This window comes from Dendrobates tinctorius, unplaced genomic scaffold, assembly GCF_039654945.1.
Source record: "Dendrobates tinctorius isolate UK_male_01 unplaced genomic scaffold, ASM3965494v1 ptg000211l, whole genome shotgun sequence".
Lineage (NCBI taxonomy): Eukaryota > Metazoa > Chordata > Amphibia > Anura > Dendrobatidae > Dendrobates > Dendrobates tinctorius.
The window spans coordinates 14,114,649-14,258,827 of record NW_027361878.1 but is presented as its reverse complement, the minus strand read 5'-3'; the positions used below and the strand labels follow the sequence as shown (position 1 = coordinate 14,258,827).

Genomic DNA, 144,179 nt, shown 5'->3' with positions numbered 1-144,179 from the left:
CCGACTGGCGGGGGCGATCGGCTATGTGCCGCCGCCGTTACCATCAGCTCCCCCTCCCCTTTCCTCCGCTCCCCCCCCACCTTCCGATTTCCCCCCCTTACCATCCACGGTGCCTCCGATGTCCCTCTGGCCTTCCCGGTGTCCCGCTGTCCCGGATCATGGGCGCCGCCATCTTGGGAAATAGCGGGCGCATGCGCAGTGCGCCCGCCGGGTACTGCCGGCTGCAGATTCATTTTTTTTTTCATTTTGATTATGGTGATACACTCTCACAGTGATCAAAATGAAAAAAAAAGTAAATACACCCCCCTTTATCACCCCCATAGGCAGGATCAAATAATAAAATAAAGAAAATATTTTTATTTTTCCATTAGGGCTAGGGTTGGAATTAGGGTTAGAATTAGGGTTAAGATTAGGGTTAGGGGTGGGTTGGGGTTAGGGTTGTGGTTAGTTTTGGGATTAGGGTTAGGGGTGTGTTGGGGTTAGGGTTGGCGTTAGAATTGAGGGGTTTCCACTGTTTAGGCATATCACGGGGTCTCCAAACTCGACATGGCGCCACCATTTATTCCAGCTAATCTTGCGTTCAAAAAGTCAGTGCTCCCTCCATTCCGAGCCCCGACGTGTGCCCAAACAGTGGTTTACCTCCACATATGGGGTATCAACGTACTCAGGAAAAATTGCACAACAACTTTAGGGGTCTAATTTCTCCAGTTACCCTTGGGAAAATAAAAATTGGGGGCTAAAAAAAATATTTTTGTGGAAAAAAAAAAATGACTTTTTATTTTCACGGCTCTGCGTTATAAACTTCTGTGAAGCACTTGGGGGTTCAAAGTACTCACCACACATCTAGATAAGTTCCTTCGGTGGTCTAGTTTCCAAAATGGGGTCACTTGGGAGTTTCTACTGTTTAGGCACATCAGGGGCTCTGCAAACGTACATGATGCCCGCAGACCATTCCATCAAAGTCGACATTTCAAAACGTCACTACTTCTCTTTCGAGCCCCGACATGTGCCCGAACAGTGGTTTCCCCCCCACATATGGGGTACCAGCGTACTCAGGACAAACTGTACAACAACTTTTGGGGTCCAATTTCTCCTGTTACCCTTGTGAAAATAAAAAATTGCGGGCTAAAAAATATTTTTTTTGAGGAAAAAAATAATTTTATTTTCACGGCTCTGCATTATACACTTCTGTGAAGCACCTGGGGTTCAAAGTGCTCACTACACATCTAGATAAGCTTCTTGGGGGGTCTAGTTTCCAAAATGGGGTCACTTGTCGGGGCTTTCTACTGTTTAGGCACACAGGGGCTCTCCAAACACGACATGGTGTCCGCTAACGATTGGAGCTAATTTTCCATTCAAAAAATCAAATGGTGCTCCTTCCCTTCTGAGCCCTGCTGTGTGCCTAAACAGTGGTTTCCCCCCACATATGGGGTACCAGCGTACTCAGGACAAACTGGATCACAACTTTAGGGGTCCACTTTATCCTGTTACCCTTGGAAAAATAAAAAATAGCAGGCTAAAAAATCATTTTAGAGGGAAAAAAAATTATTTTTTATTTTCATGGCTCTGAGTTTATAAACTTCTGTGAAGCACTTGGGGGTTCAAAGTGCTCACTACACATCTAGGTAAGCTTCTTGGGGGTCTAGTTTCCAAAATGGGGTCACTTGTGGGGGCTTTCTACTGTTTGGGCACATCAGGGACTCTGCAAATGCAACATGACGCCCGCAGAACACTCCATCAAAGTCTGCATTCCAAAATGGCGCTCCTTCCCTTCTGAGCTCTCCCATGCGCCCAAACAGTGGTTCCCCCCCACATATGGGGTATCGATGTACTCAGGATAAATTGCACAACAACTTTAAAAAAACATTTTTGAGGAAAAAAAATTATATTTTATTTTCACTGCTCTGCATTATAAACTTCTGTGAAGCACTTGGGGGTTCAAAGTGCTCACCACACATCTAGATAAGTTCCTTGGGGGGTCTAGTTTCCAAAATGGGGTCACTTGTGGGGGAGCTCCAATGTTTAGCTACACAGGGGCTCTCCAAACGCGACGTGTCCGCTAACGAATGGAGCTAATTTTCCATTCAAAAAGTCAAATGGTGCTCCTTCCCTTCCGGGCCCTGCCGTGCGCCCAAACAGTGGTTTATGACCACATATGAGGTATTGGTGTACTCAGGAGAAATTGCCCAACAAATCTTAGGATCCACTTTATCCTGTTGCCCATGTGAAAATGAAAAAACTGAGGCTAAAAGAACATTTTTGTGAAAGTCTTTTTTTTTTACGGATCAATTTGTGAAGCACCTGGGGGTTCAAAGTGCTCACTATGCATCTAGATAAGTTCCTTGGATGGTCTAGTTTCCAAAATGGGGTCACTTGTGCTCCAATGTTTAGGCGCACAGGGACTCTCCAAACACGACATGGCAACCGCTAAATATTCCAGCATATTTTCCATTCAAAAAGTCAAATGGCGCTCTTTCCCTTCTGAGCCCTGCCGTGCGCCCAAACAGTGGTTTATGACCACATATGAGGTATTGGTATACTCAGGAGAAATTGCTTAACAAATTTTAGGATCCATTTTATCCTGTTACCCATGAGAAAATGAAAAAATTGATGCTAAAAGAACATTTTTGTTGGAAAAATTAAAATGTCCATTTTTTCCTTCCACGTTGCTTTAGTTCCTGTGAAGCACCTGAAAGGTTAATAAGCTTCTTGAATGTAGTTTTGAGTAGCTTGAGGGGTGCAGTTTTTGGAATGGTGTCACTTTTGGGTATTTTCTGCCTTATAGACCCCTCAAAGTGACTTCAAATGTGACGTGGTCCCTAAAAAAAAAAAGTGTTTTGTAAATTTTGTTGTAAAATTGAGAAATTGCTGGTTAACTTTTAACCCTTATAACGACCTAACAAAAAAAATTTTGTTTCCAAATTTGTGCTGATGTAAAGTAGACATGTGGGAAATGTTATTTATTAACTATTTTGTGTCATATAACTCTGGTTTAACAGAATAAAAATTCAAAGTTTGAAAATTGCGAAATGTTCAAAATTTTCGCCAAATTTCCATTTTTTTCACAAATAAACGCAAAAATTATCGACCTAAATTTTCCACTAACATGAAGCCCAATATGTCACGAAAAAACAGTCTCAGAATGGCTAGGATGCGTTGGAGCGTTCCTGAGTTATTACCTCATAAAGGGACACTGATCAGAATTGCAAAAAAATGGCCAGGTCATTAAGGTCAAAATAGGCTGGGTCATGAAGGGGTTAAAGTGTATTCCCTCACTTCTCCAGTCCCTTTCCCCTGCTGTCACCCCTCACCTAACAAAAATATTCAACCTCTCTCTTCTGGTATCTTTCCGTCCTCATTTAAGCATGCCGTCATACATCCATTACTTAAAAAAACATCCCTCAACCAAAACTGTGCTGCTAACTATAGACCTGTCTCTAATCTTCCCTTCATCTCTAAACTCCTGGAACGCTTGATCCACTCCTGTCTTATCCTCTATCTCTCAGATAACTCTCTTCTCGACCCTCTCCAATCCGGTTTCCGCTCTTTACACTCTACTGAAACTGCCCTCACTAAAGTCTCTAATGATCTACTAACAGCTAAATCTAATGGTCACTATTCCTTGCTAATTCTCTTGGATCTCTGCAGCATTCGACACTGTGGATCATCAGCTCAAGGACACCATTCTCTCCTGGTTCTCCTATCTCTCTGACCGCTCCTTCACTGTATCTTTTGCTGGCTCCTTCTACTTTCATTTTCCCCTTACTGTTGGGGTTCCTCAAGGATCGGTTCTAGGCCCCCTCCTCTTCTCCTTGTATACCGCCCCTACTGGACAATCAGTAGATTAGGTTTTCAGTACCATCTCTATGCTGATGACACCCAATTATACACCTCTTCTCCTGACATCACGCCTGCATTATCAGGAAACACCAGTGACCAGTGATTGTCTCACCACTGTCTCCAACATCATGTTCTCCCCTTTCTGAAACCGAACCTGTCAAAAACTGAACTCCTTGTGGTTCCTCCCTTTGCTAACCTACCTGTGCCCGACATTGCCATTTCTGTGTGTGGTTCCACCATTACTCCGAAGCAACATGCCCACTGTCTTGGGGTCATACTTGATTCAGATCTTGCATTCACCCACGCATATCCGTTCACTGGCTCGCTCTTGTTATCTGCACCTCAAAAACATTTGTAGAATTCGACCTTTTCTTACTTTTGACTCTGCAAAAACTTTCTGTTTCTCTTATTCATTCTCGTCTGGACTATTGTAACTCTCTACTAATCGGTCTCCCTGTTACCAAACTCTCCCCTCTCTAATATGTCTCGAATACTGTTGCCAGGATCATATTCCTCACCAACAGTTACACCGATGCCTCTACCTTGTGCCAGTCATTACACTGGCTACCCATCCACTCCAGAATTCATTACAAACTTATTACCCTCACCCACAAAGCCCTCCATGGTTCAGCACCACCCTACATCTCCTCCCTCGTCTCAGGCTACCACCCTACCCGTGCACTCCGTTCTGCTAATGACCTGAGGTTAACATCCTCAATATTCAGAACCTCCCACTTCCGTCTCCCAGACTTTTCACGTGCTGCGCCAATTTTTTGGAAAGCACTAATCAGGTTAACTCGATTAATCTCCAATACCCACAGTTTTAAGCGTACTCTAAAAACACATTTTTCAAACTGGCCTACCACCTCAACACATTAATTTAACTAACTATATATAAATTTTAACCATAACCAGGTTCCTCATATCATGTTCTCACACGCTTTATGCATTTAATAGCCCTCTGTGTCTGTAATGTTACATATTCATGCCGATAACCGTTTCATGCATCATAGCATGAAAACCCGATTTCTTAATTATGTCTGGTCCAAACAATGAAAGCAATTGTTACCACCCACCTTTCGTGTCTCCCCTATCCTCATAGATTGTAAGCTTGTGAGCAGGGCCCTCACTCCTCTTGGTATCTGTTGATTTATGTGATTTTTGTTATACTGTAATGTCTTTTGTCTTTACAAGTCCCCTCTAAAATGTAAAGTGTGGCGGAATATGTTTTCGCTATAGAAATAAAATTATTATTTGACAAAAATTTGGGATAGATACAATGTTTTGATCGCCCGTTATTGGATTTTATTGCAATGTTGACATGACCAAAAAAAACGTAATTCTGGCATTTTGATCTTTTTTTTTTTTTTATCGTTACGCAGTTTACGGATCAAATTAATTTAGTTTATATTTTGATTGGGTGATTCTGAACAAAGTGATACCAAATATACAGCTGTTCGGGGGAAAATCATATGTCATGAAATCAGCTGTCATGTGCTGGAAAATGTGCGGGCTCAGCGCCAGCGCCCGCATCAGAGAGCAGGAGGTGACCTATGGTGTACCTATACGTCATAGGTTGTATAGTGGTTAATGGATTTCAAAATTTTCTGTAAAATAAGAAGGAAAAAATTTGGAAAAACAGTCTGGAAACAACCCAAAAAAATGCTTCAGATCTCCGAAACAAAAACAAGGCAAATTTTCCATAAGTTTCTTCTGTTAGGTTTTTCAAACGTTTTTGACCACCTGGAAAAAAACAGTGTGAACATTCCCTTAGACATAAGTCTGTTAGAAAATCCACATTACAAACCTTTTCCAATATGCTTTTTAATGAATTTCTTATTGATTTCAATGGAAAAACAAGTCTACAGTGCACACAATGCTGCTATGTACCGCATGTAAGGGTTTTATCAACATAAAAAAAAACTTTTTTTTTTTTTTCAAAATCCTTTTGCGTTATGGTCACACTGAGTTTTGAGGGTTTTTATGCTGCTATTCGTTTCAGGTTTTCTACACTTTCTTTTATGCGTCTTTTAAGCTTTTTTTTTTTTCCCCCTTTAAATGTGACAAACACCCTGTTGCTGACCACCTATATTATAATTAAAACACATTGAGGAAAACCGCCTCAAAATATTAGCAAAATAACACGTCTGCTTACAAAATCTTTTCTTTGTTTTAGAAGCAGATTTTAGACTTGAAAATAAAATTTCTACAAGATTTCAGGGTCTGTGGCTGCTGTGAAGTTATACGATCCCCCCCCCCCCCCCCTCCATCTCTGTAGTCTCACAGTGTAGATTGAGGCTATGAACATTGGTAAGATCCTAAGCTGAAAGCAGACGCGATCAGTTAAGTCATTTATCATGTACTATAATGATATTACTATTAATTGTTTTTTTTTCCCAGAGAGAAGCTCGCTGGTTGTATCCTTTGGATGAAGTATAATCCTCTCCCCATACATTAGCATGTGAACATTATTTTTACAATCTGACCCATAAGAATTAACATATAAAAGAGATTTACGGTTTTATATGAAATGTAAAGGGAACCTGTCATCAGAATATTGACTCCTAAGGTCAGTCTTGTCTCAACGCCCTGCTTTCCTTAACACAGTAACATAGTTTTGAAGGCTGAAGGAAGACCTTATGTCCATCTAGTTCAGCCTATTTTTAGTGCAGCTGTTCTGCATTGTTGATCCTGGGGAAGGCAAAAAACCCACAGAGTAGAAGCCAATTTTCTCCAGGGGAAAAAGAATCCTTCCCCTAAGCTGGGTCAACCATTTACCTATAATATTCTGTTATTCATAACCTTCTATACTGTTACTCACAAGAAAAGCATCCATTCCTTTCTTACATTCATTCCGTGAGTTGGCCATCACCACTTCCTCAGGAAGAGAATTCCAGAGCCTCACTGCTCTTACCGTGAAGAACCCTCTTCTATGCCGGTGCAGAAATTGTCTTTCCTCCAAACGAAGAGAATGCCCACTTACCTTAGATAAGTGATGGTGAACCTATGGCACGCAGAGCCCTCTCAGCTGGCACGAGGCCAAGGCCTCACCTCACTGTTCAGAGCTGCAGCTTCCTCACACACATTGAGCGGCGCGGCCGCGGAGCTGAGTGATGATGTCATCCAGCGCCTCTCAGTGTGTGAGAGGAAGTGACAGGAAGGACGCTGCCGGCGCGCGGAGACCGCAAAGAGGTGAGTGTGGCCGCTGGTGTGTGTGTGTGAGTGTGGCCGCTGGTGTGAGTCGTGAGTGTGGCCCTGTGTGTGTGGAGAGGGCCAGTGATGGCGGTGATGAGGAGAGGGACAATGATGAGAGGGACAATGATGAAAGTGATGGGGACAGGGCCAGTGATGGGGAGAGGGACAATTATGGGAGTGATGATGATGGGAGTGATGGGGACAGGGCCAATATGGGGAGAGGAACAATGATGGCAGTGATGGGGAGAGGGACAATGATGGGCGTGATGGGGACAGGGCCAGTGATGGGGAGAGGGACAATGATGGGGAGAGGGACAATGATGAGAGTGATGGGGAGTGGGGCAATGATGGGAGTGATGGGGACAGTGATGGGGAGAGGGACAGTGATGGGGACAGGGACAGTGATGGGGAGAGGGACAATGATGGGAGTGATGGGGACAGGGCCAGTGATGGGGAGAGGGACAATGATTTTAAAAAGCGGTTAACCTACTCCCAGAAAAGGTAGCCTTCCAGGCGTTCCGGAGCCAGACCATGACGCAGGCTCAACACCTCCTGCCTTAGCTGCTATTGTGCTTTTGCCACTACCAGCAGATGCACCACCACCATCACCAGTTGGCCCCCCCCACGCTCACGTCCGCAGCCTCTTCCACCAAACTTCAAAATTTAGCACAAAATAGACACAAAATAACATCACATATATGGCACTGTATCATAGAATCGTAGAGTTGGAAGGGACCTCCTGGGCCATCTGGTCCAACCCCCTGCTCAAAGCAGGATTCGCTAAATCATCCCAGTCAGATGTCTGTCCAGCCTCTGTTTGAAGACTTCCATTGAAGGAGAACTCACCACTTCTCATGGCAGCTTGTTCCACTCATTGATCACTCTAACTGTCAAAAAGTTTTTTCTAATATCTAATCTGTGTCTCCTCCCATTCAGTTTCATCCCATTGCTTCTAGTCTTTCCTTGTGCAAATGAGAATAAAGTTGATCCTTCTACAATGTGACAGCCCTTTAGATATTTGTAGACAGCTATTAAGTCTCCTCTCAGTCTTCTCTTTTGCAAACTAAACATTCCCAAATCCTGCAACCTTTCCTCATAAGACAGGGTTTGCAGACTGGTCACCATTCTGGTCGCTCTTTTCTGAACTTGCTCTAGTTTGTTGATGTCTTTTTTAAAATGTGGTGCCCAAAACTGGACACAATATTCCAGATGAGGTCTGACCACAGAGGAGTAGAGGGAAATAATGATTTCACGTGATCTAGACTGTATGCTTCTGTTAATACACCCTAGAATTGCATTTGCCTTTTTTGCTGCTGCATCACACTGTTGACTCATATTCAGTCTGTGATCTATTAGTATACCCGTCTTTTTCACATGTGCTGTTGCTTAGCCCTATTCCTCCCATTCTGTATATGCTTTTTCATTTTTATTGCCCAGATGTAGGACTTTGCATTTTTCCTTGTTAAATTCTGTTAGTTGCTGCCCACTTCTCCAGTTTATTTATATCTTTTTGAATCCTCTCTCTCTCTTCTCTAGTATTAACTATCCCTCCTAGCTTTGTGTCATCAGCAAATTTAATCAGTTTACCCTCAATTCCTTCATCTAAATCATTGATAAAGATGTTGAACAATACAGGGCCCGGGACAGAGCCCTGTGGTACCCCACTTGAGACATTCTTCCAACTGGATGTGCAGCCATTTATGACCACTCTTTGGGTCCGATCACTAAGCCAGTTATGAATCCACCTAACAGTTGCCTTGTTCATTCCATACTTAGTCATTTTTTCAATAAGGATTGTATGAGATACTTTGTCAAATGCTTTGCTGAAGTCAAGATATACTATATCTACAGCATTTCCTTGATCCACCCAATCAGTGATTCCGTCATAGAAGGAAATTAAGTTAGTCTGACATGACTTATTAGTTACAAACCCATGCTGACTCTGTTTAATCACTTCATTCTTATCCAGGTACTGACATACTTGCTGCGGAATATGTTGGCGCTATATAAATAAAAATTATTATTATTATTTATTACATGTTGTTTAATAATTTGTTCAAAGATCTTTCCTGGTATAGAAGTCAGACTCACCGGCATATAGTTGCCTGGGTCTACCTTCTTCCCCTTTTTGAAGATAGGAACAACATTTGCTCTTCTCCAGTCTTCTGGGACTTCTCCTGTTCTCCAAGAATTTTCAAAGATTATGGAGAGGGGTTTAAAAATTTCTTCTGCTATCTCCTTCAGTACTCTGGGGTGTAATTCATCTGGACCTGGAGACTTGAATTCATTTAGGTTAGCTAAGTGTTTCCTCACTATCTTTCTGTTTATAGATATCCTGGATTCTTCTATTCCCTTAATAGGACAGTGAAGAACAGTTGATGTTACATTTCCTTTCTGAGAGAAAACAGATGCAAAATAGGAATTTAAAAGTTCAGCTTTCTCAACATCCTGTCTTACCATTTCATCATTTTCATCCTGTAAAAATCCTATAGCATCTTTGACTTTTCTTTTACTTTTGACATATCCCCAAAATCCTTTATTATTGCTTTTGACATCTCTTGCAAACCTCAATTCATTTTCAGCTTTAGATAATCTGATTTGTGCCCTGCAGGTTCTGCAGATATCATTATATTCTTCTTTAGATATGCCTTTAGATATCAGAAGCGTACAGCTCTATTCAGTCAAAGGATAATTGTCAAAATTGTCAATCTCCATATATATTCCATCAGTCACACAGACGCTCACAGGCTCAGTATGGATTAGACAAGAATATAAAAAGTAGACAAAGTGTACAGTATCATCAGATAGCAGGTATATATAACATAGTTTAAACATTAACAAAGTATGTCTATATATCAGGAGTAGTGTTGAGCCACCACCCTAGTGTTTTGGTTCGTCGAATGTTCGTCGAACCACATTGAAAACAATGGCAGGCAAACACATAGAAAACAATTACAAAACACCTTAAAAGGTGTCCCAAAGCAGAGAAAATGCTCAGAAGACAAAAATTCCATATGGAAAAGGGCAACTACATTTAGAAAAGAGGTGGAGGAGTAAAAGGAGGAGACACAAATATAGGCTTGTCATGCCCTTATGAAGTCAAGAAAGGCTGGAATAAAAATGTAAAATGCAAACCAAAAAAAAAAAATTCGGAAAACGAACACGATCATATACTGTCGGACTTCCCACCAATAATTTGGGATTTAAAAAAAAAATTATTTTTACATATGATTTTTTTTTAACTTTATTATATTGTCCCAGTGTGGGACAATATAATAAAGTGTCAGATCGCTGATCTGACACCTTGCACAGCACTCCTGACAGGCACTGAGGAGGCTTTCTCATCACCTGCTCTCAGCAGGCAATGAGAAAGCCACCTCCCTGCAGGACCCTGAAGGCCCCCATCTTGGATCCGGCGGCCTGCAGGGAGGAGATCCTTGGAGCAGCGCCAGCACATCGTGCTGTTCCGAGGGTCTCAGGGAAGATCCTTCCCTAATCCCCCTATACACTGTGATCATGTTTGATCGCAGTGTGCCAGGGGTTACTGTCTCGGGGCTGTCTGTGACCGCCCTTGACACATAGTGCCGAGTGTCAGCTGTGGTAATCAGCTGACACCCGGACGCGATCAGCAGTGCCCCCCCCCTTGAGCGCTGCTGATCACATATGTCGTACTATCCCGACCATGGGAATTAAGTCCCAGGTCACATGGACGGGATAGTACGTCATATGGCAGAAAGGGGTTAAACACACCCCACCGCTCTCCTCTTATTAAACATGCCCCCACCCCACATTCGACACGCCCTTCACCCCCTCCCCTCATTAAACACATCCCCCACACCTCCCCTCATTAACCCCTTCCTTACCGATGACGGAATAGTACGTCATCGGTAAGGATCCCCTGCTTTGAGGTGGGCTCCGGCGGAGAGCCAACCTCAAAACCGCGACATGTCAGCTGTTATGAACAGCTGACATGTGCCCGCAATAGGAGCGAGCGAAATTGCTGTCCGCCCGCGCCTAATAACTAGTAAAATCCCACTGTCAAAGCCGACAGCGGGCAATTAAATAGCATTTCCGACCACCGGGCCGGAAGTGAGCTCATCGCCGACCCCCGTCACGTGATCGGGGGTCGGCGACGCGTTGCCTGGACAACCAGAGGTTTCATAGAGACCTCTATGGTTGTTCCAGGCAGAAGGCTTTGAGCGCCGCCCGGTGGCCAGCGCTCAAAGCAATGCAGTAAATCTGCTACATATGGGTGATCTGCTCATCGCCTATATGTAGCAGAGCCGATTGGGTTGTGCAAGCTTCTAGCCTCCTATGGAGACTATTGAAGCATGCCAAAAGTAAAAAAAAAAAAAATGTTTAAAAATAAAAAAATAAATAAAAGTTCAAATCACCCCCCTTTCGTCAGAATCAAAATAAAACAATAAAAAAAAATCCCACATACACATATTAGGTATCACCGTGTTCAGAATCACCCGAACAATTAAAAAAAAAAAGCATTAACCCGATCGCTAAACGGCGTAGCGAGAAACAAATTCAAAACGCCAGAATTACGGTTTTTGGTCGCCGCAACACTGCATTAAAATGCAATAACGGGCGATCAAAAGAACGTATCTGCACAAAAGTGGTATCATTAAAAATGTCAGCCCGGCACGGAAAAAATAAGCCCTCACCCGACCCCAGATCATGAAAAGTGGAGACGCTACGGGTCTCGGAAAATGGCACCATTTTTTTTTTTTTAAGCAAACTTTGGAATTTTTTTTCATCACTTAGATGAAAGAGGACATAGACGTGTTTGGTGTCTATGAATTCACAATGACCTGGAGAATCATAACGGCAGGTCAGATTTAGCAGCTAGTGAACCTAGCAAAAAAGCCAAGCAAAAAAACAAGTGTGGGATTGCACTTTTTTTTTTGCAATTTCACCGCACTTGGAATTTTTTTCCCATTTTCGAGTACACGACATGGTAAAACCAATGATGTCTATTAAAAGTACAACTCGTCCCGCAAAAAATAAGCCCTCACATGGCCATATAGATGGAAAAATAAAAAAGTTACGGCTCTGGAAAGAAGGGGAGGGAAAAACGATAAAAGCTCCGGGAGTGAAGGGGTTAAACATGTCCCCCACCCCTCATTAAACACGCCCCTCCACCCCCATTAAACACATCACCCGCCCACCCCTCCTCATTAAACACGCCCCTCCACCCCATTAAATACATCACCCGCCCACCCCTCCTCATTAAACACGCCCCTCCACCCCCATTAAACACATCACCCGCCCACTCCTCATTAAACATGCCCCTCCACCCCATTAAACACATCACCCGCCCACCCCTCCTCATTAAACACGCCCCTCCACCCCATTAAATACATCACCCGCCCACCCCTCCTCATTAAACACGCCCCTCCACCCCCATTAAACACATCACCCGCCCACTCCTCATTAAACACGCCCCTCCACCCCCATTAAACATCACCCGCCCACCCCTCCTCATTAAACACGCCCCTCCACCCTCATTAAACACATCACCCGCCCACCCCTCCTCATTAAACACGCCCCTCCACCCTCATTAAACACATCACCCGCCCACCCCTCCTCATTAAACACGTCCCTCCACCCCCATTAAACACATCACCCGCCCACCCCTCCTCATTAAACACGCCCCTCCACCCCATTAAATACATCACCCGCCCACCCCTCCTCATTAAACACGCCCCTCCACCCCATTAAATACATCACCCGCCCACCCCTCATCATTAAACACGCCCCTCCACCCCCATTAAACATCACCCGCCCACCCCTCCTCATTAAACACGCCCCTCCACCCCCATTAAACACATCACCCGCCCACTCCTCATTAAACACGCCCCTCCACCCCCATTAAACACATCACCCGCCCACCCCTCCTCATTAAACATGCCCCTCCACCCTCATTAAACACATCACCCGCCCACCCCTCCTCATTAAACACGCCCCTCCACCCTCATTAAACAAATCACCCGCCCACCCCTCATTAAACACGCCCCTCCACCCCCATTAAACACATCACCCGCCCACCCCTCCTCATTAAACACGCCCCTCCACCCTCATTAAACAAATCACCCGCCCACCCCTCCTCATTAAACACGCCCCTCCACCCCCTTAAACACATCACCCGCCCACCCCTCCTCATTAAACACACCCCTCCACCCCATTAAACACATCACCCGCCTACTCCTCATTAAACACGCCCCTCCACCCCATTAAACACATCACCCGCCCACTCCTCATTAAACACGCCCCTCCACCCCCATTAAACACATCACCCGCCCACCCCTCCTCATTAAACATGCCCCTCCACCCTCATTAAACACATCACCCGCCCACCCCTCCTCATTAAACACGCCCCTCCACCCTCATTAAACAAATCACCCGCCCACCCCTCATTAAACACGCCCCTCCACCCCCATTAAACACATCACCCGCCCACCCCTCCTCATTAAACACGCCCCCCCACCCTCATTAAACAAATCACCCGCCCACCCCTCCTCACTAAACACGCCCCTCCACCCCCTTAAACACATCACCCGCCCACCCCTCCTCATTAAACACACCCCTCCACCCCATTAAACACATCACCCGCCTACCCCTCATTAAACACGCCCCTCCACCCCCATTAAACACATCACCCGCCCACCCCTCCTCATTAAACACGCCCCTCCACCCTCATTAAACAAATCACCCGCCCACCCCTCCTCATTAAACACGCCCCTCCACCCCATTAAACACATCACCCGCCCACCCCTCCTCATTAAACACACCCCTCCACCCCATTAAACACATCACCCGCCCACTCCTCATTAAACACGCCCCTCCACCCCCATTAAACACATCACCCGCCCACCCCTCCTCATTAAACATGCCCCTCCACCCTCATTAAACACATCACCCGCCCACCCCTCCTCATTAAACACGCCCCTCCACCCTCATTAAACAAATCACCCGCCCACCCCTCATTAAACACGCCCCTCCACCCCCATTAAACACATCACCCGCCCACCCCTCCTCATTAAACACGCCCCTCCACCCTCATTAAACAAATCACCCGCCCACCCCTCCTCATTAAACACGCCCCTCCACCCCCTTAAACACATCACCCGCCCACCCCTCCTCATTAAACACACCCCTCCACCCCATTAAACACATCACCCGCCTACCCCTCATTAAACACGCCCCTCCACCCCCATTAAACACATCACCCGCCCACCCCTCCTCATTAAACACGCCCCTCCACCCTCATTAAACAAATCACCCGCCCACCCCTCCTCATTAAACACGCCCCTCCACCCCATTAAACACATCACCCGCCCACCCCTCCTCATTAAACACGCCCCTCCACCCCCATTAAACACATCACCCGCCCACCCCTCCTCATTAAACACGCCCCTCCACCCTCATTAAACACATCACCCGCCCACCCCTCCTCATTAAACACGCCCCTCCACCCCCATTAAACACATCACCCGCCCACCCCTCCTCATTAAACACGCCCCTCCACCCTCATTAAACACATCACCTGCCCACCCCTCCTCATTAAACACGCCCCTCCACCCTCATTAAACACATCACCCGCCCACCCCTCCTCATTAAACACGCCCCTCCACCCTCATTAAACACATCACCCGCCCACCCCTCTTCATTAAACACGCCCCTCCACCCTCATTAAACACATCACCCGCCCACCCCTCCTCATTAAACACGCCCCTCCACCCCCATTAAACACATCACCCGCCCACTCATTAAACACGCCCCTCCACCCCCATTAAACACATCACCCGCCCACTCATTAAACACGCCCCTCCACCCCCATTAAACACATCACCCGCCCACTCCTCATTAAACACGCCCCTCCACCCCCATTAAACACATCACCCGCCCACCCCTCCTCATTAAACACGCCCCTCCACCCCCATTAAACACATCACCCGCCCACCCCTCCTCATTAAACACGCCCCTCCACCCCCATTAAACACATCACCCGCCCACTCCTCATTAAACACGCCCCTCCACCCCCATTAAACACATCACCCGCCCACCCCTCCTCATTAAACACGCCTCTCCACCCTCATTAAACACATCACCCGCCCACCCCTCCTCATTAAACACGTCCCTCCACCCACATTAAACACATCACCCGCCCACCCCTCCTCATTAAACATGCCCCTCCACCCTCATTAAACACATCACCCGCCCACCCCTCCTCATTAAACACGGCCCTCCACCCTCATTAAACACATCACCCGCCCACCCCTCCTCATTAAACCCGCCCCTCCACCCCCATTAAACACATCACCCGCCCACCCCTCCTCATTAAACACGCCCCTCCACCCCCATTAAACACATCACCCGCCCACTCCTCATTAAACACGCCCCTCCACCCCATTAAACACATCACCCGCCCACCCCTCCTCATTAAACACGCCCCTCCACCCCCATTAAACACATCACCCGCCCACCCCTCCTCATTAAACACGCCCCTCCACCCTCATTAAACACATCACCCGCCCACCCCTCCTCATTAAACACGCCCCTCCACCCCCATTAAACACATCACCCGCCCACCCCTCCTCATTAAACACGCCCCTCCACCCTCATTAAACACATCACCTGCCCACCCCTCCTCATTAAACACGCCCCTCCACCCTCATTAAACACATCACCGGCCCCCACCCCTCCTCATTAAACACGCCCCTCCACCCTCATTAAACACATCACCCGCCCACCCCTCCTCATTAAACACGCCCCTCCACCCTCATTAAACACATCACCCGCCCACCCCTCCTCATTAAACACGCCCCTCCACCCCCATTAAACACATCACCCGCCCACTCCTCCTCAAAAAACACGCCCCTCCACCCTCATTAAACACATCACCCGCCCACCCCTCCTCATTAAACACGCCCCTCCACCCCCATTAAACACATCACCTGCCCACCCCTCCTCAAAAAACACGCCCCTCCACCCCCATTAAACACATCACCCGCCCACCCCTCCTCATTAAACACGCCCCTCCACCACTATTAAACACATCACCTGCCCACCCCTCCTCATTAAACACGCCCCTCCACCCTCATTAAACACATCACCTGCCCACCCCTCCTCATTAAACACGCCCCTCCACCCCCATTAAACACATCACCCGCCCACCCCTCCTCATTAAACACGCCCCTCCACCCCCATTAAACACATCACCCGCCCACCCCTCCTCATTAAACCCGCCCCTCCACCACTATTAAACACATCACCCCCCCACCCCTCCTCATTAAAAACGCCCCTCCAACACTATTAAACACATCACCTGCCCACCCCTCCTCATTAAACACGCCCCTCCACCCTCATTAAACACATCACCCGCCCACCCCTCCTCATTAAACACGCCCCTCCACCCCCATTAAACACATCACCCGCCCACCCCTCCTCATTAAACCCGCCCCTCCACCACTATTAAACACATCACCCGCCCACCCCTCCTCATTAAACACCCCCCTCCACCCTCAATAAACATCACCCGCCCACCCCTCCTCATTAAACACGCCCCTCCACCCTCATTAAACACATCACCCGCCCACCCCTCCTCATTAAACACGCCCCTCCACCCCATTAAACACATCACTCGCCCACCCCTCCTCATTAAACACGCCCCTCCACCCTCATTAAACATCACCCGCCCACCCCTCCTCATTAAACACGCCCCTCCACCCCCATTAAACACATCACCCGCCCACTCCTCCTCAAAAAACACGCCCCTCCACCCTCATTAAACACATCACCCGCCCACCCCTCCTCATTAAACACGCCCCTCCACCCCCATTAAACACATCACCTGCCCACCCCTCCTCAAAAAACACGCCCCTCCACCCCCATTAAACACATCACCCGCCCACCCCTCCTCATTAAACACGCCCCTCCACCACTATTAAACACATCACCTGCCCACCCCTCCTCATTAAACACGCCCCTCCACCCTCATTAAACACATCACCTGCCCACCCCTCCTCATTAAACACGCCCCTCCACCCCCATTAAACACATCACCCGCCCACCCCTCCTCATTAAACACGCCCCTCCACCCCCATTAAACACATCACCCGCCCACCCCTCCTCATTAAACCCGCCCCTCCACCACTATTAAACACATCACCCCCCCACCCCTCCTCATTAAACACGCCCCTCCAACACTATTAAACACATCACCTGCCCACCCCTCCTCATTAAACACGCCCCTCCACCCTCATTAAACACATCACCCGCCCACCCCTCCTCATTAAACACGCCCCTCCACCCCCATTAAACACATCACCCGCCCACCCCTCCTCATTAAACCCGCCCCTCCACCACTATTAAACACATCACCCGCCCACCCCTCCTCACTAAACACGCCCCTCCACCCTCAATAAACATCACCCGCCCACCCCTCCTCATTAAACACGCCCCTCCACCCCATTAAACACATCACTCGCCCACCCCTCCTCATTAAACACGCCCCTCCACCCTCATTAAACATCACCCGCCCACCCCTCCTCATTAAACACGCCCCTCCACCCCATTAAACACATCACCCGCCCACCCCTCCTCATTAAACACGAGCCTCCACCCTCAATAAACATCACCCGCCCACCCCTCCTCATTAAACACGCCCTTACACCCCCATTAAACACATCACCCGCCCACCCCTCCTCATTAAACACGCCCCTCCACCCCCATTAAACACATCACCCGCCCACTCCTCATTAAACACGCCCCTTCACCCCATTAAACACATCACCCGCCCACCCCTCCTCATTAAACACGCCCCTCCACCCTCATGAAACACAACACCAGCCCACCCTTCCTCATTAAACACACCCCTCCACTCCATTAAACACATCACCCACCCACCCCTCCTCATTAAACACGCCCCTCCACCACTATTAAACACATCACCCGCCCACCCCTCCTCATTAAACACGCCCCTCCACCCTCATTAAACACAAGACCAGCCCACCCCTCCTCATTAAACACACCCCTCCACCCCATTAAACACATCACCCGCCCACCCCTCCTCATTAAACACGCCCCTCCACCCTCAACAAACATCACCCGCCCACCCCTCCTCATTAAACACGCCCCTCCACCACCATTAAACACATCACGCCCCTCCACCCTCATTAAACACATCACCCGCCCACTCCCCTCATTAAACACGCCCCTCCACCACCATTAAACACATCACCTGCCCACCCCTCCTCATTAAACACGCCCCTCCACCCTCATTAAACACATCACCCGCCCACCCCTCCTCATTAAACACGCCCCTCCACCCCCATTAAACACATCACCCGCCCACCCCTCCTCATTAAACCCGCCCCTCCACCACTATTAAACACATCACCCGCCCACCCCTCCTCATTAAACACGCCCCTCCACCCTCAATAAACATCACCCGCCCACCCCTCCTCATTAAACACGCCCTTCCACCCCCATTAAACACATCACCCGCCCACCCCTCCTCATTAAACACGCCCCTCCACCCCCATTAAACACATCACCCGCCCACCCCTCCTCATTAAACACGCCCCTCCACCCTCATTAAACACATCACCCGCCCACCCCTCCTCATTAAACACGCCCCTCCACCCTCATGAAACACAACACCAGCCCACCACTCCTCATTAAACACACCCCTCCACTCCATTAAACACATCACCCGCCCACCCCTCCTCATTAAACACGCCCCTCCACCCTCATTAAACACAACACCAGCCCACCCCTCCTCATTAAACACGCCCCTCCACCCCATTAAACACATCAGCCGCCCACCACTCCTCATTAAACACGCCCTTACACCCCCATTAAACACATCACCCGCCCACTCCTCATTAAACACGCCCCTCCACCCCATTAAACACATCAGCCGCCCACCACTCCTCATTAAACACACCCCTCCACTCCATTAAACACATCACCCGCCCACCCCTCCTCATTAAACACGCCCCTCCACCACTATTAAACACATCACCCGCCCACCCCTCCTCATTAAACACGCCCCTCCACCCTCATTAAACACAACACCAGCCCACCCCTCCTCATTAAACACACCCCTCCACCCCATTAAACACATCACCCGCCCACCCCTCCTCATTAAACACGCCCCTCCACCCTCAATAAACATCACCCGCCCACCCCTCCTCATTAAACACGCCCCTCCACCACCATTAAACACATCACCTGCCCACCCCTCCTCATTAAACACGCCCCTCCACCCTCATTAAACACATCACCCGCCCACCCCTCCTCATTAAACACGCCCCTCCACCCCATTAAACACATCACGCCCCTCCACCCTCATTAAACACATCACCCGCCCACTCCCCTCATTAAACACGCCCCTCCACCACTATTAAACACATCACCCGCCCACCCCTCCTCATTAAACACGCCCCTCCACCCTCAATAAACATCATCCGCCCACCCCTCCTCATTAAACACGCCCTTCCACCCCCATTAAACACATCACCCGCCCACCCCTCCTCATTAAACACGCCCCTCCACCCCCATTAAACACATCACCCGCCCACCCCTCCTCATTAAACACGCCCCTCCACCCTCATTAAACACATCACCCGCCCACCCCTCCTCATTAAACACGCCCCTCCACCACTATTAAACACATCACCCGCCCACCCCTCCTCATTAAACACGCCCCTCCACCACTATTAAACACATCACCCGCCCACCCCTCCTCATTAAACACGCCCCTCCACCACTATTAAACACATCACCTGCCCACCCCTCCTCATTAAACACATCACCCGCCCACCCCTCCTCATTAAACACGCCCCTCCACCCCCATTAAACACATCACCCGCCCACCCCTCCTCATTAAACACGCCCATGCACCCCCATTAAACACATCACCCGCCCACCCCTCCTCATTAAACCCGCCCCTCCACCACTATTAAACACATCACCCGCCCACCCCTCCTCATTAAACACGCCCCTCCAACACTATTAAACACATCACCTGCCCACCCCTCCTCATTAAACACGCCCCTCCACCCTCATTAAACACATCACCCGCCCACCCCTCCTCATTAAACACGCCCCTCCACCCCCATTAAACACATCACCCGCCCACCCCTCCTCATTAAACCCGCCCCTCCACCACTATTAAACACATCACCCGCCCACCCCTCCTCATTAAACACGCCCCTCCACCACTATTAAACACATCACCTGCCCACCCCTCCTCATTAAACACGCCCCTCCACCATCATTAAACACATCACCTGCCCACCCCTCCTCATTAAACACGCCCCTCCACCCCCATTAAACACATCACCCGCCCACCCCTCCTCATTAAACCCGCCCCTCCACCACTATTAAACACATCACCCGCCCACCCCTCCTCATTAAACACGCCCCTCCACCCCATTAAACACATCACCCGCTCACTTCCCTCATTAAACACGCCCCTCCACCCCCATTAAACACATCACCCGCCCACCCCTCCTCATTAAACACGCCCCTCCACCACTATTAAACACATCACCCGCCCACCCCTCCTCATTAAACACGCCCCTCCACCCCATTAAACACATCACCCGCCCACCCCTCCTCATTAAACCCGCCCCTCCACCACTATTAAACACATCACCCGCCCACCCCTCCTCATTAAACACGCCCCTCCACCACTATTAAACACATCACCTGCCCCCTCCACCCTCATTAAACACATCACCCGCCCACCCCTCCTCATTAAACACGCCCCTCCACCCCCATTAAACACATCACCCGCCCACCCCTCCTCATTAAACCCGCCCCTCCACCACTATTAAACACATCACCCGCCCACCCCTCCTCATTAAACACGCCCCTCCACCCTCAATAAACATCACCCGCCCACCCCTCCTCATTAAACACGCCCTTCCACCTCCATTAAACACATCACCCGCCCACCCCTCCTCATTAAACACGCCCCTCCACCCCCATTAAACACATCACCCGCCCACCCCTCCTCATTAAACACGCCCCTCCACCACCATTAAACACATCACCTGCCCACCTCTCCTCATTAAACACGCCCCTCCACCCTCATTAAACACATCACCCGCCCACCCCTCCTCATTAAACACGCCCCTCCACCCTCAATAAACATCACCAGCCCACCCCTCCTCATTAAACACACCCCTCCACCCCATTAAACACATCACCCGCCCACCCCTCCTCATTAAACACGCCCCTCCACCCTCAATAAACATCACCCGCCCACCCCTCCTCATTAAACACGCCCCTCCACCACCATTAAACACATCACCTGCCCACCCCTCCTCATTAAACACGCCCCTCCACCCTCATTAAACACATCACCCGCCCACCCCTCCTCATTAAACACGCCTCTCCACCCCATTAAACACATCACGCCCCTCCACCCTCATTAAACACATCACCCGCCCACTCCCCTCATTAAACACGCCCCTCCACCACCATTAAACACATCACCTGCCCACCCCTCCTCATTAAACACGCCCCTCCACCCTCACTAAACACATCACCCGCCCACCCCTCCTCATTAAACACGCCCCTCCACCCCCATTAAACACATCACCCGCCCACCCCTCCTCATTAAACCCGCCCCTCCACCACTATTAAACACATCACCCGCCCACCCCTCCTCATTAAACACGCCCCTCCACCCTCAATAAACATCACCCGCCCACCCCTCCTCATTAAACACGCCCTTCCACCCCCATTAAACACATCACCCGCCCACCCCTCCTCATTAAACACGCCCCTCCACCCCCATTAAACACATCACCCGCCCACCCCTCCTCATTAAACACGCCCCTCCACCCTCATTAAACACATCACCCGCCCACCCCTCCTCATTAAACACGCCCCTCCACCCCCATTAAACACATCACCCGCCCACCCCTCCTCATTAAACACGCCCCTCCACCACTATTAAACACATCACCCGCCCACCCCTCCTCATTAAACACGCCCCTCCACCACTATTAAACACATCACCTGCCCACCCCTCCTCATTAAACCCGCCCCTCCACCACTATTAAACACATCACCCGTCCACCCCTCCTCATTAAACACGCCCCTCCGCCACTATTAAACACATCACCTGCCCACCCCTCCTCATTAAACACGCCCCTCCACCCTCATTAAACACATCACCCGCCCACCCCTCCTCATTAAACACGCCCCTCCACCCCCATTAAACACATCACCCGCCCACCCCTCCTCATTAAACCCGCCCCTCCACCACTATTAAACACATCACCCGCCCACCCCTCCTCATTAAACACGCCCCTCCACCCTCAATAAACATCACCCGCCCACCCCTCCTCATTAAACACGCCCTTCCACCCCCATTAAACACATCACCCGCCCACCCCTCCTCATTAAACACGCCCCTCCACCCCCATTAAACACATCACCCGCCCACCCCTCCTCATTAAACACGCCCCTCCACCCTCATTAAACACATCACCCGCTCACCCCTCCTCATTAAACACGCCCCTCCACCCTCATGAAACACAACACCAGCCCACCACTCCTCATTAAACACACCCCTCCACTCCATTAAACACATCACCCGCCCACCCCTCCTCATTAAACACGCCCCTCCACCCTCATTAAACACAACACCAGCCCACCCCTCCTCATTAAACACGCCCCTCCACCCCATTAAACACATCAGCCGCCCACCACTCCTCATTAAACACGCCCTTACACCCCCATTAAACACATCACCCGCCCACTCCTCATTAAACACGCCCCTCCACCCCATTAAACACATCAGCCGCCCACCACTCCTCATTAAACACACCCCTCCACTCCATTAAACACATCACCCGCCCACCCCTCCTCATTAAACACGCCCCTCCACCCTCATTAAACACAACACCAGCCCACCCCTCCTCATTAAACACACCCCTCCACCCCATTAAACACATCACCCGCCCACCCCTCCTCATTAAACACGCCCCTCCACCCTCAATAAACATCACCCGCCCACCCCTCCTCATTAAACACGCCCCTCCACCACCATTAAACACATCACCCGCCCACCCCTCCTCATTAAACACACCCCTCCACTCCATTAAACACATCACCCGCCCACCCCTCCTCATTAAACACGCCCCTCCACCCTCATTAAACACAACACCAGCCCACCCCTCCTCATTAAACACACCCCTCCACCCCATTAAACACATCACCCGCCCACCCCTCCTCATTAAACACGCCCCTCCACCCTCAATAAACATCACCCGCCCACCCCTCCTCATTAAACACGCCCCTCCACCACCATTAAACACATCACCCGCCCACCCCTCCTCATTAAACACGCCCCTCCACCCTCAATAAACACATCACCCGCCCACCCCTCCTCATTAAACACGCCCCTCCACCCCATTAAACACATCACGCCCCTCCACCCTCATTAAACACATCACCCGCCCACTCCCCTCATTAAACACGCCCCTCCACCACTATTAAACACATCACCCGCCCACCCCTCCTCATTAAACACGCCCCTCCACCCTCAATAAACATCATCCGCCCACCCCTCCTCATTAAACACGCCCTTCCACCCCCATTAAACACATCACCCGCCCACCCCTCCTCATTAAACACGCCCCTCCACCCCCATTAAACACATCACCCACCCACCCCTCCTCATTAAACACGCCCCTCCACCCTCATTAAACACATCACCCGCCCACCCCTCCTCATTAAACACGCCCCTCCACCACTATTAAACACATCACCCGCCCACCCCTCCTCATTAAACACGCCCCTCCACCACTATTAAACACATCACCCGCCCACCCCTCCTCATTAAACACGCCCCTCCACCACTATTAAACACATCACCTGCCCACCCCTCCTCATTAAACACGCCCCTCCACCCTCATTAAACACATCACCCGCCCACCCCTCCTCATTAAACACGCCCCTCCACCCCCATTAAACACATCACCCGCCCACCCCTCCTCATTAAACACGCCCATCCACCCCCATTAAACACATCACCCGCCCACCCCTCCTCATTAAACCCGCCCCTCCACCACTATTAAACACATCACCCGCCCACCCCTCCTCATTAAACACGCCCCTCCAACACTATTAAACACATCACCTGCCCACCCCTCCTCATTAAACACGCCCCTCCACCCTCATTAAACACATCACCCGCCCACCCCTCCTCATTAAACACGCCCCTCCACCCTCATTAAACACATCACCCGCCCACCCCTCCTCATTAAACACGCCCCTCCACCCCCATTAAAAACATCACCCGCCCACCCCTCCTCATTAAACCCGCCCCTCCACCACTATTAAACACATCACCCGCCCACCCCTCCTCATTAAACACGCCCCTCCACCCTCAATAAACATCACCCGCCCACCCCTCCTCATTAAACACGCCCTTCCACCCCCATTAAACACATCACCCGCCCACACCTCCTCATTAAACACGCCCCTCCACCCCCATTAAACACATCACCCGCCCACCCCTCCTCATTAAACACGCCCCTCCACCCTCATTAAACACATCACCCGCCCACCCCTCCTCATTAAACACGCCCCTCCACCCCCATTAAACACATCACCCGCCCACCCCTCCTCATTAAACCCGCCCCTCCACCACTATTAAACACATCACCCGCCCACCCCTCCTCATTAAACACGCCCCTCCACCACTATTAAACACATCACCTGCCCACCCCTCCTCATTAAACACGCCCCTCCACCATCATTAAACACATCACCTGCCCACCCCTCCTCATTAAACACGCCCCTCCACCCCCATTAAACACATCACCCGCCCACCCCTCCTCATTAAACCCGCCCCTCCACCACTATTAAACACATCACCCGCCCACCCCTCCTCATTAAACACGCCCCTCCACCCCATTAAACACATCACCCGCTCACTTCCCTCATTAAACACGCCCCTCCACCCCCATTAAACACATCACCCGCCCACCCCTCCTCATTAAACCCGCCCCTCCACCACTATTAAACACATCACCCGCCCACCCCTCCTCATTAAACACGCCCCTCCACCACTATTAAACACATCACCCGCCCACCCCTCCTCATTAAACACGCCCCTCCACCCCATTAAACACATCACCCGCCCACCCCTCCTCATTAAACACGCCCCTCCACCCCCATTAAACACATCACCCGCCCACCCCTCCTCATTAAACCCGCCCCTCCACCACTATTAAACACATCACCCGCCCACCCCTCCTCATTAAACACGCCCCTCCACCACTATTAAACACATCACCTGCCCCCTCCACCCTCATTAAACACATCACCCGCCCACCCCTCCTCATTAAACACGCCCCTCCACCCCCATTAAACACATCACCCGCCCACCCCTCCTCATTAAACCCGCCCCTCCACCACTATTAAACACATCACCCGCCCACCCCTCCTCATTAAACACGCCCCTCCACCCTCAATAAACATCACCCGCCCACCCCTCCTCATTAAACACGCCCTTCCACCTCCATTAAACACATCACCCACCCACCCCTCCTCATTAAACACGCCCCTCCACCCCCATTAAACACATCACCCGCCCACCCCTCCTCATTAAACACGCCCCTCCACCACCATTAAACACATCACCTGCCCACCCCTCCTCATTAAACACGCCCCTCCACCCTCATTAAACACATCACCCGCCCACCCCTCCTCATTAAACACGCCCCTCCACCCTCAATAAACATCACCAGCCCACCCCTCCTCATTAAACACACCCCTCCACCCCATTAAACACATCACCCGCCCACCCCTCCTCATTAAACACGCCCCTCCACCCTCAATAAACATCACCCGCCCACCCCTCCTCATTAAACACGCCCCTCCACCACCATTAAACACATCACCTGCCCACCCCTCCTCATTAAACACGCCCCTCCACCCTCATTAAACACATCACCCGCCCACCCCTCCTCATTAAACACGCCTCTCCACCCCATTAAACACATCACGCCCCTCCACCCTCATTAAACACATCACCCGCCCACTCCCCTCATTAAACACGCCCCTCCACCACCATTAAACACATCACCTGCCCACCCCTCCTCATTAAACACGCCCCTCCACCCCCATTAAACACATCACCCGCCCACCCCTCCTCATTAAACCCGCCCCTCCACCCCCATTAAACACATCACCCGCCCACCCCTCCTCATTAAACCCGCCCCTCCACCCTCAATAAACATCACCCGCCCACCCCTCCTCATTAAACACGCCCTTCCACCCCCATTAAACACATCACCCGCCCACCCCTCCTCATTAAACACGCCCCTCCACCCCCATTAAACACATCACCCGCCCACCCCTCCTCATTAAACACGCCCCTCCACCCTCATTAAACACATCACCCGCCCACCCCTCCTCATTAAACACGCCCCTCCACCCCCATTAAACACATCACCCGCCCACCCCTCCTCATTAAACACGCCCCTCCACCACTATTAAACACATCACCCGCCCACCCCTCCTCATTAAACACGCCCCTCCACCACTATTAAACACATCACCTGCCCACCCCTCCTCATTAAACCCGCCCCTCCACCACTATTAAACACATCACCCGTCCACCCCTCCTCATTAAACACGCCCCTCCACCACTATTAAACACATCACCTGCCCACCCCTCCTCATTAAACACGCCCCTCCACCCTCATTAAACACATCACCCGCCCACCCCTCCTCATTAAACACGCCCCTCCACCCCCATTAAACACATCACCCGCCCACCCCTCCTCATTAAACCCGCCCCTCCACCACTATTAAACACATCACCCGCCCACCCCTCCTCATTAAACACGCCCCTCCACCCTCAATAAACATCACCCGCCCACCCCTCCTCATTAAACACGCCCTTCCACCCCCATTAAACACATCACCCGCCCACCCCTCCTCATTAAACACGCCCCTCCACCCCCATTAAACACATCACCCGCCCACCCCTCCTCATTAAACACGCCCCTCCACCCTCATTAAACACATCACCCGCCCACCCCTCCTCATTAAACCCGCCCCTCCACCACTATTAAACACATCACCCGCCCACCCCTCCTCATTAAACACGCCCCTCCACCCTCATTAAACACATCACCCGCCCACCCCTCCTCATTAAACACGCCCCTCCACCCCCATTAAACACATCACCCGCCCACCCCTCCTCATTAAACCCGCCCCTCCACCACTATTAAACACATCACCCGCCCACCCCTCCTCATTAAACACGCCCCTCCACCACTATTAAACACATCACCCGCCCACCCCTCCTCATTAAACACGCCCCTCCACCACTATTAAACACATCACCTGCCCACCCCTCCTCATTAAACACGCCCCTCCACCCTCATTAAACACATCACCCGCCCACCCCTCCTCATTAAACACGCCCCTCCACCCCCATTAAACACATCACCCGCCCACCCCTCCTCATTAAACACGCCCATCCACCCCCATTAAACACATCACCCGCCCACCCCTCCTCATTAAACCCGCCCCTCCACCACTATTAAACACATCACCCGCCCACCCCTCCTCATTAAACACGCCCCTCCAACACTATTAAACACATCACCTGCCCACCCCTCCTCATTAAACACGCCCCTCCACCCTCATTAAACACATCACCCGCCCACCCCTCCTCATTAAACACGCCCCTCCACCCTCATTAAACACATCACCCGCCCACCCCTCCTCATTAAACACGCCCCTCCACCCCCATTAAAAACATCACCCGCCCACCCCTCCTCATTAAACCCGCCCCTCCACCACTATTAAACACATCACCCGCCCACCCCTCCTCATTAAACACGCCCCTCCACCCTCAATAAACATCACCCGCCCACCCCTCCTCATTAAACACGCCCTTCCACCCCCATTAAACACATCACCCGCCCACACCTCCTCATTAAACACTCCCCTCCACCCCCATTAAACACATCACCCGCCCACCCCTCCTCATTAAACACGCCCCTCCACCCTCATTAAACACATCACCCGCCCACCCCTCCTCATTAAACACGCCCCTCCACCCCCATTAAACACATCACCCGCCCACCCCTCCTCATTAAACCCGCCCCTCCACCACTATTAAACACATCACCCGCCCACCCCTCCTCATTAAACACGCCCCTCCACCACTATTAAACACATCACCTGCCCACCCCTCCTCATTAAACACGCCCCTCCACCATCATTAAACACATCACCTGCCCACCCCTCCTCATTAAACACGCCCCTCCACCCCCATTAAACACATCACCCGCCCACCCCTCCTCATTAAACCCGCCCCTCCACCACTATTAAACACATCACCCGCCCACCCCTCCTCATTAAACACGCCCCTCCACCCCATTAAACACATCACCCGCTCACTTCCCTCATTAAACACGCCCCTCCACCCCCATTAAACACATCACCCGCCCACCCCTCCTCATTAAACCCGCCCCTCCACCACTATTAAACACATCACCCGCCCACCCCTCCTCATTAAACACGCCCCTCCACCACTATTAAACACATCACCCGCCCACCCCTCCTCATTAAACACGCCCCTCCACCCCATTAAACACATCACCCGCCCACCCCTCCTCATTAAACACGCCCCTCCACCCCCATTAAACACATCACCCGCCCACCCCTCCTCATTAAACCCGCCCCTCCACCACTATTAAACACATCACCCGCCCACCCCTCCTCATTAAACACGCCCCTCCACCACTATTAAACACATCACCTGCCCCCTCCACCCTCATTAAACACATCACCCGCCCACCCCTCCTCATTAAACACGCCCCTCCACCCCCATTAAACACATCACCCGCCCACCCCTCCTCATTAAACCCGCCCCTCCACCACTATTAAACACATCACCCGCCCACCCCTCCTCATTAAACACGCCCCTCCACCCTCAATAAACATCACCCGCCCACCCCTCCTCATTAAACACGCCCTTCCACCTCCATTAAACACATCACCCACCCACCCCTCCTCATTAAACACGCCCCTCCACCCCCATTAAACACATCACCCGCCCACCCCTCCTCATTAAACACGCCCCTCCACCACCATTAAACACATCACCTGCCCACCCCTCCTCATTAAACACGCCCCTCCACCCTCATTAAACACATCACCCGCCCACCCCTCCTCATTAAACACGCCCCTCCACCCTCAATAAACATCACCAGCCCACCCCTCCTCATTAAACACACCCCTCCACCCCATTAAACACATCACCCGCCCACCCCTCCTCATTAAACACGCCCCTCCACCCTCAATAAACATCACCCGCCCACCCCTCCTCATTAAACACGCCCCTCCACCACCATTAAACACATCACCTGCCCACCCCTCCTCATTAAACACGCCCCTCCACCCTCATTAAACACATCACCCGCCCACCCCTCCTCATTAAACACGCCTCTCCACCCCATTAAACACATCACGCCCCTCCACCCTCATTAAACACATCACCCGCCCACTCCCCTCATTAAACACGCCCCTCCACCACCATTAAACACATCACCTTCCCACCCCTCCTCATTAAACACGCCCCTCCACCCCCATTAAACACATCACCCGCCCACCCCTCCTCATTAAACCCGCCCCTCCACCACTATTAAACACATCACCCGCCCACCCCTCCTCATTAAACACGCCCCTCCACCCTCAATAAACATCACCCGCCCACCCCTCCTCATTAAACACGCCCTTCCACCCCCATTAAACACATCACCCGCCCACCCCTCCTCATTAAACACGCCCCTCCACCCCCATTAAACACATCACCCGCCCACCCCTCCTCATTAAACACGCCCCTCCACCCTCATTAAACACATCACCCGCCCACCCCTCCTCATTAAACACGCCCCTCCACCCCCATTAAACACATCACCCGCCCACCCCTCCTCATTAAACACGCCCCTCCACCACTATTAAACACATCACCCGCCCACCCCTCCTCATTAAACACGCCCCTCCACCACTATTAAACACATCACCTGCCCACCCCTCCTCATTAAACCCGCCCCTCCACCACTATTAAACACATCACCCGTCCACCCCTCCTCATTAAACACGCCCCTCCACCACTATTAAACACATCACCTGCCCACCCCTCCTCATTAAACACGCCCCTCCACCCTCATTAAACACATCACCCGCCCACCCCTCCTCATTAAACACGCCCCTCCACCCCCATTAAACACATCACCCGCCCACCCCTCCTCATTAAACCCGCCCCTCCACCACTATTAAACACATCACGCGCCCACCCCTCCTCATTAAACACGCCCCTCCACCCTCAATAAACATCACCCGCCCACCCCTCCTCATTAAACACGCCCTTCCACCCCCATTAAACACATCACCCGCCCACCCCTCCTCATTAAACACGCCCCTCCACCCCCATTAAACACATCACCCGCCCACCCCTCCTCATTAAACACGCCCCTCCACCCTCATTAAACACATCACCCGCCCACCCCTCCTCATTAAACACGCCCCTCCACCCCCATTAAACACATCACCCGCCCACCCCTCCTCATTAAACCCGCCCCTCCACCACTATTAAACACATCTCCCGCCCACCCCTCCTCATTAAACACGCCCCTCCACCACTATTAAACACATCACCTGCCCACCCCTCCTCATTAAACACGCCCCTCCACCCCCATTAAACACATCACCCGCCCAGCCCTCCTCATTAAACCCGCCCCTCCACCACTATTAAACACATCACCCGCCCACCCCTCCTCATTAAACACCCCCCTCCACCCCATTAAACACATCACCCGCCCACTTCCCTCATTAAACACGCCCCTCCACCCCCATTAAACACATCACCCGCCCACCCCTCCTCATTAAACCCACCCCTCCACCACTATTAAACACATCACCCGCCCACCCCTCCTCATTAAACACGCCCCTCCACCACTATTAAACACATCACCCGCCCACCCCTCCTCATTAAACACGCCCCTCCACCCCATTAAACACATCACCCGCCCACCCCTCCTCATTAAACACGCCCCTCCACCCCATTAAACACATCACCCGCCCAGCCCTCCTCATTAAACACGCCCCTCCACCCCCATTAAACACATCACCCGCCCACCCCTCCTCATTAAACCCGCCCCTCCACCACTATTAAACACATCACCCGCCCACCCCTCCTCATTAAACACGCCCCTCCACCACTATTAAACACATCACCTGCCCACCCCTCCTCATTAAACACGCCCCTCCACCCCCATTAAACACATCACCCGCCCACCCCTCCTCATTAAACCCGCCCCTCCACCACTATTAAACACATCACCTGCCCACCCCTCCTCATTAAACACGCCCCTCCACCCCCATTAAACACATCACCCGCCCACCCCTCCTCATTAAACACGCCCCTCCACCCCCATTAAACACATCACCCGCCCACCCCTCCTCATTAAACCCGCCCCTCCACCACTATTAAACACATCACCCGCCCACCCCTCCTCATTAAACACGCCCCTCCACCCTCAATAAACCTCACCCGCCCACCCCTCCTCATTAAACACGCCCCTCCACCCCATTAAACACATCACTCGCCCACCCCTCCTCATTAAACACGCCCCTCCACCACTATTAAACACATCACCCGCCCACCCCTCCTCATTAAACACGCCCCTCCACCACTATTAAACACATCACCCGCCCACCCCTCCTCATTAAACACGCCCCTCCACCCTCAATAAACATCACCCGCCCACCCCTCCTCATTAAACACGCCCCTCCACCCCATTAAACACATCACCCGCCCACCCCTCCTCATTAAACCCGCCCCTCCACCACTATTAAACACATCACCCGCCCACCCCTCCTCATTAAACACGCCCCTCCACCACTATTAAACACATCACCTGCCCACCCCTCCTCATTAAACACGCCCCTCCACCCCCATTAAACACATCACCCGCCCACCCCTCCTCATTAAACCCGCCCCTCCACCACTATTAAACACATCACCTGCCCACCCCTCCTCATTAAACACGCCCCTCCACCCCCATTAAACACATCACCCGCCCACCCCTCCTCATTAAACACGCCCCTCCACCCCCATTAAACACATCACCCGCCCACCCCTCCTCATTAAACCCGCCCCTCCACCACTATTAAACACATCACCCGCCCACCCCTCCTCATTAAACACGCCCCTCCACCCTCATTAAACATCACCCGCCCACCCCTCCTCATTAAACACGCCCCTCCACCCCATTAAACACATCACCCGCCCACCCCTCCTCATTAAACACTAGCCTCCACCCTCAATAAACATCACCCGCCCACCCCTCCTCATTAAACACGCCCTTACACCCCCATTAAACACATCACCCGCCCACCCCTCCTCATTAAACACGCCCCTCCACCCCATTAAACACATCACCCGCCCACTTCCCTCATTAAACACGCCCCTCCACCCCCATTAAACACATCACCCGCCCACCCCTCCTCATTAAACCCGCCCCTCCACCACTATTAAACACATCACCCGCCCACCCCTCCTCATTAAACCCGCCCCTCCACCCCCATTAAACACATCACCCGCCCACCCCTCCTCATTAAACACGCCCCTCCACCCCATTAAACACATCACCCGCCCACCCCTCCTCATTAAACACGCCCCTCCACCCCCATTAAACACATCACCCGCCCACCCCTCCTCATTAAACCCGCCCCTCCACCACTATTAAACACATCACCCGCCCACCCCTCCTCATTAAACCCGCCCCTCCAGCCCATTAAACACATCACCCGCCCACTTCCCTCATTAAACACGCCCCTCCACCCCCATTAAACACATCACCCGCCCACCCCTCCTCATTAAACACGCCCCTCCACCCCCATTAAACACATCACCCGCCCACCCCTCCTCATTAAACACGCCCCTCCACCCCATTAAACACATCACCCGCCCACCCCTCCTCATTAAACACGCCCCTCCACCCCCATTAAACACATCACCCGCCCACCCCTCCTCATTAAACCCGCCCCTCCACCACTATTAAACACATCACCCGCCCACCCCTCCTCATTAAACCCGCCCCTCCACCACTATTAAACACATCACCCGCCCACCCCTCCTCATTAAACCCGCCCCTCCACCCTCAATAAACATCACCCGCCCACCCCTCCTCATTAAACCCGCCCCTCCACCCTCATGAAACACAACACCAGCCCACCCCTCCTCATTAAACACGCCCCTCCACCCCATTAAACACATCACCCGCCCACTTCCCTCATTAAACACGCCCCTCCACCCCCATTAAACACATCACCCGCCCACCCCTCCTCATTAAACCCGCCCCTCCACCACTATTAAACACATCACCCGCCCACCCCTCCTCATTAAACCCGCCCCTCCACCCCCATTAAACACATCACCCGCCCACCCCTCCTCATTAAACACGCCCCTCCACCCCATTAAACACATCACCCGCCCACCCCTCCTCATTAAACACGCCCCTCCACCCCCATTAAACACATCACCCGCCCACCCCTCCTCATTAAACCCGCCCCTCCACCACTATTAAACACATCACCCGCCCACCCCTCCTCATTAAACCCGCCCCTCCAGCCCATTAAACACATCACCCGCCCACTTCCCTCATTAAACACGCCCCTCCACCCCCATTAAACACATCACCCGCCCACCCCTCCTCATTAAACACGCCCCTCCACCCCCATTAAACACATCACCCGCCCACCCCTCCTCATTAAACACGCCCCTCCACCCCATTAAACACATCACCCGCCCACCCCTCCTCATTAAACACGCCCCTCCACCCCCATTAAACACATCACCCGCCCACCCCTCCTCATTAAACCCGCCCCTCCACCACTATTAAACACATCACCCGCCCACCCCTCCTCATTAAACCCGCCCCTCCACCACTATTAAACACATCACCCGCCCACCCCTCCTCATTAAACCCGCCCCTCCACCCTCAATAAACATCACCCGCCCACCCCTCCTCATTAAACCCGCCCCTCCACCCTCATGAAACACAACACCAGCCCACCACTCCTCATTAAACACGCCCCTCCACTCCATTAAACACGTCACCCGCCCACCCCTCCTCATTAAACCCGCCCCTCCACCACTATTAAACACATCACCCGCCCACCCCTCCTCATTAAACACGCCCCTCCACCCTCATGAAACACAACACCAGCCCACCACTCCTCATTAAACACGCCCCTCCACTCCATTAAACACGTCACCCGCCCACCCCTCCTCATTAAACACGCCCCTCCACCCCATTAAACACATCACCCGCCCACGCCCCTCATTAAACCCGCCCCCTGCTCATTATACAGAACCACATTTCGCACTGGGTCCCTCCCCAGAAGGCTGTGTAGTCTGGAGCTGCTGGGAGGAGTCTCACAGGAGCCTCCAATCCAGACGCGCCCTGACAGGTAATAGGGGGCCAGGCTCACAGCGCTCCACCTCCCCCTAGGCCGCAGCGCCGCCGTTGCCTGGTAACGGGCAGCACCGGAAGTGAGCGCGGCGGGGACTTCCGTGTTGCGCTTCAGAAACTGAGCAGAGCTCCGGATGGCGGCGGCGGCAGTCGGTGATGAGGGTGCGGCGCGCAGCCTGTCACCCGGGAATAGACGTGCCAGCACAGCTCCGCTTCCTGCTGCTCGGTCTTCACCTGACCGAACTGAGGGGGGCCGCCCCTTCCGGTGACGTCATGACCTAATCAAACTCTCCGTTCTAGTCGCTCCCATAATGTCCCGGGCTGTCCGGGATCAGTATGACCGGAGGTATCACGTGGCCGACACCCGCACCAATCCGAAGGGATTTACCGAGTACAAGGTCATTGCTGAAGTAAGTGACAAAGCTGCGTCATGGGGCTGCGTGGAGATGGAGAGCCCGCGTGGGGGGGCGCTGTATCGCCAGACTGCATGGAGCCCACCCGTGCTAGGATATGGCACTGACACTGGAGGAAGGGGGAAAGTTGGAGAACTGACTGAATGCTGACATCCTGTGAGAAAACCAGAGAAAAGAAAGAACATGGCCAAAGAAGCGGGAACAAGCAAACTTTATTAACAACGAATGCACACACGACAGAGGACACAGCTAGAGATAAACACAACCTGTGGAGCACAGTGAAATCATGCCTGGTTATAGAGGCAATGACACCCCACAGGCAAATAGAGCAAGGCTCAAAAGACACACGTGATCATAACGTGTCATATATGTAGACAACACATGACGACGTCAGGGCCAGTTTCAGGCAAAGTGGGGCCCTAGGCAAAGTCTAAAATGGGGCCCCAAATGCTAACATATTGCACATCACACAGAAGCATTTCAGTTATAGTTACATGGGCTGAGATCAGGCCGCTCAATAAGTGTGTGCAACAAAATTGAAGTCGGTCAACGCTTTTTTCCCAGCCTCTCCACCATCTGAGAAAGAATGATGGGAACAGAACGATCACTAACAGATCACCATACAGTATCATGTTATCAGCAGCACATCTACAGTTTACACCCCATAGTCCTTCATATAAGATAATGTGACCCAAAGTCCTCCATATAATGTGCCCCATAGTCCTCCATATAATATAATGTGCCCCATAGTTCTCCATATAGTATAATACACTCCCCATAGTCCTCCATATAATATAATGTGCCCCATAGCTCTCCATATAGTATAATACACTCCTCATAGTCCTCCATATAGTATAATGTGCCCCATAGTCCTCCATATAGTATAATACACTCCCCATAGTCCTCCATATAATGCAGTCGCCGGTATAGTTCAATGCGGCGGCGGGGGGAGTCGGCGCTGGGGGGAGTGAAAACTATGAATTAATAGGGATGAGCGAGTAGTGTAGTATTCGGACTCTCTGTACTCGTTACGAGTACCTCCTAATACTCGGGTACTCATAACGAGTCCAATCTAAGTCTATGGGAAATGCGATTAATGGGCTGTGTGGGACTGTGCCATGCTGTGCGGGACTGTCCAGGGCTTTGCGGGGACTGTGCTGGGCTGTGCCGAATATTGCGAGGCGAGTAGTGAAATACTCGCAAGGATTCGAGTACCGCATTACTCGCCGAGTACCGAATCTTCACGAGTATGCTCGCTCATCCCTATGAATTAACACATGTGGAATTATATAATTAACAAAAAAGTGTGACACAACTGAAAATATGTCTTATATTCTAGGTTCTTCAAAGTAGCCACCTTTTGCTTTGATTACTGCTTTGCACACTCTTGGCATTCTCTTGATGAGCTTCAAGATGTAGTCACTGGAAATGGTCTTCCAACAGTCTTGAAGGAGTTCCCAGAGATGCTTAGCACCTGTTGGCCCTTTTGCCTTCACTCTGTGGTCCAGCTCACCATCTCGATTGGGTTCAGGTCTGGTGACTGTGGAGGCCAGGTCATCTGGCGTAGCACCCCATCACTCTCCTTCTTGGTCAGATAGCCCTTACACAGCCTGGAGGTGTGTTTGAGGCCATTGTCCTGTTGAAAAATAAATGATGGTCCAAGTAAACGCAAACTGGATGGAATAGCATGCCGCTGCAAGATACTGTGGTAGCCATGCTGGTTCAGTATGCCTTCAATTTTGAATAAATCCCCAACAGTGTCACCAGCAGTAGTCTTATCAGCCCATGCCTGCTGACCTGTGGTAAGCTTTTTGATGCAGGTCACTGCTGCGTGTCAGTCACAGCTGCGGGGTCACGCTGACATCTGACAGTGTTATCTTTCCTAAGACTTTAAAATTGATTTATCTATTTGTAAAAGGGATACCCATCGTAGTTAACGTTGTCTTATCATTAGACCCCCCCTCTGATCTTTAATATGAAGACCCTCCTCGGTTTACCACCTAAGTGGCCCACCAAGCCTCAGCTTGTGATTGCTGGCCTAACTGCAGACTGATGAAAAAAAATAATTAGTGAAATATACTGAGTTTTTTGGCTAATCGTTATGCTCCTTATTTGCTTTTTTTCCTCTGTTTGTCCATAGTATATATATTTCTTTTGTTTTATTTTCCACAGTTTATATCAAAGAAGAACCCTCAGGATGTTAAAGAGGTACTTTTTTTTCTGTGATATATTTGACTGTTGACTTAAATGGGTATTAGCATCTTCATAAATTGATATTCTTGGATAGTGCTTGTAAATACAACACATTTTTACAATTTACTGTTTAGTAAAATATTCAGCCGTTTTTGAGATATTAAAGGGGTTTTCCACTACTAGGACTATCCCCTTTCTCGATCTAAATGTTCGGCCTTGTTACAATAATAAAGCTTATACTCCCCTCCTGTGCCTGCGCCGTTCCAGCAGTGTCGGCACTCACGGTCCCGAGACTCGAGTGCGGTTGCATAACACGTGATGCCCGGCGCCCAATCAGAGCTGGCGTCACTGTCTCCGCCTCCTCCTGTCGAATTGGACAGCAAGAGGATGTCAGTGCTGTAGCTGATCTGACTTCATGTTCAGTTTGTATGAAGGCGGGGACAGTGACGCCAGGACTGATTGACCACCACGTGTTACCCAACCGCACAAGATCCTCAGGACCAGAAGTTCCGGCACCGCTGGAACGGCGCCGGCTCAGAAGGCAAGTATAGGCTTTTTAATTTTATTGTGGCCAAACATTTAGAGCAAGAAGGAGGAGTTCTAGTAGTGGACAACCCCTTTAACATTTTTCTTTTGTTAACAGCTTGTTTCCTCTGAGACTGACCACCACTGCAGAACATGCTCAGTGCTTACAAGTTCTTTCCTATTCAGCTTGTAAGCACTGTTTTTGAGCGCCGGAGAGCTCTTGGTCATCTTAATTCCGACCAGCTTCAGCACACTGCTTACAATCTGCAAAGCGGAAGGGTGCTAGGTACTAGTTGTGCTTCACTAGAACATTTTTGAAAAAATGTGTCCGAGCGCATTTGGCAAAGTGGAGAAGTAAGATGCACGAGACATGATATCAGTATAAAGTAAGTCTGCAAAGAGGTGGCGTAAGGCAGAGGTTTACCTTGTAGTGTCATCACTTTGGTGCCGGTTTTTGCACGTCCGATCTAGTCTATGCTGCTTAATCAGAATTCGAGCACGTTCACACGTCCAGTGATCGTCCGTTACAACCGATCCAGCAGCGATCAGCAATATAGTATTCCAGACACAACTTTTTTTTGTCCAACTAAAAAAAACTGATTTCAACTAAATCTGTGGGGTTTTTTTTGTTTGTTTTTTTTTTTTTACATTGAAGTCTATAGTTAAAACTGATCTGATAATGAGCCATCCCTTTGTTTTCTTTCATCTGAAGACCCGTCTTGCTTACTGGATCATATTCAAATGGAAGAAAAACTAATGTATAGTTAGCAGATCCGTTCCGCGTAGACTTCTACACTGTGTTCCAAATTGTTATGCAAATTGGATTTAAGTGTCATAAAGATGTAATTTTTTGTTTTTCAAATAAACTCATAGATGGTATTGTGTATCAGGGCTCTTTGGATCACTGAAATCAGTCTCAAACGCCTGTGATAATTAGTTTACCAGGTGAGCCCAATTAAAGGAAAACTACTTAAGAATGATGTTCCACATTATTAAGCAGGGCACAGGTTTCAAGGAATTTAGGAAAGAAAAAGGATCTCTCTGCTGCTGAAAAGCATCAAATAGTGCAATGCCTTGGTCAAGAGATGAAAACATTAGATATTTCCCAAAAATGTAAACGTGATCATCGTACTGTTAAGAGATTTGTGGTTGATTCTGAGCACAGACATGTTTGTGCTGATAAAGGCAGAATGAGGAAGGTTTCTGCCAGGCAAGTTCATCGGATTAAGAGAGCGGCTGCTAAAAAGCCATTACAAACCAGCAAACAGATATTTAAAGCTGCTGGTGCCTCTGGAGTCCCTCGAACCTCAAGGTGTAGGATCCTTCAAAGGCTTGCTGTGGTGCATAAACCTACTATTCAGCCACCCCTAAACAGTGTTCACAAGCAGAAATGGTTGCAGTGGGCCCAGACATACATGAAAACTAATTTTCATACAGTCTTGTTTACTGATGAGTGTCGAGCAACCAGGGCTGTGGAGTCGGTAAGCCACAGTTGCGACTCCGACTCCTGGATTTTATCCGGCTCCGACTCCGGCTCCGACTCCGACTCCTTCATAAATGGCCAATTCATAACAACAAATTTACTGTTGTAAAATATTAAACATCGTGCTTATTCAGTTTCTCACCATCATATAAGTAATCAGACCACTTAGAGCAAAAACTACATTTATTAGAATACAATTAGAATATAGCAAATAACTTTTATAAACTTTTCTAAACTGTAAGTAAATATGCAATAAACACTTTTATGCAGTTAATAAGAAGAAATCTATACATTTGTCCTCAGAAAAAGTATTGCCTCTGTCAGATCCTCCTACATGGATGCCCTCAAATCTGATCTAATTATTTTGAGAGCAGAGAACAACCTCTCTACACTAACTTGTGTTGGTGGCAAAGCAGTAACCACTCGGGCAATATCTCTGACAATGTCAGGATACAGAGGAATCGCTTGTTGCACTGTTATTTTTGATGAACGGTCACATTTCTCAATTTCTTTTAGTGCACATGAAAAATTCTGCTGAAATGTACTGGCTGTGTTCCTTGATGGGGATGACTCTTCTTCTAGGCGGGAACGCTTTGCACGGTCCTTGTGATCCAAATATTTTTCTAAATTAAATTCTTCATCAGTTGATGATGAGGGTGAAGATGTGGCAGGACGACCAAATTCTTCTTGTTCCTCCTGACTGTTCTGCAACCCTTTCATCCTTACTGCTATTTCAAACAGAGCTTCTTTTCCTTTACTTAGCTGTTGATCATCTAGAAGAATCCGATGCATTGGGTCTACATAAACAGCTGCCAAAAGAATGTTATTTTGTAATAGTAGCTCCTCTCTCCGTTTCATTGATGTAGCAATGCCACTTGCAATTAACCCTCCTCTTTGGGACAGGCGAAACATCAGGTTCTTCCAGTCCGTTAAGAAAATACCTGGAGTTAAGTCCTCTGCTTGTAATTTTTTAGTCACTGTAAATGGGTGCTCTAGCAATTTTTCCAGCTCAGTCACCTGATTCCACTGACTTTCATTTAGCGTCAGTTGAGGGTTAGCCATGTCTACAAGAAAGGTTTTCAGTTCAACCAAGCGCTGAATCATTAAGTAAGTACTGCCCCATCGTGTGGCTTGATCAATAATTGCCCCTTTTCCAGCACGTCTCTTCAAAATTGAGTCAACTTTAGGGGTTCTGGCAACAGTAGCCAATTTTCTCACCTTGCCAATCAGTGCAGCAGCATGTCCTTCTTGCAGACTGTCTCTTATAGCCAGCTGTAGTGTATGCACAACACAGCGCATGTGATGAATGAAAGAACATATTGACACCGTTTCAACAAGATCATCTAAACTATCATGTTGCTGTTCATCTGAAGCAACTTCAGTTTGCTCCTCCGTTACAATACTGTGTTCCTCTATTTCAAATATTTCTGTGTCTGTGAACCCAGAATGTTCTTCTAGCTGCTGGTCACCATCATTACTCTCATTCATTAGCTTAATAGTACTTAGCATATTTGAAGCATTGTCAGTTAGGACAGAAAGAACTTGCTCTTTTTTAAGTTCATAGTCTTGCAGAACCTTTTCCACCAAGACCTGGAGAAACTCACTGGTGTGATGAGCTTTGGTGTCTTTTACTGCCAATGTCTTGGTAACTATTTTATTTTTGTCACAAACAAATCGGACATTGATGGCAAAATAGTTCACTCTGTGACGTGTGCAGGCATCCATTTTAAGAAACAGAAAGCGTCCCTTGAGAGTTTTTTTAAGTTCTTCCTTTTGTTTAAAAGCTTCTTCGATTACTAATTTTCTAATACTCTCTCTCTCCAGAGAAACACCAAGCTTGCGGGCCATTTCCCCATTCAGACACATAAAAGCTGGTCGTGAAAATAATGAAATAGGCACACTATCCTTTACAACAAGCTCTATGATCTGTTTTTTAATTGTATCTACTGTCATTGTCACAGTAATTTTGTCACTGACAAAATATCTTGCAACTGATGGCTGCAAAGTTCTCTGCTCCTTTGTTTGGCTGGAAGAGCTGGGCACTGGTTCATTGGTTTGGATGCAGTCTTTCTCATCCACTGCTTTCAGTACTTCTGTATGAAAGCGCTGTAAATGTCTCTTTAGATTAGAAGCTCTGGTAGGAGCATTTTTATCTTTGCCTGAATATGCACTCATCTTGGCTTCACAGCATTTTTTTTCGTCTGGATCATTTGTCATACACTGACAGACATAATGTTTTCTATCTTGAGTGATGGTGAAATGTTCAAATACAGCTGATTTAATGTGATGCTTCTTTGACATTCTCAAGTTTTTAATTCTGCATTCACAATCCAAATGACAATTGTTTTTCCTAAAAACAATTGTACAAAATTATTGCCAGGTCGTACAACTGATATAGTGGTCAGTAATACTGTTATTATTTCTCATGTACTCACAGTTAATTGATGCAAAGTTTGTTGAAAGGATAATACTTCTTACAGTCTTCCTCTTCTGAGTAGCAGGCAGCTGTGAGATGCTTGGAAGACGCACACCTAGTATGATCTAGTCTAGAGGAGGAGCTTTACTACTAAGAATTTGCAGCACATTTTCACTTTCAGTTTCATACATTGTAAGTAGGGGGGTTGGGGCAGCATGAGGTTAACCAAGTATAAGATTAGATAAGGGCAGTGGAGAACAGTGACACACAAGAAGTAAGAAATGTCTCTATCTCCAGCAGAACTGCTTATCACTGTTGTTCATAGTTTGATAGAACATATATATTTGAGTAACATTTATAAAATTCATATGAAAGTTCAATTATGAAATATTAATACATTTTGTTTAAAGCTGGAGTCGGAGTTGGTACATTTCTACAGACTCCGACTCCACGACTCCGACTCCACAGCCCTGCGAGCAACCCTGGATGGTCCAGATGGATGGAGTAGTGGATGGTTGGTGGATGGCCACCATGTCCCAACAAGGCTGCAACATCAGCAAGGAGGTGGAGGAGTCATGTTTTGGGCCGGAATCATGGGGAAACAGCTGGTAGTGCTCTTTAAGGTTCCTGAAGGTGTGAAAATGACCTCTGCAAAGTATATCGAGTTTCTGACTGACAGCTGTCTTCCATGGTATAAGAAGCAGAAACGTGCCTTCAGGAGCAAAATCATTTTCATGCATGACACTGCACCATCTCATGCTGCAAAGAATACCTCTGAGTCATTGGCTGCTATGGGCATAAAAGGAGATAAACTCATGGTGTGGCCACCATCTTCCCCTGACCTCAACCCTGTAGAGAACCTTTGGAGTATCATCAAGCAAAAGATCTATGAGGGTGGAAGGCAGTTCACATCAAAACAGCAGCTCTGGGGGGATATTCTGACTCCATGTAAAGAAATACAAGCAGAAACTCTCCAAAAACTTCCAAGTTCAATGGATGCAAGAATTGTGAAGGTGATATCAAAGAAGGGTTCCTATGTTAACATGTAACTTGGCCTGTTAGGATGTTTTGGAGTTAAATATCCTTTTTGCTCAGTGAATGTGACCTCCTAATGCTGCAAATTCCACAAATGAGCATTTTCAGTTCTTTAAAACAGATCAAATGTTTAGAAATTCTACTGTGCCTAATAATTTGGAACAGTGCAATTTGAGTTTTTATTCATTTTGGAGATTATACTGCTATCATTGGGAGGTTTCTTCAATAAAATTCTATGTATAATCTAACAGGTGATGACTTTTATTAGACTGACTGTCATTTGTACCGACTATTTAGGAAAATCATAGAAAAATATCATCTGCATAATAATTTGGAACACAGTGTATGTAAAAAAAAAAAAAAAAGGATCCAGTTGAAATGAGTTTTTTTTTTTTTTTTGCTAGACAAAAAGACCAATTTTATTGTTAACAGATTGCTGCTGGATCCGTTCTAACGGATGATTACTGCACATGTGAACAGAGCCTTATTCATTCGGCCCTTGCTGTCTTTCAGATTGTAGTTTGGAAACGCTACAGTGACTTCAAGAAACTTCATGGAGAACTCTCGTACACGCACAGAAATCTCTTCCAGCGCACTCAGGAATTCCCGCCATTTCCACGTGCTCAGGTGTTTGGTAAGTCACATGTTATGTGCACAAGTCGTCTTTTAGATGCCGGCGAATTTCTGCTTCAGGAATACATCAGCAATCGTTCTTTTAAGCAGCTTTGTCGTCATTCTTGCAGCAGCTCTGCCGCTGCGCGGCTTTCACTCTATACTGTTAAAGGGGTATTTTCATCTCCAAGATAGTAGATGTAATAGTAATATTAGGAAATACCTCCAATTAGAAATATAGTTCTTCTGATTCGCTATGTCCATTTCCTCATGTGCAGGCATTGCGGGACCTTAGATATCCATGATCATGGCCACTGATATAGTGACAGTTAGCTAGTTGCTGATGGTCATTACTATGGATACCTAAGGTCCTGCAATGCCTGCACATGAGGAAATGGGCATAGCAAATCAGAAGAACTATACATTTCTAAATGAAGATACCTTATTTTTAGGACTATAAGGCACACTTTTTTCCTCCAAAAATGTGGAGGAAAATGGGGGGTGCGTCTTATAGTCCAGAAGTACCGGCTGTGATGGGGAGGTGGGGGAGCAGTTTTGACTGAGCTGTGGGTCACAGAAGCAGGAACCAGCTGCTGCGCCTAACTCCTGTGCCTGCTGCTAAAGAGAAATGAATATTCACCGCATTCCACACCCATGGGCGTGAAGAGCAATGAATATTAATTTCTCTTTAATGGCGACCTGCTATGATGGGCCCCCATCCACATCCTGGTATGCATGGCCCCATCCCTTTCCTTATCCTGATTTGATTGGCCCCCATCCTTATTCTAGTATGATTGGCCCCATCAGAAATATAAAAAAAAAAAAGCATCCATTACACTTACCTTCCCGGCGCTCCCTCACAGCGTCCTGATCTGATGCTAGCAGCTTTTTAATGCTTGTAAGCAGTGCATGGCTGAAATGTCATGCGCTGCGTGCAAGCCAAAGGGCAGCTGCCAGAATACTCAAGGCTCTGCAAGCCAGGACTGTGTGCGCAAAGCAGTGAGTATTCATTTCTTTCTAGAGAGCATAGTGTCAGCCGGAGACTTCCTGCTGCTGCCAGCAGTCATGTGTGCCAATACTTAAGAGAAATGAATATTCACCACATGCCATGAATATTCAAATATTCATTTCTCTTAAGTATCGGCCAGGGCTGTGGAGTCGGAGTCGGTGCTCATTTTGGTGGAGTCGGAGTTGGAGTCGGTATAAAATGGACCGACTCCGACTCCTAAAATATATAATAAATTGGGTACAGTAATTCAATGCAGGATGTGCTGAATATTTTTTCATAGGAGTTTGGGAAAGTTATGAAATGTCCTATAAATGGCTGTTATATTCCTGATCTAAGGCTACATTCACACACAGCGTTTTTCCTGTGTTTTTTGAGGATACGTTTTTCAGCTGCAAAAGCTGATCATCTTTTTAAAAAACTGCATCACCTGAAAGGTTTTTGAGCTCATAGATAATGTTTTCAATAGCAAAAGCAGATTAGAAATCTGCTCTATCTATCCATTTATCCATATCTGTCTATCCATATCGTATCTGTACCAAAAAGAATGAAAACCGGGTAGTACACCAATATATATTCTGTTCTATCTAAATATCTTGATTATTGGATCATAAAAATGATTAAATGTCTGAGGTTCACATTGTACTACAATAAATTTTTCACTTAAATATAAGCAATATATGTGGGAGTCGGAGTCGTGGAGTTGGAGTCGGAGTCGGTGTAAGGGAAATTGAGGAGTCGGAGTCGCAGGTTTGGCTTACCGACTCCACAGCCCTGGTATCGGCACACATGACTGCCGGCAGCTGCAGGAAGTCTCCTGCTGACACTGTGCTCTCTAGAGAGAAGTGAATACTCACTGCTTTGTGCGAACACAGTCCCGGGGTGCAGAGCATTGAGTATTCCGGCAGCTGCCATGCGCTGCTTACAAGCATAAAGCAGTTGCTGGCTTTGGAAGAGGACGCTGCAAGGGAGCACCAGGAAGGTACTGTAAGTGTAATTTTCTCCTTCGTCTCATTGGGGGACACAGGTACTGTGGGTGTATGCTACCGCCATCTGGAGGCTGACACTAGGCAAACAACACAAGGTTAGCTCCTCCCCCGCCGTATACACCCTCGCCCTGATTGCGGTCGGAAGCCAGTTTTTTTGCTTGGTGTCTATGGAGGCACACGTCTGGTCCTTTTTTTTCCAGACTCCTTTTTTTTTTTTTTCCCATGAAGATTAGACAGGGGCAACGGATCCTATTGAAAGGGTCCGATTTCCCCAAACCATCAACGGGCGAGCACGTGCGAGTGTCGTCTCCACGTATCCTTTCCCGCGACGTGGGACATGATGCCGGACCTAGCCCTGACCACCCCTAGGTAGGAAACCATGGGCTATTCAGAGGCACAAGACGGTCCGAGCGGCCCCCACTGCTCCACCAACGCAAGATGAAGGTGCTGCAAGGAGGCGGACGGTCCCTCTCCTCGGCTAAAGCTGGACGGAGTTAGGGTGCCTGCACCACCCCCCGCTCCCTGGTTTGTGTTCGCCCTAAAGGGCCTACCTGGATCCTGTCTTACAGCTCATTTAAGGTACGGGTGCGGGGGGCTCCTGGGCAGCAGCGGTGTGCGTCTCCCTAGGGCCTCCTTGTATCCAGGGAAGAGTAGCGGCGGTTTCTTGCTGTTAGCACCGCCGGCGCCCCCGCAGCATTGCATAGCACCGAAAATTTAGCCCCCGGTTTTTTGGCCAGTGTTAGGCCGCAGCGCGCCGCTGCGTCGCAGGCGGTGGACAGTAATTGAGCCCCCTTTTTTTTTGGCCAGTGTTAGGCCGCCGCAGCTGCATCACGCGGCGCCGCGGGCGGTGGGGGGGAAAAATTGAGCTCCTGGCTTTTCGCCGGTGTAGGCCGCGGCGGAAGTATCGCCCTCGGCGCGAGGTGTCACTTCCGGCGGCCCGCCCCTTGGCGCGTTGGGCGGGCGCCGGATAAATCCAGGCCCCGGCTTCAGTTCGGGGTAGGCCGCGATCAGGAAAGAGGTCGGCTTACCCCACGGAGGCGCAGAAGGCCGGGCACGCAATCGGGGGACACAGGTCGGGTAAGTGCAGGCTGCGGAGTCCGCTAAAACAGCAAGGGGGCCTCCCTCCCCCACCCCTCCCCTCGCACTGAGGCGAAAAAAAGGAGAATTTTTTTGTTTGGGTTATATATAAAGCACCTAGCAGGCTCAATATGGCCGGGAAAGGGAAGACGCACACTTTTCTCTACGCTGCATGCACTTCTTGTAAGGCCCTGTTTCCACGAGCGCAGAGCGCCAAAGTGTGCGAGGCCTGCGACTCCGAACGCGCCCAGGAGCCTCCCTCAGCGACTGAATCCAGAGAGCCGAATCCTCCGGAATGGGCGCAATCGTTGTCTCAGTCTATGGCTTCGCTTACAAAGGCGATCGAGTCCCTTCACGACCCAAAGGGAGGCAGAGATAGTGGCTCGCTTATCTGGGAAGGGTCCTCCACCTCACAGGAACCTTCGTCCTGCAGGTGCCGTTCCCATGCCAGACAGAGGCGAAGGAAACGAACCCATTCGAGGTCTCCCGGCTTATCCGGTGCCTCGGCATCGGGGAGTCCAGCATCACGCTCCCTTTCACCAGCGAGCGGGAGCGGGCAGAGTTTGGATCGTGACTCAGACGAGCCACTTGATCTAGATACCCCGGGATGCCGGGAGACAGTGGACAGCCTCATTGAAGCTGTCAATCAAACCCTGGGGATTGAGGATGATGCTACCTTGGCCGCGAGCCATAAGGTAGCCTTTAAGTGGGCCAAGCACCCGCATAGAGTATTGGCACTCACCCAGAATTTGAGGATATAGTGCAGCGCCACAGAGAACGCCCAGACAAGCACTTCTCGGGTCAGAAGCCTATAGAGGCAAGATACCCATTTGCCCCGGAACTCTGTAAAAAATGGGCGGAATCCCCGGTGGTGGACCCACCAGTGTCACGCCTGGCCTCGAAATCCTTGTTGTCGGTGCCTAGTGGCTCGTCCATTAAGGACCCCACGGATTGGCTCATAGAGGGTTTGGCGCGATCAGTTTTTGAGGCATCAGGTTCGGCGCTCGCCCCTTCGTTCGCGGTGACGTGGGTATCCAAAGCCATGATGTCATGGTCAGAGTCTTTGAATAACGCCTTGCAGGATAGAGGACTACCTGCGGAGGTGTCTGAGGTCGCAAGTCAGATTGCTATGGCTGGAGACTAATGAATTAATGCGTCTTTGGATGCGGTTAATTGTGCCGCATTTGCGGCCGCTAACGCGATAGCCATTAGGAGAGCCCTCTGGTTGAGAACTTGGCGAGCCGATTCAATTTCCAAGAAGTCCTTGACTTCCTTGCCCTATCAGGGAGGCCGCCTGTTCGGGGAGAAGTTGGATCGGCTCATCTCCGATGCGACAGGAGGGAAAAGTAACTTCCTCCCACAGCAAAAGGCGAAACAGCCTTTTCGTCAGGTCCCGACACGTTTTCGAGCTTTTCGCAACACCGGATGGATGGCATCAGCCAGTTCGACCGGCCCACCTTGCTTCAACCAGGATAGGGAGCGACAGGTCTCATATAGACCCATTCCGGTGGGAAGGATGCGCGCTCGCCAGCCCAGGTCGAGAGGAGCCAGGACCCAGAGGCCCTCAGCCAAATGACTCGGATCCTTTGGTAGGCAACAGCAGCAGGGTGGGGGGCCGCCTGCTCCTTTTTCGCCATATCTGGGCCGAGGTAGCACACGACTTATGGGTGGTAGAACTGGTGACTTCAGGGTACAAGATAGAGTTCATCAGGTACCCTCCAACACTGTTTTTTCTCTCCCGACTTCCCAAGGTGGAGTCTCGGGCGAAAGCACTGCTAGGGGCCATCGATTCACTCCAAGACAACGGAGTTATTGTTCCTGTACCAGAGCACGAAAAAGCTCAAGGTTTTTATTCCAATCTGTTCGCGGTCCCCAAAAAAGACGGGACAGTCAGACCAGTTTTGGACCTGAAGCTCCTAAACCGGTTCATCAGAGTCAAACATTTCAGGGTGGAATCTCTCCGTTCTATCAGCCATGGAGCAGGGAGAGTACTTAGCCACGATCGACATTCAGGATGCCTACCTGCACGTTCCCATTTTTCCTCCGCATCAAAAGTTTCTTCGGTTCGCCATCAATGGGCGACATTTTCAATTCGCAGCACTCCCATTCGGGATAGCCACCGCCCCCAGAGTGTTCACGAAGGTAATGGCAGTCGTGATGGCCGTCTTACACTCGCGGGGCATAGTCGTCTTGCCATATTTAGACGACCTCTTGGTGAAGGGTCCCTCGTTTCGGGCGTACAAGGAGAATGTCAGCATTACATTGGATACACTCTCCCGCTTAGGTTGGTTGGTCAACAGGAAGAAATCATCGCTGGTCCCAGCTCGGAGGATTGTTTTTCTAGGAATGGTCTTCGATACCTCCCAAGGGTTGGTAAGTCTCCCTCAAAACAAGGCCCTAGCGCTCCGACAGGGAGTCCTGAAGCTCCAGCAGCCGGTCCCTCATACCATTCGGTTTGGGATGAGGATACTGGGGAAGATGGTGGCAGCAATGGAAGCAATTCCGTTTGCTCAATTTCATCTTCGACCCCCTACAGCACGCTCTTGTCAGCCTGGGACAAGAATCCGTTCACCCTCGATCAGCGGTGCCGGCTATCCTCTCAGGTCAGGCAATCGCTGGAGTGGTGGATGACCAGATCCTCCCTTCTTCAGGGAAGGCGTTTCCCCCAGACCACTGGCTAGTGGTCATGACCGACGCCAGTCTACTCGGCTGGGGAGCAGTTTTTCGCCACCACACGGCACAAGTCAGTGGTCGCAACAGGAAGCTCGTCTTCCGATAAACTTGTTGGAAATACGAGCGATCTGCCAGGCGCTGCAGCATTTCCAGTACCTCCTAGTAGGACGGCTCATTCGGATACAGTCAGACAACACCACGGCTGTGGCTTACGTAAATCATCAGGGGGGCATGCGCAGCAGGGCAACCATGCGCGAGATAGCACAGGTGCTTCATTGGGCCGAGAAGAGCCAGTCGATAATTTCGGCAGTCTACATCCCAGGCGTAGAAAATTGGGCGGCGGACTTCCTCAGCAGACAAGACGTCGTGGCTGGGGAATGGGCCCTGCACCCCGAGGTCTTCCAGCAAATTTGCCAACGGTGGGGAACACCGGATGTGGACCTGATGGTGTCCAGAACGAACGCCAAGGTGCCTGTGTTCGTCGCTCGAGACCCACGAGCGTTCGGGGTGGATGCGTTGGTCTTACCATGGAACCAGTTTCGCCTTCCATACCTGTTTCCCCCGTTGCCACTGCTTCCGAGGCTCATCAGGAAGATCAAAGTAGAGGGGGTCCCAGCAATTCTGCTGGCACCAGACTGGCCCCGACGGGCGTGGTACGCAGATCTTGTGCGGCTGCTCACCGACGTCCCATGGCGACTACCAGAGCGCCCAGATCTACTGCACCAGGGACCGATCTTCCACCCGAACTCAGGGGCCCTGTGTTTGACGGCATAGCCGTTGAATCTTGGATTCTAACTCAAGCAGGTTTTGAGCGTGAGGTGGTCGCCACAATGGTTAGCGCCAGGAAACCGACCTCAGCGAGAATTTACCATCACACCTGGAAAATTTTCTTCACTTGGTGTCGAGAGCGGAGTCATTTGCTCCTGACGTTCTCTATTCCCAACATCTTGGCCTTTCTTCAATCAGGCCTAGACTCGGGGCTGGCCCCGAGCTCCCTTAGGAGACAGATATCGGCACTGTCCGTCCTGTTCCAGCGAAAGATTGCTACTAATATGCAGGTAAAGACCTTCATCCAGGGAGTCTCTCATCTAGTACCCACCTATAAGGCGCCGATGGACACCTGGGATCTTAACCTGGTCCTGAGCGTTCTGCAGGAAGCGCCCTTCGAGCTGCTGCAGGATATTTCCTTATCGTTCCTTTCTTGGAAGGTGGTATTTTTGGTAGCCATTACCTCCGTTAGGCGAGTTTTGGAATTGGCGGCCCTATCTTGCCGAGCACCTTTTCTCGTTTTCCACAAGGATAAGGTGGTGCTTAGACCAGCTCCCCCCTTTCTTCCGAAGGTGGTGTCCTGTTTTCACATCAATGAGGATATTGTCTTGCCTTCATTCTGTCCGGCACCGCTGCATCGCGTAGAGAAAGCGCTTCACACCTTAGACCTGGTGAGAGCACTCAGGAGGTACGTGTCGCGGACGGCACCTTTTTGCCAGACAGATACGCTGTTCGTGCTCCCTGAGGGGCGCGGGAGGGGGCTCGTGGCCTCAAAGGCGACCATAGCCAGATGGATCCGTTTAACTATTCAAGAGGCCTATCACATCAGAGGTGCGCCAGTTCCATCAGGGATCAAAGCGCACTCTACTCGGGCAATGGGCGCCTCTTGGGCGCTTCGGCATTAGGCCTCGGCGGAACAGGTATGCAAGGCAGCGACTTGGTCCAGCCTGCACACATTTACTAAACATTACAGTATCCATACTCAGGCTTCGGCGGATGCGAGCCTGGGTAGAAGGATTCTCCAAGCAGCAGTGGCGCACCTTTGAACAAAGAGGTGCATGCAGCTTGGATCGGTGAGTCAATCTCCCACCCAGGGACTGCTTTAGGACGTCCCACAGTACCTGTGTCCCCCAAAGAGACGAAGGAGAAACATGGATTTTTGTGAGTACTCACCGTAAAATCCTTTTCTCCGAGACGCTCTTTGGGGGACACAGCACCCACTCTGTTAGCCGGTTGGCTCGTGTTTATTTAATTAATGTGCATTTTTTTTTCGTGAGTGTCAGGGTGGTCCCTTGCCAGACATATTGTTTACTGCATTAAGGCTGATTGTTGTTCTCCTACTGCTTTTGCACTAAACTGGCTTCCGCCCACAATCAGGGCGAGGGTGTATACGGCGGGAGAGGAGCTAACCTTGTGTTGTTTGCCTAGTGTCAGCCTCCAGATGGCGGTAGCATACACCCACAGTACCTGTGTTCCCCAATGAGCGTCTTGGAGAAAAGGATTTTACGGTGAGTACTCACAAAAATCCATGTTTTTTTAATGTTTTCTGGGGCCATGCATACCAGGATGGGGGTGGGGCCAATCATACTAGAATAAGGATGGGGACCAATCATATCAGGATGGGGGTGAGGTCCAGTCATACCAGGATAAGGATGGGGCCATGCATACCAGGATGGGGGTGGGGCCATGCATACTAGGACAAGATGGGGGCCCTGCATACCAGGATAGGGATGAGGGCAATCATTCTTGACAGGATAGAGATGAGGGGGACCATTCCTACCAGGATACGGAAAAGGGGGGCATGCATTCCAGGCTAGGGATGAGGGCCATGCACACCAGGATAGGGTTGAGGGATCCATGCATACCAGGATAGGGATGAGGGATCCATGCATACCAGGATAGGGATGAGGGGGCCATGCATACCAGGATAGGGACGAGGGATCCATGCATACCAGGGTAGGGATGAGGGTCATGTATACCAAGGTAGGGATGAGGGGGCCATGTGTATCAGGATGGGGATGAGGGGACCTTATATACCAGTATAGGGGGATATTAACCTCTTCAAGACCGCCCACAGTAGATAAACGTTGGCGCTTGCTGGGCTTTGTGCAGCGCCGACGTTTATCTACTGTCGGCGGTTTTGTGCCCCCCGGGACCCCCACATACCTTACAACGCGGGGATCCCGGTGCGCAATGCATGCTGGGACCCCCGACGTCATCGAGACCTGATTGGTTCAGGTCCCGATGACGTCAGCGTCACAGCAGCCAATGGGAGCGATCGCTGGGAAAGCTGCTTGTTTCCCGGCGATCTCCCTCATTGTAACGCGGCTTCTCCCTCTGATCTAACACTGACAGCTGATCAGAGGTGAAGCAGCGTTATTGTGTGACTAGATCGCTGCCTGGCACAGCTGATCGCTGCCTGGCACAGCTGTGCCAGGCAGCGATCTTGTCACACAGTAACGCTGCTTCTCCTCTGATCTCACACTGACAGATGATCAGAGGTGAAGTGGCGTTACTATGAGTCAGATCGCAGGGCAGCGATATTGTGGCAAAAATAAAAAAAAAAAGTAAAAAAAAAAAAATGCTAGGGTTAGGGCTAGGGTTAGGGTTAGGGCTAGGGCTGGGATTAAGGTTATGGGTGTGTTGGTGTTAGGTTTGTGGTTAGGGTTATGGTTAGGGCTGAGATTAGGGTTAGGGGTGTGTTGGGGTTAGGGTTGGAATTAGAATTGGGGGTTTCCACTGCTTAGGTACATCAGGGGCTCTGTAAATGCAATATGACACCCGCAGACCATTCCATCAAAGTCTGCATTTCAGAACGTCACTACTTCCCTTCCGAGCCCCACCGTGTGCCCAAACAGTAGTTTTCTCCCACATATGGGGTACCAGCGTACTCAGGACTCAGGACAAATTGGACAACAACTCTTGGGGTCCAATTTCTCCCGTTACCCTTGTGAAAATAAAAATTGGGGGCTAAAAGATCATTTTTGTGGAAAAAAAATGATTTTTTTATTTTCACGCCTCTACATTATAAACTTTACTGAAACACTTGGGGGTTCAAAGTGCTCACCACACATCTATATAAGTTCCTTGGGGGGGTCTAGTTTCCAAAATGGGGTCACTTGTGGGGGGTTTCCACTGTTTAGGTACATCAGGGGCTCTGCAAACGCGACATGACACCCACAGACCATTCCATCAAAGTCTGCACTTCAGAACGTCACTACTTCCCTTCCGAGCCCCACCGTGTGCCCAAACAGTAGTTTTCTCCAACATATGGCGTACCAGCGTACTCAGGACAAATTGGACAACAACTCTTAGGGTCCAATTTCTCCTGTTACCCTTGTGAAAATAAAAATTGGGGGCTAAAAGATCATTTTTGTGGAAAAAAAAATGATTTTTTTTATTTTCACGCCTCTACATTATAAACTTTACTGAAACACTTGAGGGTTCAAAGTGCTCACCACACATCTAGATAAGTTCCTTGGGGGGGTCTAGTTTCCAAAATGGGGTCACTTGTGTGGGGTTTCCACTGTTTAGGTACATCAGGGGCTCTGCAAACGCGACATGACACCCACAGACCATTCCATCAAAGTCTGCATTTCAGAACGTCACTACTTCCTTTCCGAGCCCCACCGTGTGCCCAAACAGTAGTTTTCTCCAACATATGGCGTACCAGCGTACTCAGGACAAATTGGACAACAACTCTTAGGGTCCAATTTCTCCTGTTACCCTTGTGAAAATAAAAATTGGGGGCTAAAAGATAATTTTTGTGGAAAAAAAATGATTTTTTTTTATTTTCACGGCTCTACATTATAAACTTTAGTGAAACACTTGGGGGTTCAAAGTGCTCACCACACATCTAGATAAGTCCCTTGGGGGGGTCTAATTTCCAAAATGGGGTCACTTGTGGGGGGTTTCCACTGTTTAGGTACATCAGGGGCTCTCCAAATGCGACATGGCATCCGATCTCAATTCCAGCCAATTCTGCATTGAAAAAGTCAAACGGCACTCCTTCCGTTCTGAGCTCTGCCGTGTGCTCAAACAGTGGTTTAGCCCCACATACGGGGTATTGGCGTATTCGGGAGAAATTGCACAAAAAATTTAGTGGTTCATTTTCTCTTTTTACACTTGTGAAATTAAAAAAAAATGGTTTTGAAGTAAAATGTTTGTGAAAAAAAGTTAAATGTTTATTTTTTCCTTCCATATTCCATTCATTCATGTGAAGCACCTGAAGGGTTAATAAACTTCTTGAATGTGGTTTTGAGTACATTGAGAGGTGCAGTTTTTAGAATGGTGTCAATTTTGGGTATTTTCTGTCATATTGACCCCCCAAACTCACTTCAAATGTGAGGTGGTCCCTAAAAAAAATGGTGTTGCAAATTTTGTTGTAAAAATGAGAAATCGCTGGTCAACTTTTAACCCTTATAACTTCCTAAAAAAGAAAAAATTATGTTTCCAAAATTGTGCAGATGTAAAGTAGACATGTGGGAAATGTTATTTATTAACTATTTTTTGCGATATCACTCTCTGATTTAAGGGCATAAAAATTAAAAGTTTGAAAATTGCAAAATTTTCTAAATTTTTGCCAAATTTTGATTTTTTTAACAAATAAGTGTAGAACATATCTAAAAATTTTTACCACCATCATGAAGTACAATATGTCATGAGAAAACAATGTCAGAATCAGTAGGATCCGTTGAAGCGTTCTAGAGTTATGACCTCATAAAGTGACACTGGTCAGAATTGAAAAAATTGGCCCGGTCACGAAGGCAAAAACAGGCTCGGGTGCGAAGGGGTTAAGTACAGAAATGACCACATTTTTTGCTTCAATTTTTTTTTTTCCCCTATTTTCCTCCTCTAAAACCTAGGTGCATCTTATAGTCTGAATAATACGGCATTTGCTAATATTCTCTACTACATATTGGGATAGGATCTTGGAAAGGGGAATACTCCTTTTAAGTCTAGAGCGTTGGAGACATCCTAGCGGAAGCAGCCTGAAGCATGAGCGTGCCGCTTCTTTTAACCACTTCAGGGTTTTATGGGGTTTCTTTTCAGATGGATTCTGTCTGTAATCCTCCTGAAATAGCCACCATTTGTGTACATGGCCATAGTGAGAAATCTCCGTTCATTAAAGGGGTTTCCAGTTTATGAAAGCTCCAATTCTGTGGTTGCAGTTTGTAGTACAAAAAAAACCCAAAACTTCTTTACTCATCCTCCGCAGATCCATCGTTGAGTCTCTGTCGATGTTTTTCGCGTTGACAGAGCTGCAGCCAATCACTGAGTTCAGCAGTTCTACCCACGCACACTGCACAAATCACTAAGGTCACTGATTGGCTGCAGTGCTGTTGACAGTACGTCAGAGCTGCAGATGAACAGCAGAGGCCAGTGGAGACTCAGGCTAAGTGCACACGTACCGGAACTCTCGCGCAAATTACCGCGAGAATTCCGGATTTCCAGTCCGCGGGAAAATCGCATTTTAAATTCCCGCGATTTTCCCGCGGAAAAACTAGCATTTTGCAAGCGTATTTAGCTTGCAAAATGCTAGCGTTCTCCAAGCGATCTGTAACATCGCTTGGAGAACTGATTGACAGGTTGGTCACACTCGTCAAACACAGTGTTTGATGAGTGTGACCAACTTTTTACTACTGAGGCCGCCTATGCAGCATCAGTAATAAAAGATAGAATGTAAAAAAAAAAATAAAAAATGGTGTTATTCTTACCTTCCGACGTCCCGCGCAGGCGTTCCCAGTAATCCTTTGCGAAAATGCCCGCGATGACGTCAGTTTTCGCGGGATCGCGACGTCTCGCGGTAATTCGCGATGACCGCGAGACTTCGCGATACTGCGAGAACGGACGTCATCGCGGGCATTTTCGCAAAGGATTACTGGGAACGAAAGCGTGAAGAGAAGCGGGAAGACTGCGCGGGACGTCGGAGGGTGAGAATAACTATATTTTTTATTTTTAAATTCTATTTTTTACAGGGATATGGTACCCAAAGCCCGGAGGACAGTCTCCTCTCCTCCGGACCGTGGGTACCATCCGCAATTGTTCTGCTTACTTTCCGCATTGTGTGCACAGCCACATGTGGGAAGTAAGCGGAACAATGCATTCCTATGGGTGCGGGATCGCCGCGATTCCGCAAATTAATGAGCATGCTGCGGTTTTTACCGCGAAGCGATTCCGCCGCGGTAAAAACCGCAGCATTAGCACAGCATTGCGGAATCCCATAGGAATGCATTGGATGCTTATTTTTCGCGGCAAAATCGCGCGGTTAAAACCGCCGCGGAAACGCGAAAAAAGCGCCACGTGTGAACTCAGCCTCAGTGTTGAAAAGACAAGCGTAGAAATTCTTGCTACAAGTGTGGTTTATTGTGATTCAGCATCAAGCAAAGGACAAATATCTGTCCAACGTTTCGACCAACTGGGGTTCTTTCTCAAGGACCTCTGTATGTGTATTTGCTGGGTGTATAGGGTTGTGTGCAGCCATAGGTGTAGTTGTGAAGGTGGATCTTTCCTTTACATTGATCCACTTTCCTAATAGACTGAGATTTTAAACCTACAATTTCTAGCCAATTTTCTCGCAAGTCTCTCAAATTCTACCTTTATTCTTCTGAGCATGCAATTGTATACACATTGCATACATGGTACAAGAGCTCCATTTTTCAGCTGTCGTGCTCCTAATCCCTTCATTTTTACAATTTTCACAGGAGTTACAGATCACTTGTCACATGAAAATCCCATGAAATCATTTAAAAAGAACTAATTTCATTTTTTATTATAATTTTGTCCCGCATGGAAAATTCTGAATAATATGGAAGTCACTTTACTAGGAAATTTCTTTTCATTTTTTGTAGAAAAAAATTGCATGTACGTGGCTTTCACACCCTTGATTGTCCAGAATTTGCCTCCCTTATGTCAGACCGTACTCATTTGAGTACAGATGATGACAGTGATGAGTCAGCGCCTGTCTCCTCCTCTGAGTATCCTGCTTATCAGAACAATCTCCTGCAGCAGTTTATCCTAAGCGTTAGGAAGACACAGCTGCTGACACTATCACTGCCATCATCTGTACTCCAAATGACTGCTTTCTGGTAGCCATGCAGCTGAACGCAAGCTTATAGCCTGGGGAAAAGAGGGGGTTTGGTACCGCTTAAATGCAATTTAAGTTGATTTGCAAACTTTCATAAACTTTGTGATAAACTAATACATATACTTTTGTGTGTGACATGATTTACTTTGGCGTTCACGTATTCCAGGACGTTTCGAGGCTCCAGTTATAGAGGAACGAAGGCAAGCTGCAGAAGACATGCTGAGGTTCACAGTGAACATCGTAGCCCTTAACAATAGTCCTCAACTAAAGGAGTTCTTCAGGGTAAGATGTATAAATAAATATAGCTTAAAGGGGTCATCCAGCGCAACTCAGCTGTGCATCGGAGATGAGCGGTGCCACCATTACAATCCCACACATCTGCCATGCCTGATACATGCTGATCATGCTCGTGTCTTGGCAGGTAAATGTGGTCATAATGTTATTGGCACCGCTCGCTTCCAATGCAAAAGTCAGCGGTGCCCTTTAATTCAGGAGTGGCAATTTTTGCTAACTATTTGTATGGTGTTGTGTTGTCCTGTCACCAGACAGGAGAAGTTACACTGCGATCGGATGGCCCGGACTCTGCAGATACAGTGGTGCTGCCTCCGCCTTTAATCCCAGAACCAGTCAGGAGCTCTTCTACAGAGTTAAAAGAAGAGGTGGATGGCTCTGATGAGACGGAGACACTAGTGCTGCCTGAAGTCCAGGATACCATCAGTAGCAGCGGTAAGTGTGTGATATTGGCGGGTGTAGGATGGGTCATCCATATCAGATCGGTGAGGGTCCGACATCTGGCACCCACACTGATGAATCGCTCGCAGCTATGACTTCAGACAGATGTGAAAGGAGCAGCACTCTTCACATTCATTCATTCATTCATTCATTGTGTAGCGGCCACTATCAGGTACTTAGAACGGTTCTAAGGATGAGCGGACCCGCAGAAGTTCTGGTACCAGAACTTTATCCAAACGTGAACATGAAACTCTACCCCATTGGCATGTATGGGGACCCTAACTTCAAAGCTGGAAAATGTTCTCCAGGTCTCTTGCGCTGTCTCTCTCTCTGTGTCTGTCTTTCTATCTCTCTCTGTCTGCTTCTCTCCGTGTCTCTGTCTTTCTGTCTCTCTTTCTCTGTCTCCATCGATGTCTGTTTCTCTCTCTGTCCCTTTCTTTCTCTGTCTCTCTCTTTGTGTCTGTGTCTCTGCTTTTCTATCTGTCTCTCTCTATTTCTCTCTGCTTCTCTCTATGTCGCTGTCTTTCTATCTCTGTGTCTCTCTCTGTGTCTGTCTGCTTCTCTCTGTGTCTCTGCTTCTCTGTCTCTCTATCTGTCTGCTTCACTCTGTGTCTGTCTTTTTAACTCTCTGTCTCAGCACCGGACACTAAGTGTTTAGTACAAACCCTGAACTTTTAAGTTCAGGTCCTCTCCTCTTAATCAGATCCTATTTAACACCTTTCTGACCCCTTTCTGACATTTAACATACTATCCCGTCCATATGCCCTCGGCCTTAATGACCATAGACGGGATAGTACGTCATACGCGATCAGCCGCGCTCACGGGGGGAGCGCGGCTGATCGCGGCCGAGTGTCAGCTGATTCTCACAGCTGACACTCGGCACTAAGTGCCAGGAGCAGTCGTGGACCGCTCCCGACTAGAGTTGAGCGTCTTTGGTCGGATCGGGTTTCGTGAAACCCGAATTAAACAAAATTTGTTTCGGATGAAACTGGTCCGACTAGGGCAAAAAAAGTCGGAATTTTGTCTGAAACCCGACCCCAATGCAAGTCAATGGGGAATAAAAGTCGGCATTGAGTAGATGAATGTCATCCGCTCAATGCCGACTTTTATTTCCCATTGACTTGCATTGTGATGGGTTTCAGACGAAACTCCGACTTTTTTTGCCCTAGTCGGACCAGTTTCATCCGAAACAAATTTTGTTTCATCTGGGTTTCACGAAACCCGATCCGACCAAAGTCGCTCAACTCTACTCCCAACACTTTAACCCCCGGAACACTGCGATCAAACATGATTGCAACGTTCCAAGAGCAGGCAGAGGGGCTGTCAGCTCTGAAAGCCCCTCTGCCTTTGGATCAGAGACCCCGCGGCATGAAGCGGGGTCTAAATCGCTGCCATAGAGAACCGATATCGTCATGACGACATCCGGGTCTCCAGGCCTGAGAGACTTCCTGTCATGCGCAGTGCAAGGTTTGTGGTTAGGATTATGGTTGGGATTGGGGTTAGGGGTGTGTTGGGGTTGGAGTTAGAATTGGGGGGTTTCCACTGTTTAGGCACATCAGGTGCTCTCCAAACGCGACATGGCATCTGATCTCAATTCCAGCTAATTTTGCATTGAAAAGTCAAACAGCACTCCCTCCCTCCCGAGCTCTGCCATGCGCCCAAACAGTGGTTTACCTGCATATATGGGGTATCTGCGTACTCAGGACAAATTGTACAACAGTATTTGGGGTCTAATTTCTCCTGTTACCCTTGGTAAAATAAAAAAAAATTGGATCTGAAGTAAATTTTTTGTGAAAACAAGTTAAATGTTCATTACTCTGTCGCCTAATTGGGGGACACAGAACCGTGGGTGTTATGCTGCTGGCCACTAGGAGGCGACACTATGCATAATCTGAAAAAGATTAACTTTGGCTCCTCCTCTGCAGTATACACCCCTGGACGGCGTCAGCCTTCTCCAGTTTTTGCTTAGTGTCGCAAGGAGGCACACCTACGATTTTTTTTTTTTTTTTTTACTCCGTTTTTTCCTTGATTTTTTTTCAACAGATTACAGATGAAGAAAAGCGTGTCTCCAGCGAGACTCCCGGCATGGCTCTCTCCTCGGTCCCCTATTAAGGGGTACCCGGTTGAGGTCGAGATGGCTCTTCCCCATGTCGCTCCTTCCCCAGTCCCTCGGGTACTGGTTCGAAGTCGAGAACCCCCCCTCCTTCCCCAGTTCCCTTGGGCTCTGGGTTGAGGTCGAGGATAGGATGAAGCCCCCTGATGGTGACAGCAGCACCCTCCCTAATCCCCCTCTGGGGGCATTAGGTTGAGACACCGCAGGTAGGGCCTGTACCAGGCACCATTCGGCTACTTACAAGTCCAGGGACCCCAGCCCAGCTGCCGGCTCCTGTTGGGACTGAGGGAGGTGCAGGCAGGCATGGCACTTGTCAGAGACAGGGCTCCCTGCGCCCCTGTCTCTGCGGCAGCACCAGCTGCATAGCGCCTCAAAGGGACCCCCCACAGGGCCCAGGTTGCGCTCATGACCCCACCGCTAGCCTACCATTCAATCCGGGGGGGTCTGGTTTGAATCCGACCCCCCCCCCCCCACCCGGACAACCGTGCTGTCTTGGAGCCCTTCTGGGCATGAGGTATCAAATTTAGGCCGCGGCTTCGGCCTAGCCGAAGTCTCCGCCTTATTCCCGACCCGCCCCCTGGATGATGAAAATGACACTCTGCAGTGTCATAGAAGGGGCGGATCGAGTCAGGAAGGGCACGCTTTTGCATAGCTCCGCGCGCCCTTTTCAGCTCTCCGCCCTCTTCCCCCTCCACCTCAGAATTCCGGTGGCTATCTTGCTGAAGCTGAAGGCAGCACAGCGGTCTCTGGGGGGCACAGGACTGGGATTTATTGGCGCTGGACCTAGGGGGCGCACCGGTGGGGTAAGATCACAGCTGGGTTCTCTGTACTCAGCTGTGAGTTCATATAACCTATAACGCTCCCCTATTCCTTTTCCTCTGCGTAGATACCCCTGTAGGGCCTTTGCTAATCAGCCTCTAGGCACTGTCGGGCTGAAGGAAAAGGACCAGACAAGACTGCTTTTATGCAGTCTGCACAGCCTGCAAGGCCACTCTCCCCAGCGGCAGCACGTACCCGCATTGCCGGGACTGTACCCAAAACACAGGATCAGAACCCCAAGAAGTCCCTACCAACGCTTCTGCGACCACTACTGCGCCGGAATGGACGACTCAGATGTCGCAGTCTATGACACAGTCTATAGATAACCTGACCTCCACACTACTGCAGGCTCTGCAGGGTCATGTCTCGGCTATGAACGTTACCCAGCAAAGGGACATCCGGTCTCAGGGACAGGCCGCTTCTGACAGTTTGAGACGTAAGCAGACCCACAGGTCACGTTCATCTGCGTCCTCACATAGCACTAGGTCGTCCCCCTCCAGGGAGAGACACAGTGGCTCCAGGTCACCGAGACTGTCCCCTGATAAAGACAATGCGGATCTCCACAACGATCCCAGACCACAGAACACCTCCACTCTAGTTCGCCCGCTAGGGAGCTCCTTAGCGATGCGCAAGACTCAGAGGGCATATGTGACTCTAAATCAGATAATGAAACAGAGAATACTCTGGTCCCTTGTCCCCCTAGCAATACGGCGCTAGTTGACGATATAATATCTTCCATCCTTCGGGTGCTGGACATTTCTGATCCAACCCCGGAAGCACCAGAACACAAGATTTCCTTCGAGAGTGTTCAGAAACCATCTAAGGTCTTCCCTAATCACCCGGAATGTCAAAAAATACTTTCTAAGCATTTTTCGCAGCCTGAGAAAAAATTCGCCAAACACAAATACTTGGAAGCAAAGTACCCCTTCCCACAGAAGGACACTAAGGATTGGACAGATCCGCCTGAATTGGACCCCCCAGTCTCTAGGCTGGCAGCACAAACACTTCTCTCACTGCTGGACAGCTCAACCCTCAAGGACACAGCAGACAGACAGGTAGAACGCATGGCTCTTTCAATCTTCGAAGCGGCAGGTCCCTCTCTGGCTCCCGCATTTGCTTCAGTTTGGGCAGCCAAGGCCATTATGGCCTGGGCTAATCTATTGCAACAGGGCCTCCAAGCTTTAAATCCTCAGCTGGCGGACCAGGCGGTGCAAATTGCAGTAGTGGCAGATTACATGGTCCATGCAGCGTTGGATTCTGAAAGAGGGGTAGCGGGAATAGCATCAAACGCCATCACTATCCGGCGTATTCTCTGGCTGAGAGAATGGAAGGCGGATGCGGCCTCAAAAAAGTCCCTAACAAATCTCCCGTACTTCAGTGGACGTCTTTTTGGTGAAAAGCTGGATACAATGATATCCAATGCTACCGGGGGTAAAAGTGCTTCTCTCCCTCAACTAAAACCAAAATGCACGTTTAAAAGACGTAATCAATCTCGTTTCCAATCGTTTCGGAATTCTTCAGGCTGGTCCGTCTTGCGCCCAGCACAAAATCGTAACCGCTCCACCTGCAGAGACAACACACGGGCGGCACAGAGGCCGGACAGGAACTGGCAGTCAAAAGCAAGCCAGGCAAAATCCAAAGGAGGAAAAGCTCAGACTTTCCCCTCATCATGACTCATGCCCTCCGGAAGACACCCCACTTGTGGGCAGACGACTGCTACTCTTTCAGCAGGCCTGGCTGCCTATTACAGAAGACAAGTGGGTCAAGGAAATAGTGTCTTCAGGATACAAGATCGAGTTTACTACCAGCCCACCGCACAGGTTCTTTCTCTCCGTTCCTCCATAGCCTCCACTCAAAGCTCGACCCTTCCATCAAGCGGTTTCTTCCCTCCTGCAAGCAGGAGTCATAGTATCGGTTCCAGCAGACGAGCGCTTCCGAGGGTTCTACTCCAATCTGTTCGTGGTGCCCAAGAAGGGAGGCAGCGTCCGATCCATACTAGACCTCAAGCAACTCAACAGGTATGTTAGAGTTCGTCACTTTCGCATGGAATCCCTCCGGTCAATCGTTGCGTCCATGGAAAAAGGAGAATATCTCGCCTCCATAGACACACAGGACGCATACCTGCATATACCGATTGCTCCCGCCCATCAGAGATTTCTCAGATTCGCACTCAACCAAGACCATTACCAGTTTGTGGCCCTCCCATTCGGTCTCGCCACGGCTCCCAGAACATTTACAAAGGTCATGGCAGCCACCATGGACGTTCTACACTCCAGAGGCATAGTAGTCGTTCCATACCTGAACGACCTTCTCGTCAAGGCCCCCACCTTCAAGGACTGCGAGGTCAACGTCTCAATCACAATCGACACTGAGTTGCCTGGGATGGTTAGTCAATTTACAGAAGTCCTCGACTACCCAGAGTCAGTCTCTGGCCTTCCTGGGGCTGCTATTCGACACCTCCTGGGGTCTGGTGATCCTCCCCAGGGACAAGGCACTGGCCCTCCGTTTAGGAGTTTGCACTCTCCTCCGCAAGTCCCCCCGATCTCTCCGGTATGCCATGAGAGTACTTGGCAGGATGACAGCAGCAATGGAGGCGGTACCATTTGCCCAGTTTCACCTCAGACCCCTTCAACTGGCCATCCTCAAGTCCTGGGACAGGAATCCGTTCTCCCTCGACAGGGAGTTCCGGTTATCATCGAAAACCCAGGAGGTCCCTGCACTGGTGGCTCAAGCCAACCTCGCTTGCAAGGGGAAAATCCTTTCTCTCCGGTTAATGGAAGGTTTTGACCACCGACGCAAGCCTTACGGGTTGGGGCGCGGTGCACCTACATCACAGAGCACAAGGCAAGTGGTCACCAATGGAAGCGAACATGCCCATCAACATCCTGGAAATTCGGGCCATCTTCCTGGCATTGAAAGCCTTTCATCACTTGCTAGCAGACTCTCATATCAGAGTACAGTCGGACAATGCCACAGCGGTGGCATACGTGAACCATCAAGGCGGGACCCACAGCATCCAGGCGATGAACGAAGTAACACGTATCCTACACTGGGCGGAGGATGCGAGGTCGGTACTCTCTGCGGTCCACATTCCGGGTGTGGACAACTGGGAAGCCGACTATCTCAGCAGACAAGGAATGGACTCGGGGGAGTGGTCTCTCCATCCCGAAGATTTTCGTCAGATCTGCCATCGCTGGGGGACCCCGGACGTGGATCTGATGGCATCCCATCTCAATGCCAAGGTTCCCAATTTCATGGCCAGGACGCGCGGTCGCTCGGAGCAGATGCCCTGGTTCAGGACTGGACCCAATTCCAGCTTCTGTACATTTTTCCACTCCTCCCTCTGATCTCCAGAGTCCTGAGCAAGATCAAGCAAGAGGGAGTTCCCACCATCCTGATCGCTCCAGACTGGCCCAGGCGTACATGGTACGCCGACGTCTTGCAACTCACAGCAGACGCTCCCTGGCGTCTCCCCACACGTCCCGACCTTCTGTCACAAGGCCCGTTCTTCCACCAGAACTCAGGGGCTCTCAATTTGACGGCATGGCCATTGAGACCTGGGTTTTGACCCAAGCAGGTTTTTCACCGGACGTCATTAAAACCATGATCAGGGCTCGAAAGCCAGCTTCAGCCAGGATTTACTATCATACCTGGAAGGCTTTCTTCACATGGTGCGAATCTCGCGGACAGGTCCCACTTCCATACTCTCTTCCAAAGGTCCTCGGTTTCCTTCAGTCAGGCCTGGACGCCAGGCTATCCCTGGGCTCGCTTAAGAGCCAGGTGTCAGCACTTTCAGTGCTCTTTCAGAGGCGTATTGCTAACAAGCCGCAAGTGAGGACTTTTCTCCAATGGGTTTCCCGATTGGTTCCCCCCTACAAACATCCATTGGAGACGTGGGACCTCAACCTGGTCTTGACAGCATTGCAGACACCTCCTTTCGAACCCCTTAAGGAAGTCTCACTCCGCCTTCTGTCACAGAAGGTGGTTTTTCTGGTGGCAATCACCTCGCTACGCAGGGTGTCCGAACTTTCAGCACTTTCCTGCAGACAACCCTTTCTGGTTTTCCATCAGGACAAGGTGGTTCTCCATACTGTCCCATCCTTCCTTCCGAAGGTTGTGTCCAGCTTCCACCTCAATGAGGAAATCTCACTACCATCTCTTTGCCCGGTTCCTGTTCATAGTGTGGAGAAGGCTCTGCATACGCTTGACCTTGTCAGGGCATTGCGTATTTACGTGTCTAGGACTGCTCCCTTCCGGAAGTCTGATTCACTTTTCCTTCTTCCAGAATGCATTCACAAGGGCCTGCCGGCTTCCAAAGCCACCCTTGCTAGGTGGATCAAGTCCACCATACAAGAGGCTTACCGCCTTGTCAATTCTCCTCTTCCGGCCGGTATCACGGCACACTCTACGCGGGCGGTAGGGGCCTCTTGGGCCATTCGGCATCAAGCCTCGGCACATCAAGTGTATAAGGCAGCCACTTGGACTAGCCTGCACACATTTACAAAACAATACAGAGTGCATACCCAGTCCTCAGCGGATGCGAGCCTGGGTAGACGGGTCCTGCAGGCAGCAGTACCCGAAATCTAGGGGACTGTCAGCACAATATTCGTCCACTGCTTCCCACCCAGGGACTGCTTTGGGACGTCCCACGGTTCTGTGTCCCCCAATTAGGCGACAGAGTAAAGGAGATTTTTGTGTACTCACCGTAAAATCTTTCTCTTAGCCTTTAATTGGGGGACATCTCCCACCCTGTTGCCCTTGCGGGCCGTTGTTACGGTTGGGTTCTCATATTGCTTGAGCTCGTTTATAGTAGTCTTCTTACAGGCATGGTTATGTTTCTGGTATATTCCTCCTAATGCTTTTGCACAAAACTGGAGAAGGCTGACGCCGTCCAGGGGTGTATACTGCAGAGGAGGAGCCAAAGTTAATCTTTTTCAGATTATGCATAGTGTCGCCTCCTAGTGGACAGCAGCATAACACCCACAGTTCTGTGTCCCCCAATTAAAGGCTAAGAGAAAGAGATTTTACGGTGAGTACACAAAAATCTCCTTTTTTTTCAAACATTCCAAAAATTCCTGTGATGCACCTGAAGGGTTAATAAACTTATTGAATGTGGTTTTGAGCACCTTGAGAGGTGCAGTTTTTTTATGGTGTCACTTTTGGGTATTTTCTTTCATATAGACCCCTCAAAGTGACTTCAAATGTGAGGTGGTCCCTAAAAAAAAAAAATGGTTTTGTAAATTTTCTTGTAAAAATGAGAAATCGCTGGTTAACTCTTAACCCTTATAACTTCTTAACAAAAAAAAATTTGGTTCCAAAATTTTGCTGATGTAAAGTAGACTTGTGGGAAATGTTACTTATTAAGTATTTTGTGTGACACATCTCTGTGCTTTAAGGGCATGAAAATTCAGAAGTTGTAAAATGGCAATATTTTCGCCAAATTTCTGTTTTTTCATGAATAAACACAAGTCATGTCACAGAAATGTTACCACTATCATGAAGTACAATATGTCACGAGAAAACAATGTCAGAATCAGCGGGATCCGTGGAAGCGTTCCAGAGTTATTGCCTCATCATAAAGGGACAATGGTCAGAATTGTAAAAATTGGCCCAATCATTAACGTGCAAACCACCCTTGGGGGTAAAGGGGATAAGAGATGGGTCCTCAATACTGTATGTCCGGAAAATTGCTTTAATTGTTTCTTATCACTGCATAAAGCCAGCCCTGGACGTGTAGTGCAGCCACTGGTGCCGGGCTGGTAACAGTACAGTCGTTAGAGTAGTATTTAGTAACGAGCAGTATGAAAAGCAAATTGATTCAAATATTAGAAACTTTGTATAACTTTTCATTAAACTTTTATTTGCTGAAACTTTAATACACTTTTAAGATATTGATCCTTTCTCTACTTTGGGTAACAGATGTGGGTCCTGAATTAGGGACTCTAATAACTCTGTCATACTAGGGTCTATCAAAATGGATTTTTTTGAAAACTCAAACTTCCTGATAATGTAGAGGGGATTTTTGTATTTTACTTATTTTTCGCAGAACCAAGTCATATTGATTTACTGTTTGATCTCGGTGAAGACCTATGCCAAACATTGGAGGAAGACCCTGCAAATCCTGCTCCAGCTCCAAAACCCTTGGATCCCAATGACTTAGCGCTTTTTGACCCTTGCTATGCTGAAGGTACACATGTCCTCTTCCTATTACTGTTATCATTGTTATCTGCTCTGCTTGGTATGCTAAACTTGTAATTTCTGCCATTTTTTAGCTCGCTCTTTTATTATCTGGAGTTTCTAGCCAGTTTTAGTCTATTACATAATAGGATATTGGAAGGGAGAGACGGCATCCTGGAATACACGAGTCAAAACTGCGTAACCCGGGGTCTGAGAATGAATGAAGATTTCAGACTGGGGGCTCGTCCAAATATCATTAATTTTCTCGGATAGAAAAAAAAAAGTTTCTCCATATTTTCCAATATAAAAGTCTATGAAAAAATTTTACGTTGCCAGTTTTCATCTGACACTCGGATCAATATCAGACATGTTTGTGCGGGCCTTAAAAAATCACGACCATGTGGACGGCTCCATTCATTATTGTAGGAACTAGTGCTATTTGTAATAAAAAGACATGTACTCAAAAATCGGACGTGTGAATGAGCCCGAAAACTCAGGATGCCATTGCATAAAGGAGCGTCATCAGCGACTGTATGCGTCACACAGCACAATGCCTGAGAGCCACCGGCTCCGAGCCCTGATGTAATTTTATATTTAGCTCACTGACTCTATCAACATAAGCATTCAATTATAACAGATGCAGGTAAATTGTATTTTAACCCCTTAGTGACAGAGCCATTTTACAGCTAAATGACCAGGCCAATTTTTACAATTCTGACCACTGTCACTTTATGAGGTTATAACTCTGGAACGCTTTAACGGATCCTGCTGATTCTGAGATTTTTTCGTGACTGACATATTGTGCTTCATGATAGTGGTAAAACTTCTTCGATATGACGTGTGTTTATTTATGAAAAAAAAGGAAATATGGCGAAAAATTTTCAATTTTAAAACTTTAAATTTTTATGCCCTTAAATCAGAGAGATGTGTCACATAAATTTCTTAATAAATAACATTTCCCACATGTCTACTTTACATCTGCACAATTTTGGAAACAAAATTTTTTTTTGTTAGGAAGTTATAAGGGTTAAAATTTGACCAGCGATTTCTAATTTTTACAACAAAATTTACAAAACCATATTTTTTAGGGACCACATCATATTTAAAGTCATTTTGAGGGGTCTATATGGCAGAAAATACCCTTAAAGTGGCACCATTCTAAAAACTAGACCCCCTCAAGGTGCTCAAAACCATATTCAAGAAGTTTATTAACCCTTTACGTGCTTCACAGGAACTAAAGCAATGCGGAAGGAAAAAATTAACATTTAACTTTTTTTTGCAAAAAATTTACTTCAGAACCAATTGAAAAGTTATTGTGCAATTTCTCCTGAATACACCAATACCCCATATGTGGGGGTAAACCACTTTTTCAGCACACGGCAGAGCTCGCAAGGGAAGGAACGCCGTTTGACTTTTTCAACACAGAATTGGCTGCAATTGAGATCGGATGCCATGTTGCGTTCGGAGAGCCCTAATGTTCCTAAACAGTGGAAACCCCCAACAAGTGACTCCATTTTGGAAACTAGACCCCTTAAGGAACTTATCTAGATGTGTGGTGAGCACTTTGAACCTTCAAGTGCTTCACAGAAGTTTATAATGTAGAGCCGTGAAAATAAAAAATCATTTTTTTTCCACAAAAATGATATTTTTGCCCCCAAATTTTTATTTTTACAAGGGTAACAGGAGAAATCATACCCCCACAGTTGTTGTGCGATTTGTCCTGAGTACGCTGATACCCAATATGTGGGGGTAAACCACTGTTTGGGCGCACGGCAGAGCTCAGAAGGGAAGGAATACCGTTTGACCTTTTTTCAATGCAGAATTGGTTGGAATTGAGATTGGACGCCATGTCGCTTTTTATGTGCCTAAACAGTGAAAAAAACCCACAAGTGACACCATTTTGGAAATTAGACCCCTGAAGGAGCTTATCTAGATATTTGGTGAGCACTTTGAACCCCCCAAGTGCTTCACAGAAGTTTATAACACAGAGCAGTGAAAATAAAAAATCACTTTTTCTCCTCATTGAGGGACACAGATACTGTGGGTGTATGCTTCTGCCGCTAGGAGGCTAACACTAAGGGAAAAAAAGAGGTTAGCTCCTCCTCCGCCATATATACCCTCGCCCCTATTGCGGGCGGAAATCAGTTTTTTGCTTAGTGTCCTTGGAGGCACACGTCTGGGTTTTTTTTCTTTTTGTCTTTTTCCATGAAGTTGTGACAGGGGCAACGGATCCTATTGAAAGGGTCCGATTTCCCCAAACCAACAACGGGCGAGCACGTGCGAGTGTCCCTCCACGTATCCTCTCCCGCGTCGTGGGACACAATGCCGGACTTAGCTCTGACCACCCCTAGGTATTGAAACCATGGGCTGTGTTACGTTGTGGACACAGGTGACGAGAGTGGACCCACTGGACTGTGGCGCCGAGCTCTCCCCGAGCGAGCGCACCAAGTGGACCGACCCCTATACAGGGACCGTTAGGGAACAGACTCGGGAAGTTCTAGCGCCACGGCAGCCAGGACCAGGGGTCGGCTCAGGAGGGTGAACTAGTGATGAGGAACAGAGGAAGGTCCAGAGAGGAACCAGGGTCCAGCGACTGCGGAAGAGGAGAAGGACGGAGGAAGGGGGGGGTCCAGGAAGAGGCGAACTGAAAAGGAAGGAGACACAAGGGTTAGGCAGGAGGAACGACCAGAGGGACAGAGGAACACTGAGGACACAGGAACTAACAGGAGGCACAAAACACAAGGAATAAACTAGAAAGCAGCTAGCAAGGAACAAGCAGCAGGGAGCACGGCCTAGACAACCGAGAGGCAACTCAATAGTCAGGCGCCTCCACTAAGGGAGGGCGGCCTGAAATACCTGGTGGTGGCCTCTGATAGGTCGGGGGGCTGGTCCGGGTCAGGTCACGGCAGACAGGTGGCTGCCGGTAGCAGCGTGCGGCTTATCCCTCCGGCGCGTGCGCAGAGGCACAGTGCGCGCGGCCGAGGGAAGTGGAGGAGAACGTCGGGACGCCGGTCGCCGGAAAGCAAGGGAAGCGGAGGCGCGCGTGCAGGACGCGTCAGAGGAGAGAGTCGGGGCAGAAGCAGGAGCGGTGAGTATGGCAGCGGGAGCGGTGCTAACAGGCTGTACAGAGGCACAAGACTAGTCCGTGCGGCCCCCACTGCTCCACCAATGCTTAGACTGCGGTGCTGCAAGGTGGCGGACGGTCCCTCTCCTCACCCCCGGAAGGGGTTAGATGGAGCTAGGGTGCCTGCACCGTCTTATTTTATCAAGGCCCCCTCACATACCTGCCGGTGAGGAGAGGGTATGGGAGGGCTCCTGTGAAAAATCTCAGGGCTGGAGCCCCCAGCCGGCAGAAGCCACCGGCCATGCAAGGCTGAGGGCGGCCATGCAAGGCTGAGGGTGGATGGATCCGTCAGTCGGCGCTGCGCAGTTAGTGGCGCCATGTTTTTTGTGTACCGCACTGGGCGGCGGCAAAAAATTTAGGTCCCGGCTTCGGAGCGCGGCTAGGCCGCAGAACGGAAGCACCGCCACTAGAGTGGTTTTACATGCTGGCTCACTCCCACAGCTGGTGGCGCGCGATTTGAAGGAAGCAGCCAGGCCGGGGGGGGGGGGTGCAGGACTGGGGTAAGTGCTGCCCGAGAGGCCACGCTACAGGGAAAACGAGGTGATACCTCCTCCCTCCATCCCCAGCAGCGGACAGATACAGCATGTCCGAAAAGGCAAAGAGGCACACGTTCTTTTACGCTGCATGCATCTCTTGTCGAGCTGCAGAGCAAGCGATTTTGCGAAGCCTGCAAATCCGAACGCACCCAGGAGCCCTCCCCTGCGACCGTGACCAATGTGTCAAATCCCCCGGAGTGAGCCCGATCACTGTCACAGTCCATGGCGTCGCTTACGAGAGCAATAGAGTCCCTTCAAGCCCCAGATAGGGGCAGGGACAATGGCTCGCCGGCCTTAGAGGGAACCTCCACCTCACAAAAGCCTCCAGCCTGCAGGGGCCGCTCTCACTCCAGGCAGACCCGGAGAAAACGAATCCACACTTTGTCCCCCAGTCCATCCGGTGCCTTGGCATCCGTAAGCTCTGCTTCTCGCTCCCCATCACCAGTGGTTGATAGCGAGCAGACCTCAGATTGCGACTCAGACGAGCCCCTTGACCTGGACACTTCAGGGTCACGTGAAACAGTGGACAGCCTCATGGAAGCCGTCAATCAGACCCTGGGGATTGAGGATGATCCCGCAGCGGCTACGGGGCATAAAGTGGCATTTAAGCGAGTGAAGCGCCCGCACAGAAATTTTTCCTCTCACCCGGAGTTTGAGGACATAGTGCAGCAGCACAGAGAACGTCCAGACAGGCGTTTCTCGGGTCAAAAGGCACTCGAAACAAGGTATCCATTTGCTCCGGACCTCCGTAAAAGATGGATGGAATCCCCGATGGTGGATCCTCCGGTTTCGCGCCTAGCCACTAAGACCCTGCTATCCGTCCCTAGTGTTTCCTCGATTAAGGATCCCACGGATCGCCTTATAGAGAGCTTAGCTCGCTCAGTATATGAGGCGTCAGGTCAGCACTCGCTCCCTCGTTCGCAGCAACTTGGGTAGCCAAGGCTATGATATCATGGTCAGAAGCATTAAACAATGTCGCGCAGGATCTACAGTTGTGGCCAAAAGTATTGACACCCCTGCAATTCTGTCGGATAATACAGTTTCTTCCTGAAAATGATTGCAAACACAAATTCTTTGGTATTATCTTCATTTAATTTGTCTTAAATGAAAAAACACAAAAGAGAATGAAGCAAAACTTTGATCATTTCACACAACTCCAAAAATGGGCCAGACAAAAGTATTGGCCCCCTCAGCCTAATACTTGGTTGCACAACCTTTAGCCGCAATAACTGCGACCAACTGCTTCCGGTAACCATCAATGAGTTTCTTACAATGCTCTGCTGGGATTTTAGACCATTCTTCTTTGGCAAACTGCTCCAGGTCCCTGATATTAGAAGGGTGCCTTCTCCAAACTGCCATTTTTAGATCTCTCCACAGGTGTTCTATGGGATTCAGGTCTGGACTCATTGCTGGCCACCTTAGAAGTCTCCAGTGCTTTCTCTCAACCATTTTCTAGTGCTTTTTGAAGTGTGTTTTGGGTCATTGTCCTGCTGGAAGACCCATGACCTCTGAGGGAGACCCAGCTTTCTCACACTAGGCCCTACATTATGCTGCAAAATTTGTTGGTAGTCTTCAGACTTCATAAAGCCATGCACACGGTCAAGCAGTCCAGTGCCAGAGGCAGCAAAGCAACCCCAAAACATCAGGGAACCTCCGCCATGTGTGACTGTAGGGACCGTGTTTTTTTCTTTGAATGCCTTTTTTTCTCCTGTAAACTCTATTTTGATGCTTTTGCCCAAAAAGCTCTACTTTGTCTCATCTGACCAGAGAACATTCTTCCAAAACGTTTTAGGCTTTTTCAGGTAAGTTTTGGCAAACTCCAGCCTGGCTTTTTTATGTCTCGGGGTAAGAAGTGGGGTCTTCCTGGGTCTCCTACTATACAGCCCCTTTTCATTCAGACGCTGACGGATAGTACGGGTTGACACTGTTGTACCCTCGGACTGCAGGGCAGCTTGAACTTGTTTGGATGTTAGTCGAGGTTCTTTATCCAACATCCGCACAATCGTTAGTTGAAATCTCTTGTCAATTTTTCTTTTTCGTCCACATCTAGGGAGGTTAGCCACAGTGCCATGGGCTTTAATCTTCTTGATGACACTGCGCACGGTAGACACAGGAACATTCAGGTCTTTGGCGATGGACTTGTAGCCTTGAGATTGCTCATGCTTCCTCACAATTTGGTTTCTCAAGTCCTCAGACAGTTCTTTGAGCATGGAGAAAAGAAAGAAGACCAATGTGGTACACACAAGGACACAGGACAGAGGTTGAGTCAACTTTAATCCATGTCAACTGGCTGCAATTGTGATTTAGTTATTGCCAACACCTGTTAGGTGCCACAGGTAAGTTACAGGTGCTGTTAATTACACAAATTAGAGAAGCATCACATGATTTTTCGAACAGTGCCAATACTTTTGTCCACCCTCTTTTTTTATGTTTGGTGTGGAATTATATCCAATTTGGCTTTAGGACAATTCTTTTTGTGTTTTTTCATTTAAGACAAATTAAATGAAGATAATAATGCCAAAGAATTTGTGATTGCAGTCATTTTCAGGAAGAAACTGAGTATTATCTGACAAAATTGCAGGGGTGTCAATAATTTTGGCCACAACTGTACCGGCAGAGATTTCGGAGGTCGCAGGTCAGATGGCGATGGCCGGAGACTATGTAATCAATGCGTCTTTGGATGCGGCCAATTGCTCGGCACTTGCTGCCGCTAATGCAATTTCGATCAGAAGAGCCCTATGGTTAATGACATGGCGAGCCGATTCTACTTCTAAGAAGTCCTTGACTTCCCTGCTTTATCAGTGCGGCCACCTATTTGGGGAGAAGTTGGATCAACTTATCTCCGACTCCACAGGAGGAAAGAGCGTGTTTCTCCCTCAACAAAAGGTCAAACCGCTTTTTCGTCACCCGTTTCAGGCACGTTTTCGGGCCTTTCGCAACACCGGATGGACTACAGCGGCCAATTCCGCCGCCTCAGGCCGCCCAAACCAGGGTAGGGAGCAGCAGGTCTTATAGAGCCAACCCATTGGGGAGATTGCGTACTCAGCAGCCCAGATTGAGGGGATCCAGATCCCAAAGATCTTCGGCCAAATGACTCGAGGCCTTTACCAGACGACACCAGCAAGGTGGGCGGCCGCCTACTCTGGTTTTTCCACGTCTAGGCCAATGTCGCTCACAACGCATGGGTAAAGGAATTGGTGGCCTCAGGTTACAAAATAGAATTTTGTCTGATACCCGCCAAGACTGTTTTTTCTTTCCCGGCTTCCCAGAGTGGATGCCCAGGCAAGGGCTCTATTGGGAGCCATCAAATCTCTCCAGCACAATGGAGTCATTGTTCCAGTGCCTGGACACGAAACAAATCAGGGGTTCTATTCCAACCTTTTTGCGGTTCCCAAAAAGGACGGGTCTGTCAGGCCTGTTTTGGACCTGAAGCTTTTGAACAATTTCATCAGGATCAGAAATTTCCGGATGGAGTCTCTCCGGTCAGTCATATCGGCCTTGGAGCAGGGACAATACTTGGCCTCAATAGATATCCAGGACACATATCTGCATATTCCCATTTTTCCTCCTAGGTTTCTACGCTTCACCATCAGCAATCTACATTTTCAGTTCATAGCACTACCCTTCGGGCTAGCCACGGCTCCCAGAGTGCTCACAAAGGTTATGGCAGTTGTCCTGGCCATACTGCATTCTTGAGGCATAGTCGTCTTGCCTCATCTGGACGACCTCTTGGTCAAAGGCCCTTCAATACGGGCATGCGAGGAAAATGTCAACATCACGCTAGATACTCTTGCCCGCTTAGGGTGGTTGGTCAATGCGAAGAAGTCATCCCTTGTGCCACCTCAAAAGATCTTCCTAGGAATGATTCTCGACACTCGCCGAGGGTTGGTAATTCTCCCTCAGGAAAAAGTGCTAGCGCTCCGGCAGGGAGTCCGGACACTTCGGCAACCAGTCCCTCATACCATCCGATCCGGGATGAGGAGTCTAGGGGAAATGGTGGCAGCAATGGAAGCGGTACCGTTCGCCCAGTTCCATCTTCGCCCCCTGCAGCATGTCCTTTTGTCAGCTTGGGAGAAGAATCCCTTCACGCTCGATCGGCAGTGCCGACTGTCCTTTCAAGTCAGACAGTTGCTCGGATGGTGGTTAACCAGTTCCTCTCTGACCCAGGGGAAACCTTTCCCCCGAGACCATTAGCTGGTGATGACAACCGACGCCAGTCTCCTCGGCTGGGGAGCGGTGTTTCGCCACCACACGACCCAGGGACGGTGGTCGCCACAGGAGGCACGCCTCCCGATCAACTTATTGGAGATACGAGCAATTCGGCTGGCTCTGCAAAAGTTTCATCACTTTCTATCAGGCCGCCCCATCTGGATTGTCGGACAATGCCAAGGCGGTGGCTTACATAAATCACCAAGGGGGCACCCACAGCAGAGCAACCATGCGTGAGGTGGGGCACGTTCTGCAGTGGGCCGAAGCAAACCACTCGGTGATTTCGGCTGTCCACATCCCAGGCGTGGAAAATTGGGCGGTAGACTTTCTCAGCCGGCAGGGTCTTGCGTCCGGAGAGTGGTCTCTACATCCCGAAGTCTTCGGGCATATTTGTCAGCTGTGGGGAACTCCAGATGTGGACCTGATGGCATCCAGAGTGAACGCCAAGGTGCCCACATGTCGCTCGGGCCAGGGACCCGCAGGCAATCGCTGTGGATGTGTTGGTTCTGCCATGGAACCAGTTTCGCCTCCCATATCTATTTCCCTCGCTGCCACTACTTCCGTGGGTCATCAAGAAGATCAAGACGGAAGGGGTCCCGGCGATTCTGCTGGCCCCAGACTGGCCCCGTCGAGCGTGGTATGCAGATCTAATGCAGCTGCTCGCTGACGTTCCTTGGCGCCTGCCAGAGTGCCCAGATCTACTTTCCCAAGGGCCGATTTGCCACCCGAACTCAGGGGCCCTGTGTTTGACGGCATGGCCGTTGAATCTTGGATTCTAACCCAGGCAGGCTTCGGGAGCCAGGTGGTCGCTACAGTGATTAGCACCCGGAAGCCTGCTTCAGCACGAATTTGCCACCGCACCTGGAAGGTGTTCTTTGCTTGGTGTCGAGGCCGCGGTGTTTCTCCGCTGAGATTCTCGATCCCCAACATCTTGTCTTTTCTCCAGTCGGGCCTAGACTTGGGCTTGGCCCCAAGTTCCCTCAGGAGACAAATATCGGCCTTATCCGTCCTGTTCCAGCACAGAATTGCTACCAATCTGCAGGTGAAGACTTTCATTCATGGAGTCTCCCCCTTGGTACCTCCCTATAAGGCGCCTATGGATGCTTGGGACCTTAACCTAGTCCTAAGTGTTCTGCAGGAAGCTCCATTTGAACCGCTTCAGGATATCTCCTTGAGGTACCTTTCCTGGAAAGTGGTGTTCCTAGTGGCCATCACTTCTATCAGGTGGGTTTCAGAACTGGCAGCCCTATCCTGCCAAGCCCCGTTCCTCACCTTCCATAAGGATAAGGTGGTGCTCAGACCAGCCCCTCCTTTTCTGCTGAAAGTCGTGTCCTCTTTTCACATTAATGAAGATGTCTTACCTTCATTTTGTCCAGCACCGGTGCACCGTGTGGAAAAGGCTCTTCACACGTTGGACCTGGTAAGAGCCCTCCGGAGGTACGTGTCGAGGACGTCACCTTTTGTGAGTTCATTTTTCCCTTCATCATTGAGGTCTCATGAACTCCCTCCTCTGGTGAAGGAAGCTAGATGATAACTGGGTGGCTGGAATTGAGGACTGGATATAAGGCTGCCGACGCCCTTCTTCCTGGCTGGTGATTTTCCTGCTGGATTCTTGGAGACCAGTCTGATTCCTGCATCTCAAAGCTAAGTTTTTCTGCTCTGCTTTGTACTCTTCAGTTTTGTTTTTGTTTTGCTTTGTTTTTTGGGAGTTCTGCCATCCCCGGCCGGGGGTGAGCTGAATTCCATTTTTGTCTCTGATCTGTTTTCAAAAAACTTAGCTTTGAGATGCAGGAATCAGACTGGTCTCCAAGAATCCAGCAGGAAAATCACCAGCCAGGAAGAAGGGCGTCGGCAGCCTTATATCCAGTCCTCAATTCCAGCCACCCAGTTATCATCTAGCTGCCCAGGTGTTTGGTAATCAGTCTCACTACCTTCCTTCACCAGAGGAGGGAGTTCATCAGACCTCAATGATGAAGGGAAAAATGAACTCACAACAGGCACCCTTTCGTCAGACGGACACGCTGTTCATGCTCCCCGAAGGGCGCAGGAAGGGACTCGCTGCGTCAAAATCGACCATAGCCAGGTGGATTCATTTGACTAATCAGGAGTCCTACCGCATTAGAGGCATGCCGATTCCAGCAGGGATCAGAGCGCACTCTACTCGGGCAGTGGGCGCTTCGGCACCAGGCTTCGACGGAACAGGTTTGCAAGGCAGCAACCTGGTTCAGCCTGCATACATTTGCCAAACATTATAATATCCATGCTCAGGTCTCGGTGGATGCGAGCCTGGGTAGAAGGATTCTCCAAGCAGCGGTGGCGCACCTTTAAACAAGAGGTGCATGTAGCTTGGATTGGTGAGTCAATCTCCCACCCAGGGACTGCTTTAGGACATCCCACAGTATCCTTGTCTCCCAATGAGGCAAAGGAGAAACATGGATTTTTGTGATAACTCACCGTAAAATCCTTTTCTCCGAGACGCTCATTGGGGGACACAGCACCCACCCTATTAGCCAGTTGGCTCTTGTTTTGCTTAAATTTATATGCATTTACTAATTTGATATAAGGGTGGTGTTTTGGACATGTTGTACCTGTATTAAGGCTGATTTTGTTGTCCTCCTCCTGCTTTGGCACCAAACTGATTTCCGCCCGCAATAGGGGCGAGGGTGTATACGGCGGAAGAGGTAACCTCTTTTTTTCACTTAGTGTCAGCCTCCTAGCGGCAGAAGCATACACCCACAGTATCTGTGTCCCCCAATGAGTGCCACGGAGAAAAGGATTTTACGGTGAGTTATCACAAAAATCCATGTTTTTTCCTCAAAAATGATTTTTTTGGCCCGCTATGTTTTATTTTATTAAGGGTAACAGGAGAAATTGGACCACAAAAGTTGTTGTGCAATTTGTCCTTAGTACGATGATGCCCCATATGTTGGGGGGAACCATTGTTTGGGCGCATGAGAGAGCCCGAAAGGGAAGGAGCGCCATTTTGGAATGCAGACTTTGATGGAATGGTCTGCGGGTGTCATGTTGCGTTTGCAGAGCCACTGATGTGCCTAGCAGTATAAACCCCCCACAAGTGACCCTATTTTGGAAACTAGATCCCTGAAGGAGCTTATCTAGATATGTGGTGAGCACTTTGAACCCCCAAGTGCTTCACAGAAGTTTATAAACGCAGAGCCATGAAAAGTCTTTTTTTTTTTTTTTTTTTCCACAAAAGTGTTTTGTTTTTTTTTGTTTTTTTTAAGCCCCCAATTATTTTATTTTCCCAAGGGTAAAAGAAATTAGACCCCCCAAAGTTGGTAAATGATGGAAACCCCTCAATTCTTGCTCCAACCCTAACCCCAACACACCCCTAACCCTAATTCCTAATTCTAACCCTACTCCTAATTCGCCCTAACCCTAATTCCAACCCTAACACTAATTCTAACCCTAATTCCTAACCCTAATTCCAACCCTAACCCTAATTCTAACCCTAGCCCTAATGGGAAAAATGACAATAAAAATATTTTCTTTATTTCATTATGTTTGCCTATCTAAGGGGGTGATAAACGGGGGGGCTATTTACTTTTTTTTTTTTTTTTTGATCACTTTGATAATTTATCATAGTGATCAAAATGAATGAATGGAATCTGCCGGCCGGAGCCTGCAGATTCCCGGCGGGCGCACTGCGCATGCGCCCGCCATTTTCTCTGGATCCAAGATGGCGGCGCCCACCGGAAGAAGCCGCAGGGACCCAGGACCACCGGGAGGGGACAGAGGACCACCGGGAGGTACAGGGGGGGGATTGGGGACCTTATTTCTCTCTCCTCTGATGTGCCATCACATCAGAGGAAAGAGAAATTAAATGCAAAATCACTGCTTTTTTTTTTTGCGGTCGCTGTTATAGGGTTAATAACAGCGATCGCAAAAGCGGGGTCAGTAAAAACCGACCCGATTCATGTTCTCTGGGGTCTCGGCTACCCCTGGCAGCCGAGACCCCGGAGAAAATCCTACACTGGGGGGCGCTATTTACTTTCTCCACAGCGTCGTGAATTAACGGCGCTGTGGTTTAAGTACCCTTAATTACCGCCGTTAAAAGGCGTGTCGGCGGTCGTTAAGGGGTTAAAGTTTCTCTATAAAAAAGAAATGTTTCTACTGTCTTTTATGCGCTGAGAGGCCGTTAAGGATAGAGCCGATTTTTGCGTTATTGTATTTTATTTTTTTTCCATCCATGTTTCAAGTAGCCATTAAGAAAAAAATCCCATCAACATAGATGTAACAAGGTATTGGTATTTACAGGACGAGCTGTAGTTTTGGATGACACCATTTATTTTCCCATATAAAGTATAGGAAGTCTGCAAACAAAATTCCAAACGTGGTGAAATGGTGGGAACACAAATATAATCCCATCATTGTTTTTTTTTTTTTTTAGGGGGGTTGGGTGTTTAATTTTTACTACATTAATATTCCGTTTATTTTCAACTGAAGAAAAGAGGTGAATCAAATCTTTGGTTTTTTGTTTTTTTTTGTCCTTTTTTTTTTATATATATTTTTGACCTGTTTTTTGGTCGCTCGTCCTATATATTGCAGTACTCCAGTATTGCTTTATGTATTAAAAATGACGGTTTTCTCTGACGCCCAGTTTATGGCTGGAGATCACATTCACATGCCAGGCATGGGTTCCTATTTCTCGCCCCCCGGCTGTTGCAGCAGCCCATCGGCACCCCATAATCGCATCGCGGTAGAGGTTGGTGGGGCAGATGGTGGTAGCGCCGATAGCGGCTGTTAGAAGCGGATGCTAGCTATGTAATACAGTTAATGGCCTAAATTCGCAAAGCTTTTACTCCAGAAAACCAACATAAAAAATAAAAAAACAGAGGCTGCGACAAAATTTTGTGACTTTTGGTGTTTTCACTCCATTTTTGCTCAGGTCTGACAAAGTGGGTGATGCTGGAGTGGGATGGGGGGCACGACGACCCCTGTTTGTCAAAGTTGTGATGAGGCACAATCCATTTCGCACCTCGCCTTCTTCATTAGCGAGGCCGGTCTTGATGTGTCGGGGCCTAGGAGTCTCATTTATGAGAACAGTCTAAAAGAAGCACTATGTTGCTCATAGTAACCAATCAAAGCTCTGCTTTCATATCTTAAATCACTCTTGTAAAATGAAAGCTATGCTGTGATTGGTTGCTGTCGGCAACAAAACATTTCTTTATTGGACAGTTTTGATAAATCTGTCCCGACGTGTAAAAATGGGCAATTGTTTGGCTTGTTTTACTGTCACCTCTCCCCAATTTACTTTTACGCTTGTGCCTCAGATGTCCTATTCCATTCACTAGACCACTGAAGCCAATCACAGGCCTCAGTGGTGAGGTGACTATACCGGGATGTCATCTTTCTTTCCTGGTGGAGACCATCGGATTCTACACCTTCTTTTATTATTTTAGAATCATCTCTCCATTTGTTTTTTAAAGTTTTGGAAGTTGGAAAACACCTTTTGAGAATTTAAAGGGGTCGTCAAGGTAGCGGCCATACCCTTTAAAACTCTATGACTGTACACTAGGGGTAAATTCTCTGAAGCGCTGCAACCTTATAGACTGTTACATGTGATTGTACCGCGTGCTTGTATCTGTAGACGGTGCGCTGTCGGAGACGGAGTCCTCTCTGAACCTGCTGTCGGTGCGGTGCAAGGAAGAGGAGCTCGCACCCGCCATGCCTCTCGGTGAAGGAGATGGAGCACCGTACCTTTCACAAGCTACCGCTGAAGTCCAGCAGGCGATGGACAGAGAGTCATCTGGAGACTACGCAGAAGCATTCAGTCTCTTCAGAAACGCTGTCGACATCTTGTTAAAAGGAGTGAAAGGTGACTGTGGATAAGACGCCATTCAGACTTCAGGGATTTTTTTCGTATGAAAAGTTTTGATTTTCATCAGTGTTTTGCATCAGATTTTCTTCAGTGTTTGGTCAGTGATAGTAAAAACTGGCCGGGTTTCATCTTATATTTTTCTTTTTTTTTTTTTTTTGTCTGGAGGTTTCTCCAGTGTCCCCTACCAGTCATTAAAAAATGGACAGCACGCACATGGCATCCGAGCGCAATCCGATTTTTATGGGGGGTTTTTTTTTCACGCATCATTAGACTTGTATGGGTAATTTGGATCCGTGACTTTGATCAAAATCGACCATGTTCCCATGACCTCTCGGGCCGCAAAAAACAGCCATGTGAACAGCAACATAGACTATAATAGGCACCAGTTCTATCCACGACAAACACGGTTACAACTCGTACGTGAAAACCAGACGTCTGAATGAGGCCTTGTTGGTATAAGTGCGAAGTGTTATATAATGGTCAGACTGTAATGGAAGCTTGTACAAATGAAACCTAGAGATGTAGGAACCCACCAGCCGGACACTTTAGGCCTCATTCAGATGTCCGTTCTTCACGTACGTCTTGTATCCATGTTTTTCACAGATATACTTTGTACCCTATGTAGTCTATTGGGCTGTTCAAATGTTCATAGGGTGATTGTTCACAAAAGAGAAAAAAACTCTGAGACACATCCATTTTTTGATTCAAGTCACTGATCAGTCCTGCCAATGTAAGTCTATGGGTCTGTGAAAAATTTGGACTGCACTTGAATGGCTTCCGAGCTGCACCATAGTCCCTGTTTTCACTTGACTGAGGAAAAGCTTGAAAAACACCCTAACAATTTTTTTTCTATTTATTTTTTTGCTTACAAGAAAAATTGACAAAACACTAATCTTAAAAACTGACACCTTGACCAAAAATAGCTGAAAATCTGGTTCACACACTGATTAAAATACATCCATTTTTTTTTTTTTTTTCATAAGAGAAATAACAGATGCCTGAAAGAGGCCTCAGATATTGGTAGGATAAAAACACTGATCGTTATTGCCAGGGCTGTGGAGTCGGAGTCGTGGAGTCGGAGTCGGTGCTCATGTTGGTGGAGTCGGAGTTGGAGTCGGTATAAAATGGACCGACTCCGACTCCTAAAATATATAATAAATTGGGTACAGTAATTCAATGCAGGATGTGCTGAATATTTTTTCATAGGAGTTTGGGAAAGTTATGAAATGTCCTATAAATGGCTGTTATATTCCTGATCTAAGGCTACATTCACACACAGCGTTTTTCCTGTGTTTTTTGAGGATACGTTTTTCAGCTGCAAAAGCAGATCATCTTTTTAAAAAACTGCATCACCTGAAAGGTTTTTGAGCTCATAGATAATGTTTTCAATAGCAAAAGCAGATTAGAAATCTGCTCTATCTATCCATTTATCCATATCTGTACCAAAAAGAATGAAAACCGGGTAGTACACCAATATATATTCTGTTCTATCTAAATATCTTGATTATTGGATCATAAAAATGATTAAATGTCTGAGGTTCACATTGTACTACAATAAATTTTTCACTTAAATATAAGCAATATGTGTGGGAGTCGGAGTCGTGGAGTCGGAGTCGGTGTAAGGGAAATTGAGGAGTCGGAGTCGGAGTCGCAGGTTTGGCTTACCGACTCCACAGCCCTGGTTATTGCTCCCAACCCCCACATACATGGGTGCACACATGGTCTCTGCTTGATATGTAGAAACGGTGGCATTTAAGAAAGTTGAAGATGAAATGATCTCTAAAAGGGCTAAAGTTAAAAATCTTCCTTCCACGTCCTCAGGTACATAGCCAATATATACATATATAGGGTACATCACCCTATATATATGAGTAATACCATGTGGTTAGTATTGGCACTGTACCTGAGAAAGTGGACAGGACGGCCACGAAACGCGTAGTTTTATAGCCCTGAATAAAGTATGCAACTCTTCTGGACTCTGTGATTCCCTTGCCTGATTTTGGAGGAGCGTGGAATTGTCGGCATCTTGAATATCCTATCCAGAATTTCTTGAAGGTCCTTCGCGGGTCTGGTGCCATCTACAGCTCTCCTATCAAGCTTACTATATGTGTTGTGCATACTCACAACATGTAACGGTGAGAATTTTACCTTACAGTTAACTAATTGTTAATTTGGTAGCTGCGCTATTGCGCCCCTCTCTTTACCGTTTCTGAAGTTAAAGATTACACATTTCCTTTGTATTTTAGGTAAAAAAAAAAAATATATAGTCATTTTTTTACATTTTAAAAATTAAAAAAAGGTAAATGGGCCGATGCAAAAGTTTGGGCACCCTGCATGGTTAGTAGCTAGTAGCACCACCTTTTGCAAGTATTACAGGTTTTATTCACTTTTTGTAGCCAGCCAAGAGTCCTTCAATTCTTGTTTGAGGGATTTTCATCCATTCTTCCTTGGAAAATTCTTCCAGTTCAGTGAGATTTCTGGGTCGTCATGCATCCTCTGCTATTTTGAGGTCTAGCCACAGATTTTCAATGATGTTCAGAGCAGGGGACAGTGAGGGCCATTGTAAAACCTTCAGCTTGCATCTTTTGAGGTAGTCTATTGTGAATTTTGATGTGTGTTCAGGATCATTATCCATTTGTAGAAGCCACCCTCTTTTTTACTTCATCTTTTTTTACAGATGGTGTTATGCTTGCATCAAGAGTTTGTTGAAATTTCATTGAATGCATTCCTCCCTCTACCCGTAAAATGTTCCCTGTGCCATTGGCTGCAACACAACACCAAAGCATGATTGATCCACCCCCATGCTTAATGGTTTTCGAGATGTTCTTTTTCTGAAATTCGGTGCTCTTTTTTTCCTCCACACATACTTTTGATTATTGTGGCTAAAGAGTTCTATTTTAACCTTACCGTTCAACAGGATTTGTTTACAAAATGCATCAGGCTTGTTTAGATGTTTTATGTACCGCTGATGCTGAATTTTATGGTGAAGGCGCAGGACAGGTTTTCTTCCGCGCAAATATGGCCTTCATCGAAGAGTCATCAGATGTCTCTGTACAGTAGAACAATGTACTAGAACCCCAGAGTCTGTTAAATCTTTCTGAAGGTCTTTTGCCATCAAGTGGGTGTTTGATTTGCTTCTATAGCAAACCTACAAGCAGCTCTCACTGAAATTTTGCTTGGTCTTCCAGACCTTATCTTGATTTATAATTCAAACTGAGAAAATGGAAACTTAAAAACGCTTTGCTATTTTCTTATATGTGAGACTGGAGAGCTCCGGGAGTTGAACCCTCAAGACTGCAACGACGAACCTCCCTAGGGCGAGCTGACCAGGTGTACCACCCCCTATACCGGGAGCGTCAGGGGCAGACCCAGGGGAGACTATCGCCGCGGAAGCTGATACCTGGGGACAACCGGAAGGAGACACACAGGCAGGGGACGTGCAGGCGACCAGACGGGAGATGGCGACGACCACAGTGGAGACTGCTGTAGCCGCAAGGATGGTGGTGGACGGCCAGGGAGGTGGTAGGAACGGGTAGCGGGTGAGGCACAGGAACAGGCAGGCGAAGGCAGGAACGGACTGGACCTGGAAGGGAACACAAGAGGGTAACAAGAAGGGAAGCTAGTGGGAAACCAGGAAAGGTATGAAGCGCAGAGACTGAAGGAACGCAGGAGAGCGTGGACCCGATATCAGAACGTGAAACACAATTGATAGTCAGGCAACAAGCATAGGGAGAGGCTGCCTGATATAGGGCACACTGTTGAACTTCTGGGTCAGAGTGCGGCAGAGTCATGGGGACAAGAGATAGGGCGCCTGCGTACCTGGTAGGGAGCAGAGGCCGGCCGCAGGACAGGAGGAGAAGCATTTGATGGACAGGCGCCAGCAGTGGGGGCAGGCCGAGAGGACCGGAGGTGCCGGAGAGACCTGAGCAGCGTGGAGGCACGGGAGGCAGCGTGGACCGCCGGTGCCATGACGGAGAGAGCCTCAGCAGAGGCGGACCGAGCGGCGGTGACAGGAGCCGCAGCAGAGGCGGACAGCGCGGTGGTGACAAGAGCCGCAGCAGGAAGAGCTGCGTCGGTCAGGGCAGCGGCCGCCGAAGCCACAGGATGAGCGGGAGACGGGGAGGTGAGCGTGACATTATAGCCTTCTGCTTTCTGGGCTTCCACCATCTTCAGAGTGCTAAGAAGCTGCTTAGAAGAACCCATGGCTGCTGTTTTTGTCACCAGGTTAGCGGAGGCTGGATTTTTATAAAACTTTGAAATTTACATCACCTGGCCTTTCTTAACGATGAAAGTGAACAAGCCATAACCCTAATAGGCTAATTAATGTCTGAAATCTTGGTCAAAGTTGTGTGCACACAAATCTCCAAGGATGCCCAAACTTTTGGTTCGGCCCATTTCCTTTTTGTAATTTTTAAGTTGTGAAACATCACAATCTATAATCTAAATATATTTATGTTATGTTTGCCTAAAACACAAAGGCAATGTGTAATCTTTTAACTTTAGGCCTTTTAGAGATCATTTCATCTTCAACTTGCGTAACTTTTCACAATAAGTCATTTTCCCAGGGGTGCCAAAGATTTTACACGCCACTGTACTTAAGATCCCCGATCTTTCTTTTTTTTTCTGACATTTGACATTAGATTGATTCAGACAGTCCTGCCAAAAATAGTTGTCTTAGGCCGGAGTCACACTACAGCGAGATACGGCTGAGTCTCGCAGGTTAAAACCAAGCTCTGGCACCGGCACTCCGGAGCGGAGCGTGCAGCTCCATGTATTGCTGTGCGGCTGCACGCTCTGCTCCGGAGTGCCGGCGCCAGAGCTTGGTTTTAACCTGCGAGACTCTGCCGTATCTCGCTGTGTGTGACCCCAGCCTTAGTTGGTGTTCATCTAATGTGAATGGGCACCTTTTCCCCTTTACCCCCGAGGGTGGTTTGCGTGTTAATGCCCAGACCAATTTTTACAATTCTGACCACTGTCCCTTTATGAGGTAATAACTCTGGAACGCTTCCATGGATCCCGGTGATTCTGAGATTGTTTTCTTGTGACATATTGTACTTCATTAGCGCTTACTGCAACGCTTCTTCCCTGGCGCCCGTCCTTGTGGTATTGATGCAGCACACGCATGCCACACTTGTGCAGCAAGTATTACACACACGGACACTGTCATCTCCGGTACCGGAAATATCAGGACGTGTGAAAGGCGTTGTAGCGGGTTTTTATGTTTGGCTGCTGTCAAGATGCTTTTATTGCAAAAAATAGTTTTTGCATCGCCACATTTTGAGAGCTATAATTTCTCCATATTTTGGCCCACAGAGTTATGTGAGGTCTTGTTTTTTGCAGGACGAGTTGACATTTTTATTGGTACCATTTTCGGACACATGACATTTTTTGATCACTTTCTATTCTGATTTTTGGGAGACAAAATGGGCAAAAACCAGCAGTTCATGAATTTCTTTTTTTGGGGGGGGGGGGGGGATCTTTACACCATTCCGCGTGTGGTAAAATTGATAAAGCAGTTTTACTCTTCGGGTTAGTGCGATTACATCAACACCTCATTTATATTATTTTTTTATGGTTTGGTGCTTTTATTTTGTAAAAAAGCTATTTTCTAGAAATAATTGTTTTTGCATTGTTTTTACAGCTATAACTTTTATTTTTGTGGTGATGGAGCTATATGGCAGCACATTTATTGCAGGACAAGTGACTTTTTCAGGGGTATCACGTTTATTTATATCCGTCTTTTTGATCGCGTGTTATTCCACTTTTTGTTCAGCGGTATGATGATAAAGCATCGTTTTTTGCCTTTTTTTTTTTTTTTTTTACGGTGTTCACTATAGGGGTTAACTAGTGGGACAGTTTTATAGGTCAGGTTGTTGTGGACACAGCAATACCAAATATGTGTACTTCTATTGTTTAGTTTTTTTTGTTAATTAAAATATTTAGGGATAGAAAAAAAATCAATATTTATTCTTTCTCGCTTCATTGGGGGACACAGGTTACCATGGGTGTATGCTACTGTCGCTTGGAGGCTGACACTATGCAAATAAGAAAAAATAGCTCCTCCTCAGCAGTATACACCCACCGACAGGCACAGGGCAACTCCGTTTTTGCTTAGTGTCTGTAGGAGGCAGATATGGATCTAACCCCAGATCCGCAGTGTTTTCCTTTTCAGGTTTTGTTGTCTTAATTTTTTTTTCCCTTTATCTTTCAGATTCTTCAGCTTCAGGGTAACAGGGTGTAAGGCTTAACCCTGTTTTCCCACATTATGCGACCGAGAGAGCTGTGTGGTATCGCCCACTCTCTGACCCGCTGGTGGCACTTTGTCCCCTGTCACCCTTATTGGTGTTTCAGGGTGACTCTTGGTGGCAAGTCCTTCCTGTATCCCCACCTCACTCCACTCCTCGGAGAGGGCTGAGAGGAAGATGGTGGTCAACGGTGGTGGCCTCCCCCCTCTTCTTGTAAGGGGTTGACGCCGTCTTCTTTGGAGACGGTGCAGGAAGGAGGATCTTCATTTACAGGACCCTCCCTCTACCGATGGCTCCTGATGCCATTCTCATCTCTGAAGAGGAGCCGGACACACAGCAGGTGATATGCCGCTCCTTGCAGCGCTCTCTCCAGCGCTCCCTGCATCACCCGATTACCAGTATATAGGCCCCGCAGCCCTCCTTCCCCTTAGGATTCAATTTCGATTTTCGCTCCCTTTTTCTCTGTGCGTGCGGTCCTCCGACATTTTACAAGACTTCTTCCTGCCTTCGGCTGTCCTTCGTCATGGACGCCCCCCCCCAGCATGTCTCCTATCAGCCCGCTCCTTCATCTGCGGACGCCCCCCGGCTTGGCGCGTTCAGTCCCGCAGCCCAACTCATCGCCGCTTTCATTTTTTGTTGCCGGCCACGCCCCTCCTGCACGTTGGTGTCGGCGTTTGGCCCCTTTTTCTTGCTAGACACCCCAACTCTGGCGTATCAGCCTATCGGAACGCAGCTTTCTTTTTCATCAATCAGGCACGCCCGCCTCTCTGCGTGCCGTGGCCGGGCATACAAGCTGCTTTGCACGTTGGCCCTGCCCACCGCTCCTACTCGTCGCGTGGCCATGGGGGACTCGGCACCCATCTTGAGAAGAGCTCCCGCAGCACCTGCAGTCTCGCCTCATGGCGTTATATTTCTGGGGGACACAGTAACCTGCGCTCTGCAGCTGCATATCGCTGGAAGCTGGTAGGCTCTGCCCTTTCCTCACTACCTGTCACCTAACTTCTAGATAGCAGCCCCTGTGCAGTAGTAGCTCTCCTCTGTAGTATCACCCTCCTAGCATCCTGCTGCAGCTTCGCACAGGCTCTACCTATGCACAAACCCATGGTGGTTCATTACGCCTGCGCACGCTGTAAGAGAAAGTGGGCTTCAGGCCAGCCGTCACCCTTCTGCCCGTCTTGCAGTCCTTCTACCATGTCTGCACTTCAGGAGAGCTCTAACGCCCGGGATGGGAGCTCACACAAACCCCTCCTGAGTGGGCTGTTGCCATGTCTCAGTCGGCCTCAGACCTGACTACAATTTCACAGTCCCTGGTACAGGTCCTGGAACGTATGCCACATCATTCTGCCGCCACCAGTGCTCCGAACGCCTCCCATGGTGATTCGCACTCACCTGACCACGACCTTCACAGGGACAGATCAGGAGGGAGATCTAGGAAGTGGACTCTGTCTAGTTCCTCATCCAGCTCACTGGGCCCCTCTGCAGCATCCAGAATGCCCCTCTCTACCCGTTCCCCCTCCTCGGAGGCGGACGTCGGGTCAGATCTAGCTTTTCTGTCCGAGTCTGACTCTGATGTGGATCTGACTTCTTGGATGCAGGACATGGTAGATAGCCTTATTTCGGCTATTATTCAAACTCTAGAACTAAAAGAGGAAGAAGCGGCCGCTCAGGATGACTCCGTTTCTTTCAAACGGGTAAAACGTCCCTCCAGAACTTTTCCCAATCACAAAGAGTTTGAGGCTACTACCTCTTGACATTAGGAACATCCAGGCAGACGTTTCCCGGGAAGAAAACGACTAGACATTCTATACCCTTTTAGTTCGGGCCTTGTCAGCAAATTGTCCGAATCTCCTAAGGTGGATCCGCCAGTCTCACGCTTATCCTCACAAACAGTTCTGTCCATTCCTGATGCGGCGTCTCTCAAGGACGCTATGGACAGACAGATCGAGGCCTTAACCAGATCGAGGCCTTAACCAAATCTGCCTTCGAGGCGCTTCTCTCTGCCCTAAATTCGCCTCCACTTGAGTGGTAAAAGCCATATCTGCCTGGGCCAAGATACTTCGCCGGGGTATCATGGCAGCGGCTCCTACAGTGGAGCTAGCTGATTTAGCGGACCAAATTGCCCATGCGGGTAAATACCTCTTAAATGCCTCCTTGGATGCGGCTGCCTGTTCCGCAAGAGCAAACCGCAACATTATTGCTATTCGCCGCGTCCTTTGGTTAAAGGCGTGGAATGCGGACCCAGCATCTACCGTTCCAAGGCTCCAGGCTCTTTGGGGCCAAGCTGGACCAGATCATTTCGGACACCACCGGAGGTAAAGCACTAATCTGCCCCAATCCAGACCAAGACGTCCCTTCAGTAGGAAAGGACCCCAGACCTTTCGCCCCTTTCAGCATTTCTCTTCCTCAGGCGGCTCCTCCCAGCAGGAACGTTCTTCCGCACAAGGGGAAAGAAGGAAACTTTCCTTCAAACCGACTCCTCACTGGAGGCCTAAAGGCCGCCCCTCTAAGCCCTCCGGGTCCAGCAGTCATAGGTTCTCATCTAAATGACGGGTCACCCCCACCTGGAAAGTTTGCCAGGGTGGGAGGCAGGCGTCTTCTTTTCAGGGACACATGGTTGTCGGCGGACGCCGCCGCCTGGGTCAGGGAGATAGTTACATCCGGCTACAAGATAGAATTTTCTTTGCGCGCGCCCCCCCCCCCCCTCCTCTCGGAAGATGTTTCCTCCTCTCTCGTCCATCAAAGCAGTCCTCTCATGCCCCAGGACTTCTCCAGGCCGTCTCTTCCCTCCTAAGCTCAGGGGTTATCGTACCCGTTCCTTGGCACGAACGGTTTTCAGGGTTCTACTCAAACCTGTTCATAGTCCCGAAAGAAGGCTGTTCCCTCCGCCCTATCTTGGATCTCAAACAGTTAAATTGCCACCTTTTGGATTCTCCACTTCAAAATGGAGTCCTTGCGCTTGGTGATCGCCTCCATGGAGCCGGGGAATATCTTTGCTCTGTGGACATTCAGGACGCTTACTTGCACATCCCTGTTAGTCTGCAGCATCAGATGTTCCATCGGTTTACCATCCAGGAGCACTATTAGCAGTTCACGGCACTCCCGTTAGGCCTGGCGTCCGCCCCAGGGTCTTCACGAAGGTCATGGCAGCGGTCATAGCCATCCTTCATTCCAAGGGGATTCTCATCTCTTATCTCGACGATCTCCTTGTCAAGGGCCCATCTCGCCAAGACTGCGATCAGAGCCTCCAGATCACCCTGGACACTCTTGTCCGTCTCGGCTGGATAATCAACAAAGAGAAGTCGACCCTGATCCCAACTCAGTGTCTCGTGGTCCTGGGCATGGAATTAAACACCATCCAAGCTCAAGTCTTCCTTTCATAGGAGAAGTTCTCGGACGTTCCCTGGAGGCTTCCAGTCCGTCAAGATTTATCACAAGGGCCCCTTTTCCACCCGATTTCTCAGTCGCCGACTTTAACGGCATGGCCGTTGAGGCCGCGTTCCAGTTGGACGCAGGTTTCTCTCACAAGGTCATACAGACCATGATTAGGGCAAGAAAACCGGCCTCATCACACATCTACCACAGATGTTGGAAGGCCTTCTTTCGGTGGTGCGAGGAACAAAGTTTGTTTCCTATGACTTCTCTTCCCTCCGTTCTTGGTTTTCTGCAAACCGGTCTCGACTCGGGCCTTTCCTTCAGTACCCTAAAGGGTCAGGTGTCCGCTCTGTCCATTCTCTTCCAGAGGGATCTGGCTTCCTTTTCTCAAGTGAAGAACTTTCTTCAGGGCGTTGCTCACCTAGCGCCTCTTTAGCACCCTCCGGTTGATCCATAGGATCTCAATCTTGTCTTGGGCGCCCTCCAGCGTGTGCCTTTTGAGGCAATTCAGGATATTTCCTTCTCCCTCCTTTCATGGAAAGTGGCCTTCCTGGTCACCATCACCTCTATTAGGAGGGTCTCCGAGTTGGCAGCCTTGTCCTGCCTTTCTCCTTTCCTGGTTCTGCACCAGGGTAAGGTGGTCCTCCGGCCTGTTCCGTCTTTTTTGCCAAAGGTAGTTTCTACCTTTCACATCAACGAGGACATAGTCCTTCCTTCTCTGTGTCGTTTCCCAGTTCATCCCTTGGAGAGATCTCTCCACAAGTTGGATTTGGGCAGGGCTATTCGAGTCTACCTTACTAGGACTGGTTCCTTTCGTTAGTCCGATTCTCTGCTTGTCGTCTCTGAAGGTCGTTGAAAGGGGCTCCCAGCTTCTAAATCCACAATAGCCCATTGGATTCTTTCAGCAGTTCTGGAGGCATACCGTGTTCAAGACAAACATCCTCACTCTACCCGAGCTGTGGGAGCTTCCTGGGCAGTTCGGCACCAGGCTTCAGCTTTGCAAGTCTGCAAGGCCGCTACCTGGTCGTCCCCTCACACTTTTGTGAGGTTTTACAAGGTGAATACTCACGCCTCTGCTGAAGCAAGCCTGGGTAGGAAGATACTTCAGGCGGTGGTTTCTCACCGGCCGACCTAAGTTCCTTTCTCTCTGCATTTTTCCCACCCTTGGGACTGCTTTTGGACGTCCCATAGTAACCTGTGTCCCCCAGTGAAGCGAGAAAGAGGGATTTTTAGTACTTACTGTAAAATCTTCTTGGAGCCTTCATTGGGGGACACGGCTCCCTCCCTTTATGTTGTACCATGTTGGCCAATGTGCCGTTGTTTGGGTTGGTACATAGGTTGATTTTTTATATTTGCTCCTACTACTGCTTTTGCACCGAGTTGCCTTGTTCTTGTCGGTAGGTGGATACTGCTGAGGAGGAGCTATTTTTTCTTATTTGCATAGTGTAAGCCTCCTAGCGACAGCAGCATACACCCATGGTAACGTGTGTCCCCCCAATGAAGGCTCCAAAAAAGAGATTTTATGGTAAGTACCAAAAATCCCTTTTTTATTATTTATATATTTTTTTTTTTATACAATTATTTTAAATAAAAAATTTTATTTCATTCTAACTTTTTTACACTTTGTCCCACTATGGGACAGTCAATTTTTGCAGGCTGATCGCTTCTATATCATGCAGCTGAAGCAGCATCTGCATGCTATAGAAGCTGTCAGCGCTGCACTAATTGCACACTGACCTGAGAGACTTCCTGACATGCACTGCGCATGACAGGAAGTTTCTCAGCTTTGGAGATCCGGATGTCGTCTCGACTACATCGGGTCTCCATGGCAGCAATCGGGACCCCGCGTCTCGCCACGAGGTCTCCGATCCAAAGGCAGAGGGCCTGTCAGCCTTCTGCCTGCTCTCGGAATGCTGCGATTGTGTTTCGGGGGTTAAAGTGCTGGGAGCTATCTGTGACTGCTCCTGGCACTTAGTGCTGGGTGTCAGCTGTGAGAATCAAGCTGTGAGAAGCTGTGCGCCGCCGATCACTATGACATACTGTCCCATCCATGGTCAGACAGGCCCAGGGCACATGGACGGGATAGTACATCGGCTGTCAGAGAGGGGTTAAAGGGGTATTCCCATCTCCAAGATCCTATCCCAGTATTTATTAGGTGCAGTAGTCATAATAATATTAGCAAATACCTCCAATTAGAAATGTATAGTTTTTCTGATACGCTATATCGCTTACCTCATGTGCAGGGCATTGCAATAGCTTATATAGTGACAGCTAGTTGCTAGTGGTCGTACCCATGGATACGTAAGCTACTGCAATGCCCTGCACATGGGGTATGTGACGTAGTGTATTAGGAGAACTATACTACATTTCTAATTTGATGTATTTGCTAATATTATTACACCTACTACATATTGGTATAGGATCTTGGAGATGGGAATACCCCTTTTAAGGCCAATTTTATGTGAGGTTATTAAATTTTAATCCTGGGTCTGATCATTTGAACTAACAGCATCAGAAGAATCCACGCTTATGACACAGTTGTGAGACTTTTCTGAGACAGCTCAGTCTCTATTGATGAGAAATGCCATTTACTGTTGTGATGCAAATTATATTTTTTCCAAGGATTTTGTAGCATTATAGGTCTTTTCTTTCAACCTTTCTCCACTATTTAAAGGGGTGTTCCACTTTTACTAAAGTGGTCCCTGACCGTTACCTGTTATCTGATTTTCCCTGCCGCTGCTCTGGTTTCAGTGTTTTGGTTGCAGCGGTGATGTTACATTGGCCGCTCACATTTCCGCTGCAGCCAATCACTGAGCTCAGTAGCTTGTGCTATCTACTTCTACTGAACTTGGAGATTGGCTGCAGCGGTGATGTGAGCTGCTGACGTGACCTCAATGCTGCAGCTAAAACGCTAACATCTGAGCTGCGACAGGGATCTGTGCAGTACCCAGAGATGGAAAGTACTGACTAATTGTTGTGTTTTGCCGAGTAGATCTACCCCCTTCCATGACTTCACTTACATCAGTGTATGACTTCCCTTTTATTTTCTTCTACCAGATGACCACTGTCCGGACAGACGTGAATCTGTGAGGCGCAGAACGGCAGAATATCTTCATCATGCAGAACAAATTTTTCAGGATCACATGGGTGGGAGCATTGAGTGACCCCCATGTTCTTAAAGAGGGTCGTTGGATCTGGTACAAAAAGTGACCTTTAATTTCAAAGTTTACAGCTTCCAAGATGACAATTTTGTGCACTTTCTTCCTGACCTAGAACAAAGGATCTCTTGCTCCACAGAGGAGTAAAGAACCAAACGCTTTCATTACTTTTTTATGTTTTTCCCCATTGTCCTCACTGTACAGTCAGAAAATCTCCTGGACATCGCTGCAGATAATGGAAGGTTCGTCTCACCGATGTACGATGACTTTATTTTTTTTATTTTTTTTTTACTTATTTTTGTTAACATTTGTTTTGCATCATAACTGGAAGACCAAGGCCCAAGTGGCAGAAACCAATTGTTAAAACTACAATATCAAATTCTTAGATTACCCCCCAGAGTCGCCTTCATTGCAGATAAAAATGTATTCATTCCCATTAATCCTTTGTGTCTTGTGATATCTTTGTCTTCAAGGGGGACGTGCTACATTTATTTCTGATTCCCGTATGAATAGACCAAGTAAATATCAGGGCATAGAGAGTACATGTGTTTGGTTTTTGCTTAATCTCTCAGAGCCATAATCGTGATCATGGGAGTTGTTAGGTTTCCAAGTCTTCTGTTACACGGGGACACTATTGTTTGCCTTTTAATGATGAGAAAACTTGCTGGGATAAGACGTTATCCGCCATGCTCCGGTGCTAACCCACTGACTCTGGCGTGCTCGAAAAATATATTCCAGTTCCCGCGGCTACATGTCTCGTGTTTAACAACCGCAACACTTGCAGGGATTTCCTGTTTGTTAGGCAATCCCTGCATGTGTTGTGTCTGTCGAACAGCCGCGAGACATGCAGCCGCGAGGACTGGAACATATTTTTCAGGAACGTCGAAGCCAATCGGTTAGCACCTAAGCATGTTCGCTCATCACTATTGCCTATTCCTTTATAATCAATCCTTAGGATGTCACCAGTGTGTTATCTATAGGGGTCTAACCTCCGATACTCCGCAATGAGCTGCACAAACAATCTGTAGCACTCCATGAGTGAAGATGCAGCTGTATGGATGGAAGTGGTGCTGCGGTTTCAGTTCCTGGCGCACTGCTAATTCTTCATTATGATGTCCCCCTTCCCCACACTTATTGGAATGCATTTTTTCCTTTATTCTCAATGTGCAGGCCCAAAAATCAGATGGCGTCCCCACACATTGATGGACTGTCCTTGGAAAACCACATGAAACCCCCCCTTCACATGCGTTTACAGGAATGTATTATCAGTCCGAGGGCTGTCCGGGTGGAAAGTGGACCACACATGGACCTAACATGGATCAAATTTGATTGAGTTAGTTCACATGATTGCTTTTCCACACAGATCAACAGTCTGTTTGGGGAAAAAAAATCTCAGCATGCTCTTGTCTTATCTGTTTTATGGCTGAGTCATCTATGTATTTCAATGGAAACACAAAAAAAAATTGCTGAAGCAATACAGACATTGTATGGCATCTGATTTTGACAAATTTGTTAATGTTATTAAATGGAACCTGTTACCATAAAAATACACTATTAACCTGCAGATATGGGGCTAATCTGCAGGTTATTAGCGTTGTTAACTTGCCCGGCTCCCGCACTTAGGGTGGTTTCACATTAGCGCTTTTTAAGCGCACGCACGGTCGGGGGTAGCTCCGCCCCCGAGCCGGCTCTCTGCCCGGCGTGCCCGCCCCTTGCTTGTAGCGCCGCCTCCTAGCGCACAGTGGCGCCTGCGATCAGCGCACCCTATCTTTAGCATAGGGTGCGCAGGCCGTGCGCTAGTTGCGCTTTGACCTGCGCTGCGCACTTTTGACGGTGCGCCGTGTGCGCCAAAATCAAACTTTTCGGATTTTGGCGCGCACAGCGCACCGTCAAAAGTGCGCAGCGCAGGTCAAAGCGCAACTAGTGCACGGCCTGCGCACGATCTGCGCACCCTATGCTAAAGATAGGGTGCGCCGATCGCAGGCGCCGCTGTGCGCTAGGAGGCGGCGCTACAAGCAAGGGGCGGGCACGCCGGGCAGAGAGCCGGCTCGGGGGAGGAGCTACCCCCGGCCGTGCGTGCGCTTAAAAAGCGCTAATGTGAAACCACCCTTAGCCGTACGTTATGGGGGAGGTGCCGGCGTACGTTCAGTCAAAGCTCAGCGTCTGTAACTGCGCCCCCGACCCTGACTGTCAGCAGCTCAGCTTTAGGGCCTGACGACTGTCAGTTAAAATTAATGCTACAGAGAAAATATCTAGGTGTATGGCCTCATTCACACTTTTTTGTATTCTCTTCAGTATTTTGCATCAGTAAAGCTGTATTTACACACTGAAAGATCATCCTGAAGCGCTTTCTTGAGACGGCTCATACTTCCTGCTTGATCTAACAGCATCAAAAACTGCATGTGTGATTCCAGCCTATACGTTAGCCCCCTCCAATTGAGTGATTGATCGACATAACAGCTTCCCATTGATTGGACCTGATCTTTTTGTCTCTAGACCGTCCCATCAAGCCCCATTCCCATGCTTTTACGCTCTGTTTTCTGGGGTGTGCAGTGCATTTTGCTAGAAAGTTCTCCAGATCTGCACATCTTATGTGTCCATGGACAGTAAAAGTATGTCAAAGATAATCTGTTTTTGGCTTATCTTTATACGCTTGGATCTAACTTTACACCACCTTTCGCTTGACTTCTCACCCAATTTGGCGCATCTTAAAGGGGTTGTCCAGTGAAAACAAGTTATTGCCTATCCATAGGATAGGTTATAACTTGTTAACAGTTGGGTGTCTCACCCCTGTGACCTTCATTAATCAGTAGCACCAGTAGCGCAAGTGTGATCCCCACTCCATGAACTCTCTATGGGGCTGCCGAGCGCCTTGATTGGCTTTTTCTGGCAACGAGTGTAGTGGCATTTAGGCATCCAGACTGTAGCTCCATTTCGTAACAGAGAGAAGAGTTCCCCATCAGGGAATCAAAATTCTCCCAATCTGCGATTGGACCCCCACTGATCAGCAAGTTATCACAAATCCTTGTTTTCACTCAACAGCCCCTTTAAGTTAGGGTCACATACTGGGGCAGATTTACTATCAAAAGGAGAAAAAGAAGCCAGCTCACCTGAAGGCATGTGTAGTGGATAGCCCGGACCACGTGCAGTCTTCACGCAGTAACCAAGTAAAAAAGAAAAAAAGGTCCAGCTTTGCAAATTCAAGTCCAATTTATTGTTAAAAACAAGTCCAAAACAGAGCAAAAAATGGTGTGTTCACATGAGTAACAAGTAGTAGATTACGCGTTTCAAACAATAGCTTGTTCTTTCTCAAAACTACTTCCCCTGGGTGTTACTGCACTATATACTCTTTACACCCAGTAAATTACAAACACATGGTGTGAAGGGAGAGAGAAAAAAAAGGGGGAGAGGGAAACGTGTGAAACATAAAAAATAATGTGACAAAGAAAAGCACAATTTTTATGAAGAGAGGAGGGGGGAGCCAAAAAAGAAAAAAAAATACATAAATTAAAAAAAAAAATTTCTTTTTAAAAAAATTTTTGTATATATATATATATATATATATATATATATATATATATATATATATATATATATATATACCGTATATATATATATATATATATATACCGTATATATATATATATATATATATATATATACCGTATATATATATATATATATATATATATATATATATATATACACAATTATAATAATAACATCGATAATGACACATAATTTCTCTTCTGACATTCACTCCATTGGGAAGGCATGTATTTAGATAGAAAATCCAATATGCTTCGCGTGTTAGAAGACGTTTTTTCAGATCTCCACCTCTTATATGTGGTGTTATTCTCTCAATGCCCATGACACGAAAAAATTCAGTACTTCTTTGGTGTTCATTAAGGAAGTGTCTGGATGCAGATGAGATGGAGCGATTAATACTGGAAGGAGATAAGATATCAGTTATATGTTCAGATATGCGAGTCTTGAGCATGCGAGATGTGCAGCCCACATATCTCAAGTTGCATTTGGAGCAGGCAATCACATATACTACATTTTTACTATTGCAATTGATATATTGTTTTATTTTATGTTCATTACACTTAGTACCATCAAAAAATGAATGAACATTATTAGAATGTGCACATGTTCTGCATCTGGATGTACCGCAGCGGTAAAAACCGCAGCAGTGTAGCCATGTCCGAGATCCAGTTTTAGAGCTAAAAAAACTAGGAGACACTATGTCTGATAAGGTGTTGGCTTTTTTAGCAACCACTCTGCAGCCATAGGATAAAATGCTAGACAAGACCTCATCTTCAAACAGAATAGGTAGATGTTTTAAGATGAGTGCTTTAATGGTGTTAAACTGAGAACTATATTGGCTAGAGCAAACCATCTTATCTGGATTTTTATCATTATTATATACCTTTGGTAATAACAAATCATGTCTTTTTTCTTTTGTACAATTTTCTTTGCTCTATCAAGACACCAATTAGAGTAACCCCTCTTGCTCAGCTTGTTGCAGCATGACTCAATTTCTCCTTTCAGGACGTTGTCATCACTGCAATTTCTAGTGATTCTAGTGAGCTCCCCCACTGGTATAGATTTAATAGTGTGCCCGGGGTGGCTGCTAGATGCATGTAAGATGGTGTTACCAGAAAGTGGCTTGCAGAATGTGGCAGTGCTGATGACAGCACCTGCAATCCCTTTTAGTTTAAGATCCAGAAACGAAATTACATGTGGATCCGTCATAAATGTAAATTTGAGATTGAAATCATTAGAGTTGAAATATTCTATTAGTTCTGGTATGGCAGATACATTACCACTCTAGATGAGGAGTGTATCATCAATGAATCTGCCATACCAAAAAATGCTAGACAAAAATGGATTATTATCAGAATACAAAATTATCTCCTCCCAGTGCGACATAACAAGATTAGCCACCGATGGCGAATGTTTGCCGCCCATTGATACTCCTCTGCATTGTAGAAAAAAATCTCCATCAAAAAAGAAATAATTGTGAAGCATTAGGAAATAAATAACCTGCATGATATAATTACACAATTCATTAGTATAGTTACTATATTTATGCAGGTGAAATTCCAATGCTCTGATTGCAACATCTTGAGGAATAGAGGTGTAAAGAGCAGTAACGTCACTGCTACATTCTGCAAGCCACTTTCTGGTAACACCATCTTACATGCATCTAGCAGCCACCCCAGGCACACTATTAAATCTATACCAGTGGGGGAGCTCACTAGAATCACTAGAAATTGCAGTGATGACAACGCCCTGAAAGGAGAAATTGAGTCATGCTGCAACAAGCTGAGCAAGAGGGGTTACTCTAATTGGTGTCTTGATAGAGCAAAGAAAATTGTACGAAAAAAAGACATGATTTGTTATTACCAAAGGTATATAATAATGATAAAAATCCAGATAAGATGGTTTGCTCTAGCCAATATAGTTCTCAGTTTAACACCATTAAAGCACTCCTCTTAAAACATCTACCTATTCTGTTTGAAGATGAGGTCTTGTCTAGCATTTTATCCTACGGCTGCAGAGTGGTTGCTAAAAAAGCCAACACCTTATCAGACATAGTGTCTCCTAGTTTTTTTAGCTCTAAAACTGGATCTCGGACATGGCTACACTGCTGCGGTTTTTACCGCTGCGGTACATCCAGATGCAGAACATGTGCACATTCTAATAATGTTCATTCCTTTTTTGATGGTACTAAGTGTAATGAACATAAAATAAAACAATATATCAATTGCAATAGTAAAAATGTAGTATATGTGATTGCCTGCTCCAAATGCAACTTGAGATATGTGGGCTGCACATCTCGCATGCTCAAGACTCGCATATCTGAACATATAACTGATATCTTATCTCCTTCCAGTATTAATCGCTCCATCTCATCTGCATCCAGACACTTCATTAATGAACACCAAAGAAGTACTGAATTTTTTCGTGTCATGGGCATTGAGAGAATAACACCACATATAAGAGGTGGAGATCTGAAAAAACGTCTTCTAACACGCGAAGCATATTGGATTTTCTATCTAAATACATGCTTTCCCAATGGATTGAATGTCAGAAGAGAAATTATGTTTCATTATTGATGATATTATTATAATTGTATGTATGTATGTATGTATGTATGTGTATATATATATATATATATATATATATATATATATATATATATAACATACACACACACAAAAAAAAAAACTTTAAAAAAAAATAAAAAAATTTTTGTTGTCTTTTTTGGCTCCCCCCTCTCTTCATAAAAATTGTGCTTTTCTTTGTCACATTATTTTTTATATTTCACACGTTTCCCTCTCCCACTTTTTTTTTTTCTCTCTCCCTTCACACCGTGTGTTTGTAATTTACTGGGTGGAAAGAGTATATATTGCAGTAACACCCAGGGGAAGTAGTTTTGAGAAAGAACAAGCTATTGTTTGAAACGCGTAATCTACTACTTGTTACTCATGTGAACACACCATTTTTTGCTCTGTTTTGGACTTGTTTTTAACAATAAATTGGACTTGAATTTGCAAAGCTGGACCTTTTTTCTTTTTCGCAGATTTACTATCCCTGTGTAACATTCATGCTATATAAAGTAGATGAACCATGAGAAGATTTTCATTGTGGCTCTCGCTGTGTTTCATCTTTGGCGCAGTTTTTACTCTGCTTCCTATTTTACACTAGCTCTTGGGTCTTTTACTTTAGACATAAATTTAGCCCCTAAAAATTGGTGCAAGTCAGAAATAATCTTACCAAAGTTGAATCTTCTTTTCTAGATACTATTACAAGAATGCCAACATCTGTTTCTTGTTTTTTTTTGTTTTGTTTTTTTGGCTCAAATTATTAATAAAGTCAACATTTATTTTACGCAGAATTTTTTTGTGCAACTGTAAAAGTAAATTTGAGACAATCTGACATTATCTGCTGTAACAAATTCTCAATAAGGGCTAGTTGCAGAATATGGGAATCGTTTGCATTTTTTTCTTTTCCAGCCGAACATTTAAATTGTTCCCACTGAATCCAAAATCCACGTGAGTCATGATCAGGAGGGGCGGCACAGGTATTGCTGCTGAAGAACCTCTTAGTGCAGCTTTTATGTAGGACTACATTGTAGAATTTCAATAATTCTTGGGTAGAAAACCATAGGAGAGCAGTAAGAATGAAAATATATAAATTAACTCCTTGTGGTTTTAACCCCTTCACTCCCGGAGTGGTTTTCGATTTTTGCTCCCCTTCTTTCCAGAGCCATAACTTTTTTATTTTCTCCTTCGTCTCATTGGGGGACACAGGTACTGTGGGTGTATTCTACTGCCGCCTGGAGGCTGACACTAAGTGGGAAAAAAAGAGGTTGGCTCCTCCTCCGCCGTATACACCCTCGCCCCGATTGCGGGCGGAAACCAGTTTTTTGCTTCGTGTCTGTTGGAGGCACATGTCGGTCTGTCTCAGAGAATTTCCTTTTTAGGGATGACCTTCGACACTTGCCGAGGGTTGGTAAGTCTCCCTCAAGACAAGGCCCTAGCCCTCCGGCAGGGGGTGCGAGTACTGCGCCAACCAGTCCATCACAATCCGTTTCGTCATGAGGATTCTGGGGAAAATGGTGGCAGCGATGGAAGCAATCCCGTTCGCCCAGTTTCATCTTCGTCATCCGCAGTACGCCCTCTTGTCAGCCTGGGACAAGAACCCATTCACGCTCGATCATCGGTGCCGGTTGTCCTCTCAGGTCAGGCAGTGGCTAGAGTGGTGGACAATCAGTTCCTCCATCCTTCAGGGGAAACCCTTCCCCCCCCCCAGATCAGTGGCTGGTGGTCACAACCGACGCCAGCCTTTTCGGCTGGGGAGCGGTTTTTCGCCACCACACGACCCAGGGACGGTGGTCACTGCAGAAGGCAGCCCTCCCGATCAACTTGTTGGAGATACAGGCGATCTGGCTGACTGCATCGATTCCATCACCTTCTAGCAGGCCGCCCTGCCCGGATTCAGTCGGACAACGCCACAGCGATGGCTTACATAAATCACCAGGGGGGGCACCCGCAGCAGGGAAACCATGCGTGAAGTAGGGCACGTGCTTCGCTGGGCAGAGAGGAACCGCTCGCTGATATCGGCGGTCCACATCCCGGGGGTGGAGAACTGGGCGGCAGACTTTCTCAGCCGGCAGGGGCTTGCTTCCGGAGAATGGTCACTTCACCCAGATGTTTTTCAGCAGATTTGCCAATGGTGGGGAACTCCGGATGTGGATCTGATGGCGTCCAGGGTGAACGCCAAGGTGTCCAGGTTCGTCGTGCGGTCCCAGGACCCGCAGGCAATCGCCGTGTATGCGCTGGTTCTGCCATGGAATCAGTTTCGCCTCCCATACCTGTTTCCCCCGCTGCCTCTGCTTCTAAGGGTCATCAAGAAAATCAAGGCAGAGGGGGTGCCAGTGATTCTGCTGGCCCCAGACTGGCCTCGTCGGGCGTGGTACGCAGATTTAGTGCAGCTGCTCGTCGGCGTGCCATGGCGCCTGTCAGAGCACCCAGATCTACTGTCTCAAGGGCCGATCTGCCACCTGAACTCAGGGGCCCTGTGTTTGACGGCTTGGCCATTGAATCCTGGATTCTGACGCAGGCGGGGTTCGGGCGCAAGGTGGTTGCTACGATGGTTAGCGCCCGAAAGCCTACCTCGGCATGAGTTTACCACCACACCTGGAAGGTTTTCTTTGCATGGTGCCGGGGCAACGGTTATTCGCCACTGAGATTCTCCATCCCTAATATCTTGGCATTTCTCCAGTCTGGTTTAGACTCGGACTTGGCTCCCAGTTCTCTCAGAAGACAGATATCGGCTTTATCCGTCCTCTTTCAGCGCAGGATTGCTATCAACTTGCAGGTTAAGACTTTCATCCAGGGGGTCTCCCACTTGGTACTTCCCTATAAGGCACCTATGGATGCCTGGGACCTTAACCTGGTCCTAAGTGTTCTGCAGGAAGCTCCATTTGAGCCGCTGCAGGATGTCTCTTTGTCATACCTTTCCTGGAAGGTGGTGTTTCTGGTAGCCATAACATCGATCAGGAGGGTCTCGGAGCTGGCAGGTTATCTTGCCGAGCCCCGTTCCTGACCTTTTACAAAGACAAGGTGGTTCTTAGACCAGCTCCTCCTTTTTTACCAAAGGTCGTTTCCTCGTTTCATATTAATGAGGATATTGTCTTGCCCTCTTTCTGTCCAGCACCGGTGCACCGTGTGGAAAAGGCTCTTCATACGTTGGAATAATAATAATAAATAAACCTGATAGAAACTTGCGCTAATTAAATGTGTCTTGGTTAAATAAAGATATCTTATGAAGAAATCTATTACCTTTACTGAAGCTAAAAACTGGCGAGGCAGGGGGGCCATCCCTGAAGAAGGAATCAGTGAATTCCGCAACGCGTAGGATTTGCCATTGCTTTCTGGCCCCATCAGCGCCCCATAGGGCTTTCTTGCCTGTCACGTGATCTATCACGTGACTGTGACGTCACGCAAGGTCCTTCAGCTTTTTCGGACCTTGCAGGCCTGCTTTTGCAAGCGGCGGCTGGTACTCTTACAGCCTGCCGATATACACCTCCAGCTGCGCGCCAGTCACCGGCCGGGACGGCGGCATGCTAGGAGGTAGCACCCTTTAGCTCCAGTAACTTTTTATATACCTGTGTCGGGTAGTATCATTGGGAAAGGACCTGGAAATCCACCCTGCATTCTGAAGACCTTTTTCCCTGCCTCGCCAGTTTTTAGCTTCAGTAAAGGTAATAGATTTCTTCACAAGATATCTTTATTTAACCAAGACACATTTAATTAGCGCAAGTTTCTATCAGGTTTATTTATTATTATTATTTTATGGAGACAACTTGAGTGGTGTGTTGTCTTATTACTTGCTGCTTTGTGTTCTGTGGGTGTACGCCTTAGCGCCATTGGTATATACATATATTTATTGCATCTTCATACGTTGGACCTGGTGAGAGCTCTCAGGAGGTACGTGTCGCGGACAGCACCCTTTCGTCAGTCAGACACACTGTTCGTGCTCCCTGAGGGTCGCAGGAAGGGACTCGCTGCCTCAAAATCGACCATAGCCAGATGGATTCGTATGGTTATTCAGGAATCCTATCACGTCAGAGGTGCGCCAATTCCAGCAGGGATCAGAGCACACTCTACTCGGGCAGTGGGCGCCTCTTGGGCGCTTCGACACCAGGCTTCGGCGGAACAGGTTTGCAAAGCAGCAACCTGGTCCAGCCTGCACACGTTTACTAAACATTACAATGTCCATACTCAGGCTTCGGCAGATGCGAGCCTGGGTAGAAGGATTCTCCAAGCAGCAGTGGCGTACCTTTAGACAAGAGGTGCATGTAGCTTGGATCGGTGAGTCAACTTCTCACCCAGGGACTGCTTTAGGACGTCCCACAGTACCTGTGTCCCCCAATGAGACGAAGGAGAAACATGGATTTTTGTGATAACTCACCGTAAAATCCTTTTCTCCGAGACGCTCATTGGGGGACACAGCACCCACCCTATTAGCCAAGTGGCTTCTGTTTATTTAATTAATATGCTTTCGGTATGAAACTAGGGTGGTTATTTTCTAGACATGTTGTTACCTGTATTAAGGTTGATGTTATCTGATTTTTGTTTAATCTCCTACTGCTTTTGCACCAAACTGGTTTCTGCCCGCAATCTGGGCGAGGGTGTATACGGCGGAGGAGGAGCTAACCTCTTTTTTTCACTTAGTGTCAGCCTCCTAGCAGCAGAAGCATACACCATAGTATCTGTGTCCCCCAATGAGCATCTCTGAGAAAAGGATTTTACGGTGAGTTATCACAAAAATCCATGTTTTCTGTTAATATGGCCAAGTGAGGGCTTATTTTTTGCCGGACGAGTTGTACTTTTGAACAACACCATTGGTTTTACCATGTCATGTACTCGAAATCGGGAAAAAAATTCCAAGTGTGGTGAAATTGCAAAAAAAAGTGCAATCCCACACTTGTTTTTTTGCTTGGCTTTTTTGCTAGGTTCACTAAATGCTAAAACTGACCTGCCATTATGATTCTCCAGGTCATTACGAGTTCATAGACACCAAACCCGTCTAAGTTCTTTTTTATCTAAGTTGTAAAAAAAAAAAAAAAAAAAAATCCAAAGTTTGCTTAAAAAAAATAAAATAAAAAAATGTGTGCCATTTTCCGATACACATAACCTGCCATTATGATTATCCAGGTCAGTACGAGTTTATAGACACCAAACATGTCTATGTTCTCTTTTATCTAAGTGGTGAAAAAAATTCCAAAGTTTGCTAAAAAAAAATTTGTGCAATTTTCTGAGACCCGTAGCGGCTCCATTTTTCGTGATCTGGGGTCGGGTGAGGGCTTATTTTGTGCGTGCAGGGCTGAAGTTTTTAATGATACCACTTTTGTGCAAATTCGTTCCTTTGATCGCCCGTTATTGCATTTTAATGCAATGTCGCAGCGACCAAAAAAACGTAATTCTGGCGTTTTTAATTTTTTTCTCGCTACGCCGTTTAGCGATCGGGTTAATGCTTTTTTTTTATTTGATCGGGCGATTCTGAACGCGGCGATACCTTTATGTGTGATTTTTTTTTTTTTTATGATTTTATTTTGATTGGGGCAAAAGGGGGGTGATTTGAACTTGTAGTTTTTTTTATTTTTAAACATTATTATTTTTTTTTTTTTTTACTTTTGGCATGCTTCAATAGCCTCCATAGGAGGCTTAAAGCTTGCACAACTCGATCGGCTCTGCTACATATGGGCAATGAGCAGATCGCCCATATGTAGTAGATTTACTGCTGTGGTTTGAGCGCCGGCCACTGGGCAGCGCTCAAAGCGATCTGCCTGGAACAACCATAGAGGTCTCTGAGACCTCTGGTTGTCGTCCAGGCAACGCGTCGCCGACCCCCGATCATGTGACGGGGGTCGGCGATGAGCTCACTTCCGGCCTGGTGGCCGGAAGTGCTATTTAAATGCCTGCTGTCGGCTTTGACAGCGGGATTTAACTAGTTAATAGGCGCAGGCGGACGGCGATTCCGCTCGCACCTATTGCGGGCACATGTCAGCTGTTCATAATAGGTGACATGTCGCGGCTTTGAGCCCACCGCCGGAGCCCACCTCAAAGCAGGGGATCCTTACCGATGATGTACTATTCCGTCATCGGTAAGGAAGGGTGTTATGGGCTCATTTTTTGCTCCACCAGTTGAGAGTTCTTCCGTTCTGCCTCTGGTGTTGACAGGAGGTAGTGATCTGCCACCTGGTGAGGAAGATAACTATTGGATCTCTGGAGTATCAGACTGGATATAAGACAGCCGATGCTCTATCCTGGTGCTGGTGATTGTCTGCTTCTCAGGTCTTGGACTCAGCTCTGTTCCAGTCTTCTCAAGTTAAGTTTGTTTTTGCTAATGTTCACACTTGCTCTTGTTGGTCAATTCAGTTTTTTGTGTGGTCAGCCAGCCCGGCTGGGCTGGGCTGAATTTCCACTCTTATTTATCTGTATTTGCTAAATTCCTTTTTTATTTTGACCCTTATTAGATTGGCCTCTTTTTTCTCTGTCTCAGAATATTTGAGTGCTGATATAGTGGGAGAAGTCTAGTGACTTCAGGGTTAATTTTGCTATCAGTTGTGCTGAACATTTTGGTAGAGTTTTTGGCAGATTGCAGACAGTGTCTTTCCTTTCCAGTCCTTTCTGGTTAGTTTGGCCCCATCGTTTGCTCAGCCTATTTTCCTGCCTTTGTTTGTGTTTTCATCTTGTTTCACCGTCAATACATGTGGGGGGCTGTCTTTCCTTTGGGGTCTGCTCTGGGGCAGTTAGTTTTCCTCTTTTCCTGCTTTAGGCTTATTTAGCCCTCCGGTTGTGACGAGGCATCTAGGACCACCGTAGGAACGCTCCACGACTGCTGCTAGTTGTGTGTTAGGATCAGGGGTCTGCTGTCTGCATAGTTACCAACCTCTTTGATTTTCTGAGACTTAGCTTGTGTTTTTTTTATTTCCTCCTCGGCGACCCGTTCATAACAGAAGGGGTTAAGAGAAAAAACACTTTGATGGCAAATGAATGTGACTATTACAGGGTGTGCTATCAGTGGGTACAGGAAAAAAAAAATCAATGCAACTTTTCGACAAAGTGTAAGATTACATAGGTGATTTTATTTAGTAGCTCGATCACCCAGGTAAAAACGCTGGGTTGAGTGCGCAGGATTTTGCAGTGTTTTTACTTGTGTTTTATGCCCTTCATTTGAATGGGATTCAAATTGTCAATTTGTCAAAATGCTCACCACACATCTATATAAGTTCCTTGGGGGTCTAGTTTCCAAAATGGTGTCACTTGTGGGGGGTTTCCACTGTTTAGGCACATCAGTGCTTCCGAGCTCTGCCATGCGCCCAAATAGTCGTTTACACCCACATATGGGGTATCAGCGTACTCAGGACAAATTGCACAATAACTTTTAGGGTCCTATTACCCTTGGGAAAATAAAAATTGGGGGTGAAAAGATCATTTTTGTGGAAAAAATGATTTTTTAATTGTACCGCTGTACGTTATAAACTTCTGTGAAGCCCTTGTGGGTTCAAAGTTCTCACCACATATCTAGATAAGTTCCTTGGGGGTCTAGTTTCCAAAATGGGGTCACTTGTGGGGGGTTTCCACTGTTTAGGTACATCAGGGGCTCTCCAAACGTGACATGGCGTCCGATCAAAATTCCAGCCAATTTTGCGTTGAAAAAGTCAAATGGCACTCCTTCCCTTCTGAGCTCTGCCATGCGCCCAAACAGTGGGTTTACCCCCACATATGGGGTATCAGCGTACTCAGGACAAATAGCACAACAACTTTTGGGGTCCAATTTCTCCTGTTACCCTTGGGAAAGTAAAAAATTGGGGGCAAAAAAATCATATTTTTACGGCTCTACGTTAGAAACTTCTGTGAAGCACTTGGGGGTTCAAAATGCTCACCACACATCTAGATAAGTAACTTAAGGGGTCTACTTTACCAAATGGTGTCACTTGTGGGAGGTTTCTACTGTTAGGCACATCTGGGGCTCACCAAACGTGATATGGCGTCCGATCTCAATTCTAACTAATTCTGCTTTGAAAAAGTCAAACGGTGCTCCTTCCCTTCCGAGCTCTGCTGTGCGCCCAAACAGTGATTTGCCCCCACATATGGGGTATTGGCGTACTCAGGAAAAATTGGATCCCAAATGTTGTCCAATTTGTCCTGTTACCCTTTGTTAAATATAAAAAAATGGATCTGAAGTTAATTTTTTGTGAAAAAAAGTTGCTGTTAATTTTTTTTAAGCATTCCAAAAATTCCTGTGAAGCACCTGAAGGGTTAATAAACTTCTTGAATGTGGCTTTAACCCCGTACTGCCAGCTGACGGAATAGCAGTCAGCTGGCAGTATCCCCCCTTTGAGGTGGGCTCCAGCAGTGAGCCCACCTCAACGCAGGGACATGTCAGCTGTTTTGAACAGCTGACATATGCCTGCAATAGGCGGGGCTGAATCGCGATCCGCCCAAACCTGTTAACTAGTTAAATGCCACTGTCAAACGCTGACAGCGGCATTTAAATGGCACTTCTGGACGCCGGTCCAGAAATATGCGCACCGCTGACCCCCATCACGTGATCGGGGGTCAGTGATGTGTTGCCATCACAACCTGAGGTCTTCTCGAGACCTCTATGGTTGTTGATGATGGATTGTTATGAGCGCTACCCTGTGGTCTGCCTTCATAGCCATGCTATAAATCATCTACATTGAGGTGATCTGTGCATCACCTCTATGTAGCAGAGGCGATCGAGTAGTGGATGCTTCTAGCCTCCCATAGAGGCTATTGAAGCATGCCAAAAGTAAAAAAAAAAAGTGTTTAAAAATAAAAAAAACATAAGTTCAAATCACCCACCTTTTGCCCCAATCAAAATAAAGCAATTAAAAAAAATCAAACCTACACACATTTGGTATTGCTTTCAGAATCGCCCGATCGATCAGTAAAAAAAAGGATTAACGCGATCGCTAAACGGCGTAGTAAGAAAAAAAAAACGACAGAATTACGTTTTTTTTTTGTCACCACGACATTGCATTAAAATGCAACGACGGGCGATCAAAAGAACGTATCTGCACAAAAGTGGTATCATTAAATACGTCAGTTTGGTGCTCAAAAAGTAAGCCCTCACCCGACCCAAGATCACGAAAAATGGAGACACTACGTATATCAGAAAATGGCACAATTTTTTTTTTTTTTTTTTTACCACTTAGATAAAAAAGGACCTAAACATGTTTGGTGTCTATGAACTCGTATTGACCGACCTGGAGAATCATAATGGCAGGTCAGGTTTAGCATTTAGTGAACCTAACAAAAAAGCCAAACAAAAAACAAGTGTGGGAGTGCACTTTTTTTGCAATTTCACCACACTTGGAATTTTTTTTCCCATTTTCTGTTACACGACATGGTAAAACCAATGGTGTCGTTCAAAAGTACAACTCGTCCCGCAAAAAATAAGCCCTCGCATAGCCATGTTAGCGGAAAGATAAAAAATGTATGGCTCTGGAAAGAAGGGGAGTGAAAAACGCAAAACCGAATCGGCTCAGGTCATTAAGGGGTTAAGCACCTTCAGGGGTGCAGTTTTTAGAATGGTGTCACTTTTTGGTATTTTCTATCATAAAGACCACTCAAAGTGACTTCAAATGTGATGTGGTCCCTAAAAGAAAAAAAAAGTGTAAAAATGAGAAATCGCTATTTAACGTATAACCCTTATAACCTCCTAACAAAAAAAATTTTGGTTCCAAAATTGTGCTGATGTAAAGTAATCATGTGGGAAATTTTACTTCTTAAGTACACTGCTCAAAAAATATAGGGAACACTAAAATACCACATCCTAGATATCTCTGAATGAAATATTCCAGTTGCAAATTTTTATTCATTGCATAGTGGAATGTGTTCAGAACAATAAAACATAACACTTATCAATGTACTGTAAATCAAAATGAATATTCCATGGAGGTCTGGATTTGGAAGGATACTCAAAATCAAAGTGGAAAATCAAATTACAGGCTGATCCCAACTTCAGTGGAAATGCCTCATGACAACGAAAAGATGCTCAGTATTGTGTGGCCTCCACGTGTCTGTATGACATCCCTACAGTACAACGCCTGGGCATGATCCTAATGAGGCGGCGGATGGTCTCCTGAGGGATCTCCTCCCAGACCTGCACTAAAGCATCCGCCAACTCCAAGACAGTCTGTGGTGCAACGTGACGGTGGATGGAGCAAGACATGATGTCCCAGATGTGCTCAATTGGATTCAGGTCTGGGGAACGGGTGGGCCAGTCCATAGCTTCAATGCCTTCATCTTGCAGGAACTGCTGACACCTTCCAGCCACATGAGGTCTGGCATTTTCCTGCATTAGGAGGAACCCAGAGCCAACCGCACCAGCATATGATCTCACAAGGGGTCTGAGAATCTCATCTCGGTACCTAATGGCAATCAGGCTACCTCTGGCGAGCACATGGAGGGCTGTGCGGCCCTCCAAAGAAATGCCACCCCACACCATTACTGACCCACTGCCAAACCGGTCATGCTGAAGGATGTTGCAGGCAGCAGATCACTCTCCATGGCCTCTCCAGACTCTGTCACGTGTGCTCAGTGTGAACCTGCTTTCATTTGCCAATCCTGGTGTTCTGTGGCAAATGTCAAGCGTCCTGCACGGTGTTGGGCTGTGAGCACAACCCCCATCTGTGGACGTCGGGCACTCAGAGCATCCACATGGAGTCGTTTCTAACTGTTTGTGCAGAGATATGCACATTTGTGGCCTGCTGGAGGTCATTTTGCAGGGCTCTGGCAGTGCTCCTCCTGTTACTCCTTGCACAAAGGCGGAGGTAGCGGTCCTGCTGCGTTGTTGCCCTCCTATGGCCCCCTCCACGTCTCCTGGTGTACTGGCCTGTCTCCTGGTAGCGCCTACAACCTCTGGACACTACGCTGACAGACACAGCAACCCTTCTTGCCACAGCTCGCATTGATGTGCCATCCTGGATGAGCTGCACTACCTGAGCCACTTGTGTGGTTGTAAAGTCCGTCTCATGCTACCACGAGTATGAAAGCACAACCAACATTCAAAAGTGACCAAACCATCAGCCAGAGAGCATTGGTACTGAGATGTGGTCCCCACTTGCAGAACCTCTCCTTTATTGAGGGTGTCTTGATAATTGCCAATAATTTCCATTTGTTGTCTATTCCATTTGCACAACAGCAAGTGAAATTGTCAATCAGTGTTGCTTCCTAAGTGGACAGTTTGATTTCACAGAAGTTTGATTTACTTGGAGTTATATTCTGTTTAAGTGTTTCCTTTATTCTTTTGAGCAGTGTATTTTGTGTGCCATATCTCTGTGATTTAAGGGCATGAAAATTCAAAGTTGGAAAATTGCGAAATTTTCGCCAAATTTCCGTTTTTTTCACAAATAAACGCAAGTCATATCAAAGAAATTTTACCACTATCATGAAGTACAATATGTCACGAGAAAACAATGTCAGAATCACCGGGATCCATGGAAGCGTTCCAGAGTTATTACCTCATAAAGGGACAGTGGTCAGAATTGTAAAAATGGGCCTGGTCATTAACATGCAAACCACCCTTGGGGGTAAAGGGGTTAAGGAAGATCTGTTTATCGCCTACAATATATATATATTTTTTTTTGCCTGTGTAAACTGCCTGAATCCGGAGATGTTTTTCTTTTCGTTGCTGAGGTATGGCCCCTTCTTTCCTGTATGGAAATCTAGTCATCAGCTAACTAGCCTAGGTCTGGCTCCTCTCCATGGGAGACTTCTTGAGGACCACACATAGTTGGCTAAAAGATTAGATTCATATTAGGGGGGAGGGGGGCCGGGGGGGAGTATAGTTGCTATTTATGGTCTGAATGGCCCATCAAGGTACCATAAGATTGTCCACAATTCTGAATTTGATGTTGAAAAATATCAAAGATCTGAATCTATCATTAAAATAAGATATAAGAAAATCATAGAACAATTTTTAGCCAGAAAAAAAGTTTTTTGTTTTTTTTTCCCCACTAGAGGGCAATGTTATACACAAAAATAGTTCTGTTGTATATGAGCAAAATATATAATACACTCCTAAATATTGAAATTGTAACGCCAAGAAGGAAAAGTCATGGAATTATGATAAGGATGGATAGAGATCTTAATGATATGCAAATGTTGTAAAAATGGAAACAAAATTTAACACATCTCGATTTATCCTTTTGGGAGTGTGAGCACCATGCTCAGAAATACACTCACACGCCTAAACATGCTATCATTGAGGTTATTAATGGCTGCCTAAGGAATGTTCTGACACGCTGAATGCACTTGTTTATGCAAATAATGATGTCGAAACCATAATAATCTTATTAATATTACTTGCACTCCCTCATCTCCATCTTTTAATTGTGCCCTCTGGAACCACGGTCTGCTTGTAACAAGCTTCATTTCCTACACAACTACTTTCTGAACAACTCTCTTAATCTGTTGGCCCTCACTGGAACCTGGATTCAGGATTCTGACACTGTCTCTCCTGCTGCCATGTCCTACGGTGGCTTACAATTCTCTCACTCCCCGAGACCCACAAACAGACATGGTGGTGGATTCGGCATACTCCTGTCCCCACAATGCACTTTCCAGGTCATCCCCCCCCAGTTCCAACACTTATTCCCTTCTTTTGAAGTCCACACCATCAGGCTCTTCCGTCCCCTCTCCCTTAGAGTAGCGGTCATATACTGGCCCCCAGGCTCACCCACCCACTTTCTTGACCACTTTTCAGCCTGGCTGCCGCACTTCCATGTCCTCAGAACTTCCAACCCTTATCCTGGGAGACTTCAACATCCCCATTAATAGCCATACTTCCACATCTGCATCCCAGCTTGTATCACTAACCACCTCTCTAGGCCTCTCACAGCTTTCAACCTCTGAGACACACAAGGACGGTAACACCCTTGATCTGGTCTTCGGCCGGCTCTGTTCAATCTCCCACCTAAATAAGTCACCGCTTCCACTCTCTGACCACAACATTCTCTCCTTCACACTCACAAATCCTCGCCCACCCCAGCTCACTCCTACCTACCATATAGTCAGAAATCTACAAGCCATTAACCCTCAGACACTTTCAGACTCCCTACACTCATCGCTGTCCCCAATCTCCTCTTTTTCCTGTCCTAATCTGGCTGTTCATCACTACAATGACACTCTTAGAAGCACCCTTGACCAAGTAGCTCCCCTCACCCTCAGAACCTCCAAGCACAGAGTAAAACAGCCCTGGCTCACATCACAAACTCAACTCCAGCGATGCTCTAGGAGTGCTGAACGCCTATGGAGAAAAACCCGCACACCAGAAGACTTCATACACTTCAAATTTATGTTAAGAACCTATAACGCTGCCCTTCACCTCACCAAACAGACCTACTTCACCACCCTGATCTCCTCACTAGCCAACAACCCCAAGAAACTTTTTGACACTTTTCACTCCCTCCTCAGGCCAAAAGCACAAGCCCCTATCACAGACATTTGTGCTGATGACCTGGCCTCCCACTTTACAGAAAAAATAGATAATATCCGTCAGGAAATCTGCTCCCAACCACAAAGTGCTGTGACTCCCATCCCTTCCTGCATCTCCTTTGGCTCCCTTTCCACATTTGATCCCATCACAGAAGAAGTCTCCAGACTCCTCTTCTCGTCCGACTACATGCACTACCGACCCCATTCCCTCACATCTCCTCCAGTCTCTCCAGTCGTCACAACCCACCTAACTACAATCTTTAATCTCTCCCTCTCCTCGGGCATTTTCCCATCCTCCTTCAAACACGCCATCATTACTCCATTACTAAAGAAACCCACTCTCGACCCATCCTGCACAAACAACTACAGACCAATCTCCCCTTCATCTCTAAAGTTTTAGAGCGCCTAGTTTACTCCCGCCTTGCCCGTTACCTCTCCACTCACTCCCTTCTAGACCCTTCACAGTCCGGCTTCCGCCCCTACATTTGACTGAAACTGCACTCATCAAAGTGACCAATGACCTGACAGCAAAACGTAACGGTGACCACTCTCTGCTCATTCTTCTTGACCTATCTGCAGATTTCGATACTGTTGACCACCATCTCCTACTCTCTAGGCTCCAGTCACTAGGCATTAAGGACACTGCTCTCTCCTGGTTCTCTTCCTATCTCTTTGACCGCTCCTTCAGTGTTTTGTTCTCTGGCTCCACTTCATCTCCTCTTCCTCTTGCTGTCGGCTCAGTCCTTGGCCCCCTTCTCTTCTCTGTCTACACAGCCCCAATTGGACAGACCATCAGCAGATTTGGCTTTTGGTACCATCTTTATGCTGATGACACACAACTATATACGTCTTCCCCCGACCTTACCCCCTCTGTACTACAGAACGCCAATGACTGTCTGCAGTCTCCAATATCATGTCCACTCTCTATCTGAAACTCAACCTCTCCAAAACTGAACTTCTTCTGCTCCCGCCGTCTACTAACCTCCCTAAATCTGACTTTTCCCTCTCCGTGGGTGGTACCACAATAACACTCCAGCAGCAGGCACGCTGTCTGGGTGTTATGTTTGACACCAATCTCTCCTTCACATCCCATATGCAATCTCTTGCCCGCTCTTGCCGCTTACACCTAAAGAACATCTCTAGAATCCGCCCTTTTCTCACCATGGAAACAACAAAAACCCTCACTGTAGCATTGATCCACTCCCGCCTGGATTACTGCAACGCTCTATTAATTGGCCTCCCCGTCACTCGACTATCCCCTCTCCAGTCCATACTTAATGCAGCAGCCAGGGTCTTCCATCCGGCTAATCGGTACTCGGACGTGTCTGCTCTTCGTCAGTCATTACACTGGCTGCCCATTCATGATAGGATCCAATTCAAAGTACTTGTTCTCACCCACAAAGTTCTCCACGGTGCGGCACCCCCCTACATCTCCCTCATTTCTGTCTATCGGCTGCGCTCTGCAAACGACTTTTGACTAACCTCTGCACTAATCCGTACCTCCCACTCCCGACTCCAAAACTTCTCCCGTACTGCTCCTATCCTCTGGAATGCTCTACCCCAAGAAATTAGGACTAACCACAATTTACATAGTTTTAGGCGCTCCCTCAAAACACATTTGTTCAGAGCGGCTTATCACGTTCACTAATCAAAGTCATTCTATGTGCAAGTGTGCGTGTATAGCCCATTCACTATCTCCATCCATCCTTCACTCCCTCAAGATGACTGGACCATCATTGTAAATATACAATTGTAAATACAGTCATATGTTAAAGTTTGGGCACCCCTATTAATGTTAACCTTTTTTCTTTATACGAATTTTGTTTTTTGCAACAGCTATTTCATTTTCATATATCTAATAACTGATGGACTCAATTATATTTCTGGATTCAAATGAGGTTTATTGAACTAACAGAAAATGTGCAATCTGCATTTAAACAAAATTTGACCAGTGCAAAAGTATGGGCACCCTTATTTTCTTGATTTGAACACTCCTAACTACTTTTTACTGACTTCCTGAAGCACTAAATTGGTTTTGTAACCTCATTGAGCTTTGAACTTCATAGCCAGGTGTATCAAATCATGAGAAAAGGTATTTAAGGTGGCCACTTGCAAGTAGTTCTCCTATTTGATTCTCCTATGAAGAGTGGCATCATGGGCTCCTCAAAACAACTCTCAAATGATCTGAAAACAAAGATTATTCAACATAGCTTTTCAGGGGAAGGATACAAAAAGTTGTCTCAGAGGTTTAACCTGTCAGTTTCCACTATGATGAACATAGTAAGGAAATGGAAGAACACAGGTACAGTTCTTGTTAAGCCCAGAAATGGCAGGACAAGAAAAATATCAGAAAGGCAGAGAAGAAGAATGGTGAGAGCAGTCAAGGACAATCCACAGACCACCTCCAAAGACCTGCAGCATCATCTTGCTGCAGATGGTGTCACTGTGCATCGGTCAACAATACAGCGCACTTTGCACAAGGAGAAGCTGTATGGGAGAGTGATGCGAAAGAAGCCGTTTCTGCAAGCACGCCACAAACAGAGTCGCCTGAGGTATGCAAAAGCACATTTGGACAAGCCAGTTACATTTTGGAAGAAGGTCCTGTGGACTGATGAAACAAAGATTGAGTTGTTTGGTCATACAAAAAGGCGTTATGCATGGAGGCTAAAAAACACAGCATTCCAAGAAAAACACTTGCTACCCACAGTAAAATTTGGTGGAGGTTCCATCATGCTTTGGGGCTGTGTGGCCAATGCCGGCATCGGGAATCTTGTTAAAGTTGAGGGTCGCATGGATTCAACTCCGTATCAGCAGATTCTTGACAATAATGTGCAAGAATCAGTGGCGAAGTTGAAGTTACGCAGGGGATGGATATTTCAGCAAGACAATGATCCAAAACACCGCTCCAAATCTACTCGGGCATTCATGCAGACGAACAATTACAATGTTCTGGAATGGCCATCCCAGTCCCCAGACCTGAATATCATTGAACATCTGTGGGATGATTTGAAGCGGGCTGTCCATGCTCGGCGACCATCAAACTTAACTGAACTGGAATTGTTTTGTAAACAGGAATGGTCACAAATACCTTCATCCAGGATTCAGGAACTCATTAATAGCTACAGGAAGTGACTAGAGGCTGTTATTTTTGCAAAAGGAGGATCTACGAAATATTAATGTAACTTATGTTGAGGTGCCCATACTTTTGCACCGGTCAAATTTTGTTTAAATGCAGATTGCACATTTTCTGTTAGTACAATAAACCTCATTTGAATCCAGAAATATAACTGAGTCCATCAGTTATTAGATATATGAAACTGAAATAGCTGTTGCAAAAGCCAAAATTGTTATAAAGAAAAAAGATTAACATTAATAGGGGTGCCCAAACTTTAACATATGACATTGTAGATTGTAAGCTCTCACGAGCAGGGTCGTCTTATTTCCTCTTATTTCCTCTTATTTCGTCTTATTTCGCTTTAATTATTGTTAACGTTGTTACTTATGACTTGTGTTTTGAAACTGTTAAACTGTAAAGCGCTGCGGAATATATTGGCGCTATATAAATAAAGATTATTATTATTAATGATGTCCCATATGTGCTCGATGGGAGATCGAAGACACTGTAGGGCATGGTAGCACATTAGGTCACATAGGCTGCTCACACATTAGAGAAATGGCCGCACAACTGACTACAAAACCAAATCAATGTAACACCAAGCTGTTAGCGTACCTGGAATGAAGACAAAAGCAATTATTTTTTATAGCTACAGGGGAACTTAAGGGTACCTTATTCCTGGCAGATGTAAGGAAATGCTCCATGCAACTTCATCCAACTTTGCTCATAACTTGCCTTGTTCTGAGGAAAACCTAAGGGTCCACACCCAGCACACGAAGCTGCCCAGGCAGGAATATGGAATAAAAAATGGTAGATCCAGCGCTTGAAAAAGTATGGAGCGCTGGAGTATTTTTTTAATTATTTTAAAATTTCCAAAAAAAAAATTGTATTGAACACTTTAAAAAATTCAAGTGTGCAGTCATGATATCCATGAGTAAGGCTCTATGACAAAACGCGTAGGATCGTCTATGCTACATGCAGCTAGTACGTGTTCATTTGTTGGCCTCGCCCACTAAAACGTGTGCCTTTTAGCAAGCTGTACAGTGTGCAAAAGAGAATGCTCTCAGCCTCCTATATATCGTACAGACCGCACTCTCAGCCTCCTAGATATCGGACAGACCGCACTCTCAGCCTCCTAGATATCGGACAGACCGCACTCTCAGCCTCCTAGATATCGGACAGACCGCACTCTCAGCCTCCTAGATATCGGACAGACCGCACTCTCAGCCTCCTAGATATCGGACAGACCGCACTCTCAGCCTCCTAGATATCGGACAGACCGCACTCTCAGCCTCCTAGATATCGGACAGACCGCACTCTCAGCCTCCTAGATATCGGACAGACCGCACTCTCAGCCTCCTAGATATCGGACAGACCGCACTCTCAGCCTCCTAGATATCGGACAGACCGCACTCTCAGCCTCCTAGATATCGGACAGACCGCACTCTTGGCATCCTATAGCACATACAGAATGCACTCTCGGTCTCCTATAACATAATTTCTATAAGAGGATGAGAGTGTGATGTACGGTATATAGGATGCCGAAATTGCGGTATGTATGGCATATTGGCCTCGTATATGACATACAGGCTGTCGGCCTCCTATTCTCCTGTTAAGCGTCCTATGAGATATACAGACTGTCGACCTCTTATTAGGCCTCCTATAAGACATACAAAGTGTCAGGCTCCTATTAGGCCTCCTATGAGACATACAGACTGTCTGCCTACTATTACGCCCCCGATAAGACATACAGACTATTGGCCTCCTATAAGACATACAGACTGTCGGCCTCCTATTAGGCCTCCTATGAGACATACAGACTGTCGGCCTACTATTAACCCCCCCTATAAGACATACAGACTATTGGCCCCCTATAAGACATACAGACTGTCGGCCTTCTATTAGACCTCCTATAAGGCATACAGACTCTGCCTCCTATTAGGCTCCCTATAAGACATACTGAGTATCGGCCCCCTATAAGACATACAGACTGTCGCCCTCTTAGATACTGTACAGACCGCACTCTCTGCCTATGTACGGCATACAGGAGGATGATAGTGCGTCCTGTACAGTCGGTATACAGGCCTCATATGACATATTAGGCCATATGAGTGTGGTGTGTGTATCTTATATAGGAGGCACTGGCAGAGATTGTTATCTGTGATGCTGCATCATGTCATGTGTATGAGGAGGGCCGGTATTAGGCAAAGTGGGGCCCTAGGCAAAGTTTAAAATGGGGCCCCAAATGCTAACATATTGCACATCACGCAGAAGCATTTCGATTGTATTTACATGGGCTGAGTTCAGGCCGCTAAATGAGTGTGATCGACAATATTGAAGTCGTTCAACACTTGTTTCCCAGCCTCTTTCCACCGTCTGAGAAAGAATGATGGGGACAGAACAATCACTAATGGATCAATCTGTCCCCATACCGTATCATGTTATCAGCAGCACATCTACAGTTTACACCCCATAGTCCTCCATATAATATAATGTGCTCTATAGTCCTCCATATAGTATAATACACTCCTCAGTCCTCCATATAGTATAATACACTCACCATAGTCCTCCATATAGTATAATACACTCCTCATAGCCCTCCATATATTAAAATACACTTCAGTCATCCATATAATACACTCCTCCATATATTAAAATACACTGCTCAGTCCTCCATATAGTATAATACACTCCTCATAGTGCTCCATATAGTATAATACACCGCCAGTCATCCATGTAGTACAATTCACTTCCCATAGTATAATGCACCCTATAGTTCTTCATATAGCATAATGTATTCCCCATAGTCCTCGATACAGTATAATTCAGCCCACATATAGTATAATGCAGCCACCCCAGAGTATAATGCAACCCCGCCATACAATATAATGTAACCCCCCCATAGAATACAATGTAGCCCCTTTTATAGAGTATGATGCGATCACCCCCATAGAATATAATAAAGATAATACAGCCCCCCATAGAATATAACGTAGCCCCGAATAGAATATAATGTAGCCCCCCCATAACACAGCCTCCCTCATAGAATATAATGTATAATGTCCCCTCTCATGGTATATAACACAGCCACATAGTATATAGCACAGCCACAAAGTATATAACACAACCCACATAGTATATAACACAGTGCCACATGATATACAGCACAGCACCATGGTATACAGCACAGGCCCATGGTATATAACACAGCCCCACATGCAGCAGTGTAACTGCAAAGTTATGGGCCCCGGTGTGAACTTTCAAATGGGGCCTCCCCATGCAAAATACACGCACAGCTCCGCTCTGTACACTTCGTACACACACGGCTCCGCACACCTCGTAAACACGTGGCTCCGCTCCGTACACCTCGTACACACGCGGCTCCGACAATTGCAGCCTGGCAGCGAATCAAAGCCAGGGTCGCCGCGTCAGAGAGCTATGGTAGGTGCACGCGACACTGCAAACACTCGGATGCTCTTTTAAAGGGGCCGCGGTTTTAAAGGGCCCCAGTGACCTATTTTTTATCTCATCGGGGCCCACCGGGCATTTCCCCGCTACCCCGCCAGGCCAAACCGATCCTGGATCTATAGATAGATCTATAGATATAGATCTATCTGTCTAGTTACGCCCCCTTTGGAGCCCCCCCGGACCGAGGTTCCACCAAAAAATAAAGAACTAATGTGAACTTCATCCCCTGTGCCTCCACTTCCATTCGTTATATATATTTATATATATATATATATATATATATCTATGGATAGATATATGTATCTACATCTACCTATAGATATATCTATCTATGCATAGATATATATATTATACCAAGGCCAATGTTTATTAATGAACAATGTTTAATTTTGAAAAAAAAGGGAAAACAATGGTGTGGGCTCCTGCGCAATTATCTGCAATAGAGAGGGAAAGCCGACGACTGGGGGCAGATATTCCTAGCCTAGGAAAGGATCATGGATATTGCCCCCACCTGGCTACAAACATCTGCCCCCAGCTGCCCCAGAAATCGGGTGATGTCACTTGCTCTACAGGGCCTCCCACGATGCACTGACAGGAGACAATGGCTTCTGCAGTGCATCACTGAAGAGGTTACCTGAGTTCATCCTCTCACTTTACGGCAATGCTGCGTGAGAATTAGGGTTAGGGACTTCTTCTTGCGGCGGAGGGATACAAAGCGGAGGATTACCTCCACCTGTCAGTTTATCGCAGGAGCCCCTGTAGAGCAGTGACATCAGTGTTCTACACGGGAGATCGTAGTGGGACACTCATTATTAACTGGACTACGGTGGAAAGCTAATGTATAGGTTTATTATATTTATTACAGGAGATCGAGGGCTTCGGGGACTAGGTGACTGGTGAGTATGTACTCTGTTATATGTGCTATCTGTAATGTATATAAGCTGAAGGAAAAAACGGTGCAACAGAGTCCAAGATAAATTGTGGTAAAAAAAAAATCACAAATATTTATTCAAGTTCCAGGTAAAATAGCAAAATGTGGCTAAAAAGTGACACTGAAAACATAACAGTGTGATGGTGAACAGGGCTCCTAAAGGAATATCATCATAAATATGAAATAAACCTGATTAATGTAAAAGACATATGGTCACAAGAAAAAAGGCCCAAGGGCTAACAAATAGGTGGCCAACATGCAAAAGTAAAGGGAAAAATCCCAAGCTGCACACCAAGATGGATAGTATAATTATAAAGTGCCCCTGAGACCAACAGACTAAATTAAATGCATACCAGGATAAAGAAGTCACTGTGCACCACACTCTGTAACCCCAACGTGCATTTCGGAAAACGTTCCTTCCTCAGGGGTTGAGGAAGTGTGGTGCTAGCCCTTGGGCCTTTTTTCTTGTGACCATATGTCTTTTACATTCATCAGGTTTATTTCATATTTATGATGATATTCCTTTAGGAGCCCTGTTCACCATCACCCTGTTATGTTTTCAGTGTCACTTTTTAGCCACATTTGCTATTTTACCTGGAACTTTAATAAAGATTTGTGATTTTTTACCACAATTTATCTTGGACTCTGTTGCACTGTTTTTTTTTCCCTTCAGCTTATATTTGTGTTTGTAGTGTGTCCAACACTGTTTTTGCAATGAGCTGGAATGGTTATTTCTATCACTTCTATTTTATGAATATTTATACATGATGTCACCTTTTTCCAGCTTATTGTGCTGTCATTTTGGCTTACTGTCTGTAATGTATGTGTATATACTGTGTGTTTGTTTTTTTTCTACTGAACACATGCAATGTCTGATCGGACTACTTTCCCATCATCGGCAATGCTATCACTATGAGCATTCATCGCCGGATATGAGCAGTAGTCCCATCAGACAATGGCTGCTTACACAGACACGTGCACACACTACACGCAGACCCCTGCAGACAGACACGCACACTTCAGCTCCTCCCGATCTGCAGCGTTTCTCGCACCCACATCTGCAGCAAATCCGCAGATCTTTTTTACTTCTGCGGTTTTGCTGCGGATGTGCCTGACTCAATGGAAGTCAATGGGTGCAGAAATGCTGCAGATCCGCAAAAAGAATTGACATGCTGCAGAAAAAAAAAAAAAAAAAAATCGCTGCATGTCTGCGCTGATTTTTCCACAGCATGTGCACAACAAACTTGAATTTCCCATTCACTAACATTGGCTGTGCACTACTATGCGGATTTGATGCAAATCCGTAAGGCCAAAAACGCTGCGGATCCACATCTAAATCTGCAACGTGTGCACACAGCCAAACTCTGTACACCACAAATTTGATTATTTACCATAAGTTCCATAGCAAAACCTTCATAAACATGTGTAATGTTTCCTTTAGTCAAAAACTCATAAAACAACATAACCTATAAACAAACTTACTCACACATACAGTCATGGCCGAAAGTATTGGCACCATTTAAATTGTTCCAGAAAATGATTGCAGTTGCACCTTGTTATACGCATATTTTTTTCCTTTGTGAGTATTGGAACATAAAAAAGCTCTATCTTTGTCTCATCTGTCCACAAGACAATTTCCCAGAAGGATTCTGGGTCTCCTGCCATAGCGTTTCATTTAATTCAAATATTGATAGAAAGTTTGCACCGACACTGATGCACCCTGAGCCTTCAGGACAGCTTGAATTTCTTTGGCGCTTGATTGGGCTACTTATTCACCATCCGGGCTATCCTGCGTTACAACCTTTCATCAATTTTTCTCTGCTGTCCACATCCTGGGAGATTAGATACAATGCCATGGGTTGTAAACTTCTTGCTTATGTTGCGCTCCGTGGACAAAGGATCATCAAGATCTCTGGATATGGACTTGAAAGCTTGAGATTGTTGACATTTTTCAACAATTTTGGTTCTCAAATCCTCAGACAGTTCTTTTCTCCAATTTCTGTTCTCCATACTTAAGGGGGTTTTACACATAGCGATATAGTTAGCAATATCGCTAAAACGTCACCGGTTTTGTGACGTTATAGCGATATTGCTAGCGATATCGCTATGTGTGATACTTACCTCCGACCGGCTCCCCCGCTGACTATCGCTGATTGCGCGAGAATGTCCGGCTCCATTTCTCGTCGTCTGCTTCCTGCTGGGCTTCCTGCTGTGTGAGACGAGCGACGCGTAGAGGCGGGCAGGAGGACGTCAGGATTGCTGTGTGTGAAAGGTATCGTGCGCTGCATCGCTGTGAGATCTGCCTGTGTGGCAGCTCACTAGCAATCATTTAGTGATGCACCAGCGATCCTGACCGGGTTGGATCGCTGGTGCATCGCTAAATGTAAAAGGGCCTTTAGTGTGGCACACACAATGCAAAGACTGAGTCAACTTCTCCCCTTTTTATCTGGTTTCAGGTATGATTTTCATAATACCCACACCTGTCACTTGCCACAGGTGAGTTTGAAGGAGCATCAAATGCTTGAAACAAAGTTGTTTATCTACAATTTTGTAAAGGTGTCAACAATTTTTGTCCATCCCATTTTTGGGGCTGTGTACGAAACCATGTCTAATTTTCCTTTTTCTGTTGTTTTTTTTGTGTTGTTCCAATACACACAAAGGATGCAAGGATGTGTATAACAAAACGTGTAATTGCAATAATTTTCTGGGAATAGTATGTCATTTTCTGGAACAATTATAGGGTGCTAATGCTTTCGGCCATGACTGTATGGGTGAGTATCTTTGTTCATATCGGTTATGAGGTTTTACATGTTTTTGACTAAGGGAAACATTATCCATGTTTGTGAAGGTTTTGCTATGGAACTTGTAGTAAAAAGTCGTATTTCTGGTGTACAGAGTTACAGAAGTATTTCTTGTACGTGATCCGCTTCGCCTCCGCATGTTCTTTTCAGTAGATGAGGCACTGGAAAATTCCATTCTGGCTGCATTCCTAACCAGTCTCTCCCTTCCCCCTTCTCGCTGCAGTAAAAAAAAAGCAAGTTGATAATCACACAAAAAGCCTTCCTCAAAGCTGGATGTTACCGCCCTGCAAGGATTAGTATGCGCTGGCTTAAACTCTTTGTGACCATTTTGATCTCAGTCTTCTGCTATGTTTGAACTACTAGTTACTTTTGAATCTTTTAAATTGCATAATCACTATAAATTAAAGGGAACCTGTCACCAGGTTTTTCCCCCCATATAAAATAGGGCCAGCACCGATACAGCCTCACGTACAGAATTCTACAATGCTGTATATAAGTCCTCCAAGTGCTCTGCATAGCGCAAAAAATAGCTTTTATTAGGCTAGTTTCACACTAGCGTTACCAGGCGCAGCGCAGGGCCGCCGCTAAGCTCCGCCCCCGGCCGTGCCTCCTCCAGTCAGCTCCTCCTCTGGGCGCATGACGCTGCATGCGATCAGCGTACCCTATATTTAGCGTTGGGTACGCTGGTCATGTTCTGGTATGTTTTTGATGGCGGCAGTGCCAGGTTTGCATGCGAGAGACACACGCGTATCGTGCGAGACTCTCGCAAGTAGGTATGAGCCCTAATACTGACGTGTACCACTACTGTTTTTATCTATTAAACGATAAGTACTACTTCAGTGGGGGGGTTTTAGGTAAAAAAAAGCTTACAAAATACTCAAGAAGCCACCCAGGGCTATTTTTTTAGCTTTCTCATTTACTTCTTATGTGAGTATTGAGGGATGGACGTGGCACTACTGTAGATGTTTTCCAAACCTGAGATGTTTATAACCCTGAACTTACAAACTGCAATTTTTTTTTCCCCCTATAAATTAATTGGGCCGTTCTGTGGATCCTAGCAGTTTTTCCGCCTTTTCATGAGGGGAGCCACCTCATAAAATAGACACTTTAATAATTCCTTCCTACCTTACAGCTACCAGCCCTGTACATTCTGGCCATGAACTATAGGGACGTTTCATATCTTTATTGTGTTATCATTCAGTCAGTGCGGCTCTAGAATATGCCCCATTTTGATGCACTGAGGACTCTCTCAATATTTTTCTAGAATATTCCCCGCATTTCTGTTCGTGATGGAGTAAAAAACCAGTCTCAGCCGGTTTTAGCCAGATCTATATACAGCCGCAGATAATATCCATCCGCCTACCGCCTCATTATTTAGAAAACAGATGAAAATGAGATCCATGCGCTGTGAGTTATGTGCTGTATCCTTCCGCAAGGTAAAATCAAGCACGGGACATTTAGTCCTCATTCTTAAAATAAAGCAATTTCACTAAAATCTATGTATTTAGTTAACAGGCTGTATTTTGACATAAAATGTTATCTCATAGATGGAATTCTGCCGGAATTCTAACTAGGCGTCGCTAAGTAGGAACTGCGCATGTGTGGAAGGATTTTTCGAGAAGACTGTTCACACACAGTAAATGGAATAAAGCCGGTGCTGACGGATTGCGATCTATGCAGTAGCCACAATTCTACATTGCGGCTGATGCGATTTCAGAGCAAAAAAGAGCGAAAGTCACCGAGTAAACAGATGACGCAGTGCGGGACTATTTTCCACAGTTTGGCGGAAGAATCTCTGCGACAGTGCTCTGTTAGTCCTTGAGAGTCTATATAAGGAAACACCACAAGAGGCTGGAGAAGCATTACGCGACTGACTGGATGAGACGAAGGTGGCTGTGATAGCAGGAGTGGCCGAGGGGAAGGCGAGGTATGTATATGCGCTGCTGTGGTGAGTATAGCTGCGGGGCTGTGAATGACATGAACGGTTCCAGCAGAGTAACTCCAAGTTAATGCCTAGTTAACATCTGACCGTGACAGAAGCCCTCATGTAATGGGGGCGGGGCGGGCTACAGGTTTAGGCGTCCTACATGTGTGGTACTTTTATGACCTTTAGGCGCTGTCAAGAGAAGATAATCCCCAGAAGTGTGTAGGGAAGAAGCCCTGCCTAGAAGCCGAGGCTGAACACCCCGGGTGCTTAGTGTCCGCTCCGTCCTCCATTGCTCTGCCCTGGAGAGTGACGCCGTGGTAGGGTGTGGCTGTGCTTGGTGAATGTGACCACTAGGGGGCAGTATGTTAATACTAGCTATGTCATTAGGTGAGCGCTGTGTTTTGGGAGGGGGGGTGGAGGACTTTTGAGTTTTCTCAATTTTATTTTCCAGGTGTAATCAATCAACTATATGAAGTCTTGAGATGAGAAAACATTTAAAGGTGCCAACCGCAGCTCTAATAACTATAAATGTTCAAGTTACTTGCAAATGGAGGCTTATTACAGGCATCTGATGCTGGTATATTGCATTTGTTTTGAATCTGGGGGTTACTGCAGGGGCTCTTGTCAAAATATGAAGTTTCTCATGCCGTTGAGAACTTTGCTCCTTATAGCTTTGTCTAGAATGGAGGGAGGGATGTGCGGGTTCTCAAGCTTTGCTCCATTCATTGTCTATGGGACAGAAAGGCGTTCACATGTACAGCGCCTAATCAATGAATAGTGGAGGCTGTGCATTCATACAGCTGCTCCATTCAAGTCCAAACTAGAACGGGCATAACTTCCTATTTTGGGAATAACCACTCTAGTTATGGCCAATGTAGGGGGAGGGGTGGTGACATTGAGTTGACTCTCCTGTTTCCCTTATGGTTAATAGGCAGCAGTGTAGGGATGGGGGGGGTGGAATTATAAATGGATATGTTTAGATTCTTTACAGAACACACCCACATGTCGAGTACTACACGATCCTGCCAAGAACTACAATGGATCCTTAGATGATGGTTACCTTAGCCCGTGATGCACCTCATCCCAGTGTACCTTAGGAGCCTGGGTCTTTGCCTTGTGAACCAGAGCTGTTCCAGTGGTTCTCTGCATCGTAAAGTCTCATTACTACTGTCCAGTCAGCGGAAGGACGCCTTGGTTCATGATGATCCCGACATCGTATCCTAGCTTCTCGCACCCTAAGATGAGCATCTGTAGTGCTCTAACCCCATGTGCCTTAGTCAGAAGTGTTCCCTCCATGTGCCATCCTGCTGTCCAGATAGTGGAAGGACTCCTAGGTTCATGGTGATGCTGTCTTTGTATCCTAGCTTCCGGGCCACTAAAAAAGATGAGCATCTGCAGCGCTCTCACACAATGTGCCTTAGGAGCCAGAAGTGTTCCTGTCATTCTGCTGTCCAGCTAGTGGGAGGACTCCTAGGTTCGTGGTGATCCCGTCATCGTATCCTAGTTTCTGGGCCCTTAATAAATATATGCCTCTGTAGCGCTGGCACTTCATGTGCCATTCTGCTGTCCAGACAGTTTTGAGCCCCAAATAAAGATTGGCATCTAGTGTGCTTGAATGGGGTGTTACCATGTAAGCAAGAAGGTCTTTGCCTACTTGTGCCCGTGATATCCTGCAATCCAAAGTCCTGTTAATAGGTCCAGCCAGTGAATGGACATCTTTGTTCTTGTCAGTCACTCACCCGACCTTATAAAGAAGCAGTCCATTGTTCACTGATGCCCTCTAGGGGGTAATTAAAGCTGCTGAACTTTTTTATATACATTTTTTGAGAATATTTGTAGCCAAGTCAAGAACTCATGCCAAAGCGAAACCTATGCTAAATCTTGCAACTAGAAAGTGAAGTTTATTTTTTGTATGCATAACCATTTTGTATGTGAGAAGTTACTTGTATATTTGAATATCTCATTTTACTGTAATTTGCAATTTTTGCTAACCCTATAATTATTCGTGTGCCATATGAGCATATTGGATGTATGTTTTCCATATCTACTTTGTATTTGTTGAGCACTTATGAGTCCTAACTGTCTCCTGTGGTTAATTGAGATGTCCAGTCGTGTGTGCACTCATTCGTAAGCTGGCTTTCTAGTTACAAATGTGAGGGTATATTTGCTGAATGAGGTATAAAATGATAAAACTCAAAACATAACATTTATAATAACCATAAAATCACAACAACTAAAACAAAGAAAATCGAAGTCTGCGATCAGCAATAACTGGAAAGCATGAAATGCGTCACCCAAGCTAGAGATGCCCCCACCCCCTGGAAGATACTTCAATCCAGTTTTGGAAGAAATAAGCTATTCATTTACATCAAGGATTTTCTGGTTCAACCAGGAGTGCTGCTACCTGCATAAAAACATACTCTATAAAATCCATAATGGTTCATCTAAACTCTCATAGGATGGCTTGGAGAAACATTAGTCCTGTCTAATAATATTTATTTTTTATTTATTTTTTTATATATCGCTAGCAAATTCCGCAGCGCTGTACAGTTTTGCACACATTAGCATCGCTGTCCCTGAATGCTCACAATCTAAATTCCCTATCAGTAGAAACCGGAGTGCCCGGAGGAAACCCACGCAAACACGGGGAGAACATACAAACTCCTTGCAGATGTTGTCCTTGGTGGGATTTGAACCCAGGACCCCAGCGCTAACCACTGAGCCACCGTGCCGCCCTGTCTTAAATTTAACCTCTTTCACCACTTGATAATGTGCCGTAATGCCCCAAAATAGCGTAATGGCAATTAATACCTTATTCATCAAACATGCAAACGCACTTGGAAACTCGTTACGTTCAGTTGTTACTTTAATAGTTAACACCAGCATAAAACCACCACAAATATATATAAAAAATAACACCTTTCAATTATGGTATTAATAAAGGGAACAAATGGATGTGATTGTTGCATATAATAAATGCAAAACTTGCACCATGAAATGCTGCAGAAGGGGTACACCCAGCATTATGTATCTTTGTGGTTGCAGTGTGATGCTGGGGTTACATTAGAGAACTTTATCAAATGAGCTTTCTGGACCTTGTTGGATGGATGAGTTTGTCTTTTATTTAGATAGGATATTGAAATTGATAGCCATTTAATGCTATGAATGCTGCAGATGTACACTCAAGATAAACCCAATGTCCTCTCTTTCCTATTGAAACATTTTAATAAAAGCTCTGTTCTTAAGATTGTCACAAATTTGATTTATTACAACAGGTCATTTAATGTCTGAAATGAATGTGCTTATTTGAGATGGGTTAACTGGGCCAAGAGGTAATACTTTAGGTACACCAGTAACCTATACTCGCAAAACACTTCTGATGGCCGGATTTTCTGTCTAAACAAGTTTCTTTTCCTATAAACTGAAAGCAGAGTAACTACTTAGGATCAGTGGAAAATTCTAAAGCACTTTTTTTTCCCCTTCCTATTACGATTGGAAAACCTTGCATAGGAATATGCTTTTATACTCTTCTGTGTTTTCAGGCTTATCGTTTTTTGGTTTTTTTTTATCCTGTCAAAGAAAGGGAACTTTTATGTTCTATAGTGAAATGTATAACCGGGTTCTTATGACTAAAGAAGCTCATGAGTACGGTAATGTTTCACATCTGTACACTCAGGGCCGCATATCTAGACTATTAATCAACGTCTAGGAAGGGGGACAGCCTTTGAGCAAAATCGATATTGCAATCAGTTTCAACCTAAAAGCATGTTGCCCAGATTATATATAATTTTGGTTGGCTGTATATTCATGAAGTATCGTCTATATGCACAACTTTAGAACATAAAACTTGGCCATACACAATAAATGTATAGCTGCAGAACCCCCCAGATCTCTATTTGCAACTGAGGACATAATTCAAGATCGGTCAGTTTTTGGGCTCTGCTTTTGTCATTTTGTTCTTTAGTAGGTAACCCGTGACTGCGCTTTCTGTTAGTAGCTCATGCAGAGTGTGCATGGTCGGTTTAGGCAATGCTTCTTGTATTTGGGTAAGGGGGGTGGGGAGTTCTTCACTAAAATACATGTTGAGCCAACATCTGTTTGGCTGGTCTAACAAATGTAAACTCCGCAGTTAAATGTGCAACTATTGCATTACTTATTCATGCTGAATTCCAGGTTCTATATAGTTACCATGATTAAAAATGTATTGCTCAGTGATGCAATTTCTGCACAGAGCTTGCAACTGTGAATTGCCTTGTAAGAATTGGAATAACAGGCACTTTTCAGTAATTTGTTTGGGTTCTTAACCAAACACTGAAAGTTTGTTGCATAATCCATTGGATTTACCAAACTGTATGTTTTTTTTTTTTTTTTGGATAACATTGTTAATCAATAAATGTTAGATGGATGTGAGATTACATTGTCAGTATATTTATGCTGCCTTATGTACAGGTTGCATAAATCTGAGGCTGCCGGTGTGATTGCAGCCTGTTAGGTCCTCCATTTCGGAGAAAACAGGCTTGGGGACAATGTAGAGCGACTTGGCTAGCTCAATGTGGTCCCCTGCCAGCATTTCCCCTTTCTGCTCCAGTTGATTCACCGGTCTCCCCCTTATGTGTACATAGGGAGAGGCCTGTCTTGTCAACTGGAGCAAGGAGACTATGGCCTCTGACTTTACTGGATTAGTTGGGTCTCTCCATATAGAGTTTCAATTTGCTTTCTCTGAAATCTATAAGCGTTTCAGTAAAGCCTATACCCGGGTGCAAACCACTCTGCCTGTCGTTTGGGCAATATGAATCTAATATCTCCAAGCGCAGCAGCCATCCTGAGGAAGGGGCTTGTCTAGTCCTATAACGTGGAGATTGATAGGAAGTGTTGACTGTTCACTATTACGACCATGTCCCTTTGGGGTTTTTATACAGAGTGCCTTACTTTGCAATACTTTGGTTGTGATGTATCAATGGTAATAACAGGTTTTTTTTTTTTGTTTTTTTTTAACCCCCCCCCCAAAAAAAACAAAAAAAAAAACTGTCTCCTTATGCTTGCTAATAGTCTGGGGGTCTGATCTTAACAATGGGGTAGAGCTGTGCTTGCCCAGTCTCTACCTTATTGTCAATGAAGCTGGTAGAATTGACCGATATGCTGTGCTTGCAGTCCTGAGGAAAATAAATGGAGTGGTGTCAAGATTTCAACATAATGCTCTGCAGAGCCTCATTTGTAAAGGTACTGTCACACTTAGCGATGTACCAGCGATCCCGACCAGCGATATGACGTGGTCAGGATCGCTGGTACATTGCTAAGTGGTCGCTAGTGAGCTGCCACACAGGCAGATCTCGCTAGCGACATAGCTGGGGACGGGGGTCGCTACTTACCTGTCACACCAGGCAATCCTGCGTCCTCCCGCCCGGCTCCACGCGTCGCTCGTCGTCACCGCAGGAAGCTGACGACGAGAAACAGTCCTGGACGTTCTCGCGCGATCAGCGATAACCAGCGGGGGAGCGGGTTGTAGGAAAGTATCACACACAGCGATATCGCTAGCAATATCGCTATAACGTCACAAGTTATAGCGATATTGCTAGCGATATCTGTTAGTGTGACAGGCCCTTTAGTCTGGAGCCCCTTTCTTGTGATAACTTGCGATATTGTTAAAATTCCTTTAACCCCTTAGTGAAAGACAACTTTGGCCTTAACCCCTTAGTGAACGGGCCAAATTCTTGAAATCAGACCAGTGTCACTTTATGCTGTAATAACTCTAGAATGCTTCAACAGATTTTGAGTTTTTTTTTTTTTTTTTTTTTGTTACACATTGTACTTTAATAGTACATCTTTGTCAATATTTTCTGCATTTACCGTATGTTTAAAAATATCAGAAGTGTGTAAAATTCTAAAAATTTGAAGTTTTCAAGCTTTAAACAATTATCTCTTTAATCCAGTCACATCACATAAGTCATTTACCTCATGTCTGCTTTGGGCTATGTGCCCATGTCGCGTTTTTCACGCGATTTATTCCTGAGCAGAAACGCATGCCCTTGAAATGGAAAACGCATGCGATTTTTGACGCGATTGTCAAGCGTTTTTGCATGTGTTTTCCCATGCATTTTTGCCTATATAATGGATGGTATGCGGAATCGCGGGCGATTCTGCAAAATTAATGAACATGCTGCGTTTTTACCCGCTAAGCGTTTCCGCAGCGGTAAAAAACGCACCATTGGCACAACATGTGCGTTTTCTATTACGAATCCATTAAATGCATTTTTTAAGCGTTTCCGCAGCAGAATCGCGCGTTTAAAAACGGCGCGGAAACGCTTAAAAATCACAGTGGGCGCACAGCCTTACATCAGCACCATTTTAAGATATCCTTTTGTAAGGATTCTTGAAGGTTTAAAATTGTAGCATCAATTTTTCATTTTATTTTTTTTTCAAGGAAGTTTATGAAACTTAGTTTTTTAGGGACCTATTCAGTTTTGAAGAGACTGTTGGACCTATATGTAGTAAAATCCTCAAGTGATTCCATTTTAAAAACCGCACCCCCTAAGGGCCCCGTCACACATAGCGACTCACCAGCGATCGAACGATATGACCTTGTCAGGATCGCTGGTGTGTCTCTACATGATCGCTGGTGAGCTGTCAAACAGGCAGCTTCACCAGCGACACGCAAGTAACTAAGCGACGTGCGTTGCTTAGTTACCCGCAGTGTATCTTAGTTAGCAGTGTGATGATGCAGGGAGCTGGTAACCAAGGTGCACATCGGCTTTCTAAGGTGCGCGCGGCACTTAGAAACCCAAAGTGTACCTTGGTTACCAGCTCCCTGCACCAGCGCGCTGGTAACTAAGGTACACCGCCGCGCGCCCCTTAGAAACCCGATATGTACCTTGGTTACCAGCTGCTGGTTGCTGGTCTCCGCCTGTCACGCAGCGATGCATGCTGTACAGCGGGAGACCAGCGACCCCAAAAATGTCCAGACGTTTCAACAACTATTAGCGATACCCGGCAGGGGGGGCCGGTCGCTGGTAAGTGTCACACGGTGAGATCGCTGTTGCGTCACAAAACTTGTGACTCGGCAGTGATCTCGCTAGCGAGATCGCTGTGTGACGGGGGCTTTAGTTTCAGGTAGTTTATTAACCCTTAGGAAGGAAAAATGTTTTTACCACCTAAATTTTTACAATATTTGAACAGACCACTGTAGCAGGCAGACTCTAAAGCTGTTAATTGGCTGTGAATTGCCATAGCAAACATCAGGACCACACAATCATGATCTCAGGGTGCCGATGGGGTTAAAGAGGGAGCCTCCCCCCACTATTAACCATTTATATGCTGTTGCCACTTTTGACAGAAGCATCTAAGGGGTTAAAACGCCATGGTTGGTGCCAACTCCAATCAATGCTGATGCAAGGTGTCCATAAATTATACAGCTAACAGCTGCTGCATTTTCATTAGTTGGAAGATGCTATTGTCTGGTATGTGAGGTCTGTAAAAAGACTTGTTGGTGGTCACTAAGGAGTTAATGACGGCAATTTTTACAATTCTTACCACTGTCCTTTATGAAGTTAGAACTCTGGAACGCTTCAATGGATCCTGCTGATTCTGCGATTTATTTATTTTTTCGTGACCTATTTTACTTCATGTTAGTGGTAAAATTTATTCAATATTACTTGTGTTTATAAAAATAAACTTAACATTTTAAAATTTCAAACTTTCAATTTTCGGACCCTTTAATCAGAGAGTGATGTCTCACAAAATAGTTAATGAATAACATTTCCCACATGTCGTCTTAACATCAGCACAGGTTTGGAAACGTTTTTTTTTTTTTTGTTTTAACCCTTATAACGTTCTATGCTAGATCATATCAGAGGAGAGAGTAATGAGTGGAAAAACAGCCTTTTTTTTGCCAAATAACAGCGATCACAAGACTGGGGATGGTAAAAACAAACCCGAATCATGTTCTCTGGGGTCTCGGCTACCCAACCCCCACCCCCGATAGCAGAGACCCCCGGAGATTTTTTGACGCTGGGGGGCGTTAAACACTTATTTCTCGGCGCTGAGGAATAAGTACCCTTAATTTCCGCTGTTAAAAGGCATATTGGCAGTTGATAAAGGGAATCTCACCCCATTTTTGCTATGAGATGCTGCCACCACCATCAGGAGCTTATGTACAGCATTCTGTAATGCTGTAGATGAGGTGGATCACACTTCCGTTTTTTGACGTCCGTCAAAATCCGCCGTTTTGCAAAAAAACGGATCCGCCATTTTTTTCCCCATAGACTTGCATTAGTGGCTAAAGCGGATCCGTCCAAAAAACAGATCTGGTAGCATCCGTTTGTGGCAAAATGGAAACTGATCAGTTTTTTCACACTTTGGTGGACGCCAAAAAACTGAAATGTGAAACAGGCCTAAGCCCCAGATGTAACCTGAAAGATAAGAAAAACATAGACTCATAGAATCGTAGAGTTGGAAGGGACCTCCTGGACCATCTGGTCCAACCCCCTGCTCAAAGCAGGATTCGCTAAATCATCCCAGTCAGATGTCTGTCCAGCCTCTGAAGACTTCCATTGAAGGAGAACTGGCCACTTCTCGTGTCAGCCTGTTCCACTTATTGATCACTGTCAAAAAGTTTTTTCTAATATCTAATCTGTGTCTCCTCCCATTCAGTCTCATCCCATTGCTTCTAGTCTTTCCTTGTGCAAATGAGAATAAAGATGATCCTTCTAAAATGTGACAGCCCTTTAGATATTTGTAGACAGCTATTAAGTCTCCTCTCAGTCTTTTTTGCAAACTAAACATTCCCAAATCCTGCAACCTTTCCTCATAAGACAGGGTTTGCAGACCGGTCACCATTCTGGTCGCTCTTTTCTGAACTTGCTCCAGTTTGTTGATGTATTTTTTAAAATGTGGTGCCCAAAACTGGACACAATATTCCAGATGAGGTCTGACCAAAGAGGAGTAGAGGAAAATAATGACTTCACGTGATCTAGACTGTATGCTTCTGTTAATACATCCTAGAATTGCATTTGCCTTTTTTGCTGCTGCATCACACTGACTCATATTCAGTCTGTGATCTATTACCCTGTTTCCCCGAAAGTAGGACCCCCCCGAAAGTAAGACAGGGTGGGGGTTACGGGGGGGTCCTTCAATGTAAGGCCTCCCCCGAATGTAAGGCAGGGTTGGGGGCCGCTGTGAAATGTAAGGCCCTTACCTTTGGGCCGCCGCTGTCCCCCATTGGGTCCCCAGGCTCCAGAGGTGTCCTCAGGTGCAGCTGGGCGGGTCCAGCGCTCATGGGGTTAACTCGCCGTGTTAACCCCGCAATCCGCCCAGCTCAACAGCTCATTGGCCACCCCTGTTCCCCACGTCACCGCCGGCCCCCGGCTCGAGCACTGATTGGTCCAGCAGCTTGGGCTGTAATTGGCCGCCCCAGCCCCACGTCACCGCTGTTTCCCTGCTGATTGGCACAGCGTTCCCTGCAGCACAGGCCTTCCGCACCCACAGCCGCACCGCAGAGGAAAACGTCCAGCATTTAAAAACCAAGTAGGGAAACGTACTGTATAGGGTATGGGGCTGTGTGCAGTGGGATACGGCACTGTTATGGGGTGTGGGGCTGTGTGCAGTGGGATACGGCACTGTTATGGGGTGTGGGGCTGTGTGCAGTGGGATACGGCACTGTTATGGGGTGTGGGGCTGTGTGCAGTGGGATACGGCACTGTTATGGGGTATAACAGCATGTTAATAAATGTTAATTTATTGGTTAAAAAGAAATTGTCATTTTTTTTCGGCTAAGAACTCCCCCGAAAGTAAGACAGGGTGGGACTTTTTGGGGTAAAATTAATGTAAGACAGGGTCTTGCTTTCGGGGAAACACGGTAGTATACCCAAGTCTTTTTCACATGTGCTGTTGTATAGCCCTATTCCTCCCATTCTGTATATGCTTTTTTCATTTTTATTGCCCAGATGTAGTACTTTGCATTCTTCCCTGTTAAAAACCATTCTGTTAGTTTCTGCACACTGCTCCAGTTCATTTATATCTTTTTGAATCCTCTCCTCTAGTATTAGCTATCCCTCCTAGCTTTGTGTCATCAGCAAATTTAATCAGTTTACCTTCAATTCCTTCATCTAAATCGTTGATAAAGATGTTGAACAATACAAGGCCCAGGACAGAGCCCTGTGATACCCCACTTGAGACATTCTTCCAACTGGATGTGCAGCCATTTACGTCCACTCTTTGGGTCTGATCACTATGCCAGTTATGAATCCACCTAACAGTTGCCTTGTCCATTCCATACTTAGTCATTTTTTCACTAAGGATTGTATGATATACTTTGTCAAATGCCTTGCTGAAGTCAGGATATACTATATATACAGCATTTCCTTGATCCACCCAATCAGTGATTCCATCATAGAATGCAATAACAGATTGTATCTGCACCAAAATGGTATCATTAAAAAAGTCAACTCTGCATGCAAAAATTAGCCCTAACCCAACCTGAGATGACGAAAATTGGAGATGCTACAGGTATCTGAAAATAGCACAACTATATATTTTTTTATTTTTTTTTTTTTTGAACAAAGTTTGGAATTTTTTCTTCACCACTTAGATAAAAAAGAACCTAGACATGTTTCATGTTTGGTGTCTATGAACTCGTAATTATAAAATTGGCTCTGTACCTGAGGAAGTGGACAGAATGTCCACAAAACGCATAGTTTTATAGCCCTGAATAAAGTATGCAACTCTTCTGAACTCAGTGATTCCCTTGCCTGATTTTGGAAGAGCGCAGAATTGGCGGCATCTTGTATATCCTATCCAGAATAACTCTTAATTATAGAAATAGTCAAACAGTCACACTCAGATGCAAGTTGAACAATAATTTTAATTGTGCAAGAAGTTACACCACAAACAAAAACAATGCAGGTCTGATGAGTGAAAATTGTGGTGTTCGAGTAACGTTTCAACCTCATCCAGGTCTTCTTCAAACATCTCTATACTTAACTGTAGTCTGGAATGTAGTTTAATGTGGATTGCACTTTTTTTGCAATTTCACCGCAACTGTAACTTCCGTTTTCTAGTACACGTCATGATCAAACCAATGGTGTAGTTCAAAAGTACAACTCGTCCCGCAAAAAATAAGCCCTCATGTGGCCATATTGACGGAAAAATAAGTCATGGCTCTGGGAAGGAAGGGAGCGAAAAAGTAAAACCTCCAGTCATGAAGGGGTTAAACTACTGCAACAACTTGTGGCATTTGTCATGTATTGATATGGAATATGCTGGCCACATCAATATTTGTGTGATGCAGATATGTTTTTCATTTTTAACAAAATGCATTGGGTAGATAGATGGTGGCACTATTCAATCTTATCAATTTACATGTAGTTTTGTTTTTTGTTTACTCTGAATCACTGTTCTGGGGAGGAAAAAATAGATGGGGAGACGTCTATCAATCTTTAATCGGTCAATTAAATAGGACCTCTAATGATTAGTCATGTGGAGTATCCATACATGTAACATATCTACATACTATGTTGTATGCATGAAGAGGATCTGCGCAGGAGTTTTCTGAGCTTTAAATGCTAAAGTAGAGCCATTGATATTCACATGATTTTAAATTTGTATAAATGGGTGTCGTCGACTTTGTACAATATACTGTAAATGTCTGGAAAAGAATAATTTTGCTGATAAAGTAAACTAAACTTGATTGGATGGCTTTAAACATGCTCAATGAAGGGCTTTTGAGATAAAGGGTAAATTCTGCAAATAAAAATCTCAAAAGTAGATGTACAAATAAACCCTTGATTGATATTTTTTTCACCTCTTGTATGTAGGAGTGTGTATATTGACGTGCTTTAGTTACCCTCTGTTTACCTTGGATATCAGCTCCCAACGTGCGCACGCTGGCATCCAAAGTACACAGCAGGTAACTAAGTGACGCACGTGCTTGTTACCGCATCGTCGCTGGTCCTGTTTGGCAGCTCACCAGCGATCCTGACCAGGGCATATCGTTGTCGGGATCGTTGGTGCGTCGCTATGTGTGATGGGGCTTTACTGACATGTGATGTGCATTTACATCTTATCACCTGCCTCTAACATTCATGGATGGAACAGAAAGAGCTCTACCAGTAGCAGTTAACCTATCAAAATTCATTGTTAATTTCTGATGGTGGTATTTATGGTTTGCTGGAAGAGACGACTCGTCATTCATTAGTGCGACCATAACACGATCACAAGGTGCCATGATGGCTGGGGGTTTGCTGACTACCCCTCTGGCCTATTGTGATTATTCCCCTATGAAAGCTAGCCTTTAGCTGGCATTCATGAGATTTTCATTTTGCCTATATAAGTGATTGGATAATCGCAAGTTCAAGTCCCCCAAAGGGCAATACCAATTGCAGTAGAAAGTAAGAAAAATAAAGTTCAAATCACCCTCTCCCCATTTAAAATAATGGTAGAAAAACATACACAAACTTAAATATAGAGATACTAAATTTCAGCTATAAAAATCTGATCAGTTTATGGGGGAATCTAAAATCCAGAGTTCTGTTTATTTGAACGCTGCAACACTGCAAAATGGGATGGGAGGCAATGAAAACAAAAATGGTATCAATAAAAACTTAAGCTCGGCACAAAAAATAAGCACTCGCACAATCCTATCAACCAAAAATTAAAATGTGACAGGTCTCGGAATATAGCCACACAAGAGAATTTTTTTTTATACAGATTTCTGAATCTTTTTCCACTAGTTAAAAAAAAAAAGCAAAGTATGATTGGTAGCTGCGTAATCGTACTGACCTGGAGAATATTACTAGGTCATATGGAATTGCACTTTTTAGGAAAAACAACCCCCCCTACCCCCCCCTCTTTCTAGTACAATACATGATGAAATAGTGTCATTCAAAAGTACAACTAGCACCGCAAAAAAGTTCTTGTGACAATTTTTCCCCCCAAAAAAGGTATGGATCTTGGAAGAATAGAGGGAATGAGAACTCAAATGCAAAATGACCTGGTTGAGAAGGGAAGACTAGACATCCAATGCTAGAGGAGCTACTAAGAAATAGTTGCTATTGGCATAACTGTAGACAGGTAATAAATATGGTACATTAAGAGGTGAAGGAACCAGATTAATGAAAATCAACCATCCCAGCCTGAAGTTTACATAGAGAACACATATTTTATACTTGGTAGACCTTGAACCTGGGGAGTGAGTGAAGTAAGTTTAATTGGCGGTTGATACAAGACTTGTAATATCTTGAAAATGTATGCCTTACAATATGAAGAGTAGTTACAGAAAAGCAGAGGATGCAGCTTCTAATCTAAGAAATATTTAAATAACAGGCAAGTATCACACCTTTCAGTTTAGCCGGTTTGAAATCTGTGGTGAACTTACAGGAAAATCCACGTCCCCACGATCCAGAAATGGCAGGGTTTTGTGCGCAGTGTATTTTTGCTGCGTCCTAATCACGCTGTTAAATCCACATGTAGTGGCTGAGCAAAAAACTACACAGTGGAGACTAGCATTCCTGTTGCAGATAAGGCCAGTTTCACATTTCCGTTTTCTGGCGTTAGTCATAATCCGCCGTTTGGGAAAGAAAACGGATCTGACGGATTTGCTTGGCGGCGGATTGTGACTGATGGCCTTCCATTGCGTCTTTCTTTTGTGGATCCGTCATAAAATAGCTGACCGTAGGAACGTTTTTTGTCTGTGCCAAAAAGGTGGACGTGACGGATCCATCGTTTGGTAGAACTGGACGCCTATGGGCGATGGCTCTCTCCCTCTCCCACTCCGTGGGTGAGTTTACACAGCGTTGGAAGCATAGTGGCATGGGATTTCAATAAACTGCTTCTAATGTAGGACACAGCACAGATGGGCTGCATCCAAAACGCTGCTATTCCTGATCGTGGACACGTACCCAAACTTGATTTCGCGACAGTAATATCTGCTGTGTGTCTTATTTTGTGTTCCAAAGCAAACTGCTTCCCATATCTATATATTTTTTTTTATTTTTTTCAAAATTCAAATCTCTTTTAAAAGCAAGGCTCTAAACAACTTCCCCAGCTTATAGTTCATTTACAGCCATCTTTGTTACATTGGTAAAGGCCTGTGGTTATTCCATGGTGATATAGCCAGTTTAAGTGATTAGCATTCCTACATTTATGGTAATGAATTGGTAACATAATTGTCTTCAAGACAGTCATCCATAATTGTACAGTAGTCTTGTGAGGTAACCAAAGTCTTCTGGAAATTGTTTCCAGTTATGGTCTATCATACTACTAAAATTTGACCCTTTACCTTATTTACTCAGTACCCTTTCATGTTCTGTTGCTCACTGGTGACTTATGTAAAAGATGACAAAGTTGCCTGCCACTAAGCTCTATAATATAGCTTACTAAACACTTGCGCACTGCTGTCCTTCCTCAATAATAGCGTTACTCCATTGATCTCTCCATTTAACGCCTTCACTGATGATGACTTGTAGGTACGTCATCAGTCTTGTCACTGCCTTTGATGCCCGTCGCTGAGTCTGTATCTTCCCCCGCACATTGTAACCGATGAGATCGGCTTTTATGTGCCACTTAACAGTCCCGGGTGGATCCGCAGCTGTTAAGTTCAATGCTGCTGTTAATCTTTTGACCATGCCACTTACCACTCACTGACCAGAAGCGAGTCACAAGACACGCTAATCAGCATCCCCATCACATAATTGTGCTGCGCCGATGGGTTGTCATGACAGTTGGAAGTTTGCAGAAGCCTCCCTGTGCCAGTAATTGTAAATCTAATATATAAAGCTGAATGTGTGTGTGTATGTCCGGGATTGGCATCTGCACCGTCGCAGCTACAGCCACAAAATTATGCACAGTAGGGTGACCGCAAAAAATCGATGTCGGAATTTTGTCCGTCTGGACCCCGCAAAACGATTCCCCTTTCCAGATATTGAGAGAGCCAAAATTTGAGCTTGATCAAATGACGTTAACCCGTGCCGCTCGTCACTCAAAGTTTGAAAAAAATCCAAATTGAGGTATTTTAAGATTTAGGTATTTTGCATAGTCTGTTAGACTATAAAGAATGTGACAACAACATTGCAGAAATAGCCCTGACCAAATTTTCGAACCATTTGTGGTATTTGAATGCAGAGTTGGTGGGATTATCGTTTTTTGATCCCACCATTACAGACAATGAAAAGTTGTTAATGGCTAATAAACTGCTCAGTAGCACAGATGAACCATCAGAGCACGCTAGGGTTGTAAATCCAAAAGTTAGGAAAGAAAAATTAAAAGAGGTAGGAAGTAACCGACTTTAACGACCTTCTGACAAAAGATGAAGAACAAAAGCAATATGTCCTGCAAGTTGTAAGCAAATGCCGAGCATTATATTCTGACGTTTCAAAAACTACTTTAACAAAAGCTCTAGAATAGATTAGATAACTATGTAAAATTATCAACTCATGTAGGTTAGCGTGCTCTGATGGTTCATCTGTGCTACTGAGCAATTTATTAGCCATTAACAACTTTTCATTGTCTGTAATGGTGGGATCAAAAAACGATAATCCCACCAACTCTGCATTCAAATACCACAAATGGTTCGAAAATTTGGTCAGGGCTATTTCTGCAATGTTGTTGTCACATTCTTTATAGTCTAACAGACTATGCAAAATACCTAAATCTTAAAACACCTCAATTTGGTACCAACCCAATTTGGTACCAACCTATTTCGCGGTATCACCAGCAGAACACTTGTCGCAACACGCTCACACACACTTGCTCACACACTCACACTTGCTCACTCACACTTGCTCACTCACACACACTTGCTCTCGCTCACTTGCGCGCGCTTGCACGCTCGCTCACACACACGCTCGCTCACGCACGCTCGCTCACTCGCATACTCACGCGCTCACACACTTGCTCGCTCATACACACACACACACACTAACTTATACGCCGAACGCACCACTCACGCTCACTGATGAAAGTTCATTTTGAAAATTGTCTGTCTGACCATGTACGGAGCATACCACATCTCCTGGGCAAGGAAGGAAGCAAAAGATAATACCGATATTACAGCGGGGGATCTCAGAGGATTCCTTTTCTGAGGTGAAATATTTCACTGACTGGTTTTAAACAATATTTTACCTCACAAAATGTATCCTCTGCGATCTCCTGCTGTAATGTTAGTATTGTCTTTTGCTTCCTCCCCTGCCCAGGAGCTGTGGTGGGTTCTGTACATGGTCAGACACATGGGTGAGAGAAACAGAGCATGAGGGAGGAGACGGCTCAAACGAGACAGCACATGAGGGGAGAACACGGCAAAGGATGGAGAGAGACAGCAGACAAGGGGGATAGCACATGGGGTAGACAGGTCAAAGAAGAGAGCACAGACAGGAGAAGTCAGCACATGGGGAAAGAGAGTGGATAGGTGGGTGAGCACATGGGGGGGGGGGGGGGAAGAGATTCTCAACGCTGCAAAGCCTGCCCCCATCGTGACATTACCGCCCTCCCGATGCGATAGCATGGGCCTCCATCTAGTTCAAAATAAAACGAGTATCTCTGTATTCAAAGATGTCCAGTCTATCAAAATCTAAAGTAAATTAGATCGGTAAATGGCGTAACAAAAAAAATGTAAATTCCACAATTGAGTGTTTTTTGGCATGCAAGAATTAAGCCCTTGCCTCGCCCCAAATCCCTAAAAAGGAGACGCTGCAGGTCTCTGAAAATGGTGAGGTAAGCATTTTTTTTTTCACCACTTAAATAAAAAAATAATCTATACATTTTTGGTATCTACGTACTGGCACTGGCTTGGAGAATCTTAATGGCAGGTCAGTTTTAGTATTTTGGTGAACATGGTAAATAAAAAAAACAAAAAACTTGTGGCATTGCCCAATTTTTGCAATTTCAGCACACTTGGATTCCCCCCCCCCTCATTTTCCAGTACACTATATGGCAAAAATCAATGCTGTCATTCAAAAGTACAACTCTGCCCTCGAAAAACAAGCTCTCACATCACCATATTGACAGAAAAATAGAAACTTATGGCTCTTCGAAGAGGAAAACATAAAAATCGCCCAGGAGTAAATATTAACATGGCATCCAGTTTTGTATAGTTTCCATTTGTTTCTTCATTTTGTTACTTTGCTGAGCTTTCTATAGTTCTTTGTTATGAAAGCCATCATAATTACCCAGGTATGTTTATATTTTTTTTATTATTCTGAACAGTCTTGCTCTTGGAACCTGTCACTAGAAAAAAAGCCTATTAACCTGCAGGTATTGGGTTAATAGCGTTACTTACGGTAATCTGCCTGGTGCCCACACTTTATTTTCTGCATTCAGCTAACTGTATCTCCCTCCAGGCAGTGTTGGGCTATGTGCACACGCTGCGGAATGGTCTGCGGATTTTTCCACACGGATTTAGTAAAATCCGCAGATCAGAAGACCTGTGGTTTATCACCTCTACAATGGAGCAGATGGTAAACCACAGCGGAATCCGCAGAAAGAATTGACATTTTCCATTCATTTTAATGGTACTGTACAACGCAGCTGATTCTGCTGCGGTTCCGCAGGGCCAAATCCGCTGCGGATGCGTAGCGTGTGCACACACCCTTAAGCTTCCAATCTTGGGTGGGTTCAGTCACCACTTTGAGTACAGCCCTAATTCTGCACTGCTGTCAGTCCCGATGTGTAGTTACAACCGCCACTCAATATACTCAAAGTGGTGACTGAACCAGCTCTAGCGCCACCCTGTGACTAGCAGTTGAATGCAGCCATGAGGGGAGGGGGGGGGGGGGGGGAGTTCATTTTCTGTCTGCAGTATTTGGCTACATGCAGGCACCAGACAGGTTAATGACTCTTTTACCTGCAGATTAAGCCCATATCTGCAGGTTAATCACTTTAGTGGAGTGACAGGTTCCTTTTAATTATTTAGTAAAACATTAATCAATTATTCTAAGTTGCCCTCTCCTGTGCCGTACTAATTTCTTCCAGACATATATGACTTTTACTTTAAATCAGGGTTGTGGAGTCAGTATAACATGGACTGATGTGTAAAATATATAATAAATTGGATTCAGTAGTACAATGCAGGATGTGATTTAAATGTTTTCATAAGAATTTGGGAAAGTTATAAAATATCCCATAAATGTCTATCCTGTTCCTGATCTAAGGATCTCATCTTTTAGTTGAGATGAATCTGCTGCACTTTATGTACATGCTCAGTAGTGAGTAATGCTTTGGAGTCAGAGGTTTGTCTTATCGATCCTGTTTTAAAGGGAACCTGTCACCTCGTTTTGCCGCTATAAGGGTCCTGTTTCACATAGCGACGCTCCAGCGATCCCGACAACGATATGACCTGACAAGGATCGCTGGTGCGTCGCTAAATGGTTGCTAGTAAGATGTCAAACAGACAGATCTACTCAACAAAGCAGCAACGATCCGGCGATCTTTATAACTACCTCGATGGTCGTTTGTACCTTGTCGCACAGCAGCTATTCTGACGACTCACGCCTGCGTCCCTGAGTTCTGCGTTGCCAATGAGGTCGCTCGTCGGCGTCAAACACAGTGATGCATGCTGGCCAGCGGGACACTAACGATCAGAAAATGGCCTGGGACATTCCAGTACGATCAGCGATATCCAGCGGGGGGACGGTTGCCGCTATGTGTCACACGTAGCGATATCGCTGGCGTGTCACAAAATCGGTGACGCCACAGCGATCTCGTTAACGATCTCGTCATGTGAAATGGGGCCTTAAGATGTGGCCACTGTCTTTTGAGGCTTATCTACAGCGTTCTGCAATGTTGCACGTTGGTATCCAGGGTAAACAGCGGGTAACCAAGAGCCGCACGGCTCCTAAATACCCGATGTTTACATTGGAAACAAGCTTCGCTGATCTCTGGTCTCTCGCTGCCACATGCAGCAATGCACTCTGGCTAGCGGGAGACCAAGGATCAAAAAATGGCCCTGGACGATCAAGTGCGATCAGCGATACCTGGCAAGGGGGCCGGTCGCTGATCCCCGTCACACACAGTGATATCGCTGGCGCCTCAAAATCAGCGATCTGGCGAGATCGCTGTGTGGGATGGGGCCTTGACACCTAGTTTTTGACAAGATTTATTGGCCTGGTAATCCAAAAATAAACCATCGACCTGTAACAACAACAAAGAAAAAAAACTATCCTTACCTCCCCGCTGCAATCCATCAGAAGGGGTTAAGTGGTTTACACAGGGACCGGTGCTAAT

The 144,179-nt window shown here is 47.0% G+C and overlaps 2 protein-coding genes and 1 long non-coding RNA gene across 5 annotated transcripts in view; all 3 read left to right on the top strand.

Moving 5' to 3' along the window:
* LOC141058281 (toll-like receptor 5) overlaps nt 1–5,119 on the top strand; it is a 17,697-nt gene extending 12,578 nt beyond the window's left edge. For both annotated transcript variants that reach the window (XM_073554470.1, XM_073554469.1), the window contains exon 2: nt 1–5,119. This exon is cut by the window's left edge and continues 2,592 nt beyond it. The gene's annotated coding sequence lies outside the window, so the exon portion shown is untranslated.
* A 29,486-nt stretch (nt 5,120–34,605) lies between these two features.
* On the top strand, nt 34,606–93,621 carry LOC141058280 (sorting nexin-15-like). 2 transcript variants are annotated; one of them, XM_073554467.1, is made up of 8 exons: nt 34,608–34,990; nt 37,166–37,201; nt 43,159–43,279; nt 57,024–57,139; nt 57,403–57,583; nt 66,568–66,708; nt 80,176–80,403; nt 93,081–93,621. In XM_073554467.1, exons 1-8 carry the CDS (start codon nt 34,892–34,894, stop codon nt 93,185–93,187), a joined length of 1,029 nt encoding a protein of 342 aa, XP_073410568.1. In that variant the 5' UTR covers nt 34,608–34,891; the 3' UTR covers nt 93,188–93,621. The 2 variants fall into 2 exon arrangements, with proteins under 2 accessions (XP_073410569.1, XP_073410568.1); XM_073554468.1 differs by lacking the exon at nt 66,568–66,708 and having other exon boundaries at nt 34,606–34,990.
* Nucleotides 93,622–123,939: 30,318 nt separating this feature from the next.
* LOC141058279 (uncharacterized) lies at nt 123,940–128,218 on the top strand. Its single transcript, XR_012222134.1, has 2 exons — nt 123,940–124,973; nt 125,160–128,218. It is a non-coding gene; the product is annotated as an uncharacterized lncRNA (long non-coding RNA).
* Nucleotides 128,219–144,179: the final 15,961 nt, after the last annotated feature.

Excerpts from the sequence above, each read along its gene's own strand:
- LOC141058280 (XM_073554467.1), top strand. The coding sequence starts at position 34,892 with ATGTCCCGGGCTGTCCGGGATCAGTATGACCGGAGGTATCACGTGGCC. Across the intron at positions 37,202-43,158 it reads ACCCTCAGGATGTTAAAGAG|ATTGTAGTTTGGAAACGCTA; the intron begins GTACTTTTTTTT and ends GCTGTCTTTCAG. Across the intron at positions 66,709-80,175 it reads TGACCCTTGCTATGCTGAAG|ACGGTGCGCTGTCGGAGACG; the intron begins GTACACATGTCC and ends TTGTATCTGTAG.